Consider the following 144,179-nt stretch of genomic DNA (forward strand, 5'->3'; position numbering starts at 1 on the left):
TAGTGGCTATGTTAAATGAACTCGATGGCGCCGGATAGATAATTTTGGTGGGGCCGAGTTTGACTTTTGGTTTGGGACATATGTGGATATGAGAAAGTGGCTGAGGGATTTTGGAGCATATCACTAAGAATTTTGAGCAAGCAAGCCATTAAGAAACACCTCATCCCCTTTTAATAGTATTGACTTTTCCTATGGACTCAATGTTATCTTGGGTGAGTAAAATGAAAATGTAGAGTCTTGAGCTTGAGCCAATTTGTGTCCTTAGCATTTTGAGGGGTCCACATTCCTAATCCATGCCATGCCAACCATTGAACTTTCTGAAATGATCATCTTGAAATAGCATCAGTTCAATGAACTATATGTTGTTAGTAATTACCAAAACCACCCAGGGATAGTTGCACTTTCAACGGCGGGTCCTCCCTGCAGCTCCTCCCCGATGCCGCCGGAAGAAGGAGAACGAGGAGCAGTCGACTACCACGCGTCGTACCCACCTTGAGATGCGACGTGGTGCCGGCTGCGTCCCCTCCCACTATGGCTAAGGCTGTGGGCGACGCAGCAGCAAAGACACCGGGGGTGCCGCTCCCAGCGTCAGCGCCGCACCGCCCGAACCTTCCCCTCAGATCCAAGGGATACCCCAAGCGGAAGCCCGGGGGCTGGCCCCAGGCTTTCCTCTTCAACATCACCAGAAGAAGCAGAGAAATAGAGGAGAAGGAAAAGAGGGGTGCAGAGATGAATGACTTCCCCCTCCTCCGCCTCTCCTTTCATAAGCCGGGCAGGGAGGGGCAGCTGCTCCATCAGCAGACAGTCGCTGCCCTCCTCCACCAATTCAAGGTAGGTGGGCCCTCTTCATGATACTCGCCCACTCCACGCGCCTCCATTACCTACCCCGCGTGATGCATGCAGCATACGTGGCCAAGGGTAAGAGCACGCCGTGGGAAGAGCAATTTGGCAGTTTCTACCCCGTGCGTTAAAGTCATTCACGGGCCATCACTGCCATGGCCCCACCACCTTTGGCTTTACACCACGCACGGGGAAAACAGAAACCGCCCCGGAATCAAGACTAATGATGTAGCAAATGCAAAACCTCAAGGGACCAGCTCCTTCGGCAGCCCTGCATGTGCACTTATTAGGACCTACCCCTCCGACGCTCCGGAGCGCGATCGGGGAAGGCCCGTGGGCTTCTGTCGGTGCAACAGACCGTGGGTATGTTTCCCAACTATGCACACGCACAAGATCAAGATTGAAGCACCAGCTCAAGATAAGGATTGAAGGCCGAAGAGATTTGAAGAGCCTGTATGCAACCGAGGAAGACCAAGACCGAGCGAGGATGGAAAGACCTCAGCAAGGTAAAGGCCTCCCTCGCCGGGCAGGCGAGCCCAACAAGGGCCAGGCCACTACCAGAAGTAAGCAGCCGAGACTCCCTGGCAGCACCTGCCGTGGCTTGCGGCGCCTGAACTACCCCGCTAACCACGCAAGTACGACCCACGTCATCAATCAGTGCGGTGTCAAGCCGCAAGATGACTAAGTGGCAGCATTTGCCACATGGCAGCCATCTCCTACAAAAGAAACCCACAGGTGACACCCGTCCAGCGATGTGTCAAGAGAACATGTGCGGAGCTAGCAAGATAAGCCCGGCAGGCCTTGCCGGGCAGCTAGTGATGTGACACTGAGAGGTGCATTTAATGCACCCTGTCAGCCTGCAGAGTTAGGTATGATAGCACTGTTGACTATCAAATTAGTGGGTAATGACCGTTTTGCCACTGTGGTGACCCCTTAATCTATAAAAGGAGCCCATGGCAATCATAGGAGGGGTTGGAGGGTTGGAAACTTGACCAAACCCAAGCCACCATATGCTTGTGGTCACCGTAGCCCTGAGGCAGGCCTTGTCGGGCAAGTGTACCACACACCACCACGTTCATTTCCACCATCAATCCACCAAAGCAGGAGTAGGGTCTTACACCTCGCGGAGGCCCGAACCTGGGTAAATTGCTTGTGTGCTCTCTGTCATGCTACCGCGCGCTGGTTTGCTCTTTGTGCGACGTGACGTCCCCCGCCGAACCAGCAAGGGGCCGCCCGGTCCCATAGGTGGCCGTGGATATCTCGTGACAACAAGACACCAGGGCGTGCCCTAGGGGGCAGTCACACCCAAGTGGGTTGTGCTCACCTCGTATGTTGGTTGGATCTCTACTTCGGTCACAAGGACGCTTATATTTGGAAAAAAATTGTGTTAAAATCTCAGCACAATTGGAGTTACGGATCTTTGGGAATATAAGAAACGGTTTTTGGCCAGATCTGGGGAATGCGAAACAAAGAGAACAGGAAGGTAGATCCAATCTCGAAGGGGCTCCCGCCCCTCCACCACCATGGAGGCCATGGACCAGAGGGGGAACTCTCCTCTGATCTAGGGGGCAAGGAAGAATAAGAAAGAGGGGGGCTCTCTCCCCCTCTCTCCCGGTGGCGCCGAAACGCTGCCTGGGCAAGGATCGTGACGACGATCTATGTCAACAATCTTGCTAATGTCAACATCAACTTTCTCCTCCGCTATGTAGCGGTGTAACACCTCTTCTCCTCGCTATAATCTCTACTTAAACATGGTGCTTGAGGGAGTCCTGGATTAGGGGGTCTCCGGACAGCCGGACTATATCCTTTGGCGGGACTGTTGGACTATGAAGATACCAGATTGAAGACTTCGTCTCATGTCCGGATGGGACTCTACTTGGCGTGGAAGGCAAGCTAGGAAATACGGATATGTATATCTCCTCCTTTGTAACCGACCTTGTGTAACCCTAGCCCTTTCCGGTGTCTATATAAAATGGAGGGTTTTAGTCCGTAGGACAACAGACAATCTTACCATAGGCTAGCTTCTAGGGTTTAGCCTCTCTGATCTCGTGGTAGATCTACTCTTGTACTACCCATATCATCAATATTAATCAAGCAGGATCTAGGCTTTTACCTCCATCAAGAGGGCCTGAACCTGGGTAAAACATCGTGTCCCCTGCCTCCTATTACCATCCGCCTTAGATGCACAGTTTGGGACCCCCTACCCGAGATCCGCCGGTTTTGACACCGACATTGGTGCTTCATTGAGAGTTCCTCTGTGTCGTCGCCGTTAGGCTTGATGGCTCCTATGATCATCAATAGCGATGCAGTCCAGGGTGAGACTTTTCTTCCCGGACAGACCTTTGTATTCGGTGGCTTCGCACTACTGGCCAACTCGCTTGGCCATCTGGAGCAGATCGAAAGTTACACCCGCGGCCACCAGGTCAGGTTTGGAAGCTTAAACTACACGGCCGATATCCGCGGAGACTTGATCTTCGATGGATTCGAGCCCCTGCCTTGTGCGTCACACAGTCACGATGAGTACGATTTAGCTCTACCATCGGACAGTGTTCAGGAGATCGCACCGGCGGCCGCTCTGACGCTCAATTCGGAGCCAGTTGCGCCATCGATGGACGGGTGGATGGACCCCGCCAGGGAGGCCTTATCCTCGGCGGCGATCGAGCCGAACATCGACCTTAGCCTGCACGAGAGCCGTGTTGTCAAACTGCCGGATCCTTCTCCGGCCACGGACTCCGAATCCTGTTCGTAGCAAATCCGATTGGGCGCCGATCATGGAGTTTACCTCTGTGGATATTTTTCAGCACTCGCCCTTTGGCGACATACTGAACTCATTAAGGTCTCTCTCCTTGTCAGGAGGATCCTGGCCGAACTACATCCGGCATGACTGGGATGCGGAGGACAAAGAAATTCACCGCCCACCCACCACCCACTTAGTAGCCACTGTCGATGATTTAACCGACATGCTCGATTTCGACTCCGAAGACATCGATGGTATGGACGCTGATGCAGAAGACGAACAGGAACCACTGCCCATAGGGAACTGGATGCCCACTTCATCACATGACGTATACATGGTGAACACACCAAAAGAAAACGACGACGAGGAACGGAAGGACGCAATGAAGGATTGTCCCCTCGAGAAGCAGTCAAAGCGGCAGCGTAAGTGCCGCCCCAAATCCCGCCTCGGTAGAAACAACGATCATACAGACCCAGCGATAGAGCAAGGTGAATAAACGCCGGACCACGGCAACATGGAGAATCAAACGGAACAACCCGACTCTGTCAAAGATAATAATCCGGACGACATCACACCGGACAGACACCCGGAGCAACAGAATGCCCATCAAAGGCTTGTCGCCACCATGAGGAGTCTAAAAAGGCAGAAGCAAAGGCTCAAGGCTGCGCAAGACACACTCAGAATCAGATGGAGTAAAGTACTCAACACAGCGGCGAAGTACGGCGGTAATCGCCACACCAAGAGCTACCCGAAGCGGAAGTTGCTACCTGAATTCGTTGAGGAGGCCTTAGATCCCCCGCAACCAAAAATTAAAATGGCCATTCGACTGGATAGACGACCTCACGGCCGACATAAAGCGGCAAACCACGCCACACATAAGCCAATACACGACCCACGCGAGGGCTCGCATCAAAAGGACGGCGCAACCAGATCCATTTATGGACAACGCAAGCGCGCTCCAGCATACGATGCAACAAGACAAACATCAAACACCACGGCACACCCAGATACAGGGGTGCCGCACACCCCCTATGTTTTACCGACGAGGTGCTGGACCATGAATTTCCAGAGGGATTTAAACCCGTAAACATAGAGGCATACGATGGAACAACAGACCCTGGGGTCTGGATTGAGGACTATATCCTCCATATCCATATGGCTCGAGGAGATGATCTCCACGCCATCAAGTACTTACCCCTCAAGCTCAAAGGACCAGCTCGACACTATCTTAAAAGCCTCCCCGAAAGCTCTATTGGAAGCTGGGAAGAGCTCGAAGACGCTTTTTGGGAGAATTTTCAAGGGACTTATGTCCGACCTCCGGATGCAGACGATTTGAGTCATATAACTCAACAGCCGGGAGAGTCAGCCCGAAAGCTTTGGAACATGTTTCTTACTAAAAAGAACCAAATAGTCAACCGTCCGGACGCCGTAGCCTTGGCAGCCTTTAAGCACAGCGTTCGAGATGAATGGCTTGCCAGACACCTCAGCCAAGAAAAGCCGAGAACAATGGCAGCATTAACAAGCCTCATGACCCGCTTTTGCGCGGGCGAGGACAACTGGCTAGCCCGATGCAGCACAAGCGACCCAAGTACGTCCGAAGTTAGAGACGAAAACGGGAAATCATGACGCAGCAAAAATAATAAGCGTCGGAATAAAGAAGACAGCCCGAAGAGCACGATGGTAAACACCGGATTCAGAAGCTCTCGGCCAGGTCAACAAAAGCCGCCCTCTAAAGGCGCCAGAGATGAACTATCCATCTTAAACAAAATTCTGGACCAAATATGTCAGATCCATAGTACCCCCGATAAACCTGCAAATCATACCCACAGAGAATGTTGGGTCTTCAAGCAGTCCGGCAAGCTCAACGCCGAACATAAGGGGCAGGATACACCAAGCGAAGACGAGGATGAGCCTCGCACGCAAAACACTGGAGAACAGAAGAAATTTCCACCAGAAGTCAAAACAGTAAATGTGTTACACGTGATAAAGGGGAGAAGCAAAGCGGCACTACCAGATAAACATGCCCAAGGGCCCATCACCGCGGAATTTTGCCACTGGCCGTGTCAGCCAACCACCTTCGACCATCAGGATTACTCAGCAAGTATTCGGAACGTAGGATGGGCTGCCTTGGTATTAGACCCAATAATTGACGGATACCACTTCACACGAGTCCTGATGGACGGCGACATCAGCTTAAACCTGATATATCAGGACACAATCCGCAAAATGGGGATAGACCCAACGAAAATTTGCTGCAGCAATACTACCTTTAGAGGAATAACGCCAGGCCCAGGGGCTCATTGGACGGGCTCCCTGATACTCGAAGTTGTATTCGGTTTCCCCGACAACTTCCGTAGCGAAAATTTAACCTTCCACATTGCTCAGTTCCAAAGTGGCCATCGAGCACTACTTGGACGTGAAGCTTTCACTCGCTTTAACGCAATACTGCATTACGCTTCCCTCACGCTTAAGATGCCCGGTCCATGTGGCATCATTACAGTAAATGGAAATATTGAGCGATCCCTGTGCGCCGAAGAGAGTGCGGCTGCCTTGACAGCCGCACACTAAAACGGCCTCACCAACTAAAGCATTCGATAGGTCGTAAAGACCACGGACACGGTTAGACGAGTCCGACGTAGCTATATGTAATTCATACAAGTTTGATGACCACACCCCTATTACAAATACAAGGGGCTCAACGCGCGCAGACAAGTGGCAATTTTTACTCATCTTGAACTATACATGGTTTCTTTAAACCTACTTTTTTTGCACGAGAACTTTTCACCTAAGTTCCTCTCTTTTTCAGATGATCATCGTGCTACACTCGTCCAGAATACGACACAACGGAGATACAGGCGTATACATGCAGCAGGGACCCATTCAAAGGATTCTTTTTAGATTAAGACCCTGCATCAACCTTTTTTACTGTCTCTTGTTGATACACATCCCCCGGATTCTCAGTACAATTGAGAAGGATGCTGACGTCTTGGCATGTGGCCATGCCAGAACAATGCACGTACCTGGACACTAGGGGCTTCTTACGAAGGGCACTGTTTAGGCCCGGTTCACACCATAAAGACCGAATACCTTAGGGAGTGTTCGGCGTCGCGAGTTTGGCCTTATATGCATCAGCTCGGAATCATGTCTTTGGTCAAATGTTGGGTTTGCCCGGCTCCTGTGTTTTGGTGCCTTACTTTCCGCTCTATCGACTAAGGCAGCACCAGGAGAACTACTGCGATTGTGCCCTGGTTCATCCGGACGAGCACCTCAGTAGAGAAAGCCGAAAACTGACTGTCATGATATAGCGCGAGACTGGTCAACCACTCGATGACCTATCGGAATCTTAGAATTTCTCCGCCTTAACAAAGGGTCGTTTCCCGGCCGGGCATGTACGCACCCCGAATTCGGGTGAGTGCGGAGCCACCAGGGGCTATATAGTAGCCCCACTGTCAAACTCCTATGGCTAAGTGAAAGTGTTAAAGCATTATAGTCTGGTTGCCTAGTTCGCTGCGCTATCACCTCCTTATTAGGACCAAGATGTTGGATTAAGTGTGAATACGCGTCTTCTGCGAACACCCCCGCATTATATGCGTGGAAGCTGAAGCCGACGACTGCAATCTTTCAGGTTAGACAAATGTATACATAAACAGCCACACAGGAGGCATCACAATACTTTTGGGCACAAGTATAAATACAACATTGATAAATTCAATAAAACATTGTTTTTACAATGGGAATACATGTTACTCAAACATAATATTCTTCGAGCACTGGGCCTCTATCAAACGAGCACCCTCAAGAACTTCTTCAAAATAGTGCTCGGCAGCCACTCGGCCTACGGCCGAACCCTGCGCCAGGACAGTGGTAGCATCCATCTCCGCCCAGTATGCTTTGACACGGGCAAGGGCCATCCGCGAGCCTTCTATGCACACCGACCTCTTCATCGCATTGATGCGCGTAACCGCACCAAGGAACTGCTGCACTAGGCTGAAATAGATGTTCAGCTTCGGCTTTTCCGGCCAAAGATTATCTACGACAGACCTCATGGCAAGTCCGGACAACCTATTGAGTTCGGCCCATTCGGCTAGCTGATCAGTCAATGGAAGCGGACGCTCTGGAACGTTAAACTACGACCAGAACAGCTTGTCCACTTCACGATCTGTTTGATCTCGGAAGTATTCGGCCGCATCGACCGCGCTCGCCACCAAGTCCAGATATGCGTCTACCGAACTCCACAACCAATCCAGAGGAGCATACCGCGGATCTCCGAAACTCCTCCGCAGCAAAAAGGGCATCCCAGCCACAATATCACAGGCTTCACGCAGCTCCTCCTTCTTCGCTCTCATGGCAGAGTGGGTGTCTTTGGTCGCCATCGTGGCCTTTTCAAGATCCGTTGCCTTCGCTCGGTTCTCTTCTTCAAGGAACTGGCAACGGTCGGCAGTGTCTTTTAACTTTACGGCCATCTTAGCCATCTTGTCTTTGCTCTCGCAATGCGCGGCCTTCTCGGCTCTTAACTCTTCGGCCGCCTTCAAAGCAGCCGCATTACTACTTCTTGCTTGTTCTTTGGCTCGGGCAAGTTCTGCCTGAAGGGTTTCCACGGTGGCAGCTCCATCTGCAGTCACAAAATATTAAAGATACTGGCATCACGCTGCTCTTACTATGTGGCATTCACCAGAAAATATCACTTACCTTGTGCCTCATCAAGCCTCTTGTTAACCAGCTCAATGTCGGCATCCACCGCATCTAGTTGCCGCTTCAGTTCAGCAAACTCATGATTCCGGCTAGCCACCGGAGCTCCCACTACCTGCACATTAAAGCGGTATGGTTATTACCTAGGACTATGATCCTCTGCTTGCCGCCGTACTCGGTGACAACCAGAGTCTCAGGGGCTACTATCTACACAGGGCACACGTAAAAATGTGCGGTACTATTACAAAGGTATATCTCACGTACCACAAAGCTCGTTAGTAGACACATAAAGGCGTCATGCAACCCGCTTTCGGTGGAAGAAATCCTTTCCATTACCGTACTCATTAACATAGGGTGTTCTTCTGAGATGGCCGCTTGCTCCAACAGCTCCCTCAGAACGTCCGACCGCATACCAGACGGTGCCAGACTATTTTGTTTGCTCTATTCGAGAGACGGACGCTGGGGACTTCGGGTGACTATGGGATTATCTTCTGGCCTCACCGGATCCGAAGAGGCCCTCCGTGACGACACTTCAAGGTCACCCGCTTCTTGAGCGGGGGAGTCCGGGGGAGGCGTTTCGCTCTCCATCATCTCCGGAAGAAGATCCCCCGAAGACGAGCTCTGCTGAGAAGGGCTAATATCCAAACTGCAAGATAAATGCTTCGGTTATTTTCCTCAGAGGTAAGGTAGTATATCTTCACTATTAAAGTACCTTTTTGATTACTTATAGCTCGTTAGAGGGCAGATCCCCGCACGGACTTTGTGCGGCAAGAGCACCCTCCAAGGCAGGACCCTCTGGTGGAGATTTCTTCTCCCGTTTGGAAACCTTGGTCTCCGGATCTTCAGAGGTAGTCCTCTTGCTTCCCCGGGGTGAGAGAATGTCAGATTCCTCCCCTTGGTTATCCTCCCTCACGGAGGCGCCCGTTCCCTCAGTCGGAATAGGTAGCGGTGGAGGCCTGCTTTCACCCTCTTTATTCCCCCCTTTATCTTCCTTTGAGGGCTCCGGGCAACGTGCTAACTCGAGCATCTTTTCCAGTACCGGATTTTCTAAACCCTCGGGAAGGGGGGCCGAACATCGAATCATCTTCGCCTTCGTTAGCCAGTCCTGGTCGAAGAGCGACTTCTCAGAATGACGTCATGATAAATGAAAGGCGGGGTGTTCGGCTAGAATATTACTTACCTGGTCAGCGGTGCGGTTGCTGCTCAGGCCCACGTCCTCGGTAGTATCCGGACACTATACTTGAGGTCCGAAGAATGATTTATACATCTCCTCGTGCGTCAGGCCGAGGAAATTCTGAATAGCACGCGGTCCTTCTGGGTTGAATTCCCACAAGCGAAGGGGCAGGAGTTTGCAAGGCTGGACTCGACGAACCAACATGACTTGAATTACCATAACCAAATTAAAATCTCGCTCGAAGAGATCCCGGATGCGGCTCTGCAATATGGGCACATCCTTGGCTGGACCCCAGCTCAGTCCCCTGCTGATCCATGACATCAGTTGTGGTGGAGGGCCCGAGCGAAAGGCGGGGGAAGCTACCCACTTGGAGCTTCTGGGAGCGGTGATGTGGAACCACTCTCGTTGCCATAATCCGGACACCTCTGGAAAGGAACCTTTGGGCCACGGAGCTCCAGCAATCTTGCTTATTACTGCGCCTCCGCACGCTGCATACTATCCCTCGACTATCTTCGGCTTCGCATCAAAGGTCTTGAGCAACAGGCCGAAGTGAGGGGTAATGCGGAGGAAGGCCTCAGATACGACAATAAATGCTGAGATGTGGAGAAAAGAACCCGGGGCTAGATCATGAAAATCAAGCCCGTAATAGAAAATCAAGCCCCTTATGAAGGGGTCCAAAGTGAGGCCTAGTCCTCGGAGGAAGTGGGAGATGAACACGACGTCTTCGTTGGGTTCAGGAGTAGGGACGACCTGCCCTTGGGCGGGCAGCTGATGTGAGACTTCGGCGGTCAGGTACCTTGCCTCCCTCAATTTCTTGATATCCTCTTCCGTGACGGAGGAGGGCATCCACCGGCCCTGAAGGCTGGATTCGGACATGATTGAAGGTTCGAAGCACCTGACCTAGGCTTTGGGTGTTAGAACTCGAGGCGGGGGAAGGATTCAATTTAGCACGGGAGGAAAATTGTAAAAGCCTTGTCCCTTTATAAAGACGGTGAATATCAAGCATCCTCCCCATGGCCGTTTGGGACTTGCCTAAAATCTAGAAGTCCTAGGCACGGTTGGGTTACCCACATCCGTATTGATGAGAATCCCGTAACAAGGGGAACACGATCTCTGCTTTGACAAGACATGTCAAGAAACTGCCTCGCGTTATGTGCGGGGCAAGTTAACGGAAACGGTTCAAATAATTACCGGGCCATGGCATAATGTCATGTTGCCAAAACGTGTTAGCAGATTAGATTTGTGGAAATATTATTCTCTCTATGGTGGTATGTGGAACTTATTTTGTAGGTCAGACACTATCCTTGTATTCAAATTCTTCCGTGATGTATTCGGAGGAGGAACCCGCCTTGCAATGCCGAAGACAATACTACGCGTCGGACTCATCGTCATTGAAGCTTGGTTCAGGGGCTACCGAGGGAGTCCTAGATTAGGGGGTCTCCGGACAGCCGGACTGTTGGATTATGAAGATACCAGATTGAAGACTTCGTCTCGTGTCCGGATGGGACTCTACTTGGCGTGGAAGGCAAGCTAGGCAATACAGATAAGTATATCTCCTCCTTTGTAACCGACCTTGTGTAACCCTAGCCCTTTCCGATGTCTATATAAACCGGAGGGTTTTAGTCCGTAGGACAACAGACAATCATACCATAGGCTAGCTTCTAGGGTTTAGCCACTCCGATCTCGTGGTAGATCTACTCTTGTACTATTTCCCAATGATATTTGGCAATCCTATGATCTTTGACTAGATCCATTTTGTCCTATCGGTTAACCATGATCTTAGTTGGTATGAGTATATATTTTATTTATGGTGTTGTCCTATAGCGCCCTCCGTGTCGCACAAACGAAGGGATCCTCGCTGTAGGGTGTTGCTATATGTTCATGATTTCCTTACGGTCGGCTGCGGGGGTGACACCAGCCTAAACACGGATAAGTGGGTTGTTGCATATGGTAGTAAAGAGGACTTGATACTTAATGCTATGGTTGGGTTTCATGACCTTAATGATCTTTAGTAGTTGCGGATGCTTTCTAGAGCTCCAATCATAAGTGCATATGATCCAAGTAGAGAAAGTATGTTAGCTCATGCCTCTCCCTCATAGAAAATTGCATGAATGATTACCGGTCTAGTTATCGATTGCCTAGGGACAAATGTCTTTCTTGTTGAAAAAAGCTATCTACTTTTATCACCTTGCAATTTATTCATACTTTTATTCTCGCAAAGTACTCATAGTTTTATTCTTGCAAAATAGTTTCATACTTGTTTTAAGTAAAGCAAACGTCAAGTGTGCATAGAGTTTTATCGGTGGTCGATAGAACTTGAGGGAATATTTGTTCTACCTTTAGCTCCTCATTGGGTTCGACACTCTTATTTATCGAAAAAGACTACACTCGATCCCCTATACTTGTGCGTTATCAGTATGGAGATACCGACGATCGAATCTCAGGCAAGTAACATACCGATAGACAAAGGGAACTACGTATGTTGTCATAAAGGTTCGACCGATAAAGTTCTTCGTAGAATATGTAGGAACCAATATGAGCATCCAGGTCCCGCTATTGGTTATTGACCAAAGAAGCGTCTCGGTCATGTCTACATCATTATCGAACCCGTAGGTTCCGCACACTTGATGTTCATTGACGATATAGTATTGTATGAGTTATGTATGTTGGTGACCGAATGTTATTCGGAGTCGTGGATGAGATCACGGACATGACGAGGAGCTCCGGAATGGTCTAGAGGTAAAGATTGATATATGGGATAATAGTGTTTCTATTGGGAATCATTGCACGGAAAACAAAAAAAAATCTACGCACACGCAATGATCTATCCATGGAGATGCATATCAACGAGGTGGAGAGTGTGTCTACATATCCTTATAGAACGTAAGCAGAAGCGTTTAACAACGCGGTTGATGTAGTCGAACTTCTTCTCGCTCCGACCGATCATGTACCGAATGTAGGGCACCTCCGAGTCCTACACACGTTCAGCTCGGTGGCGTACCTCGCCTTCTTGATCCAGCAAGACGTCGAGGTAGTAGATTGCTACCTCTTGAGCATGCGTTGTTTTTCCCTTGAAGATGAAAGGGTGATGTAGCAAAGTAGCATAAGTATTTCCCTTAGTTTTTGAGAACCAAGGTATCAATCCAGTAGGAGACTACACGCAAGTTGCCTAGTACCTACACAAACAAAAAAGAACCTTGCAACCAATGCGATAAAGGGGTTGTCAATCCCTTCACGTCCACTTGCAAAAGTGAGATCTGATAAAGATAATAAGATAAATATTTTTGGTATTTTTGTTGTATAGATTGGAAAATAAAGTTTGCAAAATAAAATAAATAGTAAACTAGAATTATAGGTCGGAAACTTATATGATGTAAATTAGACCCGGGGGCCATAGGTTTCACTAGTGGCTTCTCTCATGATAGCATATTTACGGTGGGTGAACAAATTACTGTCGAGCAATTGATAGAGAAGCGCATAGTTATGATGCATATAAGAACGGAGTAACGCTTTAGGATAGATCATGAATATAGGCACCACTTCTGTGTCAAGTAGACCGAAACGATTCTGCATCTACTACTATTACTCCACACATCGACCGCTATCCAGCATGCATCTAGAGTATTAAGTTCATAAGAATGGAGTAACGCTTTAGGCAAGATGACATGATGTAGAGGGACAAACTCAAGCAATATGATATAAAACCCATATTTTTCTCCTCGATGGCAACAATACAATACGTTCCTTGCTGCTCCTGCTGTCACTGGGAAAGGACATCGCAAGATTGAACCCAAAGGTAAGCACTTCTCCCATTGCAAGAAACATCAATCTAGTAGGCCAAACGAAATCGATAATTCTAAGAGACTTGCAAAGATATCAAATCATGCATATAAGAATTTAGAGAAGAACCAAATAATATTCATAGATAATCAAATTCATAAACCCACAATTCGTCGGATCTCGGCAAACACACCGCAAAAGAGTATTACATCGATAGATCTCCAAGAACATCAAGGAGAACTTTGTATTGAGAACCAAAGAGGGAGAAGAAGCCAACTAGCTAATAACTATGGACCCGAAGGTCTGTGGTAAACTACTCACACATCATCGGAGAGGCTATGGTGTTGATGTAGAAGCCCTCCGTAATTGAATCCCCCTCCGGTAGAATGCCGGAAAAGGCCCCAAGAAGGGATCTCACGGGTACAGAAGGTTGCGGCGGTGGAAAAGTGGTTTCGTGGCTGTCCTAGATGTTTTTAGGTTACATATAATCAAAAATAATATAAAATCCCATTAAACATCCAAAATAGATAATTTAATAGCATGTAACAATCAAAAATTATAGATACGTTGGAGACGTATCAAGCATCCCCAAGCTTAATTCCTGCTCGTCCTCGAGTAGGTAAATGATAAAAAACAGAATTTTTGATGTGGAATGCTACCTAACATAATTTTCAATGTAATTTTCTTTATTGTGGCATGAATATTCAGATCCGAAAGTTTCAAGACGAAAGTTTAATATTGACGTAAAACAATAATACTTCAAGCATACTAACCAAGAAATTATGTCTTCTCAAAATGACTTAGCCAAAGAAAGCTCATCCCTACAAAATCATATAGTCTGGCCATGCTTCATTTTAGTCACACAAAATGCTCCCATCATGCACAACCCCGATGAAAGGACAAGCAATTGTTTCAAACTTTAGTATTCTCAAACTTTTTCAACTTTCACGCTATACATGAGCGCGAGCCATGGACATAGCACTATGGGTGGAATAGAATATGATGATGGAGGTTGTGTGGAGAGGACAGAAAAAAGAAAGTCTCACATCGCCGCGACTAATCAACGGGCTATGGAGATGCCCATCAAGTGGTGTCACTGCGAGGAGTAGGGATTGCCATGCAACAGATGCACTAGAGCTACAAATCTATGAAAGATCAACAAAAGAAACTAAGTGGGTGTGCATCCAACTTGCTTGCTCACGAATACCTAGGGCATTTTGAGGAAGCCCATTGTTTGAATATACAAACCAAGTTCTATAATGAAAATTTCCCACTAGTATATGAAAGTGACAAAATAGGAGACTCTCTATTATGAAGATCATGGTGCTACTTTGAGGCACAAGTGTGGAAAAAGGATAGTAACATTGTCCCTTCTCTATTTTTCTCTCATTTTTTCTTTTTTTGGGCCTTATCTTTTTTTATTTGGCCTTTCTCTCTCTTTTTTATTTCCTCACGGGACAATGCTCTAATAATGATGATCACCACACTTCTATTTATTTACAACTCAAAAATTACAACTCGATACTAGAACAAAATATGACTCTATATGAATGCCTCCGGCGGTGTACCGGGATGTGTAATGAGTCAAGAGTGACTTGTATAAAAATTATGAGCGGTGTATTTGCCACAAATACAATGTAAACTACATGATAATGCAAGGTAATATGACAATGATAGATCATGTCATAAAGGAACGGTGCAAAGTTGCATGGCAATATATCTCGGAATGGCTATGGAAATGCCATAATAGGTAGGTATGGTGGCTGTTTTGAGGAAGATATAAGGAGGTTTATGTGTGAAAGAGTGTATGATATCAAGGGGTTTCGATGCACCGGCGAAGTATGCACCAACTCTCGAGGTGAGAAAGGGCAATGCATGGTACCGAAGAGGCTAGCAATGATGGAAGGGTGAGAGTGCGCATAATCCATGGACTCAACATTATTCAAAAATAACTCACATACTTATTGAAAAAAACTACAAGTCATCAAAACCAAGCACTACGCGCATGCTCCTAGGGGGATAGATTGTTAGGAAAAGACCATCGCTCGTCCCCGACTGCCACTCATAAGGAAGGCAGTCAAAGAACACCTCATGCTTCAAATTTGTCACACAACGGTTACCATACGTGCATGCTACGAGACTTCATATCTCAAATATCTTAACTATAATGACTCTAATATCACCATCTTCATATCTCAAAACAATCATCAAGTATCAAACTGCTCATAGTATTCAATGCACTATATATGGAAGTTTTTATTATACCCATCTTGGATGCCTATCATATTAGGACTAATTTTATAGCCAAAGAAAATTACCATGCTGTTCTAAAAGACTCTCAAAATAATATAAATTAAGAATGAGAGATCAATAATTTCTATAAAATAAAACCACCACTATGCTCTAAAAAGATATATGTGAAGCACTAGAGCAAAATTTATCTAGCTCAAAAGATATAAGTGAAGCACATAGAGTATTCTAATAAATTCCGATTCATGTGTGTCTCTCCCAAAAGGTGTGTACAGCAAGGATGATTGTGGTAAACTAAAAATTAAAGAATCAAATCATACAAGACGCTCCAAGCAAAACACATATCATGTGGTGAATAAAAATATAGCCTCAAGTAAAGTTACCAATAGATGAAGATGAAAGAGTGGATGCCTTCCGGGGCATCCCCAAGCTTAGGATTTTGGTTGTCCTTGATTTTTTCCTTGGGGTTACTTGGGCATCCCCAATATTAGGCTCTTGCCACTCCTCATTCCAAAATCCATCAAATCTTTACCCCAAAACTTGAAAACTTCACAACACAAAACTTGAACAGAAAATCTCATGAGTTCCGTTAGTATAAGAAAATAAATCACCACTTTAAGGTACTATAATGAACTCATTCTTTATTTATATTGGTGTTAAACCTACTGTATTCCAACTTCTCTATGGTTCATACCCCCGATACTAGCCATAGATTCATCAAAATAAGCAAACAACACACGAAAAACAGAATCTGTCAAAAATAGAATAGTCAGTAGCAATCTGGAGGTTTCGAATACTTATGTAACTCCAAAGATTCTGAAAAAAAATTAGGATGACCTAAATAATTTGCATATTGATCAACTGCAGTTAGAATTGGTATTTTATCGCTCTTTGGTAAAAAAATGAAAATTATTCTCGTGAGCACATACTTTCTGTTTTTTTCAGCAAGATCAAACAACAATCACCCAAGAAGATCCTAAAGGCTTTACTTGACACAAACACTAATTAAAACATAAAACACAATCATAACAGAGGATAGACGATTTGGTTTATTACTAAACAGTAACAAAAAGCAAGGAAAAAATAAAATTGGGTTGCCTCCCAACAAGCGCTATCGTTTAATGCCCCTAGCTAGGCATAAAAGCAAGAATAGATCTAAGTATTGTTATCTTTGGTATGTGATCCATAAGTGGCTCTCATAATAGATTCATAAGGTAATTTGATTTTCTTTCTAGGAAGTGTTCCATGCCTTTCCTTAAAGGAAATTGGAATCTAATATTTCCTTCTTTCTTGTCAATAATTGCACCAATCGATCTAAGGAAAGGTCTACCAAGAATAATAGGACATGTAGGATTGCAATCTATATCAAGAGCAATGAAATCTATGGGCACATAATTCCTATTTGCAACAATAAGAACATCATTAATCCTTCCCATAGGTTTCTTAACGGTGGAATCCGAAGATGCAAATTTAAAGAACAATCATCAAATTCAGAGAAACCTAGCGCATCACATAAAGTTTTTGCAATCGTGGAAACACTAGCACCCAAATCACATAAAGCATAGCATTCATGATCTTTGATCTTAATTTTAATGGTAGGTTCCCACTCATCATAAAGTTTTCTAGGGATAGAAACTTCTAGTTCAAGCTTTTCTTCATAAGATTGCATTAAAGCATCAACAATATGTTTAGTAAAAGCCTTATTTTGATCCTAAGCATGAGGAGAATTTAACACGGATTGCAACAAGGAAATACAATCTATCAAAGAGCAATTATCAGAATTAAATTCCTTGAAATCCAAAATAGTGGGTTCATTGCTATGTAAAGTTTTGACCTCTTCGATCCCACTTTTATTAATTTTAGCATCAAGATCTAAAAACTCCAAATCATTGGGACGCCTTTTAACTAAAGTTGACTCATCTCCAGTCCATCTTTATCAAGATTCATATTGGAAAACAAATATTTAATAGGAGACACATCAATAACTTTTAGATCTTCATCATTATTATCATGAAAACTAGAAGAACACGCTTTCACAAAGCAATCTTTTATAGCACGCATCCTAGCGGTTCTTTCTTTGCACTCATCAATGGAAATTCTCATGGCTTTGAGAGACTCATTGATGTCATGCTTATGTGGAATAGATCTAAGTTTCAAAGAGTAAACATCAAGAGAAATTTTATCCACGTTCCTAGTCAACTCATCAATCTTAGACAATTTTTCTTCAAGCAAAGCATCTTTTGTGAATTCATAAATTCTTTAACACTAGTCTCAAAATCAGAGGGCATCTTATTAAAATTTTCATAAGAGTTGTTGTAGGAATTACCATAATTATTAGAGGAATTACTAGGAAATGGCCTAGAATTAAAATTTCCTCTATACGCGTTGTTACAAAAATTGTTCCTACCAACAAAATTCACATCCATAGATTCATTATCATTCTCAATCAAAGTGGACAAAGGCATATCACTAGGATCAGATGTAACACTCTTATTAGCAAATAATTGCATAAGTTCATCCATCTTTCCACTCAAAACATTAATCTCTTCAATAGCAGGAACTTTTTTATTTGTGTATCTTTCGGTGTGCCATTGAGAATAATTAACCATAATATTGTCTAGGAGTTTAGTAGCTTCTCCTAAAGTGATTTCCATAAAAGTGCCTCCCGCAGACGAATCTAAAAGATTTCTAGCAGAAATATTCAATCCAGCATAAAAATTCTGTATAATCATTCATAAATTCAAACCATGTGTAGGGCAATTACGTATCATTAATTTCATCCTCTCCCAAGATTGTGCAACATGCTCATGATCTAGTTGCGTAAAGTTCATAATATCGTTTCTAAGAGAGATGATCTTAGCGGGAGGAAAATACTTAGAGATAAAATCATCTTTGCACTTATTCCATGAATCAATATTATTTTTAGGCAAAGAAGAAAACCAAGTTTTAGAATGATCTGTAAGTGAAAACGGGAATAGCTTTAATTTAACAATATCATTATCCACATCTTTCTTCATTTGCATATCACACAAATCGACAAAGTTGTTTAGATGGGTAGCGGCATCCTCGCTAGGAAGGCCGGAAAATTGATCTTTCATGACAAGATTCAACAAAGAAGCATTAATTTCACAAGATTCAGCATCGGTAATAGGAGCAATTGGAGTGCTAATAAAATCATTGTTGTTGGTATTGGAAAAGTCACATAATTTAGTATTATCTTGAGCCATCGTGACAAACAACCAATCCAAAACACAAGCAAACAAGAAGTAAGCGAAAAGAGATGAACGAAAAAGGGCAAATAAAACGGCAAAGGTGAAGTGGGGGAGAGGAAAACGAGAGGCGAATGGCAAATCATGTAATGCGAGGGACAAGAGTTTGTGATGGGTACTTGGTATGTCTTTACTTGAGCGTATATCCCCCCGGCAACGGTGCCAGAAATCCTTCTTGCTACCTCTTGAGCATGTGTTGGTTTTCCCTTGAAGAGGAAAGGGTGATGCGAAAAAGTAGCGTAAGTATTTCCCTCAGTTTTTGAGAACCAAGGTATCAATCCAGTAGGAGACTACAGCCAAGTCGCCTAGTACCTGCACAAATAATCAAGAACCTTTTTTTTTGAACAATCAAAGACAGTAGGAGAGGATCCTACTGACATATATTAACCAGAAACAGTTACATGGGGGTTCATAAGCAATTGCTCATGATTCCTACGATCAAAGTCACCACATACCACATGGGTGTGGGGGTTCTGATCTTAGAAAGAAGATGAAGTGATATGAGAGTTACAATGTAGTGTCTAAGAACAAAGAAATGAACTCAGCCAAGGAGGGCCCTATGGCATAGAAGGGCTAGGTCAACTTTAAGGCGCTCCCTCCATGAGGCAAGGGTGTGTGGGACCCCCCTAAATATTAGGCCGTTGCGTTCCTTCCAAATGCTCCAAGCAGACAACATGAAGATTTCCATGAACATGTGTGTTTGCTAGCCACGACGCCCTTCCTGGATAAGAGCAAGTCTGTTGCCAACATTTGACCATGTGATGCCTAGAGTATCCCAACATTGTTGACTGAAAGGGCACCTGAAGAATAAGTGCTCAACTATTTCTTCCTCTTGCCGGGTACATAATGAACAGTTGGCATCATCTCCCACATGATAGTGTCGCCTCTTCAGCATGTTTCTAGTGTTAACTCTGTCGGCCAGGAGTAGCCAGGTGAAGATCTGTATTTTCATCGTGCATTTGGATTTCCAGATCCAAGAGAAGGCATCATCAGCAACGACATTTCGAAAGAAGAACTTGTAGTACATGGCTGAGGTATAGTGTGGTCCCCATGTGTAGGTCCAAACATCCTTTGTGGCAACGTCAGGCTCCATGTCAGCACTAAATTCCTGAAGGTGCCGGAGTTCTTCTCGCGCTTGAACAGAGAGGGGAAGATGAAAGCCAGACTGCATGTTATTGATTGCCAGGAAGCTTGCAACCGAGGCATCTTCCAATTTAGTGAAGGAAAAGGCTCTCGGGAATGCATCTTGAGTTATGTGTTCTTTCCATAAATCCTTCCAAAAAAGGGCAGTTGTCCCATCGCCAATATGCACCGAAGATATCCCGCGATATATGTCAGACAGGTTCATGACGTCGTGCCACTAGAAGGAGCCACATGGCTCCGTGGCATGCGGCACTTTGTTATTGTAGTACGTGGCCCAGATCAAGTTAACCCAGGGGACATCTTTTCTGTTGTAGAAATTGTGAAGAAACTTCAGCAGGAGAGCAATGTTCTGTGTTTTGATGTTGATGATGCCAAGTCCACCATGGGTTTTTGGTCGACAAACGAGGTCCCAAGCAGCCAAAGAGTTGACTATCTCTCCCTGGCCAGTTTGCTTCCGCCACAAGCACCTTCTACGTATCTTATCCAGGTGTTCAACTAGCTTGGGTGGAAACTTCAATGTGCACATTGGGTATATCAGCATGGATGTGATCAGAGAGTTGAGAAGAGTCAACTTGCTCCCCTGGTCCAGCATGTAAAGAGTGGACGATAATTTGCGTTCAGTACGCTCCACAAAGGGCATTAGGTCAACCATGGAGGGCTTCGTAGTCCCCATTGGCAAGCCTAGATAAGTAAAAGGCATAGTGCCAATGGTGCATTGCCAAAGCTGAGCAAGGTGGGTTGCTAAGGCCTCGTCCACATTAATGGGAATCAGCAGATATTTACTAAAGTTCAATTTAAGCCCAGTGGATTCAGCATAGTCTGTGAGGAGAAGTTTCATGTTCTTGACCTGCTGGGGGCAAGCTGGCATTAGGAGTATAGTGTCATCAGCGTATTGGATGACAGGATAATCAGTGGAGCCCCTAGCCGGAATTGGCAACTAGATTTTCTGCTGGCGAAAAGCATCGTTGACCGTAGCTTGCAGAAGGTCAGCCGCCAGCACAAAAATCAACGGGGAGAATGGGTCACCTTGTCTAACACCCGCACGACAGGCAAACTGACGGCCCGAAACACCATTAAGCAAAACGGAGGAGGTGCTGGAGTTAAAAATGCATCTGACCCAATTTAGCCAACGATCATCAAAACCCATATGTTGCATGATGTCTAGCATAGCAGCGTGATTAACCATGTCAAATGCCTTAGCAAAGTCCAGCTTAAGCAAGATGATCGGCTCATTGGACTGTTGACATTGAAATATATATTCAAATGCCCACGCAAGGCAGTCTTGAATGGTTCTGGTACGAATAAATCCATACTGGTTCCTATGGATTATTTTCAGAATGAAATGTTGTAACCTGTTCGCCAAAATTTTCGTTATGAGTTTTAGGCAACAATTGAGCAAAGTGATTGGCCAATAGTCATTCACTGTCTCGGGGGAGTTGTTTTTTGGAATGAGAGTAATGTATCCTGAGTTGATGCTTGTCAAGTCAAGAGTGCCATTGTAGAATTCATCACATAGCTTGTAAAAGTCATGTTTGATGATATGCCAGCAAGATTTCAAGAAATGCCCGTTGAAGCCATCAGGGCCAGGTGCTCTGTCATTGGGCATGGTTCTAACAATTGCATCAATCTCTGAATGAGTAAAGGGGGGTGACAGGATTTCCAAACCATCCACTCGTTTGATGATTGCAGCAAGATTGAACTTCATTTGAGATGGCTGTGTCTGACCTAGTCTGTGCTTATATTCCTGGAATAGTGCATCTTCTTTAGCATTGTGGTCAACAACTATAGATCCATCTAAGAGTTTGAGGGTGGCAATGGAGTTTTTGCGATATCTCTCAGTGGCTAGAGCATGGAATATTTTGGTGTTCTCGGATCCAAACTTGATGTACCTAATGGTACATCTTTTCCTCCAGTATTGATTCTGAAACTGCAGTAGTTTAAGGAGGTGGTCTTTGACAATGTGTCTGAAGTTGGCTTCTGGTCGAGTGAGAGGCCGCAGATCCTCCAACCCATCTAGTTCTTGAAGAGCCTGGTTGCAATTTTGAATTAGGATGGACAGTTTGGAGATGCCTTTGCTCCAGGACTTAAGGTCATATCGAAGGGTTTTCAGTTTCAAACCTGAAGATCCTGCTCTTGGGTATGATTGTTTCAATGTGGACAACACATGGCGAATGATCAGAGGTGGGCTTGCCTAAAGCCAGGGCAGTAGTATTAGGGAAAGTATGGGTCCAATGGCTAGAAGAGAAAAACCAGTCCAGTTGTTCAAGGAGTGGATCGTCCTGCATATTACTCCAGGTGCATAACCGACCTTTCAGGGGTATCTCAACTAGGGCCTGTGCTCGAATGATGTCATTGAATAGAAGGATGTCATTTACATTTGCACCTGGTTTGTTTCTATTATCTGATGACCTAATGAAGTTGTAATCACCCACAAGTAGCCAGTCTTGAGTGTCAGGGATCACTAGGTCATATAGCCAGTTTGTGAAAGTGAGGCGATCATCTCTCTGACAGGGCCCATAGATGTTATATAAATGCCAAACATTGCCAGACTGTTTGGAACTGAAGGTAATACCCAGGGCAAAAAAATCAGAGAAGCAAACAACACCATCAAACATAGAGCCAACCCAAATAGTAAGAAGACCACTAGAGGCTCCTCGAGAGGGCACATAACAGAACTTATCAAAAAATTTAGGACAGAAAGTTTTAATATAAGGTAGATCAAAATGCATGCGTTTGGTTTCTTGCAAGCAAAGCACATTGCACCCACTAGTGATGATAGCATTTCTAAGAGCAAGTAGTTTTTTCTCTGAATTTATTCCGTGCACGTTCCAAACGAGCACGTTCCACTTCTGCTTGGGCAGCATGAAAAGCTGCTTCAGGTCGAAGATGATGAAGAAGATCCCTCCTGGTCCGCCATAAGCTTGTCAGTGGAGAGATCCTCAGGCGGAATGCCACAGCGAGTCGTGCCCACAGCCTGGAGCACGACGACAGGAGTTGGAGGGGGCACCGCCATCTGGTGAGCCGAGGTTGTGTTGGGGGCATTTGAGGCTTCAGGCACGAAACGCGCCTTCACTTTGCTCTTACTAACCCGTGTTTCCGCCATGGAGGGGGCTTTGAAACCATCGTATTTATTCGTACGAGTACTACGTCGCAGCGTGGACACATCATATTCCAGGGGCTTCTTCTTCCTGTCCTGACGAACCAGTCCCAGCTCATTTGAAGTGTTCTCTGCAGAGATACTGACAGTAGACTTGTTCTCTGAGTCTGTAGTTTCTGACAAAGTTTGTTCTGAAGTATTGCAGTCTTCAGAAAGCTCAGAGCTCATATGGATAGGTTCAATGGCATTCAGGAGGAAAGGTGGTGAATGAATCACAGTGGCAGAAGTGATAATAGGCGAGGAATGCATTGGTGACACAGTCCGACCAGATGGAGATATGTCATTTTCCATAGTGACAGCACAATCCCTCCCAGTTTCTGCAATAGGTATAATAGTGTCATCAGAATCAGCAGGTGGCACATGATCTTCAGTAATTTCTTCAATTATCACATTGGAGTGGCTGACCGGCTGAGGAGTAGGTGCTGTGATAAATAGTCTACTGAAGCTGAATATCATTACCAATCAGAGAGATATGAACTGCAACTTGGGAACTATCATCTCTAATGCCATATCCAGTACTCCAAGGGCCAAAAGTTGCCAAAATAGGCTGGATAGCAGCAAGGAGGAAAACATTCAGTTGCCTGCGAGGGGCAGGAGCAGCAAGCAAGAAGTTCATGACCTCATTTCCTTGAGCTGACAGACTAAAATTCAGTCCGCTATTGTGGACTGTCACCATCACAGTTACAGGCACAGGAGCTTCATGGGTGGGAGCACTGGGATTAGCAGCAAACAGAGGCAGCTCCTCCTGGGTAGAGCTAGAACTGTCAGAGACAGTGATGGAGTCATTCCAAGCTTGATAAGCATTATCCACAACATTGTTCTCCGGAACAATGCCATCCTGCACAGAAAGGCCCTGAGCCGCAAGCCAGGCCTGAAAGTTCATCAGATACGGTGGCAATTGTGGAAGATGAGGAGCAGGCGCAGGCCATTCCCCCCAGACAACATCAATTTGAACCTCATCATCGTCCGGGGCCTGATGATCTGTGTGAGCTGCCGGTGGTGGAGCCCCATTCTGGGCAAACCAATTGTGGACTTGCTGTTGGTACAATTGTTCCGCCGTCATGTCAGGTCCAAAGAGTGGATGCGGGTCGCCGTTGGGCGGTGGTGGTTCTTCTCCAATAGACGGCACCTCCGCCAGCATGGCATTCCAATCACTACTACGGAGGATAGTGACTTGGACTGTCCAGCAATCACAAGCGCCACCCAACTGACGAACAACAAAACTCTTGGGGATTAAATGCATGTGGATCACTTGCACTTGCAGCATAACATACCTTCTGTCTTGCCGAGGATTGTACCAAGAGATCAGACCACCAAAACCCCCGACAGACTTATTGATGTAAAATTCTGTCTGATAGTCATAGGGGAAGCCAAAGTACAGAAGCCATAATTGCGGTCCAAAGGTAGTGGAACGGCTATTGAGCGCGGCATTATGCGGAACAAAGGTAATCAAAAGATCTTCCTCTTCTAGCTCAAGCGGAGTCGCCACAGCAGTATCTCTAGTGAAAGCATCCACAAAACCAAATATGCCAATACCAAAAGGATGGTCACTTGCCTCTGTGGTGAAGAGTTGAGATTCATGCAGCATACCCTCAACAATGTCATGGATCTCAGCCCGGCGGTGGAGCGGGATGGAGTGGCTGGCTTCGGCAATGGCGAGGAAGTCATGGTTGAGCGGCGGAATGGGGCTGACGACCATTCCACTGCGAACCACCCTGTTGGCCGGCCCAGGTTCAACCACCTAGCCCGGCGGGAGGAGCGGCACCAGGTTGAGGGGATAGTTCGCCATTGTTGAGGTGATGAGAGCGGAGGTGGTAGGAGGCGGTGGAGTGACAACGATAGGTGGAGGTGGTGAGGAGGCCGAAGCAGAAGCTGAACCTTGAGGGGAGGGAATGGAATCAGCGCGACGTTTCGGAATCCATTTCCATTTTTGTGTGTGGTGTGATTTGAAGCAGGATTTGAGCACGTGTCCATAGAAACCACGGCCAGTGCATCGGATGGTAGAGCGAGCCTTCACTTTTGGTATGACTGGGGGCATGGAATCCTCCACCGCAGAAGATCCGGCGCACGGTTTGGGATGAATTGATTTGACTGCCATATCAGACTTGTGTGGGCAAGCAATTGATTTATGCCCAGGAGCTGAACAATTAATGCAGATAATCCGAGCTAGGCAAGAAATTTTTGAGTGGCCCCACTGCAAACATGTAGCACATAAAACCGCCCAATTGTTTGATAGATCAGAGATCTTTTGTGGGCTATATTGGGCCTGGGTCAGGTCAGCTTTGTGTTGGGGCGTAAGAATGGGCGGCCAACTAGAATGAGGGGGAGCGTATTTGTAGGCCAAAGTCATGTAACATTGTGGGGGTGAAGGGTACGGTACATTCACTACACATCTGAATGAACCCAAGGAAAGATAAATACCATCATGACAGTCCACTAAATCAGCCTCACAGGAGGAATATTCCGACAAAGTGGAGGCACCATCAATGCCATGTAATAAATGCTGATTGGCCAAATTCTTCGTTCCATCACTAGAATGAGCATTTGAATTTTGAACCTGGGATGATGAGGCCTCTGCAGCATTTTTGTCCGAAAAATTCATATGATCCAGATGAATAAGTCCAAATTTGCATAACGGAGAGGGTGATGGACGAATAGAAGGAGCATTATCATGTAAAAATTGCAGTGAAGATTTCACAGCAATGGGTCTTCGACATGCCAGCTCCTGCAAAGTTTCATCTGCATATCACTTTTTGGTGGAGTTGGTGATAGGGTGAAAACGACCATTGAACAGATGAAAATGGCAAATGAAATCCGGCCAAATACGATCCCATAGGTCATAAATAAAATGTCCCACTTTGTTATTAGCAACCGAAAACCGAAATGACCGAGGTTGAAGTTGGATCACATTGAAGCCAGAGCTAATTCCACCAATGCAGCATTGAAGAGCAATGCCTACAGAATCAGGAGAGAGTGGGAAAGATGCCGAAGAGAAGGAAACCACCAAGAAGAACTCCTTGCAGTCTCGGGAGGGGGAGAAATGAACCATAGAGCCAAATAATCTTCTCACCTGATCGGCCAAGGCAAGGCCAGGGCCAAAGTCCCAATGTAGGAGCCCCTCCATAGATCAAAGAGCTTGCAATCGCCATGATCTCCAGTAGCTACGATGGTGGTGGTGCGGTGGTGGTGAGGAGAGGTGGAGAGGGGAGGTGGGAGAGCCATTAGCAGCAACCAATAATCAAGAACCTTGCAACCAACGCGATAAAGGGGTTGTCAATCCCTTCACGACCACTTGCAAAAGTGAGATCTGATAAAGATAATAAGATAAATATTTTTGGTATTTTTTGTTGTATAGATTGGAACATAAAGATTGCAAAATAAAATAAATAGTAAACTAGAATTATAGATTTGAAGCTTATATGATGTAAAGTAGACCCGGGGGCCATAGGTTTCACTAGTGGATTCTCTCATGATAGCATATATTATGGTGGGTGAACAAATTACTACCGAGGAATTGATAGAAAAGCGCATAGTTATGATGATATCTAAGGCAATGATCATGAATATAGGCATCACGTCCATGTCAAGTAGACCGAAACGATTCTGAATCTACTACTATTACTCCACACATCGAATGCTATCCAGCATGCATCTAGAGTATAAAGTTCATAAGAACGGAGTAATGCTTTAGGCAACATGACATGATGTAGAGGGATAAAATCAAGCAATATGATATAAACCCCATCTTTTTATCCTCGATGGCAACAATACAATACGTGCCTTGCTGCCCCTGCTGTCACTGGGAAAGGACACCGCAAGATTGAACCCAAAGCTAAGCACTTCTCCCATTGCAAGAAAGATCAATCTAGTAGGCCAAACTAAACCGATAATTCGAAGAGACTTGCAAAGATATCAAATCGTGCATATAAGAATTCTGAGAAGAACCAAATAATATTCATAGATAATCAAATACGTAAACCCACAATTCATTGGATCTCGGCAAACACACCGCAAAAGAGTATTACATCGAATAGATCTCCAAGAACATCAAGGAGAACTGTGTATTGAGAACCAAAGAGGGAGAAGAAGCCATCTAGCTAATAACTATGGACCCGAAGGTCTGTGGTAAACTACTCACACATCATCAGAGAGGCTATGGTGTTGATGTAGAAGCCGTCCATGATCGAATCCCCCTCCGGGAGATCGCTGGAAAAGGCCCCAAGATGGGATCTCACGGGTACAGAAGGTTGCGGCGGTGGAAAAGTGGTTTCGTGGCTCTCCTGGATGTTTTTAGGGTACATGGGTATATATAGGCGAAAGAAGTATGTCAATGGAGCTCCGTGGGGCCCACGACGGTGGGGGCGCACCTACCCCCTGGGCGCGCCCCCTGCCTCGTGGAAGCTTCACGGGCTTCCAGACTTGTACTCCAAGTCTCTTGGGTTGCGTTTGTTCCAAGAAAGATCCTCGCAAAGATTTCGTTCCATTTGGATTCCGTTTGATATTCCTTTTCTGCGAAACACTAAAATAGGCAAAAAAACAGCAATTTGCACTGGGCCTTCGGTTAATAGGTTAGTCCCAAGAATAATATAAAAGTGCATACTAAAGCCCATTAAACATCCAAAATAGGTAATATAATAGCATGGAACAATCAAAAATTATAGATACGTTGGAGACGTATCATAGATGAGTTCCGTCAGCACGACGGTCTGGTGACGGTGATGGTGAAGTAATCTCCGCAGGGCATCGCCTAATGGTGGAGGGGGACTGCACACGGCTAGGCACTTGTCTGGTGTGTGTTAGGGCGCCCACCACATATATATAGGTGGGAGGGAGAGGTGAGGCAGCCAGGAGCCACCCAAGTAGGCCAAATCCTACTTGGGGTCTCCCCATGGCCAGCGCCCCCCTGCCATATTTTTCGGAGGGGGAAGGAAACAGAGAGGGAGAAAGGGAAGGGGGAGGCCGAATCCCCGTTTCCTTTCTCTTCCCCTCTTTCCATCTCCATCTAGTTTGGCCCATATGGGGGTGCACCAGCCCCTGGTGGCTGGTGCGTTTCCCCTTTTGGCCCATAAGGCCCTTATCTTTTGCCGGGGTGTGCCCGGAACCCCTTCCGGTGACTCGATAAGTACCCGGTGCCCCTCGAAACACTTCCGATGTTCGAATACCATTGTCCTATATATCAATCTTTACCTCTCGACCATTTCGAGACTCCTCGTCATGTCCGTGATCTCATCCGGGACTCTAGCAACATACAATCACCAAATCACATAACTCATAATCAAATATAATACTATATCGTCATCGAACATTAAGCGTGCTAACCCTACGGGTTCGAGAACTATGTAGACATGACCAAGACACCTCTCCGGTCAATAACCAATAGCAGGACCCGGATGCCCATATTAGCACCTACATATTCTACGAAGATCTTTATCAGTCGAACCATTATGACAACATACATAATTCCCTTTGTCCATCGGTATGTTACCTGCCCGAGATTCAATCGTCGGTATCTTCATTCCTAGTTCAATCTTGTTGCCGGCAAGTCTCTTTACCCGTTTCGTAATACATCACCTTGTGACTCACTCCTTAGTCATTTGCTTGCAAGCTTATGATGTGTATTATCGAGAGGGCCCAGAGATACCTCTTTGATACCCGGAGTCATAAATCCTAATCTCAATTGATGCCACCTCAACAAAGACCTTTAGAGATACCTGTTAAGTTGTGACATTTGATAGCACACAAGGCATTCCTCCTGTATCCGGGAATTGCATAATCTCATAGTCAAAGGAATATGTATTTGACATGAAGAAAGCAATAGCAATAAAACTGAACGATATTATGCTAAGCTAGCTAATGGATGGCTGTTGTCCATCACATAATTCTCCTAATGATGTGATACCTTATAAAATCAACTCATGTCCATGGTTAGGAAACCTTAACCATCTTTGAATAACAAACTAGTCTAGTAGAGGCTCAGTAGGGACACAGTGTTTGTTTGTGTATTCACACATGTATTTAAGTTTCCGGTCAACACAATTTTAGCATGAATAATAAACCTTTAACATGATTTTGGAAATATAATAATAACCATTTTAATATTGCCCCTAGGGCATATTTCCATCAGTCTCCCACTTGCACTAGAGTCAATAATCTAGTTCACATCACCATGTGATTTTACACTCATATTTCACATTGCCATGTGACCAACACCCAAAGAGTTTACTAGAGTCAATAATCTAGTTCACATCGCCATGTGATTAACATCCAAATAATACTAAGGCATGATCATGTTTTGCTTGTGTGATAAGTTGAGTAAACGGGCCTGTCACATTCAGATCCGTATGTATTTTGCAAATACCTAAGTCTACAATGCTCTGCATGGAGCTACTCTAGCTAATTGCTCCCACGCTCAATATGTATCCAGATTGAGATTTAGAGTCATCTAGATTAGTGTCAAAGCTTGCATCGACGTAACTCTTTACGATAAACTCTTTATCACTTCCATCACCGAGAAACATTTCCTTAGTCCTCTTTAAGGCACCTAAGGATAATTTTGACCGCTGTATAGTGGTCCACTCATGGATCACTCTTGTACCCTCTTTGCCAGATAAGTGGCAAGGCACACATCAGGTGTGGTACATAGCATGACATATCGTATAGAACATATGGCTAAGGCATAGGGAATGACTTTCATTCTCTCTCTATCTTCTGTCGTGGTCGGGCTTTGAGTCTTACTCAACTTCACACCTTGTAATATAGGCAATAACCCCTTCTTGGACTAAACCATTTTGAACTTCTTCAAAACTTATCAAGGTATGTGTTTTGTGAAAGTTCTATTAAGCATCTTGCTCTATTCCTATAGATCTTGATGCTCAATATGCATGTATCTTCACCGAGGTCTTTCATTGAAAAATTCTTATTCAAGTATCCTCTTATGCTATCTCGAAATTCTATATCATTTCCAATCAATAATATGTCATCCACATATAATATCAGAAATGCTACAGAGCTCCCACTCACTTTCTTGTAAATACAGGCTTCACCGTAAGTCTGTATAAAACCATATACTTTGATCACCTCATCAAAGAATATATGATATGTCTCCAATGTATCCATAATTTTTTATTGTTTCTTGCTGTTATATTATCATTCTTGGATGTTTTATAATCATTTTATAGTCATTTTATATGCCACTTGTTGTTTTTTGCATGTTTTTTTACATTGCAGAAATCAATATCAAACGGAGTCCAAACACCGCGAAACTTTTTGGGGATTTTTTATGGACCAGAAGACCACCAATGGGCCAGAGCAACACCTAGGGGGTGCCCCGAGGGGGGCACAACCCACCTAGGTGCGCCTAGGGGCCAGGAGCGCCCAGGTGGGTTGTGCCCGCCTCGGTGGCGTCCCGCACCCCCTCTTTACCCTATAAATTCTCAAATATTCCAAAACCCTCGGGGTAACCCTAGATCAGAAGTCCCACCGCCGCAAGGCTCTGTAGCCATTGAAAACCAATCTAGACCCCGTTTTGGCACTTTGCAGGAGTGGGGAATCATCACCGATGGCCATCTTCATCATCCCGACGGCCACCACGATGAGGAGGGAGTAGTCCACCCTCGGGGCTGGGGGTTTGTACCAGTAGCTATGTGTTTAATCTCTATCTCTCTCTCGTATTCTTGAGATGTCACGATCTTGATGTATCGCGGGCTTTGTTAATATAGACGGATCATATGGTCTTTTCCCCTCTCTATCTTGTTGTGATGAATTGAGTTTTTCCCTTTGATATTTCGTTGTTATCCGATTGAATACTTTGGTGGATTTGAGAGCATTTGATATATGTCTTGCAGATGAATACTCGTGGTGACAATGGGGTATAATATTGATTCACTTGATATGTGTTTTGGCACTCAACTCGCGGATTCCCTAGGTGACATTGGGGTAATCTACGCATAGGGATTGATGCATGTTCTTGTCTTTGTTTCCCTAGTAGAAATCTTGGGGTACTCTTTGAGGTTCTTTGTGTTGGACTGAGTATTATGAATCTGAAATTATTTGGTGTTATTTTAGTACGAACTCTTGGATAGATCGATCGGAAAGAATAGCTTCGAGGTGGTTTCGTACCCTACAAATGATTTCTTTGTATGTTCTCCGCTAGATAGGAACTTTGGAGTGATTCTTCGTTGCATGTTGAGGGATGGTTATATGATCCAATTATGTTAGCATTGTTGAGAGATTGCACTAGCGAAAGTATGGACCCTAGGCCACATTTCCAAGCATTGCAATACCGTTTGTGCTCCGTTTTATCAATTGCAACCTTGCTGTTTTTTATTGTTACTATTACAAAAATCAATATCTACTATCCATATTACACTTGTATCACCATATCTTCGCCGAACTAGTGCACCTATACAAATTACCATTGTATTTGGTGTGTTGGAGACACAAGAGACTTTTTATTATTTGGTTACGGGGTTGTTTGAGAGAGACCATCTTCATCCTACGCCTCCCACAGATTTATAAACATTAGGTCATCCACTTGAGGGAATATTGCTACTGTGCTACAAAACTATGCGGTTGGAGGCCCAACATGTGTCTACAAGAATGAAGTTACGTAGTAGGCATCAAGCTCTTTTTTAGCGTCGTTGACGGGGAGGTGAGTGCTTGAAGGTATATCTTTAGATCTTGCAATCAAATCTTTACTTTCTTGTTTTATCACTAGTTTGGTTTACAAAAGAAAACAAGAAAAATTGAATTGAGGTTGCATCATATTATTGATCATCTTTATAATATCTTTCTTGAAAATGATGAATCAGAAACTGTGCTCAATTGTTAGAAGAAGAAGTCAATAAAATGTTTGGCACAAAATATTTAAATGATGAGCATGATTGCAATGTTGTTAGTATGAATTCTTTGAATATCCATGATGAGCTAATGATATGCAAAGCCATAAGATTGGGGATGCTATGTTTGATGAAGATGATATTTTTAGTCCCCCAAGATTTGATGTGCAATTTGTTATAATGATTGCATGCCTCCTATCTATGATGATTATGGTGATGGCATGTATGCTATATTGAATAATGATAACCATGAAGCTTGTCATCATGATTTTAATTTTCAATAACATGATAGTTACTTTGTTGAGTTTGCTCCCACTACTATTCATGAGAATAATTCTGGTTATGTGGAGAGTAATAAATTTTCTATGCTTGTAGATCATGAAAAGAATGCTTTATGTGATAGTTATATTGTTAAATTCATTGATGATTCTACTTAAAATTACTATGAGGGAGGAACTTATGCTTCTACACATCTCAATAATATCAAGTTTCCTCTCTTTATGTTGAAAGTTTTGAAGTTGCACTTGTTTTTCCTTCCTATGCTAGTTGATTCTTTCTCCCATAAATTGTTTGCTCACAAAATCCCTATGTATAGGAAGTGGGTTAGACTTAAATGTGCTTTCTATGTGATTCATGATGCTCTCTTTATGTTTCAATTCTTATCTTTTATGCGAGCATCATTGAAATCACCATGCCTAGCTTAAAAGGCATTAAACAAAGCGCTTGTTGGGAGACAACCCAACACTTTTACCTACTGTTTTTGTGTGCGCACATTATTAAGCTACTGTAGTAATCATGTTTATAGCTTTCATTTGAATAAGGTGCCAAGTAATGCCTTTGGGATGGTCTACGGTGATAGTTGAATTGATCTTGCTGAAAAATAGAAATTTTTGCGCTCAGGAAAACAATTCTCGGTTTTAATAGAAGAGCTGTAAAATGCTGATTCTTTCTGAAGAAGATAATACAGAAATTTCCAAGTTTTTCCTAATTTTTCAGAATTTTTAGAGTAGTAGAAATATTGTTGGCGTACAGATTACCACAGACTGTTCTGTTTTTGACAGATTCTGTTTTCAATGCATAGTTTGCTTGTTTTCTAGTTTCGATGGCTTCTATTGCTCAATAAAAATTGTGGAAATGATATGCTATAGTAGGCATTGTGTGACAAAAATTATGAATCTTGTCTTTGATAGTACCAAAAGTGAAATGGTTTGCTCTTTATCATACTAACCTATCTCACAAAGTTCCGTTAAGTTTTGTGTGATTGAAGTTTTCAAGTTTTGGGTGAGATGTCAATATGAGGAGAATAAGGAGTAGAAAGAACCTAAGATTGGGGATGCCCAAGGCACCCCAAGGTAATATTAAAGGAATATCCAAGCAACTAAGCTTGGGGATGCCCCGGAAGGCATCCCCTCTTTCGTCTCAAACATTATCGGTAACCTACTTGGAGCTATGTTTTCATTCGTCACATGATATGAGTTTTTCTTGGAGCATCATTTAATTTTGTTAGTATGTGCTTGCTATTATTAATAATAATGTTTTGCATCTTTCTTTTCAATAAAAATGTGAAGGATAGCCTTTACCATGCTCATTTTGCAAGTCTACATATTGCTGTTTCAAAACAGAAAGTTTATCGCTGTTGCAAAAATTCACGAGAAAAGTCAGCAAGTGATAAAATGTTGAAACTTTTTGCACAATAAGCTATGAGAAATTTTCTATAGTGTGGTAAATTTTCATAATTTTTGGAGTTAAATAAGTATTGATACTCTTGCATTCTTTATAGAATGTACTGTTTTGGCAGATTGCTGTTATGTTTGCATTGCCTGCATATGTTTGCTTGTTTAATGATTCTATTTGAGGATAGGAGTATTAAATATGCATAGGCATTTAGTATGAAATTTTGAATAATAATTTTGGTGATTTTATACAGTAGAGAATGATAAGGTTTTGCATATATTTATACTAACTTATCTCATGAGCTCTTGTTGTCTTTTGTGTGGATGAAGTTTTTGCGATTTAGGAAAACCATGAGATGAGAGGAATTAAGGAGACACAAAAGCTCAATCTTGGGGATGCCCAAGGCACCCCAAGATAATATTTCAAGAAGTCTCAACCATCTAAGCTTGGGGATGCCCCGGTAGGCATCCCACCTTTCTTCTTCAACAATTATCGGTTAGTATCGGTTGAGCCTAAGGTTTTGCTTCTTCACTTGAGTTGTGCTATTCTTAGAATTTCATTTTGTCTTGTTTTGATTTATTTTTTAATAAAATACTTAGATCTGAAAGTTTGTAAATAAGAGAGAGTCCTCAAATAGCTACCCTTTTACATAACTACTCGCGTGATCTTTACTTATATCTTTTTTTTGGAGTAGTCTGTCATTTGCTCTAGTGCTTCACTTATTTCTTTTTTAGGACGGTGTGCTTTAGTATTTTTGAACAAATTCTCTCTTGCTTCACTTAAATTAATTTGAGAGAAAGAAATATTATGCTCATGATCTTCACTTTTATTTGTTTGAGCTTATCAAAAGCAATACATGAAAATTAGTTCCAAAGTGATAGATATCCAAGAAGGATATAATAAAAACTACCATGAAGATCATTGGACAAAATAAACTTGATTCCTCGTAATAGTTTTGAGATATGATGATGTGATATGTGAGTCATGTTGATGAGTAATTATGCTTTAGTAAGAATATTGGTGTTAAGGTTTGTGATTCCCTATGCAAGCACGAAAGTCAATAGTTTGTGCAATGAAATTACATCCTACTTGTGGTGCATTGTTCGGTGTTAATTATGCTCAATTCTCTCTTATGAGATCATTCGTTTCTGGGTTGGTCGCTTCTCAAATATTTTGCTAGCCTTCATTTTGCACTAAGTATGATCACTACTTGTACATCCAAAATCCTTTAAACCAGTTTTGCCACATGAGTCCACCATACCTACTTATATGCGGTATTCCTTTGCCGTTCTAAGCAAATTTGTATGTGCCATATCTAATTTTCAAAATAAATTTCTCTTTTGTGTGCTCGTACTGCTTGCGAGGCGGTGAGTGGTGGCCAATATTTTCCATGCTAGATGTGTTATTCTCACGATGAGTGTTTATTCACTTGTCATTGCACGAGAGTAAGGCAAAGGTATTAGGGATGCCCAATCCCGAAATGAAAAATGAATTTACTTTATGTTGTCAAATAATAAATTCCTTGGAAAGTGTTGGTATGGAAGGCACCCTTGGATACGATCAGCCATGGAAAGTGAAAGTATGGTGGAAAAAGGAATAAACTTTATTTTCTATTTGGGAACCGCCTATGATATATCTAGCATGGAAAGTGTTGGGAGCTCTAAGTTGTTTTCGTTGGTGGGAAAAGTATGCCTCTCAAAATGTTTTTATCTCTCAATTTTCGCTTTGAGCTCTGGCACCTCTACAAATCCCTACTTCCCTCCATGAAGGGCCTTTCTCTTACTTTATGAAATTTTTATTTTTAATTTGAGTATCCATCTTCTCTTATAAAGCAACAACTAGGGGGCACTATGATCATACTTGAGTATTGGGTGTAGCTATTATGCGAGTGTGTTTCATGAATGGATCAATGATTGAGCATGATGACTAGGGATAACTTATTTTAGTGTTAGTATTTTGAAAGACATGGTTGCTTGAGTATTAAAGTCCTCACGTCAAAACTAGACTATTGCTTTGAACCATATAAAAGTCCAAATGTCCATGCTACAAAGAAAGCAATATGAGATGACATGTTAGGCAACATTCCACATCAAAAATTCTATTTTTATCATTTACCTAGTAAAGGACGAGCAGGAATTAAGCTTGGGGATGTTGATACGTCTCCAACGTATCTATAATTTTTGTTTGTTCCATGCTATTATATTATCATTCTTAGATATTTTATAACCATTTTATATCATTATTTGTTACTAACCTATTGACATAGTGCCAATTGCTAGTTGCTGTTTTTGCATGTTTCTTACATCGTAGGAAATCAATATCAAACGGAGTCCAAACACCGCGAAACTTTTTGTGGATTTTTGATGGACCAGAAGACCACCAATGGGCCAGAGCAGCACCTAGGGGGTGCCCCGAGGGGGGCACAACCCACCAGGGTGCGCCTAGGGGCCCAGGCGCGCCCAGGTGGGTTGTGCCCACCTCGGTGGCCTCCCGCACCCCCTCTTTACCCTATAAATTCTCAAATATTCCAAAAACCCTCGGGGTAACCCTAGATTAGAAGATCCTCTGCCGCAAGGCTCTGTAGCTACTGAAAACCAATCTAGACCCCATTCCGGCACTCTGCCGGAGGGGGGAATTATCACCGGTGGCCATCTTCATCATCCCGGTGGCCACCACGATGAGGAGGGAGTAGTCCACCCTCGGGGCTGAGGGTTTGTACTAGTAGCTATGTGTTTAATCTCTCTCTCTCTCTCGTGTTCTTGAGATGTCACGACCTTGATGTATCGCGGGCTTTGTTAATATAGTCGGATCATATGGTGTTTTCCCCTCTCTATCTTGTTGTGATGAATTGAGTTTTTCCCTTTGATATTTCGTTGTTATCGGATTGAATACTTTTATGGATTTGAGAGCACTTGATATAAGTCTTGCATATAAATACTCGTGGTGACAATGGGGTATCATATTTATTCACTTGATATGTGTTTTGGCACTCAACTCGCGGATTCCCGAGGTGACGTTGGGGTAATCTATGCATGGGCGTTGATGCACGTTCTTGTCTTTGTTTCTCCGGTAGAAATATTGGGGCAATCTTTGAGGTTCTTTGTGTGGGATTGAGTATTATGAATATGAAATTATTTGGTGTTATCACTACTGAAATCAGCTTCTTTGCCGTCCGCCATGGCAGACGGCAAAGGCATAGATCCCAGACGGCAAACTTCCTTGCCGTCTGCTAGCAGATGGCAAACTGTCCATCTGAATAGGTGCCAGCAGAGGCCTTCTTTTCCGTCCGCTTCTTAGAAACGGCCGGCAAAGGATTGTGCCATCCGCCATCTGAGGCCAGCAGACGGTAAAGACAACGGACGGAAGTGGGGTGGGGTCAGAGCCGTTAGGGGGTTAACGGCGCTCTTTGCCGTCCGCCAGCGGACGACACAGAGTCAGAGCTCTTTGTCGTCTACTGACAGATGACAAAGAGCTGAGTTAGGCCAGCACTAGGAAGCTGCCACGTGGCCATCTATGCCGTCTGCCAGCAGACGGCAAAGATTCAAAGGTCTTTGCCGTCCGCCAGCAGATGGCAAACTGACCAAATAGGCAGCGAGTGTTCCCTGTTTCTACACGTAGCTGCCACGTGTCCTCTTTGTCATCTGCTAGCAGACGACAAAGAGGCTATATATCCCCTGTTTTTATTTATATCCATTTAATTTCACTAGACTTCACACATAGATATACATATTTTTTCCACCGGCACATCAGACATATGATGTATCCAACACATAGCTCCATCCATGACAACATACATACATAAGAAACACAGTTTGATCCATACATCTTACACTAATATCACAATGTTCATCCAACACATTGTTCCATGCATCCATATAACAAGTTCCACATTATTCTTTGATACAAACGAAAATAAGAACAAGGAAACAAGCACTCCATCCATGCAAGCTTCCATATAGTGAATTAAATCTACAAAATGGGAAACAAGAAAGTTAGAAGAAGAAAACTAGAAGAAGAAGAAGAAGGAGAAGAAGATTAGAAGAACAAGAAGTAGATCTTCTTCTTCTTCTTCTTTTCTTCCTATTCCTTCTTTTCTTCATCTTCCTTGATTTTCTTCATCTTATTATGTCATTTGTGGACTAAATAGGCTAAATTATGTCATAAATGGACTAAATAGGCTAAATAAGAAGAAAAATGCCATTTTTGAGCTAACATAGAAAATTATGCTATTTTTGACCTAAGTAAGCTTAGTGTGTCATTTTAGAGGACAACAAGCTAAGTATATGACATTTATGAGGTTAGCAAGGTTATGATGCCATTTACGAATAAAAACAAGTAAGAGGGGGAAAAGAAGAAGAAGAAGAAGAAGAAGAAGAAGAAGAAGAATTCTTCTAGTCTTCTTCTCCTTCTTCTTCTTCTTCTTCTTCCTATTCCTTCTTTCCTTCCTCTTCCTTGATTTTCTTTATCTTATTATGTCATTTTTGGAATAAATAGGCTAAATTATGTCATAAATGGACTAAACAGGCTAAATAAGAAGAAAAATACCGTTATCACGGAGGTGTAGGAATGGTTGGGGTTGCGCCAGTGGCAGACGGAGGTGAAGGGCCAGTCGGGGTTCCGGCATTGGCAGATGCAGAAGGATTGGTCGATGCTTGTCGGGAGCCATGCTGAACCAAAGATCATTTCCAATAATGTCTCGGTAGCATGATGCAAACTGAAATGCGAATAGTAGTAACTAAGGACCATTCAAATCAAACCCACCGTGGTCGCCGGAGCAATCTGGGGCATCGGCGAAGGGGCCTGACCGTTTTTCTCGCAAATGGTCTGCACATTTGGTTCTCACGAGTCAGTCATATTAGTTAGTAATGCAGACATTACGTGCATGATTGGGCTAATATGCACGAGAAACGTACCACGATGAGCTCGTATAGGGCCCGGTTAGACGCCTCGTTCCGGTTCCTCTCCTCCTCCAACACCTTAGCCGTCCTTTCCTCCATCTCCCTCTCCCTCTTCGCCGCCTCCCTTTTTGCCTCCTCCAAAAGCGCCTGGGTCTTCAATCTCTCTTTCTCAACCAATGCCTGCAACACAGCACTTCTCGTTAGCATTGTAATCATCGACAGACGCACACACAATGTAATGGAGGAAGGGTGAGAGAGTCCATATAACTAACCGCCATGGCGAGTTTTGTGGGCCGTGCACGAGGCATTATCCCAGGATCAGAGCTACTCAGGCGCTTCTTGATCTGCAGGAGAGTCTTAGGACAACATATTAGTCCATCACCAATGGCTTGAGAGCCATGGGACCTCCCGCCACCAGATATCATCACCAGCTCTGTATCAAAAGGATCCTGGCTTGGGTTAAAGTCCCCCCTTTCCTTGCCTTCCCATCGTCTTTGTGCTTCACAAGCTTGTGGTGGGAGGAGATGTTGGTGAAACTCTTTGGATGATCTAGGTCAGACTCCGTGAATGGCTTGGCCTTATTGTACGGGGCCATATGGGCCATGCCATAGAGGTCGGACAGACTTGGCACAGGCTTCTTGTGGTGGTGCGCTTGAGAGAGAGGAACAAAATATTAGTTAAGGGCTCAAGCTAGCATGAAGAATGATATTGCTATGTAAATAGGTCATTTTGGAGCTAAGAAAGGTTATTATGTCATTTTCGAGGAAAGTAAGCTAAGTTTAGGTCATTTTCGAGGTAACCTAGATTATTATGCCATTGTTGACCAAAGTATGCTAATTATGTCATTATTGAGCTATCCAAGGTAGTTATGCCAATTTTAGCTAACTATAACATATTTAGGCATTCTATAGAGCTATCTAAGGTTATTATGTCATTTTAGAGCTAATTATGTCATGAATGAACTAGCTAAGATTAGTTTAGGTCGTTATTGAGCTATCGAAGGTAGTTATGCCATTTTTTAACTAACTAAAGCATATAAAGTCATTTTATAGAGCTATCTAAAGGTTATTATGTCATTTTAGAGCTAAATATGTCATAAATGAACTATCCAAGGTAGTTATGCCTTTTTTAACTAACTAAGCATATTAAGTCATTTTGGAAGGGATAAATGCTACCGTGAAGAATGAAATTGTGTGAATCATGTAGCAAACCACATACCCAGTTATCCCCGTACTCAAACAGGTTGGAGCTCCCTTGATGGTGTGGCACACCTTCCATTTGGTCGTGCTTATCCTTGGCCCTTTGGTGTTCAACTAGCCATTGGGAAGAGCACCACACATCCACCAACGGCTCCCAACAGTCCATCTTATCCACACACCATCTCGGGGGCACCTAAGTGAGTCAAGAGAAATTTCAGCGCCATGCCTACGAATCAAATCAAGAAAACTAAGTTCAAGGTCTTGAGAATAGGTAATTACCTGCATGTACTTCTCCTTACTCAAAAACTTGCCACGACACTTCTTCTTGCCCCTCCTAATACCCTTTGAGGCGTAGTAGTCTCGAATGGCCTGCACCCGAGCCTCGTGCCGTAAGTTCTGAAGTAGGCGCTTGCACTCGGTTTCGACAACCATACACGAGGCCTCCTGCTCTCCCTCTGAAAACCTGTAGAAGGTCTGCAATCAAACTAGACAACACTGATTAGTACAATCACTGGGTAGTGTTGATTTTTAATTCTGTAAAGGAGAAATTACCCAAAACCGACGAAACATAATGTCGGCCACCGTCCTGCACAAGAAACCGTCGACCCTCTCCTCCGGCGGGGCCGGGGAAACCGAGTACAGCTCCCAGGTCAGTGCTAGTTGTGCAACCTAACCCTCACCGGGCAACGTGGCCCACCCAGGGAAGTGATGCCAGCAAAGCACACCAAGGACCTGGTTGGGCCTGTGGACACCATGGAGGTGTACCCAGCCCTTGCAGTATGACAAGGCCAACGCATTAGATATTAATTTGAAGGAACATGAAGGCAAAAGGTTAAAAAATAGTAAATTCACTTACTTCAACCCTTTAGGCGCAATCAACCACCCCTGGTCGGGGGTCGTCGGCACGGGCGGGAGCTTTGTAGAACCACGCTTGTAGACCTTCTTGCCCTTCTCAACCAGCTCATCGTCGCTGTAGCTATCATCTAAAAAGGTGTCCTTGCTACCATCCTCCAGGCCACTAACCTCCGGAGTCTTGTGAGCCCCTGGAGTCTCGTGGGAATAAGACCGCGGGATCGGAGTCTTCTGGGATGAAGACCCCGTGACCGGAGTCTTCTGGGACGAATACTCTGGGACCAGACTCACGTGGGGTGAAGGATCGGCGACCCGAGTCTGGTGGGGCAAAGGATCAGCGACCGGAGGCTCATGGACCAGAGTCCGAGACGGTTCCACGTCATACGGAGCAGTCTTGTGGTCGGGTGAATCAGCTGAGGGTGGCGGCGAGGAAGGCGTAGCAGCCTTCCTACCTCTCCCGCTGCCACGTCCACCTCTACGAGCCTTCTTTGTCCTCCCCCGACCTCTCCCAGCCAAAGAAGAAGCGCCCGCCGCAGTTGTCTGCATATTGTCTAGCAACGTTCTCCAGAGGGGCTGGGCTGGAATAATGAAACCAACCCTCCCAGTAGCGCTCGCATGAGGCTCGGGGCGCTCTAGACCCTTGCCCACCATCCTGTCAACACCTGCAATGACAAAAAGTAAACAAAATTAGTACAACATAAAAAATTGGATACCTGACAAGAGCATACTAATATGTATATAATTTAAGTGTATCATCATCATGAACATAATAAAAATACACCCGATCAACACAAATATATATGATGTTTTTGTATCATCATCATGTCCGGGGTCGATCGGGGTGTCAGGCTATCGGGGTGTTGGGGTCGGGGTCGGGGTGTGCTGTCAAGGTGTCGGGGTGTGGTGCCAGGGTGTCGGGGTCGGGGTGGGGGGTCGGGTGTCGATTGTCGGGGTCTCAGGGTGTCGGGGTGTCGGGGTTGGGGTCCGGGTGTCGGTGGTGTCGTCTCATGGTGTCGGGGTGTGGTGGTCGGGGTTGGGGTGTCGTGGTCTGTCTTCGTCCTCGCCTCCTTGTTGTCAGGGCTGTCGCGGGTCGGGGTGTCTTCTTCTTCTTCTTTCTCTTTCTCTTTCTTCATTTTCTTCTTCTTCTTCTCCTTCTTCTTCTTCTTCTTCTTCTTCTTCTCCTTTTTCCTCTTCTTAAACCTAGCACTAACCTAAAACAAAACAGGAAAAAACTACACCTAAACCTAGCACTAACCTAATCCTAAAAACTGAAAACTACACCTAAACCTAGTACTAACCTAAACCTTAAAACTCAAAAGTACACCTAATTAAACCAAGCACTAACCTAAAACAAAACAGGAAAATAGAGAACAAAAAAGAGGAAAAACAGAAAAAATTTATCTCTTGCTTCGGCGAGGTCGGTCGGTGGGGCGGGGCGGCGCAGGGGCAGCGGGGAGGAGGACGGCAGCGGGGCGGGGCGGCCCGGTGCAGGCCTCTCTAGCGACGGGGCGGGGCGGCAGGGTGGCGTAGGGGCCGCGAGGAGGAGGAAGACAGCAGGGCGGGGCGGCGCAGGGGCTCGGGGAAGGGTCCGGCGCGGCGGGGCGGCCCGGCGCAGGCCTCTCCGGCGACGGAGCGGGGAGCGACACAGGGGCCACGGGGAGGAGGACGGTAGCAGGGTGGGAGGGGGCGGGAGGGCTGGACGGCGATGGGGCTGGCCGGCGGCGGGGGCTGGGTCCGGCGGGCGGGGCTGGCCAGTGGCGGCGACAGCGGCGACCAAGGAGAGAGGCGGGCGCGCGGGAGGGAGAGAGAGAAAGAGAGAGAGAGAGGGGAGATGGCTCGGCCCGTTAAGTGGGCCTTCTTTGTCGTCTGCTAGCAGACGGCAAAGAGGGCGACCGTTAGGGCTGGCCCACGCCTCCTCTTTGCCGTATGCCAGCAGACGACAAAGAATCTGACCTAGCCACGCCGTGCCCTATGGGGCCCACCTGGCTCTTTGCCGTCGCTTCTAGCTCTTTGCCGCCAACTGGCTGACGGCAAAGAAGCAGCTGACGGCAAATAGCCTTTTCCATCTGTACTGTCTTTGCCGTTCGCTTTGTGGAGGCGGACGACAAAGAGCCTCTTTGCCGTCAGCTGGCAGACGGCAAAGAGGTCGCAAACGGCAAAATTCCAGATTCCAGTAGTGTATTTTAGTACGAACTCTTGGATAGATCGATCGGACAGAACAACTTCGAGGTGGTTTCGTACCCTACAAGCGATTTCTTCGAATGTTCTCCGCTAGATAGGAACTTTGGAGTGATTCTTCATTGCACGTTGAGGGATGGTTATATGATCCAATTATATTAGCATTGTTGAGAGATTGCACTAGCGAAAGTACGGACCCTAGGCCTCATTTCCAAGCATTGCAATACCATTTGTGCTCCGTTTTATCAATTGCTACCTTGCTGTTTTTTATTGTTACTATTACAAAAATCAATACCTACTATCCATATTACACTTGTATCACCATCTCTTCTCCGAACTAGTGCACCTATACAAATTACCATTGTATTTGGTGTGTTGGGGACACAACAGACTTTTTATTATTTGGTTGCAGGGTTGTTTGAGAGAGACCATCTTCATCCTACGCCTCCCACAGATTGATAAACCTTAGGTCATCCACTTGAGGGAAAATTGCTACTGTCCTACAGAACTCTACGCTTGGTGGCCCAACATGTGTCTACAAGAATAAAGTTGTGTAGTTGACATCAGTATATTCCAACTCCGAGATGCTTGCAACAATCCATAGATGGATCGTTGGAGCTTGTAGACTTTGTCAGCACCTTTAGGATCGACAAAACCTTCTGGTTGCATCATATACAACTCTTCTTTAAGATATCCTTTAAGGAATGCAGTTTGGACATGATTCAGACAGACTTAAGCATCGCTACGGGTGAGAAAGTCTCATCATAGTCAACTCCTTGAACTTGTGGAAAACCTTTTGCAACAAGTCGAGCTTTGTAGATAGTGACATTACTATCAGTGTCTGTCTTCTTCTTGAAGATTCATTTATTCTCAAAGGCAAGTCCACCAAAGTCCACACTTTGTTCTCATACATGGATCCTATCTCAGATTTCATGGCCTCAAGCCATTTATCGGAATCTGGGCTCATCATAGCTTCTTCGTAGTTCGTAGGTTCACCATGGTCGAGTAACATGACTTCTAGAACAGGATTACCGTACCACTCTGGTGCGGAACATGCTCTGTTCAACCTACAAGGTCCAGTAGTAGCTTGATCTGAAGTTTCATGATCATCATCATTAGCTTCCTCTCTAGTTGGTGTAGGCATCACAGGAATGTATTTCTCTGATGTGCTACTTTCCGAATTGAGAGAAGGCACAACTACCTCATCATGTTCTACTTTCCTCCCACTCACTTCTTTCGAGAGGACGTCCTTCTCTAGAAAGGAACCATTTTTAGCAACAAAAATTTTTGCCTTTGGATATGTGGTAGAAAGTGTACCCAATGGGTTCCTTAGGGTATCCTATGAAGATGCACTTCTCAGCTTTGGGTTCAAGCTTATCAGGCTGAAAACCTTTTGACATAACCATCGCTTCCCCAAACTTTTATGAAATGACAGCTTAGGTTCCTTGCCAAACCACAGTTCATACAGTGTCATTTCAACAGATTTAGACGGTGCCCTTTTTAACGTGAATGCGGTTGTCTCTAATGCATAACCCCAAAATGATAGTGACAAATCAGCAAGAGACATCATAGAACGCACCATATCTAATAAAGTACGGTTACGACGTCCGGACACACCATTACGCTGTGGTGTTCTAGGTGGCATGAGTTGTGAAACTATTCCACATTGTTTTATAAGAAGGCCAAACTCGTAACTCAAATATTTGCCTCCGCATCAGATCATAGAAACTTTTTTTCTTGTTACGATGATTCTTCACTTTACTCTGAAATGCTTTGAACTTTTCAAATGTTTCAGACTTATGTTTCATTAAGTAGATATACCCATATCTTCTCAAATCATCTATGAAGGTCAGAAAATAAAGATACCCACCGCGTGCTTCAATACTCATTGGACCACATACATCGGTATGTATTATTTCCAATAAGTCATTAGCTCGCTCCATTGTTCTGGAGAATGGAGTTTTAGTCATCTTCCCCATGAGGCATGGTTCACAAGTATCAAATGATTCATAATCAAGTGATTCCAAAATCCCATCTGCATGGAGTTTCTTCACGCACTTTACACCAATATGACCTAAACAACAGTGCCACAAGTATGTTGCACTATCATTATTAACTTTGCATATTTTCGCATCAATATTATGAATATGTGTATCACTACGATCAATATTCAATAAACCATTCACATTGGGTGTATGACCATAGAAGGTTTTATTTATGTAAATAGAACAGCCATTATTATTTGACTTAAATGAATAACCGTATTGCAATTAAAATGATGAAATCACATTCATGCTCAACGCAAACACCAAATAACATTTATTTAGGTTCAACACTAATCCCGAAGGTAGAGAGAGTGTGCGATGGTGATCGTATTAACCTTGGAATCACTTACAACACACATCGTCACCTCGCCGTTAACTAGTTTGTGTTTATTCTGCAACTCCTGTTTTGAGTTACTAATCTTAGCAACTAAACTGGTATCAAATACCCAGGGGCTACTATTGATACTAGTAAGGTACACATCAATAACATGTATATCAAATATACCTTTGTTCACTTTGCCATCCTTCTTATCCGCCAAGTATTTGGGGTAGTTCCATTTCCAGTGACCATTTCCTTTGCGGTAGAGGCACTCAGTTTCAGGCTTGGGTCAACCTTTGGGCTTCTTCATGGGATCGGCAACTTGCTTGCCATTCTTCTTGAAGTTCCCTCTCTTTCCCTTGCCATTTTTATTCAAACTAGTGGTTTTGTTAACCATCAACACTTCATGCTTTTTCTTGATATCTACCATCACCGATTTCAGCATCGCGAGGAGCTCGGGAATTATTTTCGTCATCCCTTCCATATTGTAGTTCATCACGAAGTTCTAGTAGCTTGGTGATAGTGACTAGAGAACTTTTTCAATCACTATCTTATCTGGAAGATTAACTCCCACTTGATTCAAGCAATTGTAGTACCCAGACATTCTGAGTACATGCTCACTGGCTGAGCCATTCTCCTCCATCTTGTAGCAGTGGTATGCTCGGTGCTATACAAACGGTTTTAACCCTTTCCGCGACGGCATTTGGCATCGTCGCCAAGTGAGTGTCAGTGATAGCGGGGTTTGATACGTCTCCAACGTATCTATAATTTTTGATTGTTCCATGCTATTATATTATCTGTTTTGGATGTTAATGGGCTTATTTATACACTTTTATATTATTTTTGGGACTTACCTACTAACCCAAGGCCAAGTGCAAATTGCTGTTTTTTGCCTATTTCAGTGTTCCAAGGAAAAGGAATATCAAACAGAATCCAAACAGAACGAAACCTTCGGGAGAGTTATTTTTGGAACAAACTTGATCCAGGGGACTTGGAGTAGACGTCAAGAAATAAACGAGGTGGTGACGACGTAGGGAGGCACGCCTGCCCCTTCTGGATGCGCCGACCACCCTCGTGGGCCCCTCATAGCTCCACCGACCTACTTCTTCCTCCTATATATATTCATATACCCCGAAAACATCCAGGAGCACCACAAAACCCTATTTCCACCGCCGCAACCTTTTGTACCCAAGAGATCCCATCTTGGGGCCTTTTCTGGAGCTCCGCCGGAGGGGGAATCGATCACAGAGGGCTTCTACATCAACACCATAGCCTCTCCAATGATGTTTGAGTAGTTTACCACGGACCTTTGGGTCCATATTTATTAGCTAGATTGCTTCTTCTCTCTCTTTGGATCTCAATACAATGTTCTCCTCGATCTTATTGGAGATCTATTTGATGTAACTCTTTTTGCGGTGTGTTTGTCGAGATCCGATGAATTGTGGGTTTATGATCAAGTTTATCTATGAACAATATTTTATTCTTCTCTGAAATCTTTAATGTACGATTGGTTATCTTTGCAAGTCTCTTCGAATTATCAGTTTGGTTTGGCCTACTAGATTGATCTTTCTTGCAATGGGAGAAGTGCTTAGCTTTGGGTTCAACCTTGCGGTGTCCTTTCCCAGTGATAGCAGGGGCAGCAAGGCACATATTGTATTGTTGCCATCGAGGATAAAAAGATGGGGTTTATATCATATTGCTTGAGTTTATCCCTCTACATCATGTCATCTTGCCTAATGCGTTACTCTGTTCTTATGAACTTAATACTCTAGATGCATGCTGGATAGCGGTCGATGTGTAGAGTAATAGTAGTAGATGCAGAATCGTTTCGGTCTACTTGTCGTGGACGTGATGCCTATATACATGATCATGCCTAGATATTCTCATAATTATGCACTTTTCTATCAATTGCTCGACAGTAATCTGTTCACCCACCATAATACTTATGCTATCTTGAGAGAAGCCACTAGTGAAACCTATGGCCCCCGGGTCTATCTTTTGTCATATAAGTTTCCAATCTATTTTACTTTGCAATCTTTACTTTCTTATCTATATCATAAAAATACCAAAAATATTTATCTTATTATCTCTATCAGATCTCACTCTCGTAAGTGACCATGAAGGGATTGACAAGCCCTTTATCGCGTTGGTTGCGAGGTTCTTATTTGTTTGTGTAGGTACGAGGGACTTGCGTGTAGTCTCCTACTGGATTGATACCTTGGTTCTCAAAAATTGAGGGAAATACTTACGCTACTTTGCTGCATCACCCTTTCCTCTTCAAGGGAAAACCAACGCAGTGCTCAAGAGGTAGCAAGAAGGATTTCTGGCGCCATTGCCGGGGAGATCTACTCACAAGTCAAGACATACCAAGTACCCATCACAAACTCTTAACTCTCGCATTACATTATTTGCCATTTGCCTCTCGTTTTCCTCTCCCCCACTTCACCCTTGCCGTTTTATTCGCCCTCTTTTTTTCGCTCGCCACTTTTTCGTTCGACTCTTTTTGTTTGCCTCTTGCTTTCTTGTGTGTTGCATTGTTTGTCACGATGGCTTAAGATAATACTAAATTGAGTGATTTTTCCATACCAACAATAATGATTTTATTAGCACTCTGATTGCTCCTCTTACCGATGCTGAATCTTGTGAAATTAATACTGCTTTGCTGAATCTTGTCATGAAAGATCCGTTTTCTAGCCTTCCTAATGAAGATGTTGCAACCCATCTAAATAGCTTTGTTGATTTGTGTGATATGAAAAATAAGAAAGACGTGGATAATGATATTGTTAAATTGAAGCTATTCCCATTTTCGCTTAGAGATCGTGCTAAAACTTGGTTTTCGTCTTTGCCTAAAAATAGTATTGATTCTTGGAACAAGTGCAAAGATGCTTTTATCTCTAAGTATTTTCCTCCCGCTAAGATCATCTCTCTTAGAAACGATATTATGAACTTTAAGCAATAGATCATGAGCATGTTGCACAATCTTGGGAGAGGATGAAATTAATGATATGTAATTGCCCTACACATGGTTTGAATTTATGGATGACAATACAAAATTTTTATGCTGGATTGAATTTTGCGTCTAGAAGTCTTTTGGATTCGGCTGCGGGAGGCACTTTTATGGAAATCCCTCTAGGAGAATCTACCAAACTCCTAGATAATATTAAGGTTAATTATTCTCAATGGCACACCGAAAGATCTACTAGTAAAAAGGTTCATTCTATAGAAGAAATTAATGTTTTGAGTGGAAAGATGGATGAACTTATAAAGTTGTTTCCTAATAAGTGTGTTTCTTCTGATCCTAATGATATGCCTTTGTCTACTTTGATTGAGAATAATAATGAATCTATTGATGTAAATTTTGTTGGTAGGAACAGTTTTGGTAACAACGCTTATAGAGGAAACTTTAATCCTAGGCCATTTCCTAGCAATTCCTCTAATAATTATGGTAATTCCTACAACAATTCTTATGCAAATTATAATAAGATGCCATCTGATTTTGAATCTAGTATTAAAGAATTTGTTAGTTCGCAAAAGAGTTTCAATGCTTTGATTGAAGAAAAATTGTCTAAGATTGATGAGTTGGCTAGGAACGTGGATAGAATTTCTCTTGATGTTGTTTTTTGAATCTTAGATCTATTCCACCTAAGCATGATATCAATGAGTCTCTCAAAGCCATGATAATTTCCATTGATGAGTGCAAAGAAAGAACCGCTAGGATGCGTGCTAAAAAAGATTGCTTTATAAAAGCGTGTTCTTCTAGTTTTGATGATAATAAGGATGAAGATCTAAAAGTGATTGATGTCTCTCTATTAAATCTCTGTTTTGCAATATGGATCTTGATAATGATGGGACTGGAGATGAGTCAAATTTAGCTAAAAGGCGTCCCAATGATTCAGAGTTTTTAGATCTTGATGCAAAAATTGGTAAAAGTGGGATTGGAGAGGTCAAAACTTTACATAGCAATGAACCCACTGTTTTGGATTTCAAGGAATTTAATTATGATAATTGCTCTTTGATATATTGTATTTCCTTATTGCAATCCATGCTAAATTCTCCTCATGCCTACAGTCAAAATAAAGCTTTTACCAAACATATCGTTGATGCTTTAATGCAATCTTATGAAGAAAAGCTTGAATTAGAAGTTTCTATCCCTAGAAAACTTCATGATGAGTGGGAACCTACTATTAAAATTAAAACTAAAGATCATGAATGCTATGCTTTATGTGATTTGGGTTCTAGCGTTTCCACGTTTCCAAAAACTTTATGTGATGTGTTAGGTTCCCGTGAATTTGATGATTATTCTTTAAATTTGCATCTTGCGGATTCCACTATTAAGAAACCTATGGGAAGGATTAATGATGTTCTTATTGTTTCAAATAGGAATTATGTGCCCGCAGATTTCATTGTTCTTGATAGTGACTGCAATCCTACATGTCCCATTATTCTTGGTAGACCTTTCCTAAGAACGATTGGTGCAATTATTGATATGAAAGAAGGGAATATTAGATTCCAATTTCCATTAAGGAAAGGCATGGAACACTTTCCTAGAAATAAAATTAAATTACCTTATGAATCTATTATGAGAGCCACTTATGGATTGCAAACCAAAGATGATAATACCTAGATCTATCCTTGCTTTTATGCCTATCTAGGGGCGTTAAACGATAGCACTTGTTGGGAGGCAACCCAATTTTATTTTATTTTCTTGCTTTTCAGTTCTCTTTAGTAATAAGTAATTCATTTATCCTCTGTTTAGATTTGGTTTTATGCTTTTAATTAGTGTTTGTGCCAAGTAGAACCTTTGGGAAGACTTGGGGGAAGTTTTTGCGATCTTGCTGTAAAAAACAGAAAGTTTAGCACTCACGAGATTTGCTGCCATTTTTTACTGGAGAGTACGATTAGGTTGATTATTTTTTCAGACGATTAATAGAAAAATTCCTCACGTCCACCAATTTATTTCAGAATTTTTGGGGTTACAGAACTATTTGAAACCTACATATTACTACGACTGTTCTTTTTTTGATAGATTCTGTTTTTCGTGTGTTGTTTGCTTATTTTGATGAATCTATGGCTAGTATCGGAGGTTATGAACCATAGATAAGTTGGAATACATTAGGTTTTACACCAATATCAATAAATAATGAGTTCATTACAGTACCTTAAGTGGTGGTTTGTTTTCTTATACTAACGAAGCTCATGAGATTTTCTGTTGAGTTTTGTGTTGTGAAGTTTTCAAGTTTTGGGTAAAGATTTGATGGATTATGGAATAAGGAGTGGTAATGGCCTAAGCTCGGGGGTGCCCAAGGCACCCCAAGGAAAACTTCAAGGACAACCAAAAGCCTAAGATTGGGGATGCCCCGGAAGGCAGCTCCTCTTTTGTCTTCTTTCATCGGTAACTTTACTTGAGGCTATATTTTTATTCACCACATGATATGTGTTTTGCTTGGAGCGTCTTGTATGATTTGAGTCTTTTCATTTTAGTTCACCACAATCATCCTTGCTACATAAACCTTTTGGGAGAGACACACATGAATTGTAATTATTAGAATGCTCTATGTGCTTCACTTATATCTTTTGAGCTAGACAATTTTGCTCTAGTGCTTCACTTATATCTTTTAGAGCACGGTGGTGGTTTTATTTTATAGAAATTATTGATCTCTCATGCCTCACTTATATTATTTTGAGAGTCCTTTAGAACAGCATGGTAATTTGCTTTGGTTATGAAATTAGTCCTAATATGATAGGCATCCAAGACTGGTATAGTAAAAACTATCATAAAAAGTGCATTGAATACTATGAGACATTTGATACTTGATAATTGTTTTGAGATATAAAGATGGTGATATTAGAGTGTGCTAGTTGAGTAGTTGTGAATTTGAGAAATAGTTGTGTTGAAGATTGGAAGTCCCGTAGCATGCACATATGGTAATCGTTGTGTAGCAAATTTGAAACATGAGGTGTTCTTTGATTGTCTTCCTTATGAGTGGCGGTCGGGGACGAGCTATGGTCTTTCACTACCAATCTATCCCCCTTGGAGAATGCGCGTAGTGCTTGGTTTTTGATGACTTGTAGATTTTTGCAATAAGTATGTGAGTTCTTTATGACTAATGTGGAGTCCATGGATTATACGCACTCTCACCTTTCCATCATTGCTAGCCTCTTCAGTACCGTGCATTGCCATTTCTCACCTTGAGAGTTGGTGCAAACTTCATGGGTGCATCCAAACCCCATGATATGCTACGCTCTATCACACATAAAGCTCCTTATATCTTCCTCAAAACAGCCACCATACCTACCTATTATGGCATTTCCGTAGCCATTCCGATAAATATTGCCATGCAACTTTCCACCATTTCAATTATGACATGCTTCATCATTGTCATATTGCTGTGCATGATCATGTAGTTGACATCGTATTTGTGGCAAAGCCACCATGAATAATTTATCATACATGTCACTCTTGATTCATTTCCCTTCTCGGTACACCACCGGAGGCATTCATATAGAGTTATATTTTGTTCTAGTATCGAGTTGTAAATAAATAGAAGTGTGATGATCATCATTAATAGAGCATTGTCCCAAATAAAAAAATAAAAAAGAGAAAAGAGAAAGGCCAAATAAAAAAAGAAAGGCCCAAAAGAGAAATAAAGAAATAAAAAGGGACAATGCTACTATCCTCTTTTTCCACACTTGTGCTTCAAAGTAGCACCATGATCTTTATGATAGAGTCTCTTGTTTTGTCACTTTCATATACTAGTGGGAATTTTTCATTATAGAACTTGGCTTGTATATTCCAACAATGGGCTTCCTCAAATTCCCTAGGTCTTCGTGAGCAAGCAAGTTGGATGCACACCCACTTAGTTTCTTTTGTTGAGCTTTCATACATTTATAGCTCTAGTGCATCCGTTGCATGGCAATCCCTACTCCTTGCATTGACATCAATTGATGGGCATCTCCCTAGGCCATTGATTAGCAGCGTTGATGTGAGACTTTCTCCTTTTTTGTCTTCTCCACATTACCCCCGTCATTATATTCTATTCCACCCATAGTGCTATATCCATGGCTCACGCTCATGTATTGCGTAAAAGTTGAATTTTTTTTGAGATTACTAAAGTATGAAACAATTGCTTGGCTTGTCCTCGGGGTTGTGCATGATGAGAGCATTCTTGTGTGACGAAAATGGAGCATGACCAAACTATATGATTTTGTAGGGATGAACTTTCTTTTGCCATGTTATTTTGAGAAGACATAATTGCTTAGTTAGTATGCTTGAAGTATTATTATCTTTATGTCAATATTAAACTTTTGTCTTGAATCTTTCAGATCTGAACATTCATGCCACAATAAAGAAAATTACATTGAGAATTATGCTAGTTAGCATTCCACATCAAAAATTCTGTTTTATCATTTACCTACTCGAGGACGAGCAGAAATTAAGCTTGGGGATGCTTGATACGTCTCCAATGTATCTATAATTTTTTATTGTTCCATGCTATTATATTATCTGTTTTGGATGTTAATGGGCTTATTTGTACACTTTTATATTATTTTTGGGACTAACCTACTAACCCAAGGCCTAGTGCAAATTGATGTTTTTTTGCCTATTTCAGTGTTTCGCAGAAAAGGAATATCAAACGGAATCCAAACGGAATGAAACCTTTGGGAGAGTTATTTTTGGAACAAACGTGATCCAGGGGACTTGGAGTAGACTTCAAGAAAGAAACGAGGCAGCCACGAGGTAGGGAGGCGCGCCCCCCACCCTCGTGGGCCCCTCGCAGCTCCACCGACCTACTTCTTCCTCCTATATATATATTCATATACCCCGAAAACATCCAGGAGCACCATGAAAACCTATTTCCACCGCCGCAACCTTCTATACCCAATAGATCCCATCTTGGGGCCTTTTTCGGAGCTCCGCCGGAGGGGGAATCGATCACGGAGGGCTTCTACATAACACCATAGCCTCTCCGATGATGTGTGAGTAGTTTACCACAGACCTTCGGGTCCATATTATTAGCTAGATGGCTTCTTCTCTCTCTTTGGATCTCAATACGATGTTCTCCTTGATCTTCTTGGAGATCTATTTGATGTAACTCTTTTTGTGGTGTGTTTGCCGAGATCCGATGAATTGTGGGTTTATGATCAAGTTTATCTATGAACAATATTTGATTCTTCTCTAAAATCTTTTATGTATGATTGGTTATCTTTGCAAGACTCTTTGAATTATCAGTTTGGTTTGGCCAACAAGATTGATCTTTCTTGCAATGGGAGAAGTTCATAGCTTTGGGTTCAATCTTGCGTTGTCCTTTGCCAGTGATAGCAGGGGCAGCAAGGCATGTCTTGTATTGTTGCCATCGAGGATAAAAAGATGGGGTTTATATCATAGTGCTTGAGTTTATCGCTCTACATCATGTCATCTTGCCTAATGTGTTACTCCGTTTTTATGAACTTAATACTCTAGATGCATGCTGGATAGTGGTCGATGGGTGGAGTAATAGTAGTAGATGCAGAATCATTTCGGTCTACTTGTCGCGGACGTGATGCCTAGATATTCTCATAATTATGCACTTTTCTATCAATTGCTCGACGGTAATTTGTGCACCCACCGTAATACTTATGCTATCTTGAGAAAAGCCACTAGTGAAACCTATGGCCCCCGGGTCTATCTTTTATCATATAAGTTTCCAATCTATTTTTTTGCAATCTTTACTTTCTTGTCTATAACATAAAAATACCAAAAAAATTATCTTATTATCTCTATCAGATCTCACTCTCATAAGTGACGGTGAAGGGATTGACAAACCCTTCACTACAAAAAAAGACACATCCGTGACATTTTGGGCCGAACGAAAAAAATTTCTGTCATACATATGACACTTCTATGACGATAATTGTGATAAAACCCGGTATCATCATAGATGTGGTGGGCTCCTACTTCTATGACAAAAAATCATGACAGAAAATGGGTTTTGCGTCCTGGGCGGGCCGGAGACGCAGCTGCATGACATTCTTTGGGCCGTCCATGATGGAAAAAACCGTGGTAGAAGCGAGGGGGAGGAAAAGTACGGGGAGTTCCCTGTTACGGTGGGAGGTCGGGGGCCGAGCGATGCGCGTTTCTCTCGTACATGTACGTGCGTATGTGCGAGGCGTTGGCTCTAACTGAACCCGAGCGAGGCGTTGGGCTCTAACTGAACCCGAGCAATTGCACTACAGGCTACGCGTTACTGAACCCGAGCGATCGATCGATGGCTGTTAACTGAACCCGATCAAGTGATTCCTTCGCTACTTCTGCTAACTGAAGTCGATCGATGGGATGAACAGTGAGCGTTGCGGGGGCGGGGGCGTTGGATGAACAGTGAGCGGTGGCGTTGCCTCTGGATGAACAGGACCCCGTGGTGTGGTGGAGGGCTGGATGAACAATAGACGGTGGAGGGGTGCCCGTGGAGGGGTGGATGAACAGGACCTCGTGGTGTGGAGGGCTGGATGAACAGTAGACGGTGGAGCGGTGGTTGAACAGGACGCCGTGGTGTGGAGGGCTGGATGAATAGTAGACGGTGGAGGGGTGCCCGTGGAGGGGTGGTTGAACAGGACCCCGTGGTATGGAGGGCTGGATAAACAGTAGACGGTGGAGGGGTGGTTGAAAAGTAGCTGGTGGAGTAGCGCGCCGTGGAGGCTGGATGAACAGGAGCCCGTGGAGGCTGGATGAACAGGAGCCCGTGGAGGCTAGAGGAGGTCGACGGTGGAGATGGACAGTATCCCGTGGAGTCCCGTTTTGCAGTACGCCACACTCGTCCCGATGAACAGGACCCCCGTTTCGACCGTGGCGCTCCAACACAAGTCCGTTTCCTCCGTTTTGTGGTACGCCACACCCCTACCGATCAATAGGACCCCCATTTCGACCGTAGGAGGTCCGTTTCCTCCGTTTTGCGGTACGCCAGACCCCTCCCGATGAACAGGATCCCGTTTTGAACATGGCCGGTCGAACACAAGGCTGTTTCCTCCGTTCTGCGGTACGCGAGGCCTCGTTTCCATCGCCTATTCTGTCCAAGCCCTCTCGATGAACACGACGCATTCCGTTGCCTCCCCATGAACACGACGCATTCCGTTGCCTCCCCATGAACACGATGACGACGTTGTTTCTCTGTTCCGACCTAGCCATGTACACGAGCCCTCGCCGTATGTATGCGCGAGTAGGCGATCGAGACCCCGCCCGTATGTACACATACGTGGCCGTATTTTCTTTCTTGCACCCTGGCCGCTGTACGTACGTGTAAATGCTACATGCGCGCCTCTACTACGACCCGTGCGCGCCTCTACTATGACACGTGCGCGCCTCTACATCGACCAGTATATATGTATGTACACGTTCGCGACCAGAATGACAACGCTACGTACGCTTCGACCAGGTGGGTCCCGACTGTCAGGCACTTCCTTGCGTGCGAAGATGTAGCTGGTGGGTCCCAGCAGTCTGGGGGGCGAATCGTTTTTTTTTTTGCCCGGACGCACTTCCTTGCATGCGAAGGTGTAGCTGGTGGGTCCCAGCAGTCAGGGGGGAAACATTTTTTTCGCAAAATACGGTGGCCCATCCAGTGGGTCCCCACTGTCAGGTGGAGGAATAATTATTTTGCACGTAATAAGGAGGCACTTCCTTACTGCGGCCGTGGACCCAGCTGTCAGCCTCTCCACGTACAGTCCACATCCGATGGAAGTCGTTCCTTGACCACGTTGACCACGCCGCGCCGAGAGCATCAGGGCGGTGGACGACGGCGAGGCCTAGGAAGGGGACAACAGGGAGCCGGGGAAGACGCGGTAGTGGAAGCCCGCACGGAGAGGAGTACGATGGTTCACTGGTTCGGTTGCGGTGTGAGGCTGCCGTCGCCGCAGGGCCTGGCCAGCGGTGGCAATAGTAGGGGGCGGTGAGGCCTCCGCGGTAGCACAGCCGGCCACGGGAGGCAGGAGCATCCAGCACGACCGGCGCTGCTTTGGGCGGCTGGAGCAAGAAGACCAGAGGTTGAAGAAGCACTACGACCGTTGGATGGACATCGTACGGTCACTGGAGCTAGAATCGTTCATATTGACTAAAGTTGACAAAGGCCCCCGTCCCAGTCAACTTAGTAGCCCACAAGTTAGCCTCCCACCATGGTGGGTCCCAGCTAGCAGGGGGAGTATTTATTTTTTGTGCGTAATAAGGAGGCACTTCCGGTGGGTCCGAGCTGACAGCGGGGGGAACGTTTTTTCGCGAAATACGCTGGCCCGTCCGGTGGGTCCGAGCAGTCAGGGGGAAACATTTTTTCGTGAAATAAGGTGGCCCGTCCGGTGGGTCCTTGCTGTAAGGTGGAGGAATAATTATTTTGCGCGTAATAAGGAGGCACTTCCTTGCGGCCGCCTGGACCCAGCTTACAGCCTCTCCACGTACAGTACTCTTGCCATGGAAGTCGGTCGTTGACCACGTTGAGCACACTGCGCCGAGAGCACCAGGGCGGTGGTCTGGATGACGGCGAGGCCTAGGAAGGGGATGACGCGGAGCCGGGGAAGACGCAGCAGTGGAAGCCCGCGCGGAGAGGAGTACGAGGGTTCACTGGTTCGGCTGCGGTGTGAGGCTGCCATTGCCGCAGAATAACAGGGGGTGTGGGTGAGTGGAGGGATGGTCTGGCCAGCGGTGGGAGTAGTATGGGGGCGATGAGGCCTCCGCGGCAGCACAGCTTGCCACGGGAGGCAGGAGCAGGCGGCACGACCGGCGCTGCTTTGGGCAGCTGGACCAAGAAGACCAGAGGTTGAAGAAGCACTACAGCCGTTGGATGGACATCGTACGGTCACTGAAGCTAGAAACGTTTATTATTGACTAAGTTGACAAAGCCCTTGGTAGGCTCCAACTTAGTAGGCCCACAGGTCAGCCTCCGAAATGGTGCACCCTAGATGTCAGGGGGAGGAATCATTTTTTGGGCGGCCGAAGCTAAGAATATCCGAGATTGAAGAAGAAGCACGACATCCATTGGATAGACATCCAACGGCCATTGCTGCTAGAACCGTGTGTTGACTATAATAAGTTGGCAAAGCCTTGCATACGCATCAACTTATTTTTTTAGGGGACGCGTCACTTAGTAGGCCCACAAGTGTGTGGTAGAGAACTTATAGCCCATTTGCATCTTGTAAGAATGTACAACCCATTTTGGAATTCTAATGGAATTTACAACAACCCATTTACAGTTTGTTAAAAGTACAGCCCATTTTCTAGCTAGGACAATGATTAATAATTTCAACCAACCGTTGAAGGCAGAATTCAATTAAATTTCCCACATTTTGATGGGCTCCGAAATATTTTTATCCCGAAATTTCTAGTCAGATTAAATATAAATTTGTATTACGTAAAAATCCAACAAAACATTACGCGCGCAACAATGAAAATTTAAGATTTTCAAAATCCATAAATAATATTTTATAAACTAATTTCGTGTTTGGTGCATTTTTTATAGTTACTGCCCAGTTTTTATAATTACGTCCCATCTATTATTTTTTAAAGCCCATTTTCTTGTTAAGCCTAATGCATCCCTCCTAGGAAAGATTTGCAGCCCAGCGGGGCAGAGAATAACAAGTTGACCTTGCATGGGTATTCCTCAAAAAGACGTATGGCTGGGCTAGCCATTTTCATCTTGAAAAAAATTAGTATCTGGGCTGGATATCTGGCCTGGGCTAGACAGGCCACAGCCTGCCCAGTTAATACCCTGCTCTCCTCTGAACAACAACGAAATCATCGCCAAGAAAAACTCTGTAGTGCTCACGCCTCAAAAACACAAATACTGCTCGAGCTTCTTGGTCCCAGCTGTCGGCCGCACCTTGTGCAATTCTCTCGTTTATATTGACTACATAGGTTGACAATGGTGTGGGACCGTGATGTCACGAAACCAGGAGAAAGCAAAAAAAATATAATTGTACATAATAAGGAGGCACTTGCGTACGTACGGCTATGGCCCTAGTGGGTCCCTAGTGTCATCCAGTCAAAATAAAGTCATCTCCTAAATCCTCATGTTTGTTGACGATGTTAACAATGCTCGGCGCCACGGCGAGCGCAACAACTCGAAGGACAACGGAGAGGGCCTCGCGGGCCCTACGGATGGTCTGATACAGCACCCGCTACTCATTCAGGAAGCCAGGATCATCGGACACCTATGAGCACCTTCGAGAAGCTGAGACGGCATGAAACGGTAAGGCCGCGCTTGGGAGCTCTGGTTTATTTCAAACCTGTATTAACAGACAAGTGTAATTTACTTTTCATCGAAAACAATGCGTAAAATACAGGCTTAATGAAACCGAGGGCCCGAGGTCTGTAAGTAAAACTGGCGAGTTACGTGTGTAATTTGAGAGACCAGTGTATATTTTATGAGCACTGCTATATGGACGACATTACCAATCGATACATGCACAACGTGCATATAATGCCATCCATGGGCCGGGCTGAAATAGCAGCTAACGGCTGGATTAGCAATCGTCCGAGTGTCGTTCAGCATTTTTATTGTGTGTCAAGTACTTCCGATATTTTACTTGTCGAAATCGACCAACCAAGCGCCTTCGCCCGAGACCATCTGCTTTAATTTACAAGCGTCAGTTTTACAGGCTGTTTTGGTTGGAAAACGACGATCCAATCACGGCCTAATATCATGAGTTGGTCGGAAGATCATATGGTTTCACATCTAACCTACCTGACTTGTCGTATATGCTATGAATGAAACATCAGACAATGAACTTCTTAAGCACGGAAACAACAGAAGAGGATGATCTTCTTAACAAGCAAATCACTGGCATTAGATCGACATGCAAAACAATACGAAGCATTATTCTCAGGAGGCACGGTGAACAGCTCGTGATGCCGCATGCCACAACATTCCAAGCTCAACTTTACAATCAAACGCAAGGCCTGGCATTACATAGACAATATTCGGAACAAACTCTTAACACAGGAATATCTCAGCAGAGTAACTGTTTACTTCTAAACTGAACACAGGAATAGGAAAAAACACTTGAGCGCAATGAGCATATTATGAAGTCCACTGACCGTATTTTTACAAATATACAGTGACAGACAGTGTATTTATCTCGTTTGAAATTAAGCCATATTAACCGGAGAGGAGGCAGCATGGACTAGCATTACTTTGCTGTGTCCCGTCAACTTGCCGAACAAGGAGAAGGTTGCAGGGCGGTAGAAGCTTGCGTGCGGTGGCTCGCAGGACAAGGAGAAACTTTTGACTAATGCAAGCTCTCCCTCGCTCAGGCGGTGGACGTGCAACAGTTAATTCGGTGTCACATTGCCAGAAGCATACACTATACTACTAGTGCTATTATTGTTCGACTTCCCGAACAGCCAAGCGCAAAGTTTACTAGTACTACTACTATAGTCCATAAAGGTACGTACTATACTAGTACTAGGAACCGGATGGAGGAGCATCTGCACTCTTATTATAATTTTAAAATGTGATAAAGCAATCTTCAACACATTTGGTTCTCTTCGAGGGTTCTCGCATGTGATAATGGAAGTTGATTGCATGGAACACTCGCCACAATTCTCGCTTAATTCTGGCTCATATCCTTTTACAAATAGTAGCGCTCAGTAATATTTCCTCTTTTTTTGTTATTCAGCATGTAAACAGGTCAGCAAACCATGCGGCGCATCTTCGTGCGAACCGTCCTTGCTGCACTTTGAATGTGGCCGAGAGCTGGCTTGATGAAACACCTCACTTCCTACTTCTTTTTTGTGGGGTATCTCGCTTCCTAGTGAGCAGTGTCTTGGCTGATCGTCCTAAGAATGCTTATATATGAATAAAGCTCTCTCATTTACTCGCAAAAAAGATTAAGCCATATTAACCGGAAAGGAGGGAGTATGGACTAGCACTACTTTTTGGTGTGTCCCGTCAACTCGCAGAATGAGGAGAACCTTGCAGGACAAGGTGAAGCTCGCTTACGCCTTTTGAATAATGCAACCTACCCTCGGTGGACATGCATCAGTCCATTCGGTGTCAGATTGTCAGAGGCATACACTTTAGTACCCAACATGCGGAGTACCATCATTGTTCGATTCACGAAGGGGCGAAGAGCCAAGCGCAGTAGTACATGTACTTGGTTTTGCACCTTCATACTACTCCACCCTCCATCACAGTTTACAGGGCGTGCTTCATTATGATGCATTTCTCTCAATGCATTTCCACCACCAGAGAGACTTTAGACGCGTTTGGTATAATGCTCAATTAATTAGGGCGTGGTAACCACAATCAAGTCCACAATTTTCTCTCCATTTACTGTACTACTACGGAGTGCGTGCATGTGTGTACCCGGGGTGGGAGCACTGCATGCATGTGTGTACGCATTATTCCCTCTAGTAATAGACGCCGTGCTATAACTACCAATGCTATTTTTCAGGCCGATCGCTAGTCGCCTTGGTCCCATAGATTTTTTTTCTTTTTTCTGAAGCGCGCTATATAAACAGTGACTGATGGAGTAGTATGAGCGGATTCAAAGAAGAGCATATTGATGGTTGCTTCTTCAGAGCAACTTATAGTGGGAAAGGTGGGGCTTATGATTTGACTGCTCATTACTCACTATTAATGCGGCGCAACGACCGGGCTGAGTCTCCCATGCGGTTGTGCACTACCCCCTCGGTTCTTAAATATACTTCGGAGTATTTGTCTTTCTAGAGATTTCAATGGGTGACTACTCTCTCTCTCTCTCAAATATTTTTCTTTTTAGAGATTTCAAATGGACTGGCACATACGGATGTATATAGACATATTTTAGAGTGTAGATTCACTCATTTTGCTCTGTATGTAGTCACTTGTTAAAATCTCTGTTAATACGAATAGAATATTTAGGAATGGAGGGAGTACACATACGAAGAAAAATGAGTGAATCTACACTCTAAAATATGCCCATTTGAAATTTGTTTAAAGGCAAATATTTAGGAACGAAGGAGTATAATTTTGTGCATGGCACATGGACCCGGATGATGAAGAGGCTTCTGGCAATGCTATCAAGCTTCCATCATTTGTTTACATAATTGACGTACTATACAAATAATTTTCCAGCGACATGAAATTGTACAATGGTGTGAGCTTTCACCTTTTGTTTCGCGTGTCTTGCAATCGATGCTCTTTCGGAAACAATAAAAAACTAACTTCCTTGCTAATGCATGTCAATTATTAGCAGATCAAAGCTAATAATTTCATCACAACTAAAGACAAAGTTGTGAGAAGGTGTTAAATTAAAATTGATCCATGCTTTCATTGGCAGCAACGTTCCCCCAGCTCTGTCTAAATCAACAAGGCATGTTGGGAAAAAAGTAGCTATCTGGAGCATGCAACATTCCGATCATTTTGTGCAGTTCCACTAAAATAGAGCTGAGCATCCCTGTTCCAAAGATATAAAGTGTGATTACGATAATAGAGGACTGCTGATGAAACAATAAACACACAAATACAAGCTGATCACCTTTGCAGTCTCTCTTAAGACTAACTAGTTGGAGAAGATTAGGCTCGGAGTTGGATGAGGAGGATAGAGCAAAACCAATCTCCCTTTGTGCAGTCGCACTGAAATGTAGAGACGTTGCCCGTGTGACATTTTAGTACAACTGCACAAAACACTCTTAAGAAAAAAGTGATTTGTGCAGTTCACCTAAAGGTCGCAATAGCAACGACGTGAAATGGATAGCCCTGTTTGCAAAAAAGAGGTAGAAAGGAAACAATTACTGTCTAATAATAGTTGATGACACATGCGACGACAAAAAAGAAGCATATTCCTTGTCCTAAGGGAAGATAACAACACGGTTGTGTTTGTCTAAAACGGTGTGAGGACAAGAATGCAATATGGAAAGTACGCCGGACGAGCGACGTTTTGGGCAAAGAACTATGGAAGATCCACATGGAGCGATGTGGGAAAACGGGCAGTGGAGCAAGGCCAGAGGGGATACCTGGAGGTCGTCGGGATGTAACTAGGTGAGCGGCAGTGGGCGCAATCTGCGAGCAGGTGGCGTAGCCCTGCCGCGCCGGAGCTTGGTCAGAGAGAACGGCATGTACCGCAGATCGGGACGTGCTGGCTCGGCACCGTCGAATGGAGAAACGATGCACTTCCTCCCTATCCCCTAATGGATGGGATGCGGCCGGATCAGTGACCAACGGTGAGAGAGAGAGAGAGAGGCCACCGCACTCCCTTTCCCCCGGCGGACGGGCTGCGACCGAATCAGTGACCAACGGTGAGAGAGAGAGGCCACCGCACTCGCTTTCCCCCGGTGGACGGGATGCGACCGGATCAGTGACCAGCGGTGAGAGAGAGAGAGAGAGAGGCCACCGGAGCCTTGTGTGAGATACTCTGAAGAGCGGACTACCTTTTCCTCCATAAAAATCGTTTTATATTCTGTGTACGTGCCATTGAGCGTTATAACTTTATTTAAAAATAACGCGGCAACGCGTCAAGTCGAACTTTGTTTCGTGCACGCGTGGTACACGACCTCCCTAGGTAAACAACCGCTACAGGCGTTCAAATTAGCATGTGGGCTGCCATTTCATAAAGAAATGAGCTCCACCGTGTACCCGCGCGGGTGTGGCTGGGCACGAAGCGTGAGTACGTGCATGGTGCACCTATTCTCTTCTTGTATACGTACACCACCTGTGTGGGGTTGTGTGAGAGAGATACAAACCTAGGGAGATATAGTGTGGGTTCTTGTGAGTTTTTTTTTGGGGGGGGGGTCAATCAAAAAATTTAACATATGCAATGTGTGTGAAATAGAGTCATGGATATAACATATATATAGACGGGGCGATCCACGAGAAGAGAGTGGAGGTATCATCGGCTTGAGGTGTCCATAGATCGAAGAGAGGGATGATGATGATGTGTGTGTGTGTGTGCGCGCACAATCAATAAAGAGTGCCATCGAATTTGTGTGTGCCCACGTCAAAGATATTGAGTGGTTGGCCTACTGGAATGTGAGATGGGACATGTGCAGTTTGTCTCTGTGGCATGGATACCTACCTGCAGTGCTCGACTATCGGTGTGTGGTAGGGGAAGAGGGAGGCCCAATTAACTATAGAGGTACAATGGCTGGTATATGTGTGGAGGAGGAGAGAGGCCTACCTCATGTATTAAGGAGATCGATCTGCCTCATGTATTAAGGGAGATCGATCGACATCCATGCATATGTGCAGGAGATGAATAAGGTTGGGAGAGAGACAGAGCTAGAGTGTTGGAGGGGGTGGTAGTGTAGTTGCTTCTAACAAATGGTGGGATAGGCTTGCTAGACAAACAGAGGGCACGCCCACAATATCAATAAGAGAGGAGATGGCTGCTTGTTGTCTGTGCACGTGCGTGTGAGAGACGGGTCAGGAGGCATGCACGAATGATGCGGGGGGACGATGTGGCTGTGGTAAGCAGACGTAACTACATAGGAAGATCAATTGCCCTTTGTAAGAGAAAGGAGAGACATAACTTGTACCTGATCGATGGGGGGTAGTTAAAGTCGATCTAGGTATATGTTGGGAGATTGATCGGTATACATGCATGTGTGTGTTAGAAGCAAATGAAGCACGAGGAGAAGGATAGAGAGAGAGGGATGCATGTAGGAGGTGGTACGAGAGGCATACTATATCGAGGGGGAGGAGTGCGCGAGTACGAGAACGATGAAAAGAGTGGTGGGAGTGAGGCATGGACAGTGACAAGAGAAGAGGGGAAGCTTGTGTTTGTGCTAGGCACACCTGGCTAGAGAGGCATATCGATCGATGTGTGCCTACACGCACTGTGGGTGAACGACCTAAAGTGAAAAAGACGAATTCGCGTGATGGAGCTAGAGAATGCTGAGGGAGGGTGAGAGGGATGCGGGCGTGTGCATGCACAAGAGAAAGTTAGTGCTAGCTACAAAGATAAGAGGGTTGTGTGGGTGTAAAGACGAATAGAGATCATATATACTTCATTATAAAAAGCGAATTCGGATATTTGAAGAATTTATCATAGTGTTTCAAACCGACGGACGTGTGAATATATATAACGGTGATACACATCGTGTGGTTATGAACATGGTATACTACATTTAATATGTTTTATCTCTACTCTTATAAAAAACGGAGTTGTTGATGATGGTGTGCCTGCCATCCTGCATTATAGGCTGTCTAGTTTATATCTGGCAGATAGCAAGGAAACTATGATGGTTGAAGTTGGAAACAATCATGATTGTAGATTCTTATTGAAATAGAGAAACGAATTCAAATTTAGTTCGAATTGCAGCGGTAGTATAGACATTTGGAATGCACTAAAATGTTGGTATGAGTAGGTTACATGCATTATACAGCAAGCGAAAAACTTTAATCGGACATAACATGGATTCATACTCCCTCCTTCCATCTATATAGGGCGTAATGAGATTTTTAAGACCGCCTTTCACTATTGACAAGATTAATAGTACATGACATGCACAATGTGAAAATTATATCATTGAAAGAACCTTTCATAGACGAATTTAATGGTGTGCTTTGTGTAAGTTGCATGTCATATATCATTGCTCTAATAGTTGTTCAAAGTTAGCATCGAAAAATGCATTAGGCCGTATATAGATGGAAGGAGGGAGTAGCTTTGAATAGTATTTGTATAGTAAAACGGGGTAAGACTCTCTCTTTGTGTGGTGTGAATAGTTTTATTTTTTTCGTTTTCTTTTTGGTTGAGGGAAGTGCGAATTAATTTGGTACGTACAAGTACAATATTACTACATGTTAGGCTTGTCCCTAAAATTCAACCCGCGTCTTGTTATATCCCGAAAATTCAGATATCGTGCTCCCAAAACTAGCGCCTTGCTATCCCGAAATTACAACGCACGCGAAAACTCCCTCCAGCTGCCAAATCCTGACACGCGAAATCCCCCTTCTAACCCTGAGCCGAAAGGGCCGCTAGTTCAAATCGGTGGGGGGTACTTTTGTAACACACCCTACATTTTGGACAAGCGCATTCCTAAGTCATGCTTCACCCCCTCCCATGGCCCCCTTTTCGCCATTCGAAATCCCAGGCCGCCATAACCTCTCCGCTCCAGCCGCGAAACCCCACCCTCCTCCGTCCGCCACGTCACTGCTGCCCAGCCGGAGCCTCTTCCCCCACGACGTCATCCAGCGCAATAGCTCGACGTCCCCCGTCCTCCACCTCCAAGGAGCTGCTCCGACGATCGCCTCGTCTATCGCAGCTGCTCCATCCCCACAGAGCCGCCTTAACCTGCTCCACCGGAACCGCAGCATCCTCACCGACTCCTCGGACGAAGCCGAGGCCTACTTGGCGCCACCAAAGAGGTTCTACACTCATTGCATCGCACCTTCTCCTTAACTCGACCTCCCAGCACCGACGGTGCTCCATCCCGCACCCCCATGGAGCGGCTACCTTGAAGCCGGCGCCGCGGGCGACATCTCCACGGCAACTCTCCCCCAGTGCGAGTCCCCTTCGGTGGCGGCGTCCATACCAGCCGGATCTGCTGCTGCTGCTCCAGCTCTCGCTCGATCGCTCGCTCACCCAGTTGTTGCTGCTGCTCTCCCCCTCGCTCGTGCTGCTGCTCTGCTTCGATTAAGCCACACTTCAGTCGACTGAATCAACTTTTGGGTCAGTCGATTTTCAGGGGTTGGGGGGGCTCGCCGGAGTTAAGGAAGAACCACCCGCAGCGGGGACGGGGGCTCGCCGAGGAGGTACCCCACTATCTATCTTAGGGTTCAGGGTGGGGGCGGGGGGCCTAGAGGGCTGGCCAGGGCGGCGAGGCAACGCTGGGGCCGACGGTTCGGCCGGTGGTGGCTGGCGGCTCAGGTGGGTGCAGGTTGAAGATGAACTGCAGGCCCTCCCTAAACTACATGTCAAGTGCCTCTCTGCTACTATTGCATTCAGTTTCGACAGTAGCATTCAGATTCCACAGTAAATTTCAGTTTCGACAGTTAAGTTCAGAGTCAACAGTTTTTACCTCATCTGTTGTAGTCAGGTGGTTTTTGGTGATGTTAATTTTACATCCATTTTACATCATCTATTGGAGATGCTATTAGAATCCCACTTGAGATTGACGATGTCTGTCTTGTGCTGCTTCAGCCTTGACGTCTTACGGCTCACCGGAGCTGCTCCAATGATAGAACGATCCGTCACAACAGAGTAGTGCCCTGGACGCCGTCTACGGATTCCTCAGATCTTCCTCCACACCTCCGACAGCCACCTCTGCCTCAACTGCTTCAGTGACCAACCCAATGATGCTGAGGTCGACACGGCTACGGCAAAGAGGTTGTACACTTGTTGCATCACTTATTACTATACATTCACGTCGATCCATTAGGGCTATTTTGGTTCAACAGAAAAACATCGATCCACTGGTTGTTACCATCACTCTAAATTTCTGCATCCTCTCCTTACATAATCTCACCATATTTTTTTCATATGGATGTCAGATATTGTACATAGTCATGTTGAACATGTAGAGAAAAAGAGAAGAGTTTTGCGCGGCAATACAATGTCATGCAGACATCGCTCCATGGTGGGTTCAATGGCAAACCCTCCCCACCCCTCTCCAGATTGTAATCCAGAGGAAGATATATGTTCTGAGGCGGATTCGGACGCCGCTGACCACTCCTATTTACCCCCAAGGTTTGTTTGCTCTACCTTGGCATGATGATGTTAGTCATATCATGCATATGTTGCCTTGCAGTGCCTACTTTTAACATCATATATGTCATCTGCTTAGTTTAGACATGTTCTGTAATGCCACCTGTTTAGTTTCTATATCATATATGGGAATTATGCAGTCTCATGTCTTTTAGCCAGCCATAATATATGTGAAATGTGTAATGCCATCCTGTTTAACCAGGCATCATATATTTGAATGATATCTTGCCCATCCTTTTCTTCATTACATTTCCATTTGTCGACAATGTTTGTTACATTAAACTACTCTTCCTGTGAATCAGCCATTTGGGTGGGAGATGGAAAAATCTGGAGTGAAAACAAGGCCTTCTAAGCAGACAGTGCTACCTGTCGAAGCAGATCTCTTGTTGGGTCCCGATAGCTCCTCAGAGATGGATTCAAAGACAGATGACCAATCCTATTCCCCCATTGAGGTGTATGCTCTAACTTGGCACGGTTATACTGCTCATATCATGCATACGGTGTCTTGCATTGCATAGTTTAGACATCATATACACAATATTCAACACCATGTTCTTAGTTCAGACATCATATCGAATGCCCTCTGTTTAACATATAAATCACATATGTGAATTAAATGATGCGATCCTGATTACTGAGATAACATGTAGGTGAATTATGTCATGCGATCCTGTTTAGTTATTCATCATATCTTTGAATTATGTTATGCTATGCTATCCAGTTTAGATAGACATCATATATGTGAAATTATGTCATGCTATCCGTTTTAGTTAAACAATATACATGTCAACTATTTCATGCCCTCTTTTTTCCACACTATCTATTGCATCTGTCTCTCATACAGTGTCTGTACATTCAACTATGTTTCCTATTTATCAGCCATTTGAATTGGAGCGGGTGATGCCAGTATCTAGAGGACTAAAAACACGGTCTTCAAATAAAACAGTGCTACCTCTTGGTGGATATAGCACCCCGGTTGTACATGCACAAGAACCATCCCTACCACACATAACCCAAACTATCGCAGATTGTACCCCTATTACGATGGACAGAGAACCAGCTTCACCCAATCTAACCCCAACCCCAGCCGATAGTAACCTAGTTCCTGTTGACACAGCACCATCTCCACCACAGAGCTCCCAAACAAGAGCAGTTAGTAAGCCAGCTCTAGTGCCCATAGGGCCAGTACTATCACGGCGAACCCCAACTCCACCAGTTAGTACGCCTATTCCTGTGGAGGAAGCACAACCAGCTAGTCGTAGTGTAGCATCTATCACATTTGATGCTGTTAAATCATATGTGTGTATCTTCCCATCTTGGAAATATTATACTGAAGATGAAGGAAAATGCCAGTTGCAGGTGTTTGTCCAGGAGTTATGTGTAAGTAATGTTATTCATGGCAATTACTTTGCTTCGTCCCATACATCCTACCTCCATGATGGTTATAATACATCAAATTTTCCCATTTTTCTCTATAGAGAAGGACTGATTTGGAAACTCGGGATGAGGTAACATGTGCTAATACCTCTGCTATCTTCAAGAATGCTTGGTGGCAGTATCGGAATTACCTGAAGAAAACGTACTTCACCGGCAAAGAAACTCATCAAATTCCCTTACGTTCTCCTGAGACACATTTACTGGACGATGACTGGGAACGCCTTCTTCTGTACTGGTCCTGAACCAAGAATGTGGTAAGGTCTATGAGCTCATTTTCTATTTTTTAAGTATTATATTCTTGCGTCTTACTGTACTCTGTTCATGTAGAACAAGTGCCTAAACCTGAAGAACAACTGTTCTAATTTAAGATTCCATTGCTACCATAGGACATAGATATATGTTTGTTTGATGCTTTTATTATGTACTAGTACTTGGCAATAGAAGACTTGGTAGTTTAATCCTGTCCACCTTACTAATGAACTGGTTCACCGAAATGAGTTTCATATACTAGTACATGCTAAACTTGTTATGTGTCTGCTTGTTTCTTCTTTTAGAATGCTGACATAATATTGGGGAGGAGTGCCTTATTAAGCAACGATAAAGGAAGTAATGCAGATAAGGTTCAGGATAGTGACACATCCTGTCTTGGTTTAGTGTTGGAGTTACTGGCCACTACCGCTTGCACAAGCTATTCAAACTCACTGTCTGAATCAGTTCAGTTTCTTGAGTCTCAACTACAAGCTAAAAGACATCGATCAGCTGTGCTGTGACAAGAAGCGGAAGGACTGCGGAAGTCCTTGGAGCATACAGATGCATACTTTCTGGTGCAACAGCAAGTGTTGGCGGATTTTAGCGCCAAACAGGACAAAGCTAATCAGCTTGCGAAGCTTATTGCCACCATGGTGGATACCCAGGATAATGTTTCTTGAGCTCTTCTGAAGTTGGTTCAGTTATGCTCTTATTTTGCTGCCGCGTTTATTTGCACTGGTGGCCAATTTTGACGGCCAGTGTATATGATATGCTGCTTTGTTCCCTATATTTGCACTGGTGGCGAACTTTGATGCCTAGTGGATGTAATATGTGTAATAGCTGTGATAGCCTAGCGTTAGTTGCTTGCTTATTTTATTTCCTTGTTGTCTTGTTTATTTGTTTGCTTGTAGTCATTGCAGTTCTTTTTCCGCGGTTAACTAGTGGCTGCAATAACCTATTTTTTACAACTAGGCCACAATAACCATGGGCTAATATTTACTGTAGTGACACTTGGCCTCCTACGGGCCGTAGGAACAGTAGGCCTTCTACGGGCCGTAGAAACAATGGGCCTTCTACGGGCCGTATCATCAATGGGCCTTATACGGGCCGTATGATCGATTGGCCAAACATGGGACAATAACAGGCCGCATTATGGCCGTAAACGGGCTAGAGTTGGAATCGTCCGTTCATGGGCCGACCGTAACAGGCCATCGTTAATAGGCCATATTTGATGACGCTATGAAAACGGCCCAACGTATTAACGGACCACAAACGGGCCGACTGTAACCATGGGCTGAATTTGGGCCACAAGCAGAAAATGACAGTAACGGGCCGTAAGTAAACGAATGCTGGAAATGAGCCCAACAATAAATGGGCTCTGAGAAGGCCGAAAGATAATATGGGCTGGAAACGCCCAATGGAATAACGGACCATTAATGGGTATAAAGTGATACACTATTCATTATGGGCAAGTTTCACCATGGGCCGTGAATGGGTGTAAAGTGATACACTATTCATTACGGGCCAGTTTCACCACGGGTCGTTAATAGGCCAAGAGTTACATAGGGCCTCATATGGGCCGAAAGACGTCATGGGCCATACATGGGCCAGAAGTGAAAACGGGCTGAAATCATATTGGATGGCCTAGATGACGCTACTGGGCCTAATTTGGATAGGGCGTAACGGGCCTTGGGTTAGCAGGCTGTAAATGGGCTATATGCGAACAGGCCGTTAACAGGCTTTCCATGGGCCGGCCCTCCACCTTTTGACCAAGTCAAACGGGCCGGCCTTTTCACAAGAATGGGCCTCTGTTGGGCCGTGCGAGGTGTCAACGTATCATAGGCGCCTTCCGTCCAATGAGTGGTTGACATCTGTCCCAACGATGAGCCAACACGTGTTTCCTCCAGCCAATGATGATTTTACACGTGGAAAATCCCCATTGGTCGGGGCTGTTAACGGGTTATCGGATCCAAAACCCGACCCGATAGCTTAACGGCATTCCGTTACGATGGATGCCATGTGTCGGTCACCCTTGACGAAAGCACTTCTGTGACGCGCGATTTATCATCATGGAAGTGGACACTTCCATGACGATAATTTTGGTAATATCATGGAACACTTGTACAACAGCACATGTATGACTATCTTGATTCTGTCATAAATTTGTCATGGATGTACATGCATGACAAAAAAAGCGACCTACTGTGACAAACACGTATCATCACGGAAGTGTATTTTTTTGTAGTGCTTTATCGCGTTGGTTGCGAGGTTCTTATTTGTTTGTGTAGGTACGAGGGGCTTGCGTGTAGTCTCCTACTGGATTGATACCTTGGTTCTCAAAAACTAAGGGGAAATACTTATGCTACTTTGCTGCATCACCCTTTCCTCTTCAAGGGAAAACCAAAGCGATGCTCAAGAGGTAGCAGGGTTCTTCCCACACGACCCATAAATCGTCGGGGATAGGCCCTCCCGGGACACAGGCTGGGGCAAAATGAGCTCGTGTGCGATCGGGCGAGGCATCGAAACCCAATCATTTCCGTTCGTATGTACATCCCACACGGTGAATCCCAGAAAAACATTTTCATTCGTATGTATATCACACACAGTCAATCCAAGGAATACATTTTCGTTCTTATGTACATCCCACATAGTCAATCCAAGGAAAACGTTTCCGTTCGTATGTATATCAAACACAGTCAATCCAAGGAATATGTTTATGTTCTTATGTACATCCCACATATTATATCCGGGAAAAATGTTTCCCTTCGTATGTACATCCCACACAGTTTTATGTGTAGGCTCATGTGTGAAAGGTGTAACTATCACACACGCTCTTCCTTGGTCAACTGTTTGCTTTTATCAACTACATCACACACGATTTGATGAAGAAAACTGTGTGGCACTAGGCTATCCATCACAAGCGCTTTTACTGCTAGAACCGTTTGCAAAGTTCCACGACACATTTAGCAGGTTTGTTAGTTTACAATTAATAATTCCAGTATCATGCAAATTCACATTTCATATCGAACATCTGTTTTCCAATTTCATATCAGGCACATAAATATATTATAACATCACAGTACGATAGCTACATGAAAACAACACAGTACACCATATAGCTAGTTCAACTTCATAAGAACAATATTAGAACAATATATTCATTTCCCTAATCGAGATCATCCAGGCTCGTCTTATCCACCTCTACTTTCAGTTCAGTAATAACCTGTTTTGCACTGGCCAACTGGGAAAATGCCTCCTCCTTCGCCAACACCATCTTAACGAAGTCTGATTTAAAAAGTTGCATAATTTAACATCACTTGCTAATTTGGGCACACAAAAGAGCGTATAGAAGACATACTACACTTACTAAATCGAGAAATTTTAGTAATTAAACAGAGCCAGTTGACCTAAACATTGCTCTAACAAAAGACCAACATTAAAAACAAAGCCTAAGTTCGCACAATTTTAACAAATCCGCCGCCGCGCCGGCCAATGCATCAACGGTGTGAGATGAGATGTCGATGACTTGTCCTGGCGACATGCCGCCGTTGGTGGACTCCGCGTCCCCCTGCTGAAGTCGACCGCGTCCTCGTCCTCGTCCTCGGCACCGCCATCAAGGTTGTAGTACTCGTAGTAGTGGCTGTGCTCGCGTTAGTACTCCACCGCCGATTCCTCGATGGACAAACTCTTCTATACCTCAACCTCGGCCATGCGCAACTCCTCCTCCCAGTGCTCCTCGATCTTCGCCGCCTCCTGCATCTCCAGCTCCCGCTCAGCGACCTCATGAGGAAGCAGGTGCTCCATGGCCATCGCCGCCTTTTCGAACATGGGTTGCATGCTGGATTCCAAGGTGGCCTGGAATATCTTGGCGTGTGCATCCTTGATCTTGGTGTGGAAGGCCTCGACACTGGCCATGGTGACATCAACGACACAAACGGCAGCTCAAGCGCAATCGGCATTTGCAGCCGCCGTCGCAGTAGCTGCAGCCATCTTGGCTGCTGCAGCTGCCCTGTCGGCTGCCGTAGATGCCCTTTCGGCAGAAGCGGCCGCTCACAATGCGGATGCGGATGCGGAGGCACTCTCAGCGTAGGCGGTCACGCTGTCGGCACAGGCGGCGGTGCTCGGGGGGGGGGGAGGGGGGACGCGGCCATCGTGCGGGCCTTCACGAAGCGTTTCCACGGCGTCATGTTTGCAAGAAGGGGGTGCGGAAATAGGGGTCGGGATTCATGGATTCGGGGGTTGCTGGCACTGGAGCAGAGGAGACAGCAAAGCTTAACGAGGAACACTTAAATAGACCCAGATATTTTCATCGCAAGCGGTTCCTAGAAAATAACTATGTGTGATGTTGCAGATTTTTTTATTAGGTGTGAAAGACGAATTTGGAGTAAAGTGGCAACGGATGGTATTTTAAATGTACGAGAAAATTTGTAGTACTAATACAATTGTCATGTCAAATTTTGGAAAATTTCGGGGTCATTTGACCTTTGAAGACATTTAAGTGATTTTCTAGCCATTTAATGACTGTAATTGAAATTTGAACTACATGTACATGCAACAGCTAACCCTAACGATTTCAAAAGTCATATTTTGTGTACTTGTGTGCAATTTAATTCCATGTGTGGTAAATTGGAAGGAATTTTCAAACATATTGGTCTAACGGCTATGACAGAATTAAGCATGGAGTGCCATGGCATTTAAATTCCAAAAAAATATCAGAAACACATGAAACCTTGGTTGATGTAATGTCATGCCACCAAGATTATGTGGTAAAAAATTTGGCATGTGTGGCGAAAGTTTGGACACACACCCCTAAGAAACCGGAGCAACTCACTAGAAGGCTCATGGTTCCGAGAGGGAACAATGCATGTTTCATGACGAATGGGAGATAGCTTCCTCTTCTGGCCTTCAATTTTTTTCTACGTGTAACGTGCACTAATACAACTGTCATGTGAAAATTTGGAAAATTTCAGGGGTCATTTCACCTTTTGAAGACATTTAAGTGATTTTCTAGCCAATTAATGACCGTAATTCAAATTTGAACTACATCTACATGCTATGGCTAACCATAACACTTTGAAAATCATATTTGTGTACTTTTGTGCGAGTTAATTCCATGTGTAGTAAAGTAGAAGGAATTTTCAAACATATTGGTCTCACGACATGGACACATGCATATGTATGCATGGAGTGCCATGGCATTTGAATTTCAAAAAATTCAAAAATGATCAGAAAAACATGAAACCTTCCTTGATGTAATGTCATGCCACCAAGATGATGTGGTAAAAAAATTGGCATGTTTGACGAAAGTTTGGGCACACACCCCTCACAAACCATAGCAACTCACTAGAAAGCTCGTGGTTCCGAGGAGAAACAATGCATGTTTGATGACGAACAGGAGATAGCTTCCTCTTACGTCCTTCAATTTTTTCTATGTTTAACGTACACTACTACAACTGTATTGTGAAAATTTGGAAAATTCTAGGGGTCATTTGACCTTTTAAAGAAATTTAATTGATTTTCTAGCCATTTAATGACCGTAATTCAAATTTGAACTATAGCTACATGCAACGCCTAACCATAACGGTTTGAAAAAAATCATATTTCTGTACTTGTGTACGAGTTAATTCCATGTGCAATAATTTAGAAGGAATTTTGAAACATATTGGTCTCATGGCATGGACACATGCATGGAGTGCCATCGCATTTTAATTCCAAAAAATTAAAAAATGATCAAAAAAACATGAAACCTTGCCTGGTGTAATGTCTTGCCACCAAGATGATGTGGTAAAAAAATTAACCTGTTTGACGAAAGTTTGGTTACCCCCCCTCACAAACCGGAGCAACTCACTAGAAGGCTCGTGGTTCCGAGAGGGAACAATGCATGTTTGATGACGACCGGGAGATAGCTTCCTCTTACGGCCTTCCAAATTTCTTTCTACATGCACTAATACAACTGTCATGTGAAAAGTTGGAAAATTCTAGGGGTCATTTGACCTTTTAAAGACATTTAAGTGATTTTCTAGCCATTTGATGACTGTAATTCAAATTTGAACTACATCTACATGCAATGCCTAACCATAATGGTTTGAATAATCTTATTTGTGTACTTCTGTGCGAGTTAATTCCATGCGCAGTAAATTAGAAGGAATTTTCAAACATATTGGTCTCACGGCATGGACACATGCATGGAGTGCCATGGCATTTTAATTCCAAAAAATTAAAAAATGATCAGAAAACATGAAACGTTGCTTGATGTAATGTCATGCCACCAAGATGATGTGGTAAAAAAATTGGCCTGTTTGACGAAAGTTTGGACACCCCCCTCACAAATCGGAGCAACTCACTAGAAGGCTCGTGGTTCTGAGAGGGAACATTGCATGTTTGATGATGAACGGGAGATAGCTTCCTCTTACGGTCTTCAAAGTTTTTTCTACGCCAAACGCGCACTAATACAACTGGTATGTGAAAATTTGGAAAATTTCAGGGGTCATTTGACCTTTTAAGGACATTTAAGTGATTTTCTAGCCATTTAATGACCGTAATTCAATTTTGAACTACATCTACATGCAACGGCTAACCATAACGGTTTGAAAAATCTTATTTGTGTACTTGTGTGCGAGTTAAAAAATCATCAGACGATGTAAATATCTGGTGTTCAAAAAATAAAATGTAAAAGCTGGCAAGACAACCGTCCCCCACACGATTGGCAGTCTATCTCGCGGCTCGAGGTTTGGTAGGTGAGTGGCGGGGGTCATTAATCAGACACGGTTCTATATTGGTAACCGTCAGCTATTATGTTCACACACGGATTTTGCTGCGGGAATCGTGTGTAATTAAAACAACAGTACTCATAAATTCCAGCGACCGATGTGTGAACTATTTCCGTTGATCTAGATTCCAGCCGCCAATAAATACTACCTTGCTCATGTCGTCCCGCCAGCATTCTCATCTAGATCCTCCCCTCACTCGCCCTCTCTCTCTCTCAAATCTCTACGATGGCGCCGCTGGTCTGCCCACGCGCCGCTGAGGAGGCACCGCCCCCCGAGGACGCTCACTCGAATAGTAGCGACGAGGACCCCTACGCGCCGCCCGACGAGGTTGCGCCGGACCCCCCTACTTTGGATTGGTTTTGGGGCCAGTACAATCTTTGTCTATGGAAGTCGCTACCACCGGCTAAGAAAGCTAGACAAGTGGCGTTAAAGAAGGAGATGGCGGAGGAAGAAGCCAGGTACCAGGCAGCCTGTGAAGCATGTGATGCCGCCTGGAAAAAGGAAGCGGCAGAGCTTTGGGGGCGGGCGCGTCATCGTGGGGAGGAGGTGTACAAAGACGAGTACTTTGCGAGGAAGGTCATAGGCGTTGAGCGCGTTGTCGTTGCGTGGAGGTGGGCCAATAAGCTCCAGCGTGCCACCGACAAGGAGCTCCGGTGGGCGCCGAACGAAATGGCAAGATCGTTCGCGCGCGTCCGCCAGCAAGAGGAAGATCGATACGTCAAGCGCTGCGAGGCAGAGAAGGCGGAGTACTGCCTCCACACTGGGAAGACGCCGCGCACCAGGGAGCTACTGGCGTGCCGAAATACTGGCCCAGGAGGGATTATTAGTTTTAGTATTATTCGTTTTCAATTTTATGCATACCTAGTAGTTAAGTATCATCACCTATATGTGATGATATTATATATATATTCTGTGATGAACTAATGAACAATTAATATATATATATATATATTATTTGATGAACTAAATAACAATTAATATATATATATATTATGAATTCCATTTTCTATCTATTTTTGCATACTAATTTCAATATAGCTGTTATCATCCACATATACAGAATGGAAAGCGTATACACACACATTGAAACAGAACATATAATAATGGAAAACAGAGTACACATATTGAAACATATCAATAAACAGAGCAATACTATGATTGCTGTGAATAAATAGCTATCCATGTAGAAACGACTCAACAAAATAAAACGCGTCCATGAGACCATGGCCAGCAGCCCTTGCCTATGGTAGCTCTTGGCTCTGCCTAAACTCGTGCCAGCGTTCGTCCAAGCGGTCTACACGCTCGTGGTACATCTGGAGCGCGATATCGAGCTCCATGTTGGCTATTTCATCGGAGATCACAAGCTCGAGGTTGCGACGGCCATTTTCCTCTACTACGCCCAGGTGGACACCTGGGCCAAGGAGGAGGTCGAGCCTACCGACCAGTGCATTAGCATTGAGCGGGCCGCGGACAAGGCGAACGGCGCTACACATGTGAACGGTGCAGCGGGCGTTGAGTGCAAGTATGGCGCGGCCGGCCTCTGGTGCAAATACAGCGCAGAGGGCCTCTGCCCACTCCTGGCGAGGAATGGGGGTACTGACGGGACGTGTACCCAGCTGGGACACCCTGTCAATAGCAGACCAGCGTCGATGGATCCTCTCCTGCTGTGCGGCGTGCCGCGCCTCTTGCTCGGTGGCGCTCCAACAATCTCGCTGTGCGGCGAGCCACAGCCAATCAGCGCGGATGCGCCTAGCTTACACTACGGCGCGCCGTCGATCATGTTTTGCGGTGAGCTACAGCCTATGAGCGCTGACATGCCTATGTTGATACGCGGTGCTGAAGCATCATGCGCCAAGCGTCTGCTCAACCCTGGCGATGACGCGCATCACGATGTCATCCATCACGTTGCCGGGGAGCGCCTCGGCCTCGACGGGCCGTAGCGCCCGCTTGTTTTCCTTGTCGATGAGGTTGATGGCAGAGGCGGTGCTTTGGTGTGTTGGCATGCTTGGAAAAGGTGGATGTGCTACAGGCTGCTCTTGTTGCCTCTGTGTGTCGCGCGCCACCTAGGTTTATGTGCAATATCTCTGGGTGGCGGGAAACCGGTGAGGAATGGTGGGAAATGGTGGCGTGTTCATAAAATTCCATCAATTAATGGAAACTTAGCATAGAAGGAATATCGAGCTAGCACAAGAAGTAGATGATAATCAGATGATCGTTTATCCTAGTTAATTATGCATGTAATAGTTTACATTGGTGTGTGGAAATGTCATGTGTGTATTAGCCACCTATGTAATTGGATGTTTGTCGTGTATTAAACACATCTTGTTTATGTGAAACGTTTCTGTTCTCTTGGCTCAACTCAAACAGTTTATCGGAATGAACTGTATGCCCTCCATTGCACACACCTTGATCTGGTTGGACTGTTTCTGTTGCGTTGCCTAATCGAAAACAGTTCATCCGGGTGAACCGTATGCCGTATATCGCACACACCTTGATCTGGATAACCATTTCTGTTGTGTTGCCTAATCACCAACAGTTCATCCGAGTGAACTGTAAGCTGTATATCGCACACTCCTTCATCTGGTTGCCCATTCTTTTGTTCTGCCACATCGCAAACAGTTAATTGAACTGACCCGTATGCCCTGCATCGCACACGCAACTAAAATTTGAACTGTGTTTGATGCATCCGTCATCACAAACGATTTGCACCTTTTTGACGGTTATTTTACACCACTGTTTGCGATTATTGCATCACATATAGTTTCACCGAAGGGTCTCTGATCATAGTGTCACGTTATCAACAACCTGCAGTAGTGTAGGCAAAAGATTTGTCAGAGGTCACATACCTCTCGATACGGGCATGAATCTGAAATACCGATTTTCAGCTCTTGGAACATCTCATATGCTCTGTGGCGTTCAAAATGTTTTTGAAGTCCCGATTCTAAGCCGTAAAGCATGCCGCACTAAACTATCAAGTAGTCATCATATCGAGGTTGCAAAGTGTTTTCATAATGTCTGCATCTGCTCCTACAACAGGTTTGTCTCCTAGTGGTGCATCAAGGACATAATTCTTCTGTGCAGCAATGAGGATAATCCTCAAATCACAGACCTAGTACACATCATTTCTACTATGTTTCAACATATTTTTCTCTAGGAACATATCAAAAATATATAGGAGCTATATCGCGAGCTATTAATCTACAAAATAGATATGCAAAACTATCAAGACTAAGTTCACGATAAATTAAGTTCAATTAATCAAATTACTAAACAACTCCAACTTAAATGGACATCCATCAAGTCATCTAAGTGATACGTGATCCAAATCAACTAACCCATGTCGGATCATCACGTGAGATGGGGTAGTCATCAATGGTGAACATCTCCATGTTGATCATATCTACTATATAATTCACGTTCGACCTTTCGGTCTCGAGTGTTCTGAGGCCATGTCTGTACATGACAGGCTCGTCAAGTTTAACCTAAGTATTCCACATGTGCAGAACTGTCTTGCACCCGTTGTATGTGAACGTAGATTCTATCACACCCGATCATCACGTGGTGTCTCAACATGATGAACTATAGTAACGGTGCATACTTAGGGAGAACATTTTTACCTTGAAATTTAGTGAAGGGTCATCTTATAATGCTACCGTCGTACTAAGCAAAATAAGTTGCATAAAAGATAAACATCACATGCAATCAAAATATCTCACATGATATGGCCATCATCATCTCATTCTTTTTTGATCTCCATCGTCACCAGCTCGACACTGGGATCTTCATCGTTGTGTCATGGTCGTCTCACCAACTATTACATGGAGTTTGCATTCCATACAATAAAGAGACAACCATAAGGCTCTTGTTGGTTGTCAGATATCTTACAAAACATGATCATCTCATACAATAATGTTTATCACATCATGTTTTGACCATATCACATCACAACATGCCCTGCAAAAACAAGTTAGACGTCCTCTACTTTGTTGTTGTAAGTTTTACGTGGCTGCTACGGGCTTTTAGCAAGAACCGTTCTTACCTATGCATCAAACCACAATGGTGTTTCGCTACGTTTTTTGTTTTAACCTTCTTCAAGGACTGTCTGTAGTCAAATTTGATTCAACTGAAGTAGGAGAAACAGACACCCGCCAGCTACCTTTATGCAAAACTAGTTGCATGTTAGTCAGTGGAACCGGTCTCATGTGCGTGGACATTTGAGGTTGGTCTGGGCCGCTTCATCCCACAATACCGCTTAATCAAAATAAGACGTTGGTGGTAAGCAGTATGACTATCACCGCCCATAACTCTTTATGTTCTACACATGCATATCATCTACGCATAGACTTGGCTCATGATGCCACTGTTGGGAATCATTGCATGGAAAACAAAAAAATTCTACGCACACGCAATAATCTATCCATGTAGATGCATGACAACGATGGGGAGAGTGTGTCTACGTACCCTCGTAGACCGTAAGTGGAAGCGCTTAACAACGTGGTTGATGTAGTAAAAACTTCTTCTAGCTCCGACTGATCAAGTACCGAACATATGGCACCTCTGAGTTTTCACACGTTCATCTCGGTGACGTCCCTCGCCTTCTTAATCTAGCAAGATGTCGATGTAGTAGTGAGTTCCTTCAACATGATGGTGTGGTGACGGTGATGGTGATGTGATTTCCGTAGGGCTTGACCTAAGCACTACGAAAATATGACTGAGGGGTAAACGGTGTAGGGGGGCACCGCACACGGCTAGGAAATTCTCTGGTGTGTGTTAGGATACCCCCACATATATATAGGTGGGAGGGAGAGGGTCAGCAGCCAGGAGACGCCCAAGTAGGCTGAATCCTACTTGGGGTCTCCCCATGGCCGGTGCCTCCCTGCCATATTTACCGGAGGGGGAAGGAAAGAGGAGGAGGGAGAAAGGGAAGGGGAGGTCGAATCCCCCCCTTTCCTTTCTCTTCCCCTCTTTCCTTCTCCCTCTGGTTCAGCCCATATGGGGGGTGCACCAACCCCTGGTGGCTGGTGCGTGTCCTGCTACCTCTTGAGCATGCGTTGGTTTTCCCTTGAAGACGAAAGGGTGATGCAGCAAAGTAGAGTAAGTATTTCCCTCAGTTTTGAGAACCAAGGTATCAATCCAGTAGGATACAATGCGACAAGCCACCGAAAACCTGCACAAACAAAAATCAACTTGCACCCAATGTGATCAAGGGGTTGTCAATCCCTTCACGGTTATTTGCAAAGTGAGATCTGATCTAGATGGATAAACGGTAAAGTAATGTTTTTGGTATTTTTGGTTTATGGAACGGAAAGTAAAAGATTGCAAAGAAAGTAAATCGGAAACTAAAATTGTAGATCGGAAACTTATATGATGGAAAATAGACCCGGGGGCCATATGTTTCACTAGAGGCTTCTTTCAAGATAGAAATTTTTACGATGGGTGAACAAATTACTGCCGAGCAATTGATAGCAAAGTGCAAAGTTATGACGATATCTAAGGCAATGATCATGAATATAGGCATCACGTCCGTATCAAGTAGACCGGAACAATTCTGCATCTACTACTATTACTCCACACATCGACTGATTCCTGCCTGCATCTAGAGTATTAAGTTCATAAGAATAGAGTAATGCATTAAGTAAGATGACATGATGTAGCGGAATTAACTCAAGCAATATGATGAAAAATCCATCTTGTTATCCTCGATGGCAACAATACAATACGTGTCGGTTCCCCTTCTATCACTAGGATCGAGCACCGCAAGATTGAACCCAAAGCTAAGCACTTCTCCTGTTGTAAGAAAAACCAATCTAGTTGGCCAAACCAAATCGATAGTTCGAAGAGACTTGCAAAGATATCTGTCGTGACCCGATCCTAATGGATCAAGCGCTCTGTGCTCAGGTGTCAACCCTGGATCAGTAATGCTTAAGGCCATCTAGTGTCGAAAACAGCGGAAGACTTGGAAGATAAATGGGTCCATCAACTCCAACGGCATCACTGAGTATAGAACCATGACCTAAAAGTACCTTACTCGTCGTCTGAAAAGTCTGCAACTTGAGAAGTTGCAGCCCGAAAACGGGTCAGCACATGGAATATGCTGGCAAAGTAACACATAGGGAGTAATGGAATGAAACAGCTATACTATATGCATATATGGCTGGTGTAAAGCTCTATGGTTACAGTTTTGCGTAAAGCCAGTTTTTCCCTACTGCAAAGGAATAAAATTAATTACTATCATGGTGGTTGTGAAACATCGAGAATGGTTGACAGCATTCTCAATCCCAATTAAGTGAACAATTAAAAACCAACAATATTAATTAGAAGTAACATGTTGAGATTCACATGATATTCAAGTACTAGATACTCAAGTTGTCCATAACCGGGGACACGGCTAATCATGATTAGTTTGTACACTCTGTAGAGGTTTGCGCACTTTTCCCCACAAGACTCGATCGCCTCCATTTGGTTTCTCGCACTACATGGTGTTTGAGAAGACGGATGACCGAGACACAGTCTTTCAGAAGCGCTAGCACCTTACATGTGGGGTAGACCGTACCACCTACAACCCCTACATCTTCTAGTCCACCCCGTAAGAGTTCGCACAACTTAGTCAACTATGCCAGAGCCCATAATGGCTTGTGGCTGCACACAGAAGTTTCTAGCATGAAAGATCTTATGGTCCCTTTGAGCCTGGGTGGCGGTCCAAAAAAAACAGGCAAGTCCTGATAGACATCAGGTGCCTCAATCCACCCAGATGTGTGTTTAAGTTGCCACCTTAGATAAACCATTAAAATTATCAGCTCACATCTGTCATGGATATCACTCACCCAATCCACGTCTACTAGCATAGCATGGCATAATAAGCAAACGTAGAAGTAACTCCCAAGGGTTTCATAATAATACAGGTGATAGGTACTACCTCATCTACTTCCCATCCCATAATTTAATTAGATCCTAATCATGCAATGTGTGAGGATTGATCTAATGCAATAAAACTGGGTTGTAGAAAAGGTATGATCAAAGTGTTACTTGCCTTGCTGATGATCCGCGAGTCCTAGGGTTTCGAAGTAACAAGCGGCGCAATCCGGGTAATCTATCGCAGACAAACAACAAGCACACAATAAGTACTCATCTAATGCATAGGTAAAACTCGAACAAGAGAACGAACCAGAAAGTTCAACTTAAGAACTCCGGTTGCAAAGAAAGAACGAACCGAACAAAGAAACGGAAAAACAAACGGCGGAAGAAAACAACTCGGTTCTAGCAAGTTGAAACTAGGTCACATTTTACCGGGGCAAAAACTTGTTTAAGTTGATTAGACGGAACGGCGGTTTCGAAACGAAACTCTAGGCGCTTGAATCACCTGATTCCGATAAACGAGCGAGAAGAAAGACTAGAAAGAAGATTGGATCTGAGATCGCGATCGCGGAATAAATCCGGCGAGAATAAAAAGAAAAATGGTTATACGAACGGACGTTCGTTAACCTAGAAGAATCCGGTGATCATGTTCGTTAGGACGAACGGTCCGGCGAACGGTCCAAAGGCAACTAAATCGGAAGAGAAAACGAATCCGATCTAGGGTTTCGGAGAAGAAAACCGAAACGAAAAACCGATCTAGAAAACGAATCAGAAGAGAAGAAAAGAATCGGAACGATTAGAAGAAAACGATCCGAGGAAAAGAGACGCGGGGCAACCTCCGGCGAGGTGTCTGGCGGCGTGGCGTAGGGCGGCGGCGCGGGCAAGGTGCGGCGGCGGCACGGGCAAGGTGCGGCGGCGCGGGTGTGGGGTGGCGCGGTGTAGGGCGCGGGGTGGTGCGGTGGAGGGCTTGGGGTTTGGTTTGATGGGTTTGATGGGTTTAGAGGGGGGGTTTTGGGGTATTTATATTGGGGAGGGGGGGATTTACTTGGGGTAGGGGACAAGAAAAAGAGAGGAAAAAGGAAAACGAAACAAAGGAAAGGGACTAAGAATCCTACTAGGATTCGGTTAATGAAGCAAGAGGCGGCGACGTCCTCCTGCGCCAGGCGCTGGCGCACGCGTGGCTGGGGCCTGGCCGGTCGGCCTGCTGGCTGGGCCTTGGCCCAAGGCGCTGCTCCTTTTTTTTAAACGGTTTTCGCGCGCAGAAAACAAAAGAAAAAGAAACTAAACGAACTTCGAAAAACCAAAATTGATCTATTTATTAAATATTAATTTTTCCTAAATTTGGGAAAGTCATATTATTCCCTCTCTCATATATTTTAACACCGGAAAAATAATTGAAGATAAAATAAATAAATCAAATGATCCTCTTTTCAAAATTTGAGAAAACTCAAATATGAAAATAACGAAATCTCCAACTCTCTCCGAGGGTCCTTGAGTTGCGTGAAATTTCTAGGATCAACCAAAATGCAAGAAAAAATGATATGCATGATGATCTAATGTATAACATTCCAAATTGCAAAATTTGGGATGTTACAAACCTACCCCCCTTAAGATGAATCTCGCCCTCGAGATTCGGGGTTGCTAGAAAATAGGTGAAGGTGGTCCTTGAGCAAATTTTCTTCTCTCTCCCAGGTGGCTTCATCCGCTGAATGGTGGTTCCACTGAACTTTGCAAAACTTGATAACCTTGCTGCGAGTAACTCTACTGGCAAACTTGAGAATCGTGACTGGTTTCTCCTCATATGTTAAGTCGTCCTTCAACTGAATCGCTTCCAGCAGCACTGTATCTCTTAGCGGTATCTCTGCCATCTCGGCATGACATCTCTTTAGCTGAGACACATGGAATACATCATGAACTCCTGACAGTTCCTCTGGTAATTCCAACTTATAAGCGACTTCTCCCATACGTTGCAAAATCTTGTAGGGTCCAACGAAACGCGGTGCTAACTTTCCCTTAACTCCAAAGCTCTTCTGCCTGGACCGGGCTACCTTGAGCCTATCGCGAATCAACTTAACCTTCCGTTCAGACTCCTTAATCAAATCTGGTCCAAAGAATTGACGGTCTCCAACTTCGTCCCACGACAACGGTGTCCTGCACCTCCTTCCGTATAAAGCTTCAAAAGGTGCCATCTTTAAACTGGTTTGGTAACTGTTGTTATAAGAAAACTCCGCATACGGCAAGTTATCATCCCAGCTAGATCCATAATCTAGCGCACAAGCTCTCAGCATATCTTCCAAAATCTGATTGACTCTCTCGGTCTGTCCATCTGTCTGCGGATGAAAAGCTGTGCTGAACTCTAGTCTGGTTCCTAAAGTTTCATGCAACTGATTCCAAAACTTTGAGGTAAATTGGGTTCCTCTATCTGATACGATACTCCTCGGAACTCCATGCAAACAAATGATTCTAGTCATGTATATCTTTGCCAACTTAGCACTGGTGTAAGTGGTCTTAACTGGAATAAAATGTGCTACCTTCGTCAAACGATCAACTACTACCCATATCGAGTCATAGCCTGATTTTGTCCTGGGTAGTCCTGTGATAAAATCCATGCCTATCTTATCCCACTTCCATTCGGGTATCGGCAATGGTTGTAACAATCCTGCTGGCTTTTGATGCTCTGCCTTTACTCTCTGACATACGTCACAAACTGCTACATATGCTGCAATATCCTTCTTCATTCCGGTCCACCAGAATGTTTCCTTTAAATCCAAATACATCTTGGTATTACCTGGGTGAATCGAATATGGTGAATCATGTGCCTCTTGCAAAATCAACTTCCTGATCTCCGGGTCATTGGGCACATAAACACGGTCCTCAAACCATAAGGTATCGTGCTCATCCTCACGAAATCCCTTTGCTTTTCCTTTACTCATTTTCTCTTTTATAGCAGCAATCTCCTTGTCAGATTTCTGAGCTTCTCTGATCTTATCCATCAATGTTGACTGAATCTCCAATGCTGCTACATAGCCTCTCGGAACTATTTCCAAACTTAGCTCACGAAGGTTTTCTGCTAACTCCTTGGGTACTTCTCCCGTCATTACCATATTGACATGGCCCTTACGGCTCAATGCGCCAGCTACTACATTAGCTTTTCCGGGATGGTAATGCAATCTCATGTCATAATCCTTGATGAGCTCCAACCATCTCCTCTGTCTGAGGTTCAACTCCTTCTGTGTGAAAATGTACTTCAAACTCTTGTGATCCGTGTACACCTCACAATGATTTCCAATGAGGAAATGTCTCCACGTCTTCAATGCATGCACTACGGCTGCTAACTCCAAATCATGCGTGGCATAATTCAACTCATGAAGCTTCAGTTGTCGTGAAGCATACGAAACAACTCTCCCTTCATGCATAAGCACTGCTCCAAGTCCTCGACGTGAAGCGTCGCAATACACCTCATAATCCTTGGTCTGATCTGGCAAAATTAATACTGGTGAGGTAACCAAACGTTTCTTCAATTCCTGGAAACTAGCCTCACACTCCTCAGTCCATTTGAACGTAGTATCCTTCTTCAACAACTCCGTCATAGGCTTTGCAATCTTTGAAAAGTTCTCAATGAATCTCCGGTAGTATCCTGCGAGTCCAAGAAAACTTCGGATCTCTCCAACTGTTGTTGGTGCTTCCCATTCGGTTACTGTCTCAACCTTAGTGGGGTCAACTGCTATACCTTCTCCGGATATAACGTGTCCGAGGAATCCAACTTCCTTTAACCAAAACTCACATTTACTGAATTTGGCGTATAACTGATGTTCCCTTAGTTTCTCCAAAACCAAACGCAAATGTTCCTTATGCTCCTCTTCATTCTTTGAATAAACCAGAATGTCATCAATGAACACTACGACGAACTTATCCAAAAACTCCATAAACACTTTGTTCATCAGGTTCATAAAATAGGCAGGTGCGTTAGTCAATCCAAATGACATAACGGTATACTCATACAGTCCATATCTTGTGGTGAATGTTGTCTTAGGTATATCCTGCTCTCGAATCTTCAACTGATGGTACCCTGATCGCAAATCGATCTTGGAAAACACTTTAGCTCCTTGCAACCGATCAAACAGATCGTTGATCATTGGTAGTGGGTACTTGTTCTTGATGGTTACTTCATTCAATCCCCGATACTCTACAACCATCCTTAGTGATCCATCCTTCTTTTCCACTAGAAGTACGGGTGATCCCCAAGGTGAAGAACTTGGGCGAATGTAACCTTTATCCAATAACTCCTTAATCTGATTCTTAATTTCTACCAAATCCTTTGCTGGCATCCGGTACGGTCGCTTCGATATTGGGCCTGTACCTGGCAATAACTCAATCAAAACTCAATGTCTCTATGCGGTGGCATGCCTGGTAATTCCTCAGGAAATACATCAGGAAAATACTTTACCACTGGTACTTCTTCTTGCACAACTCCTGTTAGGCAGTTTACTTGTGTCCTGTGTGGCACATGCCGGGATACATACTTGATCCTTCTTCCTTCTGGTGTGGTAAGCAAAATTGTCTTACTGGCGCAATCGATGTTTCCTCCATACATTGACAGCCAATCCATACAAAGAATCACATCCAGACCTTGGGATTCCAGAATAATTAAATCCATTGGGAAAACATGCCTTCCTATACTTAATGGCACTTGGAAACATCCTTGTCTGGCCATGTACTCTGCTCCTGGCGAGCTTACTAGCATAGGTGTTGTAAGAATCCTAGTGGGCAGGCTATACTTTTCCACAAATCCCCTTGATATATATGAATGCGATGCACCAGTATCAAAAAGAACAAGTGCAGTAAATGACTTAACCAAAAACTTACCTATTACTGCATCGGGCTGATCTTCAACCTCCTCCACATTAACGTGGTTCACATGTCCCCTATTGAAAGGGTTCGGCTTCTTCCCAGAGCTTCCATTGCCATTTCCATTCTGGCCTTCAGGACATTCATTGGCATAATGTCCGGTCCTGGAACACGTGAAACAGGTGACTTGACTCAGGTCTCTCTTGGTTGGGGTCGATGGGATGGTACGGTTCTGGCCGTTGCTTCCTCCATTCCCATTACCATTCTTGTGGCCATTATGGTTGTGCGAGCTACCTCCTCCATGGGTATGCTGAAACTGAAATCCCGGTTTAGGGGTAAAACAGGGCTTCTGCTGGGCTCCAGAGTTATACTTCCCCTGTCCATACTTCCTGTTACGGTTCTCAATCTGCTGTTGCTTTCCTTCAATCATGATGGCATGATCTACCAACTCCTGGTAGTTGTTGAAACTCGCTACCATCAACTGCATGCTTAGTTCATCATTCAGTCCTTCTACAAACTTCTCTTGCTTAGCTGCATCCGTAGCAACGTCATCTGGGGCATAACGTGCTGACTTGCTGAAGTCGTCAACGTACTGGCCAACTGTCATTCCTCCTTGGCGTAAGTTGTGAAACTCACGCTTCTTTATGGCCATAGCTCCTGCTGAAACATGGGCAGTGCGGAAAGCTTGCTGAAACTGATCCCATGTGACAGTGCCAACTGGGTAAGTGGCTGTGAAATTCTCCCACCATGCTGCCGCGGGTCCGTCAAGCTGGTGAGCGGCAAACTTCACTTTCTCACCATCCGTGCATCCTGCAGTGGTCAACTCCCTCCCTATCTTGCGGAGCCAATCATCTGCTACTATCGGCTCGGTGCTACTAGAAAACACCGGCGGATTCAGCCTAAGGAAACGGGCTAAGTGGTCTACAGGTGGTGGTGGTGGTGGGTTGTTGTTGTTCTGCTGGTTCTGGACTAGCATCTGCATCAATTGATTCTGCTGTTGGATCAACTGAGTGAGCTCCGGTGGAAATCCATTGTCACGTCTCGGAGGCATCTGAGGGTTTAGAAAAGACAAGATATAAGAATAGAGTGAGGTATAAAGGGAAAACACTACCCCAATGCACATGAGCAAATGCACACAAAATCACTTCAATCAATCAAACAAGGGCTTACAAACGGTCTAACTATATCAAAAGTGCTCGACTATAATGTTTACATGGGGGAATACTACTACTATCTGGTGGTCATCTAGAAATTTGAACCGGTGGAAGACTCCATGATATCTGCTCCAGCTTCGTCTTCAAAGTCGGGTTCACTTGGATCCGAATCGGTGTCGTCGATGATGATGTAGTTGTCCGGACATGCGATGTACTCGTCGTCCTCCTGGGCTGCTAACTTCCTCTTGAGTTCTTCAATCTCCTGCTTAAGATTGCCATTGTGTCTTGCTAGAGCTACGATCTCGTCCATGTAGTCCTTGCATGTAGACTTCAGTTCTCCTTCTAGCTCGATGATCCTTGCCTTCGCATTCTTCAACTCTACCATATCATTGCACATCTGGTTCTCATGGCGTCGAATGTGCTGGTTTAACTCCTGGATGAATGATGCAATGGATCTATCCTTCTTGGTGCTGACTAACTCACATTGTTCATCTCGGCATCCGCAAATCTGGTAGATAGTGTCCTTGAGGTCTTCTTGATAAACTTCTCAAATGCGTCCTATGGTGATATGAGCTGCCATGCTCCTTCCCAGACTCCAGGTTGGTGCATTGAAAACACTATCTATGGGCTTCGTGATTCGCGTGAATGTCCTTCCCGGAACGTGAGCTTGAATCTTCCAGCGCTCCTCTTCAGGCAGAGTGGCGTTGAAAGTTCCCGTGAAGCTTGGTAATCCAATGTTCAGGTACTTGGTGACTTCCTTCAGGTGAAATCCAAATGGTGTGCCTTCATCCGGTTGAGCGTACTTAATCTTCGCGTGCGTCATCCTAAAAGAGTAGAAAAGATGAGGAGTTAGAAAATGAGAAGAGAATGGTGATCTATGGCTTTAACTTAGTGGTCGTGTCCTACAGTCAGCGTGTGCTCTGATACCATTCTCTATCGTGACCCGATCCGAATGGATCAAGCGCTCTGTGCTCAGGTGTCATCCCTGGATCAGTAATGCTGACACCACAAAAGTACATCGAAGGATTTATAGCAGAGTGGCAATCACACACTTATTACATCGTTGTCTCAAAAGATAACTTATTACAATAAACATGGCTTAAGGCCATCTAGTGTCGAAAACAGCGGAAGACTTGGAAGATAAATGGGTCCATCAACTCCAACGGCATCACTGAGTATAGAACCACGACCTAAAAGTACCTTACTCGTCGTCTGAAAAGTCTGCAACATGAGAAGTTGCAGCCCGAAAACGGGTCAGCACATGGAATATGCTGGCAAAGTAACACATAGAGAGTAATGGAATGAAACAGCTATACTATATGCATATATGGCTGGTGGAAAGCTCTATGGTTACAGTTTTGCGTAAAGCCAGTTTTTCCCTACTGCAAAGGAATAAAATTAATTACTATCATGGTGGTTGTGAAACATCGAGAATGGTTGATAGCATTCTCAATCCCAATTAAGTGAACAATTAAAACCCAACAATATTAATTAGAAGTAACATGTTGAGATTCACATGATATTCAAGTACTAGATACTCAAGTTGTCCATAACCAGGGACACGGCTAATCATGATTAGTTTGTACACTCTGCAGAGGTTTGCGCACTTTTCCCCACAAGACTCGATCGCCTCCGTTTGGTTTCTCGCACTACATGGTGTTTGAGAAGACGGATGACCGAGACACAGTCTTTCAGAAGCGCTAGCACCTTACATGTGGGGTAGACCGTACCACCTACAACCCCTACATCTGCTAGTCCACCCCATAAGAGTTCGCACAACTTAGTCAACTATGCCAGAGCCCATAATGGCTTGTGGCTGCACACAGAAGTTTCTAGCATGAAAGATCTTATGGTCCCTTTGAGCCTGGGTGGCGGTCCAAAAAAAACAGGCAAGTCCTGATAGACATCAGGTGCCTCAATCCACCCAGATGTGTGTTTAAGTTGCCACCTTAGATAAACCATTAAAATTATCAGCTCACATATGTCATGGATATCACTCACCCAATCCAAGTCTACTAGCATAGCATGGCATAATAAGCAAACGTAGAAGTAACTCCCAAGGGTTTCATAATAATACAGGTGATAGGTACTACCTCATCTACTTCCCATCCCATAATTTAATTAGATCCTAATCATGCAATGTGTGAGGATTGATCTAATGCAATAAAACTGGGTTGTATAAAAGGTATGATCAAAGTGTTACTTGCCTTGCTGATGATCCGCAAGTCCTAGGGTTTCGAAGTAACAAGCGGCGCAATCCGGGTAATCTATCGCAGACAAACAACAAGCACACAATAAGTACTCATCTAATGCACAGGTAAAACTCGAACAAGAGAACGAACCAGAAAGTTCAACTTAAAAACTCCGGTTGCAAAGAAAGAACGAACCAAACAAAGAAACGGAAAAACAAACGGCGGAAGAAAACAACTCGGTTCTAGCAAGTTGAAACTAGGTCAAATTTTACCGGGGCAAAAACTTGTTTAAGTTGATTAGATGGAACGGCGGTTTCGAAACGAAACTCCAGGCGCTTGAATCACCTGATTCCGATAAACGAGCGAGAAGAAAGACTAGAAAGAAGATCGGATCTGAGATCGCGATCGCGGAATAAATCCGGCGAGAAGAAAAAGAAAAACGGTTATACGAACGGACGTTCATTAACCTAGAAGAATCCGGTGATCACGTTCGTTAGGACGAACGGTCCGGCGAACGGTCGAAAGGCAACTAAATCGGAAGAGAAAACGAATCCGATCTAGGGTTTCAGAGAAGAAAACCGAAACAAAAAACCGATCTAAAAAACGAATCAGAAGAGAAGAAAAGAATCGGAACGATTAGAAGAAAACGATCCGAGGAAAAGAGACGCGGGGCAGCCTCCGGCGAGAGGCTCCGGCGGCATGGCGTAGGGTGGCGGCGCGGGCAAGGTGCAGCGGCGGCGCGGGCAAGGTGCGGCGGCGGCGTGGGCAAGGTGCGGCGGCGCGGGTTTGGGGTGGCGCGGTGTAGGGCGCGGGGTGGTGCGGTGGAGGGCTTGGGGTTTGGTTTGATGGGTTTGATGGGTTTAGAGGGGGGGTGTTGGGGTATTTATATTGGGGAGGGGGGGATTTACTTGGGGTAGGGGACAAGAAAAAGAGAGGAAAAAGGAAAACGAAACAAAGGAAAGGGACTAAGAATCCTACTAGGATTCGGTTAATGAAGCAAGAGGCGGCGGCGTCCTCCTGCGCCAGGCGCTGGCGCACGCGCGGCTGGGGCCTGGCCGGCTGGCCTGCTGGCTGGGCCTTGGCCCAAGGCACCGCTCCTTTTTTTAAACGGTTTTCGCGCGCAGAAAACAAAAGAAAAAGAAACTAAACGAACTCCGAAAAACCAAAATTGATCTATTTATTAAATCTTCATTTTTCCTAAATTTGGGAAAGTCATATTATTCCCTCTCTCATATATTTTAACACCGGAAAAATAATTGAAGATAAAATAAATAAATCAAATGATCCTCTTTTCAACATTTCAGAAAACTCAAATATGAAAATAACGAAATCTCCAACTCTCTCCGAGGGACCTTGAGTTGCGTGAAATTTCTAGGGTCAACCAAAATGCAAGAAAAAATGATATGCATGATGATCTAATGTATAACATTCCAAATTGCAAAATATGGGATGTTACAATATCAAATCATGCATATAAGAATACAGAGGAGATTCAAATAATATTCATAGATAAGCTGATCATAAATCCACAATTCATCGGATCTCAGCAAACACACTACAAAAGAGTATTACATCGAATAGATCTCCAAGAACATCGAGTAGAACATGGTATTGAGAATCAAAGAGAGACAAGAAGCCATCTAGATACTAGCTATGGACCCGTAGGTCTGTGGTAAACCACCCACGCTTCATCGGAGAGGCAATGGTGTTGATGTAGAAGCCCTCCGTGATCGAATCCCCCTCCGGCAGGATGCCGGAAAAGGTCCCTAGATGGGATCTCACGGGTACAGAAGGTTGTTGCGGTGGAAAAGTGGTTTCGTGGCTCTCCCGGAAGTTTTTAAGGTATATGAGTATATATAGGAGGAACATCTAGGTCAGGGGGTCACCCGGAAGTTTTGTGGCCGCCTATTGGCTCTTCTAACTTGCACTCCAAGTCTCCCGGGTGTCTTCTGGTCCAAGAAAAATCATCGCAAAAGTTTTATTCCGTTTGGACTCCGTTTGGTATTCCTTTCCTATGAAACTCTAAAACAAGGAAAAAAACAAAAACTGACACTAGGCTCTAAGTTAATAGGTTAGTCCCAAAAATCATATAAAATAGCATATCAATGCATATAAAACATCTAAAACAGCTAATATAATAGCATGGAACAATAAAAAATTATAGATACATTGGAGACGTATCATTTCCCCTCTTGGCCCATAAGGCCCATATCTTTTGTCGGGGGTGCCTGGAACCCCTTCCGGTGACCCGATAAGTACCCGGTACCCCTCAAAACACTTCTGAATACCATCATCCTATATATCGATCTTTACCTATCGACCATTTCGAGACTCGTCGTCATGTCCGTGATCTCATACGGGACTCCGAACAACATTCGGTCACCAAATCACATAACTCATATAATACAATATCATCATCGAACGTTAAGCGTGCGGACCATACGGGTTCGAGAACTATGTAGACATGACCGAGAAACCTCTCCGGTCAATAACCAATTGCGGAACCTGGATGACCATAGTAGCTCCTACATATTCTACGAAGAACTTTATCGGTCGAACCGTCATGGCAACATACGTAATTCCCTTTGTCCATCGGTATGTTACTTGCCCGAGATTCGATTGTCGGTATCTTCATACCTAGTTCAATCTCGTTGTCGGCAAGTATGTTTACTCGTTCCGTAATACATCACCTCGTGACTAACTCCTTAGTCGTTTTCTTGCAAGCTTATGATGTGTATTACCAAGAGGGCCCAGAGATACCTCTTCGATACTCGGAGTGACAAAAATCCTAATCTTGATCTATGCCAACTCAATAAACACCTTTGAAGATACCTGTAGAGCATCTTTATAATCACCCAGTTACGTTGTGATGTTTGATAGCACACAAGGCATTCCTCTGGTATCCGGGAGTTGCATAATATCATAGTCGAAGGAATATGTATTTGACATGACGAAAGCAATGGCAATAAAAGTCAACGATCATTATTCTAAGGTAACAGCTGGGTCTTGTCCATCACATCATTCTCAAAATGATGTGATCCCATTATCAAATGACAACTCATGTCCATGGTTAGGAAACCTTAACCATCTTTGATCAACGAGCTAGTCAAGTAGAGGCTCACTAGGGAAACACTGTTTGTTTATGTATTCACACATGTATTTAAGTTTCTGGTCAATACAATTCTAGCATGAATAATAATCATTTCACATGATTTAGGATATATAATAATAACCATTTTATCATTCCCTCTAGGGCATATTTCAATTAGTTTGGTCTCCGGAAGGGTTCTGGAATTCACTGGAAGGGGTTTCAGATGTTTCCCAAAATATTCTGGTGCAAGAACACTTTATTTGGGCCAAGGGGTAAAGCCCATGAGGCTTAGGAAGGTGCAAAAGGGAGTTTTCCGGAGACCACGAGCCAGACGCTAGGGACCCTTGCGTCTGGGGCAAGACACCGAGGACCCTGGCCTCTGGACCTGGAGTCCGGGAAGGACTCTTGCCTTGTGGGCTAAACCGAATTTGAGGAGGCTCTTTCTCCAAGAAACGACCCCATGGCTCAACATATAAATAGAGGGGCAGGGCTAGCACCCAAGACAGATCACGATTCACCAAGCCGTGTGCGGGCAACCCCGTCCCCTCTGGTTTATCCTCCGTCATAGTTTCTATTGTGCTTGGCAAAGCCCGGCAGATATTGTTCTTCACCACCACCGTCACCATGCCGTCGTGCTGCTGAAACTCATCTACTACTTCGCCACTCTTGTTGGATCGATAAGGTGAGGACGTCATCGAGATGAATGTATGCTGAACGCGGAGGTGCCATACGTTCGGTACATGATCAAGACGGGTCGTGGAGGTGTACGACTATATCAAGCACGTTGAAAAATGCTTCCGCTTGGTGATCTACAAGGTTAAGTGGATGCTCTCCGGATATATCTCCATGGATAGATCTTGCGTGCGCGTAGATTTTTTTTGTTTCCATGCAATGTTCCCCAATAGTGGCTTCCGAGCCAGGTCTATGCATAGGTGATATGCACGGGTAGAACACAAAGGAGTTGTGGGCGGTGATGGTCATACTACTTACCACCAACGTCTTATTTTGATTCGGTGGCATTGTGGGATGAAGTGGCCTGGACCAACCTTACATGTCCACGCACATGAGAACGGTTCCACCGTCTGATATGCAACTTGTTTTGCATAAAGGTGGCTGGCGGGTGTCTATTTATTCTACTTTAGTTGAATCGAATTTGACTACGGCCGGTCCTTAAAGAAGGTTAAAACAACAAACTTGATAATCACCATTGTGGTGTTGTGTAGTTAAGAACAATTCTTTTTAGAAGCCCGTAGCAACCACGTAAAATTTGCATCAACAAAGTAGAGGACGTCTAACTTGTTTTTGTAGGGCATGTTGTGATGTGATATGGTCTAGACATGATGTGATATACGTTGTTTTATGAGATGATCATGTTTTGTAATATCGACAACCGACAGGAGCCTTAGGGTTGTCTCTTAATTATTGTATGAAATGCAAGCGCCATGTAGTTGATTTGCTTTATCGCTACATGTTAGCAATAGTTGGCGAGACGACCCCGACGCAACAATGGAGGTCAAGCTGTCGAGTTGGTGATGATGCAGATCATGACTATGGTTTGGAGATGGAGATCAAAAGAACAAGATTATGATGGACATATCATGTCACATATTTTTTGATTGCATGTGATGTTTATCCTTTGTGCATCTTATTTTTCTTAGAACGATGGTAGCACTATAAGATGAACCCTTCACTAAATTTCAAGAAGTGTTCTCCCCGAGTATGCACCATTGCCAAAGTTCATCGTTTCAAAGCACCTCGTGATGATCGGCTATGATAGACTCTACATTCACATACAACGGGTGCAAGACAGTTTTGCACATGCACAATACTTGGGTTAAACTTGACGAGCCTAGCATGTACAGACATGGTCTCGGAACACTGGAGACTGAAAGGTCGAACGTGAGTCATATTGTATGATGCAGAGCATCCCAAGGTCATCCCCATGGACATACCACCCTCTCACCAAGTGCCTAGCGGACCCATGACATGAGCACGTGCAAGAGCTCTCGAAACCGAGGTGACATCTCTCCTCTCGCACTTCCACTTCGATACACATGAGACATGGTTACTACCTCAAACGGAGACATTGTGCATACTCAGGTATCTAGGAGTTGGCCATGAAGAAGCTAATGAGCAAGGAGAAGAAGAAGAGGAAGATGTACGTGAAGACGGAGAAGAAGAAGAGATGCGGAAGAAGCTACAGGCTCCGTACGACCGACTAGGACGGGACGTCCGACGATCTCTAGGCTCCAGACGTCTGACCCGGACCGGACGTCCGACACCTCCTCACCCGCGCCAAAACGACGGAATTCCGAGGCCTCCCAGATGACCGACGCCCAGACGACCGACCCCGACTGGACGTCCAACTGAAGCACACCCAAGTTGAATCTACAGACGTCCGACAGGCACTGGACGTCCGGACCCTCGCGAGCCTCCGGACGACCGGTGACTCCCAGACATCCGATGATCTCTAGGCTCCGGACGTCCGACCCAGACCGGACGTCTGACACCTCCTCACCCGAGCCAAAACGACGGAATTCCGAGGCCTCCCGGACGACCGACGCCCGGACGACCGACCCTGACCGGATGTCCGATGGAAGCACACCCGAGCCGAATCTACGAATGTTCGACAGGCACCGGACATCCGGACCCTCGCGAGCCTCCAGACGACGGGTGACTCCCGGACATCCGATGCCTGTGCGTTGCCATGTATTGGGCCACAGCCCATGTACCCCCATTTCACCCCCTTTTGCACTAAGACTATATATAGACCTCCTATTCCTCCTAGCTAGGGTTAGCAAAGGTTTATCTCATATTTCGTGTGAGAGCTTTGCTCATCCCCTTGGTTACCTTCTCCTCGGAGATAGCGCCTCCTCGGAGAAGTTCCCCCAAGCGGATTCAAGACCCCTTTATGAGAAGAACCTCAAGACCTCCTCTCTAGAGCCACGTTGATCACGATTTTGGATCCTCCCCGTTGTATTGCTAGCCTAGTTTTTGTTGATTTTGCCCCTAATTCAAAAAACTCCCCACAAAAATAGCCCCAATTTTTTTTTGTGATTTGTTGGTGTGTTGAAAGTTTGTTGGATTTGATCCGTGGGTTTGCTTTGTTTTGAGTGGAACTAGCTTTTCCCCCTTTCCCCACCCTTTCCATCCACGAAATCGCCCGTATTCGACGAATTTCTCCCCATCCTCCTTGCCCACGTGAAGTTCATCCCGTGCCCGAAAATTGCCTAGGCACCGGACGTCCGACCCCCACCGGACATTCAACGACCGGATGACCGGCCCAGCCCGGACGTCCGTCAATCACTGACGAAACTGAATTTTTTTCAGTTTAGTCACCACCACCACCCCACATTTCCGCATACGCACTCCCACCACCTATACACCATCACCACTTCTGCATACCACCACCATTGCTTACCCGTTTCGCACTCCGACACATGTTGCCACTTCGAGCTTTGAGAATTTGAGTTGTGACTCTGTATCCTTTTGTGTTTCAGCTATCTAGGTACGGTTCGACATCAACATCACCGCCGCTCATATTCGCCACGGACGCATCATCAACAACGACCACCTCGTCTACATCTTGGTATTCATGTCAACATTTTGACACCATACTGTAAGCAAGAATGGTAACCTCTTCTTGGTATTGGGTAACCTCGTCTTGGTATCGTGATACATCACTCTTTCCATTACATTGATAGCCATCATAGCCTTACTCCTTTGCGTCGTTTACCCATCATAGCCTTTGAATATTGCCGGCAACGAGACTTGTGCACATTAGAGATCATACTTCCCATAGCATACATACATCAATGTTGCATATCTTGGTATCATCTCCTATGTCACAAGGTTTTCATCGCATACACAATTGCTATCTTGGTTCGTGAAGGATTGCATGAGAAAAGAGCTCAAACAACAAAGAGCCAAACAAGCTTTTAAGCAAAAAGGGACAGATAAGCAAAGAGCTTGTAAGCAAGCACCATAGCATCATACAACATTAACATTGTCATATTACATCATCTTGGATCATATCATAGAAACACTTTGCATAGAACATACTTGGGATAGAAGTCGTTGCATTTTTCCTTAGTAGGTTGTGCACAAGTCTTGTATCTGCCTATTGTGCAATCGTGCTAGTATCACTACTAGGAAAAGGGCTATAGCTAATATGGACATTAATGGCGCACCATGTATGTGGTGCGCCACTGCTATATAGCAGTGGTGCACCAGATACAGGTGCGCCATTAATGTCCTCATTACTAATGGCGCACCTGGTGTGTGGTGCGCCATTACTAGTTTTTTTTAAATGTTTAAAAAAATTGTTAGCAGTGGCGCACCAGGGGATAGTCTGCCATTACTAGTTCTAACTAGTAATGGCGCACTGTCCACCGGTGCGCCACTACTAACATGTTTTTTTTAAACTAGTAATGGCGCACCACTCACCAGGTGCGCCATTAGTAACCCTGGTTACTAATGGCACATTCTTAGGTGGTGCGCCATTGGTAACCTGGGAGCAGCTAGATATTTTTGACAGCCACCTACCACATTCACTTTCCCCACTTCATTCTCTCCACCTCTACCAAGCTTGGTCTCGGCTGCCTCCTACTCCTCACCTCATTTGCACCATAGATTCACCCAAATTAAGTGGTTAAATTTCCTTTTATTTGATAGGTAAGTAAGGGGAAAGCTTTCTTTATGTTCTAGATCTACTTTTTTCTCCCTCCAACAACGTACACACTTTTTATGGCCTAGATCTATGTATGTTTGTGGTGTTGCATATGTTTGTTTTTGCAGGTACCTGTATTTGAAATGCGATAGTTGCCAATATTTTGCGAGAATGTTGATTCATTTCCGTTTCGGCAAGAATTTGGCACTATGCATTCTTTTTGGTCCTATTTTTAGGCAAAGTCATGCCAAAAAAATTGGTTCTAAAATATCGTTTTGCTCTACCCCGCAGGCGACCATGGTCCGCACGATGACCAAAGGCATCGTGAATAGGTTTTTGAGCTCCGTGAAGGACGAGATGCTTCAAAAGAACAAGATGGAGATAAGATGTCCGTGTCGAAGATGCAAGCTGAAGATCCTTATGGACCCGAATTCCGTACAGGTGTGGGACCACCTGCTCTTGCATGGTTTCATGGATGGCTATCGGTGGCAAGGTGATGAAGATGACTATGAAGTCGTCCATGGGGGCCGGGCAAGAAATGAGGAAGGGCAGCAAGACAACCGCGGTGAGGGCGGGCGAGAAGACGAAGAATCTCCAGGACCTGATCACGAATTTGATGTAGTACACAGTCATCATGTAGAAGATGCCGGACATGCCGATGAGGAAGGTCAAGATGAAGGGCATGATCATGAAGATGAAGATGCCAGAGCAGACAACGATGGACCATCGATGGGCTGGGTGCAGGACCCTCATATTCAAGAGCTACTTCTCAAGCAGACGGATAACGCAAGAGCTGCCGCCCGAGAGAAAGCCAAGCTAGATCAACTGGAGATAGACGCGGTTACTCCATTGTATGAAGGATGCAGGCCCGAGGATACCCGCCTGAAAGTAACGCTCGTGGCTCTAGAGATGAAGGTAAAACACAAAATGACTAATGCATGCTTCGATGAGAACATGTCATTCTGGCACGAAAATGTCTTCCCAAGGGGAACAAGTGCCCTACCAGTTTCGAGGAGGCGAAGAAAATCGTGTGTCCTCTAGATTTACCGCATGTGAAATACCATGTATGGATGAACAATTGCATCATTTATCGGGACGAGCACGCGGAGTCTACCATATGTTCGGTGTGCGGCGTCACTCGATACAAGAAGAGGAAGAAAGGTCCTTGAAAAGTGGTGTGGTACTTTTCGATCACTCCTCGTCTGCAACGGTATTTCATGGACCCTAAGACACGGATAGGGAGGAGAAGAAGCGAGAAGATGACGACAATGATCCGGAGATAAATAAAAAAAGACAAGATGCTGAGTCACCCTAAGGATGCGAGCCAGTGGCAAGCATTGAACTTTGAACACCCAGAATTTGGGGGACGATCCAAGGAACATCGTGCTGGGCGCGAGCATCGACAGAGTCAATCCGTTTGGCAGCCAGAGAAGCACACATAGCACCTGGCCTATGTTTGTGTGGAAGTACAACCTTCCCCCCTGTTTGTGCATGAAGAGGAAGTACATTCACATGAGTATGCTAATTGAAGGGCCAAAACAACCAGGGAACGACATCAATCTGTATCTGGGGCTGTTGAAAGAGGAGCTAGACACGTTGTGGAAAACGCCAGCAAATATGTGGGACGCCGCAGAGAAAGAATATTTCCCTATGAGAGTCGCACTGCTCACGACGGTGCACGACTATCTCGGTTACGGATATGTCACGGGGCAGGTGGTCCACGGATTTTCTGGATGCGTCAGGTGCATGGATGACACAACATATCGCCATCTAGATAGAGATCCCGGTTCTTCGAAAACCGTGTTCATGGGACATCGAAGGTGGCTTCGCAACGATGACTTATGGATAAAACGCAAGGATCTGTTCGATGGTGAAACCGAACCCCGAAGACGCCCGCGTACGAGGAGCGGCGAGGAAGTAGACGTGCTATTGGAAAATGGGAAAGATTGCCTAATGCCGGGAAAGAAGTGAAAGGTGCCAGAGCCAGGAAAGAAGCGAAAGATGCCAGAGCCGCTGCTGAAGGTATGGAAAACGAGGTCTATTTTTTGGGACTTGCCGTACTAGAAGATCCTCTGTGTGCCTCACAGCCTTGATGTCATGCATATCACGAAGAACGTGTGCGAGAGTCTGCTTGGTACCCTGCTCAACATGCCAGAGAGGACCAAAGATGGGCCGAAAGCAAGGGCAGACTTCAAATCAATGGGCATCAGGGGAAGCTTCACGCTAATGATGATGGTGATGATGTTGAGGCGAAGGACACGGAAAGTCATCACAAAGGAAAAAGGCCAAGAAGATCGGAAATGACTACCCTCCCGCGTGCTTCACTCTAAGTCAGGAGGAGATCGAGCCGTTTTTCACCTGCCTCGTAGGAGTAAAACTTCCTTACTGTTTCGCGGGGAAGATAAGCAGATACCTAGACTCAGCGAAGCAGAAGTTCAGCAGGATGAAGTCTCACGACTGTCATGTGCTGATGACGCAGATACTTCCAGTTTCAATCCGTGGGATCATGGACACGCACGTCCGTGAAATGCTATATGGCCTATGCAACTTTTTCGACATCATCTCTCAGAAGTCGATTGGCTTGAGGCAACTCAGAAGGCTACAGGAAGAGATCGTGGTGATACTATGCGAGCTTGAGATGTACTTCCCGCTCGCATTCTTCGATGTTATGTTGCATCTACTGGTCCATATCGTGGAGGATATCATCCAACTCGGGCCGACGTTCCTGCAGAGCATGATGTCATTCAAAAGGATGAATGGTGTCATCAAATGATACGTTCGCAACATGTCACGTCCAGAGGGAAGCATAGCAAGGGGCTTTCTGACCGAAGAGTGCATCTCCCACTGCACGAATTATCTAGGCATCGAGAACCCCGTTGGTCTGCCCGTCAACAGGCACCTTGGCAGGCTCGTTGGATGCGGTCACCGCGATGGTCACCGCAAAATGCATGTCGACTTCGAGGGTCGACTCACCGACTTTGAAAGAGAAAACCTAGTCGCGCTACAACACATAGACGTGGTCGATCCTTGGGTGGTAGAGCACAAAACCTTTATTGAGAAGATGTACAATGACTGAGGCCAACAGAGGATGGACGGAGATATAATCAAAGAGCACAACTCATGTTTCACGCGTTGGTTCAAGGAGAAGCTTTTGTCATACCCTTTACATGAGGATTCTTCCGCAAAAGAAAAACTCATATTCGCCTTGTCACCGGGCCGAGCACAACCTGATGACCTATGAGGCGTACGATATCAATGGCCACACATTCTACACCGAGGACAAGGACATGAAGAGCGATGGTTATCAGAACTCCGGGGTAACGACGGAATCCTACAACGGTAATGAGAAGGACATATACTACAGAAGGATCGAGGAGATCTGGGAGCTAAGCTACGTTGGAGAGAAGGTCCCGATGTTTCATGTCAGATGGGCCAAGAGCGTCCTAAAAGAAGACCGGTATTTCACCACCATGGTTATACCCGAAGCCAAATCCAAGACCACGGGCGCAAAAAATGAGCCATGGGTACTGGCTTCCCAAGTTGAACAATGCTTCTTCATTACCGACCCGTCAAAGCCCAGTCGTGTTGTCGTGAGGAGAGGCAAAAGGAAGATCATCGGAATGGATTGAGTCGCCAATGAGCAAGACTTCGACAAGTACGGCGACCCGAAGATGGAACATGACGACGACGATGAAGTGCCATACAACACAAGAAGAAGCAAGACCACCCTACCTAAAGGACGTCCGTTCAAGAGAAGAACTCCATTTGCGAAAAAGAAGGGCAAGAAGATTGCCAAAAGATAGGTAGCTAAGATCGATAGTATTTAAATTTTAGTCTTCATTTCTCGATTGTATTTCGACATATGGAAATGGCATTTCTTCTGTTCTAGTCCTCATGAATATTTATTTATGTTTATCGTATTTACGTTTATTCTGGTATACCCATTTTATTTATGTTTATTCTGGTATTGAATTTCCAACTCACAAAAAGTATTGAATTTGTTAATATTTTTTGAACTCATGAATATTTTTAAATTTCATGGGCACTTTTTGAATTCATGAATATTTTTTCAAATTTGATGATATTTTTTTATATTCATAAATGTTTTACCAATTCACAAATGAATGCAACCAAAAATCCAAAAAAAGTTACTAATTGCGCACCAGGAGAAGGTGCGCCATTGCTATCAAGGTACTTATGGCGCACCCCTTGGAGGTGCGCCATTGGTATACCAATTTTTATTTAGGGTTATTCTAGTATTGAATTTCTAACTCATAAAAAGTATTGAATTTGTTAATATTTTTTGAACTCATGAATATTTTTAAATTTCATGGGCACTTTTTGAATTCATGAATATTTTTTCATATTCATAAATGTTTTCTAAAAAATTATTAGATGCAACTAAAAATCCGGAAAAACATATTTTCAAATAACAAATTTGATGATATTTTTTCATATTCATAAATATTTTCAAATAAAAAATTTGATGATATTTTTCACATTCATAAATGTTTTCAAATTTGATCGTCATTTTCTAAAAAATTATTAGATGCAACTAAAAATCCAAAAAAAGTTAGTAATGGCGCACTAGTGGAAGGTGCGCCATTGATATCACTGTGTTTATGGCGCACACCTAGAAGGAGCGCCATTGCTAACCTTCCCCCCTCTACATGTAGGTGTGTGCTGTCCATCTCGCTAACCCTCCCTCACCAGACCCCCCTCGCCCCCAGAGCCCGCTCCACCGCCGCCGACGACACCCGCACCCGACGACCCCCGCGCCCGCTCCACCGCCGCCGACGACACCTGCACCCGACGACCCCCGCGCCCACTCCACCGCCGCCGTCCGCCCGCGCCCGCTCCCCTCGCCCTCCCGGGCCCAGCAGCGAGCAAAGCCCAGAAAGCCTCACCGTCGTCGCCCCCCTGACCTCCCTTGCTCGCTCGGCTGGCCGTGCCGGCCCCGTCGAGGCTGTAGTCCCTCCACTCCTCCGCCGCCCCCGCCTTCCCCTACCTCCGCAACTGGTCCTTCCATTTTGACGCTTCGGACACCTACCACCCCAAGTTACTGCCTTTCCCAATCTCGCCTCCGTCCTCTTCCTCTCCAGCCGCCGGCCGATGTGTCTAGCCTGCTGATCTTTCACCCTCCTGTCTGCCAGGTTTGCATGCAGACGAGCACCTCCGCCGGCCTGGACCAGATCCTGGCCTGGCTCTTCTACCACAAGGTCGTCGACATAGCGCACTTCCTGCTCTTCGTCGAGGGCAAGGCCGCCAAGCCCAGCGTCGCCGGCGTCCTCGAGTCCATCCCCGTGCGTTCCTCGCCTGAGATTTCCAAGAAATCCAATACCACCAAGTCTGAATCTCTGCTTGTTTGTTCTGATTCCGAGTCTGAATCTCTGTCACTGTTTCTGTTTCAGGGGGTGAAGGTGGTCTACAGAACCAAGGAGCTTGAGGAGCAGCAAGCCCAGAGGTCCGAAACAATCTTCACCGCCCGGGTGCCTTTGGTTTGGACAGGTTCGAAAATTGTGTGTGCTTGAAAGCATCCGTATAAATCCTCATGGATCAGATCCTTTAGTTTATCACAAACCACACAAAAACAAAGCCTTGAAAGTTGTCAACCACTAGTTCAAGCTACTCCATTAATACACATAACGACTTCAGTTTGACACAAAATTAGCACAATGTTTAGTTGCATTTCATACATAAAAACTACTGGAATTTATTTATTTTCTGACAAACATAACTGTCATTCAGAACAACACAACTCTGATTTTTTGATAGGTTGTGTGAGTAAAACACAATTTTACATTTTATAGTTGACAATCATCATGTTTGAGCAGTGAACACGACAGGTTAATTTCAGATATGATGATGTTTACACATTTCAGATATGACGCTGTTTGGACATTTGTAAAATCCAGTGCTTGTGAATCTGCTGTTTGGATTCAGAATTATGAATAGCACATCCTAGGACATGAATTAGAATTATGAACAGGACATCCTAGAACCTAGGAAATGACTAAACCATTTCTGAGTAAATTTCCAACAAATACACAATAAATTTGTGCTGCTTTATGCTGCAAAGTTTGTGGTCATGAGTAGGAGTAGATGAACATTTTGTGGTTCTGTTAGGACTTGCTCCAGATTTTTTAACCCTAGGATTTCTTTTCTTTTAGTTATTTTCTTACAGAAAATTTACTGAAAATTCAGAAACTTGGAGTAACCTGTGGACTGTACTTTTGTGATCTCCTACTCCTGAATCTTACTACTACAAGCACAAGCAGTACAAATAAGACTGGAATTTACTCTGAATTTTGACAGTAAGAAGAAGAATGAAAATGCAAGGAGTAAATAAGAATAAGAATAAGAATTTTTCTTATGATATGATGATGAGGAAAATCACTAGCAGACAACTGCCAAGAATGCATGACTATTTTACTCTGCCTAAGAATATGCATGTCTTGTTTTCTGGTTATGGATATTGTATAGTACTACATATCTTGTTTTTTGTAATATAATGCTTACCAAAGGTTTCAATATTTTGTTGTTACCATTGTTCTTTGAGCATAATTCTTTTTCATTTCCTACTATCCTTATTCTAATTCTCTTAAATTGCTATGTTGTGTGTAATAGAATTAGATCTTGGATCTGCTAGTGGACTTTGGGAGTTTGTTTACCTGGCACCATTCAGTCAAGTAGCCATTCATGTGAACTTTTATTTTGTCCATATGAAAGCAGAGAACCATATGGTCTGTGGCCTTTTCATCCATCATTTACACTGTGAATCCAACACCGGTGGTGCTGCTTTCTTTCTGTGATCACATTGTGGTGCCTGGCACACTTGCCCCATCACTTCGTTACCCCTTTCTCCTGAAATGTTGATTAATTTCCGTTTCGGTTGAGATTGGGGCACTCCTAGGTCAACAAAATTAGCAAAGGACATGCTGCATTTTCTTGACTTAGAAGGTGCCCAATTCTCAACCGAAACAAAAATTACTCAGCATGTATCTTGACATCAACCAATAGTAGTTATCTAGTGCTTTAGTAGTTGGATTAGTTTAGTATTTTTTCACACACTCAGGCACCCTTGCTTTCCATGTGTGTGAGAGACATAGTGAGAGGAGACAAGAAGAAGGGGGTTAGGAAGATGCTGCCTGCTCATCAAAGCTAACCATCTCCCCCTTTTCACCCCTTTTCCTTTGTCTTTTGTGGGTTGCAAGGAAGCTACTAGTTCCATCCCAAAACACCTAGCAATAACACACTAACAGGTTCCATCCCAAAACACCTAGGCAATATCAAAAACATCTCTCAATTGTTCCTTGACAATAACCAACTTTTTGGCGACATTCCTCGAGAATTAGGTTATTTGGTCAACTTAGAGATCTTGTTCCTTGACAATGACCAACTTTTTGACCAAACTTTTTTCCTATTTAGAGCGAACATGGCCCACAACGATGAGTTCGGCGGTTCGGGCAAGGCATTCTGGGAGCTGTCCCAGGAGATGGAGGAAGAACCTCACCGCTATGAGGACGCCGCGGAAGTCACCGATCCCGACTACACAACCCCTAGTGGCGTCGGGGATGACACCACTGATGGTGCCGCCGATGATGGCAGTGCACGCACAGATGGCAGCCAACTGAAGAGGCAATGGAAGGACCGGCTCCCGAACGTGCTCGGCACCGTCAAGGAGGAATTTACTGAAGTGTCCTCCAGTGGGCATCCAACGGCGCCCAAAGAATTAGTCAAGGGGTACGTGGGACAGCTCGGGTGCATTCTCGAGAGCAACGTCTCGATCAACACCGAGAACCTAAGGCATCGTGACCGAGGGAATTTGCGCAACCTCCTCTTCATGAAGCTGCACAAACGATACAAGTTCCCCGGTGACTTTGCAAACACACGCCTCACAGGTAATAAAGTGAACAGTGCCGCCCTCACGAAGATGAGCACGGCCCTGGCTACTTAGAGAGTTGCGATGAAGAGAAGGATTGAAAAATGTGATAGTTATGAGAAGATCAAGGAGACAAATCCCTCGATCAGCGAAGCTGACTACCTGGAGTTCAAGATCAATGGAATCAAGTCAGTGGGGGAAAGATATGCGGGACTTGAACTTAGGGGTCCACAAACTCGGTCCCGGCAGTTATAGAGTGGCGGAACCTATATGGGACAAGGAGGACGCGGAGCGTGCCGAGCAAGGCCTACCACCCCTCTTCGATAAATACCGTGACAAGCAGACCAGAAACTATGTTAGGGCCCAGTACAAGATTGACCCGGTAACAAAGGAGCTTACCACGGATCAGAAGACCAATGCGCTTGAGCTTGTTCTGGTATGGAATACACCCCCGCGTAATTAGCTCCATATGGTTGCATTCTAATTAATGAAGCCAAATTTCTAAATGTTTCACGTTCCATCCGCAGGAAACTGACAGCATTAGCGAGGGGTCGTCTAAGAGCTCCCCTTGGGACACCACTTTAAATAGGGCGTTGAACATAATGAAACACAAGGATAAGCTCAGTAAGCCGATGTCAGCTGGTCGTGTGGCAGGCAAAGGCTTGTCCATGAAATGGTCGGAATACTATACCGCTGGGAGAAAGGAGAGAAAGACCAGCTCGGAAAGCTAGCAGCGCGAGGTTCAAGAACTCAAGGCACAAGTGGCGCGGATTTCGGTGATAGTCGAAGAGCAAGTGCGAGACCAACTGGGAGCGACAATCACTGCCATTATGCCTACCTTGCTTGAGGGGCTGCAGGCGTGGATTGCGGGCGGCCAACAGGGGCTGCCCCCGATTCCTAGCTTCACGGGCAGCAACTCGCACAACGCGCTGGCGGGGCCATTGGTGTCTCCGGCGGAGGCGGCATTGGTGTCTCTGGCGTTGGCGCTGGCATTGGAGCTTAATGCACCCGGGTGTGCGAAGAATACGCCGGCCGGCACCTCGGCAGCAAGTGGCCCCTCCGTCACTTGCACGCCCGCCATTGGCGGAGCCTCGACATTAGCCGAGCTCGACGCCATCAAGGTAACTAAGCCTCTCGGTCGATGACTTCATCTCCTTGCCTTTGATTGGGCATCCCTGACGCCCTACATGTTTTTGCAGGGCGCCACCAACGTTCCATGCACTCTCATGCACTTCGTGGACGGCGAGTTGATTGATGTCGCCAAGGCCAGAATCGTTCAACCAGGCAACCGCCTGTTCCACGGTAATCCGATGCCACCCAACATGTATAGGGTTCAACTGGTTCGGGTGTTGCGGGGCTGCGACGACTTGTTACCTCCGTATCGACCCCCTGGGGCTGACGAAGATGATGTGATGACCCTCAGCGCCTGCATAAGCTGGTCCATGCTTTGGCCAAAGAGCCAGATTCATTTGGGGGCGGGGGACACCACCCCACAGACAACACCGCCGGTCGTGCCGGCGCCAAGCCATGGCAAGAACGCCGCAACGCTACCGCCGTTAGCTGATCCGGACATGCATATGGCACAGGATCCGGACGACGATGACGACGATACATTTACCAGGGTCGATAAGTACTTCAACGAACATGGGTACGGCGACGAATTCTTGGGGCCTCCTTCTCAAGAACCCAACCCTGCAAAAGACGATCGCGATCTAGCTGGTACCGCAGAGAAACCCAATTGCAATAGGCGTCGTCTGGCATTCAGTTCTCAATAGATGCCTCCAGCTGCCACCTTCACCGAGCCTCAGATAGCCGAGGTGTGAAATATTATCAGCCCCAACACACTCAAGAAGGTGGTCTCTGAGCAGAACTTGATCCCATTATAAAAGAAGAAGCAGAAGGGACGGAAAAGAACGAATAACAAGGGTGGGAGCCAGCCGGCACCGAGTACGATCCGTGCTCAGGACGAGCCACCTTCACCTACGGATATCTCGAGGAGGGTGCATGTGGCGGGTAGGCCGATGCTACCGACTAATATTCTCAATGCTGCAACCGGTGCTATGCGGAGTCTACATGACATTGTTCTTTCTTTAGAGAAGTGGCGTCTCTCTAGGAATGATGTGGCATACCCAGTTTTCGTGGCCAAGGTGCCAGAGGGCAAGGGCTTTGTCAATAGCGCCATCGGGGGTATGATTATCCTGCGGTTTGATGACATCTTCGCTATGTTGCGAGTTGCTGGGGACGGGCAAGTTGCGAGTTCGTACCTCGAAGGCGTCATTTTGGCGAACCTAGATAAGGATAACTTCCTCGTGCCTTATTTCCCGAGTAAGTCATCCCCTCACTGCCCCGTAACATATGATTTCTTAGATTTCGATCGTTCTTTTTTTTCTAACATTCCGTGTTTTGTGCAGTGACACACATTGCACACTCATCCTCTTAAGCCCGAACTATTCCATGGCCATGTATTTTGACTCGGACCGTCAGTCGAAGAAAGACTACACAAATATCAAGAAAGTTCTTGATGATGTTCTCCCCGGCTATGCCAAATATGGAGGCACCTTTAAGAGGCCAATTTTTAGGTACGGCAAGCACGTGTTCACCCACGTAACGATGTTCCCCTGCGTCAAGTAGCCGCCTGGCGGTCAGAATGATGCCTACTAGGCCCTCCATTACATGTGGGCAATCGTATGGGACCATAATCACCTTCTGCTACCAAATAGTCTCAAAGATTGGGTCGCACGCTTGTCGGCAATCCAGGACGCGGACCTCAGACAAGAATTCTTTCGCATCCAGTTGAAGTTTGCGGAAATCATCCATCAAGATGTCCTTTGTACCTCGGGACAGTTCTACCTCAAATATCAACCGTCCAACAGTAGAATAGAAACAACGCTACAAATGCATGCTGACAACGACCGCACATTCATGACCATCACGAAAGACGGCGACTTCATCCACGCTCCGGTCCCTGAGTCGAGTCGAAAGTAGTGATGCTATGTAGTTCTGAAATATCGATTAGCTCATGTTGTAATTAAACTTTAATGAACTTGTATGTTTCTTTGGTTTGGACAGTCGTTCAACTTATATGTAATCGATGCTATTTATTAGTAGGACCATGAATTGTGCTATTAATGTGTTGCTTTTCTCTTCCGATCCTTTTGTTGCATACTTATATATTGCTTATGTATTGTTTGTGAATTGCTACTAACGTCTTGTTTGTCTAGTGGAGAGAGATGTCGTCGTATGTTGTGTACAAGGGTAAGGTTCCCGGAGTCTACGACGACTGGGAGGAGTGTTGGAGACAGGTTCACCATTTCAGCGGTAACAGTTACAACGGGTACACCACTAGGGCGGAGGCAGAAGCTAGATACACGCGCTATCTAGCGGGAGAGAGGAGGGAGCGGAGGAGGAACTGGATGAAGACCAGTTTCATCGCGATGATGCTCATCGTGACCGCAACTCTCTTCTATGTGATGGTAGTTTAGATATCGACTTGTAATGTGAAGACAAACTCGCTACTCGCGGTCCCGAGACTTGTAATATTCTAACTTTGTTCGGTATTTTGAATTCGGAGACTAATATGATGAATTGTATTCGGAGACTAATCTTCTATTGTATTCGATAAATCTGTTGTTTATATGTTGTGTTGTTTATATTCTGTGCTGTAATGTATTTTGTAACCTATGCAAATATCAGAAAAGCAAAAAAATCCTAATATTCATAGTAGTGGCGCACCTTGTTGAGCATTAGTGGCGCACCAGGGCTAAATACCAGTGCCGCATTATGGGGCATAGTAATGGCGCACTTGGGGCCATACGTGAAGCTAAATATGCCCCCCTAGGAGGCATAGTAATGGTGCACCATTGGACATAGTAATGGCACACTGCCAGGTGTGCCACTATTATCTGGTATACTAATGGCGCACTAGGGGTGCGCCATTTGTACTTGTTACTAGTGACGTGATGATAGTGGCGCACCGATAGTGCGCCATTAATGGCCAAAATAGGTGCACCACTAACAGGCCTTTTCCTAGTAGTGCGTCTCTCTAGTGTTGTGCAACAAGAGCATTTTTGTGGATTCCACATTTTGGCTCATCCGTGGTTGCCCAACCCCACTTATCTCTTTGTGTTTGTGTTTCTGTGTACATTACATTGCTTGGTCTACTTGTTGCATTGCGAACTTGTGAATCTTTTCCAAAATTATTGAAGCTCACATAAAATTGCATCAAATTTTGTGCCACCTCCTAACCAAGCTCCACCATAAGCTTTTACTTGTGTAGGTGTGAGAAACCGACAAGAATTGGTACGAATTGTGCTATTTCCTTGTCCACATTGGAGTGATCATTTATCCACTTTCAACTTCGGTCAAGGTATATTTGGTATTTGTTCTTCTCTTTCTACCACTCACATTTTTCTCTTGGAATGATGGATAGGACAAGTACTTCTACCAACCCACTCTTCATTGAGCACAACAACGACATGAATTCCTACATCACCAAGAGCCACCTCTTTGGTGCACAACGTTCTTTGCATCAAGAGCAACAAGCAATGAGTGAACGCATCGACAACCTCGCCGCCGACTTGCGACTCTCCGAGCAACGTACAAGGGACTACTTCGACCACAAGCTCGGCGATCACAAGCAAGAGAATGATGCAAGAATGGACGAGGTTCATGCTTTGTTGCTCAACCGCTCTTCTTCCACTTCGTCTTCATCAAGAAGGAGCCACTCAAGTCGACACTCCGACTTCACCATCTTCGGATCAAGTACACCAACATCGAACACTCTTCGACGTGTCGCACGAAACGATCCTCAAGCAAGCCTCAATCCTCTACGCGACACAAACTCTTAAGAGCACCGATAACGTCAAATCCAAGAGGCCTTTCTGCTAGCACGAGAACGGCAACGACAACGCCAACATGAAGAGCAAGAGCGCGCATGTCTACACCAAGATGCAAAAGGTGCCGAGGCACAAGGCCAAGAACAACAACTCCGTGAAGCTCAAGCACTTGCGCCGCAACGTGTCGTTCAAGATTCAAGTCACGCTGTCACCACACGTAATCGCCATCGGCGTGAACAAGAGGAAGCACTTTGTGAAGAGGTTCAAGAGAGGGTTTACCAATCACGTGTGCATCGTCAAATTCCTCAAGTTTGTCCTCGAGCTCGACAAGCCCCTCCACAAGCTCCTTAAGAACCCCAAGGACATCAACTTCACCAAGAGCATGAAGACAATGGGAATCCTCCACGACAAGACCAACATGAGGTCAACAACCCTCCTCACCAAGAGCAACACGAGTTGGACAATCATCAACAACATGGGCGTCATCATCCTCGACCCCAACACAATGAAGAGCAACACTACGGCAAGCTCAAGTTCACCATGCCCAAGTTCAATGGAAGCAACGATCCCGAAGAGTACCTTTCATGGGCATTGAAGGTCGACAAAATCTTCCGTTTACACAACTATGAAGAAGAAAAGAAGATCGCGATGGAAGTTCCAAGACTATGTCCTCATTTGGTGGGAACAAGTTCTCGAGTGCTGTTGATACGTCTCCAACGTATCTATAATTTTTGATTGTTCCATGGTATTATATTATCAACCTTGGATGTTGTATATGCCTTTATATGCTATTTTATATGACTTTTGGGACTAACCTATTAACATAGAGTCCAGTGCCAGTTTCTGCTTTTTCCTTGTTTTAGAGTATCGCACAAAAGGAAAATCAAACGGAGTCCAATTGCCTGAAACTTCACGGAACTTATTTTTGGAAGGAAAGCAAACCGAGAGACTTGGAGTCCACGTAAGGGAAGCAACGAGGAAGCCACGAGGCAGGGGGCGCGCCCACCCCCCTGGGCGCGCCCTCCACCCTCGTGGGCTCCTTGTGGCGCCCCAGACGTACTTCTTCCGCCTATATATCTCCATATACCCTAAAACGATCGGGGAGCACAATAGATCGGGAGTTCCGCCGCCAGAAGCCTCCATAGCCACCGAAAGCCAATCTAGACCCGTTCCGGCACCCTACCAGAGGGGGAATCCCTCTCCGGTGGCCATCTTCATCATCCCGGTGCTCTCCATGACGAGGAGGGAGTAGTTCCCCCTCTGTCGGTATACTAAAGTAGGGGTACCCTAGTATCCCGAACTTGTGCACGGGCAGTCGCAGCATCCCGCGGCAAGGCTTGCCGAGTGACCGCCAAGGTCATCCTTGGTTCCTTTGGAGCCGTTCAAGAACAAAGTATCCAAGTCAAGACCCCGGCAAGAGGAGCTTGCCGGGAAGGCCAACCAAGGCACCTCAAGACCCTGGCAAGAGGAGCTTGCCGGGAAGGCCGCCCAAGGCATCTCAAGGAATTTGCCACGGCGCGCCACGCGTCCCGGCAAGGCCCGGTGAGCGACAAACTCCCGGACGCGACAAGACAACGACCGCGGCAAGGCGCTTGCCGCGACAAGCCACCACTCCGTGCCCGCACTCCAGCACATCCACCAACGTGTCTCTCTGGGACCCTTCCCAGCGTACGTGGCGGGAGGCTGTGCAGCCAGCGGTGAGCGGTGGCAAGCGGCGTTGACAAGATTGCCGCCGTGGTGAGCGGTGGCATCCCTGACGGTCCCTTTTTCACTGTTTAGGCGACGCAGACGGGCATTTAAGGCCCTTGTCCCCTGCCGTTAGGGTTAGGTATGATACACTATAGCAGGTGGCCGTACCAACCGCAGCACCTTTCCCTTTTTGCACTTGTCTACGTTGCCACCTGTTGGTGACCCCTTGAGCATATAAAAGGAGGCCCATGCGCAACATAGAGGGGGGGTTAGCTGGTTCGAACACTCACGCTCGGTCTCGTTAGCTGCTGAAGTGTACTGTAGCACTTCGCGCTCCCGAGCAAGAAATCAATACAAACCACAAAGCAGGAGTAGGGTTTTACGCATCCGTGCGGCCCGAACCTGGGTAAACTGCTCGCGTGCTTCGCCTCGATCCGCTCTTTGCACGACCTCCGCCCCCGCCGAACCGAAAGGGACCCGGTCCGCCGGTCCCATAGGTGCCCGTGGATCAGTACCCCGGCATCTTTGGCGTGCCAGGTAGGGGCGTCGAGGTGGTGTGAACCAGATCCGGCGTGCACGCGAGCTAGATCTTCATCATCTTCATCGACATGCCGCCGAAGAAGAAGGCTTCGGAGGCGGCTGCTCCGTCCGCTCCGCTACCACCGGAGCAAACGCCTGATGGGGCGGACGCCGGCGGAAGAACGGGCGTCGACGAGGGAGCTCAAGGTGCCGCCAGGTCCAAGGACAAGGCTGCGTTGCCCATCGGCGGCGTAGCCTCCTCCCACAACGACCGGGCGCACTCCAAGGCCTCGGCGTCCGTACATGCACTGCGCCCATCTCATGAGGCGCGGGACCGGCAGCGTCACGGTGCTCATAGTACCATGCGTTTGCTGGACCAAGATCGAGCTGGTGGGTCTCGGAGCGCTCCAGACCAGCATGCACACCTACATGCTGGCACGAGCGGAGCACGGTCGCCTGGACGGGATACTACTCCTTCTAACATAGTTAGGAATCCGAGCATATCCCGCTCCTCGCACCGTTTGCCACCACCACCCGCCACTGTAGCAGAAGCTTTGGCGCGAGCACAACTGCTCCTAGACTACCCTCCGACAGCAGACAAGATCGACGACTGGAGGGCCACCATCCAGAGTCTCATCGGCTTCGCCAACGGCGACACTCAGCGGCAGCCAAGCACGTCGCAGCCGCGGCAAGTCAGCCAGGCACGAGCCGGTGGCGACAAGACCGGTGGGGGTGCAACCACTGTGCACTCTCCGCCCCGAAGGCCAAGATCGCCGACTCGTCGGATCCACCTCGACAGCGACTCCACCGCGTCGTCAGATCCGCGAGCTCGCAGCGATCAGCGCCAAGTTCTTCACGAACGACAGCAAGAAGACGCTCGTTCTCGCATCGAGCGCCGAAGGGAAGCGCGGCGCCAATCAGACCAGCGCGCTGGGCCCTCTATCGACATGCATGCGCCCGGGGAACCAGGCGACTTGCCATACGCGGTAGGTTGCCCTGCGTTCACTCGTGAGCTGCGGCAAGTCCAGTGGCCCAGTATGAAGAATTTCAAACCAGACGTACCGGAGAAGTACGACGGCAAGTCGCATCCGTCGGAGTTCCTCAGCATCTACACCATCGCGGTGCAGGCTGCCGGGGGACAGGACGACAAGATCCTTGCCAACTACTTCCCGCTGGTGCTCAAGCCCAACGTTAGGTCCTGGCTCATGCACTTGCCGGACAACTCCATATCCTCATGGGCAGACCTCTGCCATCAGTTTGTCGGCGCCTTTACAGGTGGCCACAAACCTCATGGCCAAGAGAGTGACCTTCACCTGCTCACCCAGAAGGAAGGAGAACCCCTGCGCAAGTATATTCAGAGATTCAGCCGTGTGCAGCACAACATCCCAGATGTCCACCCTACCGCAGTCATCAACGCATTCCATCAGAACGTGCGTAACCGCAGGATGCGGGAGGAGATGGCGATGTGCAAGATCAGAGACGTCAGTGAGCTGTATGACCTGGCCGACAAGTGTGCACGTGTTGAAGAAGGGAGGAAACTCCCCGGAGAGAATATAGGAGCAGGAGGATCTGACAGTGAGGATGCTGCCCCGGCAAAGAAAAACCGGCGGCGGAACAGGAAGAAGAAAGGCAAAGATGTGCTAGTCGTTGAGCAGTCCGGCAAAGAAGGTGGCGCCCAGAAAGCCAAAGTTGGTAGCTCCGGCAAGGAGATTGCCGCATGCACCAACTGCCAGGCTGTGGCGGTCGCCGACAAGCAGGACGGCACCGACAAGCAGTACTGCAGGATTCACCGCACCAAGGGCCATGACCTCCAGAGCTGCAAGAAGGTCGAGCAGCTTGTCCAGCAACAAAAGGCTGATTACGAGCAACGCGACAAGGAGAGGGCCCAAGGAGGCGCTGGAGAATCTGGCAAGAAGCGTGCCGGCCGGGGTGGACGCCGCGGCAAGGCCAAGCAGCGGCAAGGAGACAGACCTCCCCGCAGCCGCGACAAGGATGAAGACGACGACGACGAAGACATGGATGATGTTGAGACCAGTGAGCAGGAGTTCCAGAAAGCAACAGATGTCTTGTGCATTGACGGCGGTGCTTCTCTGCATACTTCACACCGCCAACTCAAGCAGTGGGTGCGGGAAGTCAATGCAGCAGAACCACCCGTCGAGTCACGCAAGCTTCTGAAATGGTCCAGCACGCCTATCATCTTTGATATTGAGGACCACCCTGACCGCACAACTGCGGTCGGGTGCTTGCCGATGTTGGTTTCACCAACTATCCGCAACCTCAAGGTCACTATGATGTTAGTTGACGGCGGGGCCGGCTTGAACCTGATCTCCTCCGCTGTACTCCAGAAACTCCAAATCCCTGACAGTGAGCTTGAAGAGACCGGCACATTCCAAGGAATTATCCCGGGAAGGAGCAAGCCGAAGGGGAAGGTCATGTTGCCAGTAACATTTGGCAGTGAGCTCAACTTCAGGACTGAGAGGGTCACATTTGACATTGCCGATATTCCATTGCCTTAGAATGGGATACTTGGCCGTCCAGCACTCGCCAAGTTTATGGCAGCCTCTCACTACGCATACAACATGCTCAAGATGCCAGGCCCGATAAGCGTCATCTCTGTCCCTGGCGACAAGAAGGATGCTCTTATCTGCGCCGACAAGATCTACCGGGAAGCCGCAGCCGCAACAGACCGCAAGTAACTTGCCACTGAAGCTCCCGGGGGGGAGAAGAAGACCAAGTCCGGCAAGAGTTCTGATGCCCACTCCGGCAAGCGCACCTCTTCGGAGTGCTGCGCTGCCGTCGAGGACGCACCATCGAGCTCCACCGGCAAGTGTAAGAAGACAATGGCAGCTCCGCCAGAAACGAAGAAGGTGTCCGCCAAGGAGAACGGCACTGGTGGTACTTTCACCATCAGCGCCACTCTCGACCCTAAATAGGAAAGCGCGGTCATTGCTTTCCTGCGGGCGAATGTCGACGTGTTTGCGTGGCAACCGTCTGACATCCCCGGTGTTCCCAGGAAAGTAATTGAGCACCACCTTGCCGTTTGTCCTCATGCGCGGCCCGTCAAGCAGAAGGTCAGGAAGCAAGCAGTGGAGCGCCAAGAATTTATTACAGAAGAGATCAAGAAATTGGAAGCAGCAGGCCTTGCCAGAGGAGTGCTCCATCCCACGTGGTTGGCGAATCCTGTAGTCGTGCGCAAGGCAAACGGGAAATGGAGACTTTGTATCGATTTTACCGATGTTAACAAAGCTTGTCCCAAAGACCCATTTCCTTTGCCGCGCATTGACCAGATTGTTGACTCCACAGCCGGATGTGATTTGCTTTCATTTCTTGATGCATACTCAGGATACCATCAGATCTTCATGGCAGAAGAGGATGAGGAGAAGACCGCATTTATTACTCCATGTGGCACGTACTGTTTCGTACAGATGCCTTACTGATTAAAAAATGCTGGTTCGACATTTGCAAGAGTAGTCCATGTCGCTCTGGAGCCACAAATAAACAGAAATGTGGAAGCCTACATGGATGATATAGTGGTCAAGAGCAAGGACAGAGCAACCCTGATTCAAGATTTAGACGAGACCTTTGCAAATCTGCGCAAGATCAGCCTCAAACTCAACCCAGAGAATTGTGTGTTTGGAGTCCCCTCCGGCAAGCTTCTCGGGTTCTTCGTGTCTCAGCGGGGAATTGAAGCCAATCCCGACAAGATCAAGGCCATTGAGCAGATTGAAGCACCAAAGTGCGTCAAGGATGTACAAAGACTTGCCGGTTGCGTGGCTGCTCTCAGCAGGTTTATCTCTAGGTCTGCTGAGCGCGCCCTGCCGTTTTTCAAATTATTGAAAAAGGCAGGTCCAATGAAATGGACTCCGGAAGCGGAGGCTGCGCTGCAAGACTTGAAGAGATACATGTCCTCCCCTCCAATACTTGTCGCACCTAAGCCGCAAGAGAAGTTGCTGCTGTACATAGCGGCAACCAATCAAGTCGTTAGTGATGCGTTAGTAGCAGAGAGGGAGGCAGATGACGAGCCCGCAACCACGGCAAGCGCATCCAGCGACAAGCAAGGGGCTTCCCCGGCAAGCTCTGGTCCCGACAAAGATGGATCTGCGCAGATGCACGACGAGATACAGAAGAAAATGGTGCAGCGCCCAGTTTACTTTGTCAGTTCCCTTCTGCAGGGAGCTAGGTCGAGGTACTTTGGCGTGCAGAAATTGCTTTTCGGCCTTCTCATGGCCTCGAGAAAGATGCGCCATTACTTCCAAGCACATGAGATCACAGTTGTCACTCGCTTTCCGCTGAAGAGGATACTACAGAATCCAGAAGCGACAGGCAGGATTGTTGAGTGGGCACTGGAACTGTCAAGCTTTGGCCTCAAGTTTGAAAGTACTTCAACTATCCAAAGCAGAGCATTGGCAGAATTCATAGCAGAATGGATGCCAACACCAGATGAAGAAATTTCAGAAACGAGCATCCCCGTCAAAGAAGCAAGCAAAGAATGCCTGATGTACTTTGATGGTGCCTTTTCGCTGCAAGGCGCCGGCGCTGGTGTGCTGCTTGTCGCACCCACCGGAGAGCACCTCAAGTACGTAGTCTAGATGCACTTTCCCAAGGAGCAAGCAACAAACAATACTGCAGAGTATGAGGGATTGCTTGCCGGTCTCAGGATCGCGGCAGACCTTGGGATCAAGAAGCTCATTGTCAGGGGTGACTCACAGCTTGTCGTCCGCCAAGTAAACAAGAGCTATCAGAGTCCGTTGATGGAAGCCTACGTTGACGAAGTGAGAAAGCTAGAAGAGCACTTTGATGGCCTACAAATGGAGCATGTTCCAAGAGCTCAGAACGCCATTGCTGATGGCCTGTCAAAGTGCGCCGCACTTAAATTACCTGTGGAACCAGGGATCTTTGTGCTCAAGCTGACTCAACCGTCTGTAACGCCATCAACTGGACAGAGCAAGAAGAGGAAGTTGATTTCTGGTGACTACTTGCCGGCAGAGCTTCCCGAAGCCGCCGCCAAGAAGGTCCCTAAGATCAACGCCGAAGGCGCTAAGGAGCAGTCTGCTCCGGCAAGCCCTAGGGTTTATTCCGTTGAAGCAGAAGCTCCCGATAAGTTTTGCTCCGGCAAGCTTGTCGGGGAACGTCAAGCTCCGGCAGAGATGCAGCTTCTCGCCGTAGAAGCGGATGTTCCCGCAGCAGCTGAGACCAACACCACGAGCGCTGAGGAGCAAGATGCTCTGGCAAGCCCTAGGGTTTGTTCCATTGAAGCAGAAGCTCCCGACAAGTTTTGCTCCGGCAAGCTTGTCGGGGAACGTCAAGCTCCGGCAGAGCCGCAGGTTCTTGCCGTAGAAGCGGATGTTCCCGCAGCAGCAGATTTGCCTTTAGTCCTTGTTGTCGAGCCACAAGCTCCAGCATGGGCACAGCAGATTGTCCGTTTCCTTCAGACAGGAGAACTTCTCGAAGAGCAAGAAGAAGCGGAAAGAGTAGCCCGGCAGTCAAGTATGTACCAGTTTGTCGACGAGACACTGTACAGAAGAAGACTCAACGGTGTGAAATTGAAGTGTATTCACGGGGAAGACGGACAGAAGCTGTTGGCAGAGATACATGGAGGCATATGTGGTCACCACATTGGCGCAAGAGCACTTGTCGGCAAAGCGTTCCGGCAAGGTTTCTTTTGGCCGACAGCCCTCCAGGATGCAACTGCACAAGTAACCAAGTGTGAAGCGTGCCAGTTCCATTCCAAGCAGATACACCAACCAGCTCAAGCTCTCCAGACGATCCCTTTATCCTGGCCATTTCCGTTCTGGGGGCTCGACATTCTCGGCCCCTTTCCCTGAGCAGTCGGGGGCTTTGAGTACTTGTACGTTGCAATCGACAAGTTCACAAAGTGGCCAGAAGTGGAACCAGTGAGGAAGGTGACAGCACAGTCAGCAGTCAAGTTCTTCAGGTCGATTGTTTGCCGCTTCGGGATCCCTAACAGGATAATTACCGACAACGGCACGCAATTCACGAGCCGCACCTTCATGCAGTACGTCCAAGATCTTGGCGCCAAGGTATGCTTCGCTTCTGTTGCTCACCCGAGAAGCAAGGGTCAAGCGGAGAGGGCAAATGCTGAAGTGTTGTGCGGGCTCAAGACCAGGACTTTCGACAGGCTGCACAAGTGCGGAAGAAACTGGATCGAGGAGCTGCCGGTGGTTCTTTGGTCGATCAGAACGACGCCAAATCGAGCCACTGGCCAAACACCTTTCGCTCTAGTCTATGGAGCAGAGGCAGTTATCCCCACGGAACTCGTATACGGGTCACCTCGAGTGCTCGCTTATGATGAGCTCGAGCAAGAGCAACTGCGACAAGATGACGCGCTGCTCCTTGAGGAAGACCGTCTTCAGGCTGCTGTGCGAGCTGCTCGCTACCAGCAAGCTTTGCGCCGCTACCATAGCCGCAAAGTTAACGCCAGAAGTATCGAGGAAGGCGACCTTGTTCTTCGGCGTGTTCAGTCCGCCAAGAATTCCAACGAGTTGACGCCGAAGTGGGAAGGCCCTTACCGGGTGAAACGAGTCACTAGGCCTGGCGCTGTCCGCCTTGAGACCGAAGATGGCTTTCCGGTGAGCAATTCCTGGAACATTGAGCATCTTCGTAAGTTTTACCCGTAAGGCGCGGTTGCCGGAACCTGTTCCGGGAACCACCTTTTGTACAAGTCTTGCCGCTGTTGCATGTAATCCTTTGTACAAAGCCGGGCGCAGACCCCGTGCATAAGTAAAGCTCATGTGCTAAGCACATTTTGTCATTTTTATGCTTTCAATTTTTTTGGCATATATGATCTGACACTTTGTGCAGCACCCACTCCCCGGTAAGCAATAACGAGCCGCAAGGCTCCATACCTTTATTTTCTCTTCTTTCTTTTTTCGCAAGGAAAGGAAGGTTCCCTCGCCCACAAGCTTGCCGGGGAAGAAAGGAGAAGATAATGGTGTGGACCAGGCGTCGTTCAAAAAAGTTTCGCCTGCCGGGAAGCAAACAACAGAAAAGCTAAGTTGCCAAAGTTTGAGCAATCCGATTTTTTAAATTTTTAAGTTATCTCCCTTGAACGACCGCGCTTTGTATGGAAAACCTGTGCGCGGAGGAACCAACTCGTAGCTAGTTGCGCCCTTACTTTGTTTCGAGTCCGCTCAACAACTTAAGTGAGCTGCGACTAGTTGCGACAAGGTTTCTTGTCGGTAGCGGCACCGCCAGCAGGCTGCTGACGTCCCGCACTCAGCACTCGCATCTCAGGTGCCTGCACCGGCAAGTTCCCTAAAAGCGTAGGGTAAAAAGACATACAAAGGGAGGAATCAAGTAAAGGGAATAACATTGCAATCACTACCCAGAATAAAGTTATATTACAAAGATAGCTTGTCGCAGCTCTAATAGATTGTTTTCATAACATGATAAACAGCGACAAGGGAAGAAGAAATGGGCGGCCTAATCTACGCGATCTCCCTCGATCCTCTAGATCCCGCTCACCTTGTCCACAATGGGCGCGACAAGGGCCTTGAGCGCCTCCAGATCGGCATCCGGCGGCAGGGTCTTGAGGACGTTGGTGAAGTTGAGGCCCGGATTGCGGAAGGCCACCTTCACCAACACTTTCTGAAGAGCTCCCGCGCAGATCTTGCACGACTCGTCGGCCAGCTGCTTCGGGATCCTCTCCCGGAGTCGCTGGAGGGCCGTCGCCACGCCCTTGAAGAACAAGACGAGCTTGGCGCTGGGTTGGAGGTTCTCGTCGGAGGGATACCCGAGATCCTCCATCCCCAGCTACGCCAACTCCTTGTCAATATCCGTGGCGGCAACCACAAGACTCTCCGTCCAATGCTCCACAGTCTCCCTGAAAGTGTTTTGGGTGGCGGCAACACTCTCTAGCAGCGCCTTGTCGGCCTTAATCTCCTCCTTCAAGGCTGCCTCCTGCTTCTTGGCGCCGTCCAGCGTCTTGGTCAAAGCAGTCAACTTCGACTCAAGACCTGCATTGGAGTCCTTGGCGGCGCTGAGCTCTTTTCCCTTCTCGGCAAGATCGACCTCCAGCTGCGCCACCTTCGTCTCCAACTCCTTCTTGGCGGCCTCGGCGGCGGCAGCGTCCTCTGCTTTCTTGAGGGCTCCGCCAAGTCTTTCCTCACGCGCGGCAAGCTCCTCCTCGTGGGCGTCAAGATTGACCTTCCGCTGCGCCAGCTCGCCCTCCTCCGCGGCTAGCTTCACAGCGGCAAGTCGCTGCCGTTCTTCGACTTCAGCCTTCTCGAGGAGGAAAGCCTTCTGCGCTTCAACGAGCTGCTCCCGCTCCTCCGCCAGGGACCGGAGGGCTTCCCGATGGAAACCCCCGAGCTCTTCCGCGCGCTTCTCGATATCGGCTCCGGCCTTCGCGACTAGCGCCTCGCGGGATTCCAGCTTGGCTTGCCGCGCACGGTAGAGCGACATCAACTTCCGCAGCAGACGCTCTTCTTCGGGCTCGTTGCTGCTGTTGCTTGGCGTGTCAACCAGCGTCAGCCCGGCGGAGGCGAGCACTTCCCCGTCGAAGATCTCTCCCTCGACCGGCGCCCTGGAGCTTGACGCCAGGGGAGGTTGATGAAGACGTCATCGCCGGGCTTCAGGTATACGCCTGGCTGGGGCTCTTCGGAGCCTGGCGCTGCGGCAGCGGCGGACGGGTCGGCGGTTGGTGTAGCGCCTGGCGCTCCTGCGGCCTCAGGGCCGTCAGTGCGATCGCCGGACCCCTTGCCAGTTGCCGCGGCGTCAGCCTTGGCGGCCTCTGCGCCGGCGGCATCACCACCACTGGCTGCTTCGTCGGCGACGACCTCGGTCTCCATTGGCTCTGTAGCAGATGGGTCTGACAGCCGGAAAGGAGAGAAGAGTCAAGCGAAAATCTAACGAAAAGAAGATCAAGAGAAGAAAAACCCAAGGGAAGTTTTGAACCAAGAGGAGTACCTGTGCCGGGGTCTGCAGTCGTGGTCTCCACTGTTGAGGGGCCGCTGGCGCTCTCCCTTGCCGGAGACTTCTCCCTTACCGGGAAGCCCTCCCTTGCCAGAGAATTCTCCCTTGTCGGGGGATTCTCCCTTGGCTCCTGGTGGGGCTGCTCTGCTCCTACACAAGTCAGCAGTCAAATATCAGCAAAAACAGAGTATCCATGCGCACCTCACAAGCGGAAAGCAAACCGTATACTTACGCTGGGGGCTGCTCTGGAGAAAAGTTGCCGGGTCCGGCAAGGTTGTCTCGGGCGCACCTCCTGCTGTCGCAGTAGGCCCGTCCTCGATGACAATCACCGGGACCTTGGCCCTCTTTGCTGCTCTCTGATCCAGAGTCCTGAGAAGGAACAAATTCAGAGCAAAGCAAATGAGATACAAGACAAATAGCAAGAATTGAAGAACAGCAAGTACAGCAAGAGAAGCATACTCTTCTTCTTCTTCCTCGTCGGAGCTGAACGCGGAGAAGTCGAAGTCCGGCGCACGCCCGGCACGAGGAGGCGGAGGAGAAGCTTCCCTTGGCCGCTTGGCGGGAGCAGTGGCGGCGGTCTGAGACGACCCCGCCCCAGCTGTCGCCGCGGCATGAGAAGCGGCAGGAGCAGGAGCAGTGGTCCGGGAGGGCCCCGCTCCAGTTGTCGTCGTAGCCTGAGGTGCTCCCGCAGCAACGGTGTTTGCCGCGGTGAAGCGTGTCACGCGGCGCGGCGACTGTTGACCCGCTTGCCGCTCCGTTACGTCACCGGCCTTGCAGAGACGCCTTCTTGGTGGGGATGGAGGCTCTGCTTGCGGCGAGCTGCCCGAGGACGAAGTGGAAGATGAGTTGATCTCCAGCGAGCCGCTCGTGTCCTTGGCGGGATCGCTCGGCTCAACGTTCTGACCGGCAAGCTCTGTCTCGCCGGCAGGCTCCCTTCGCTCGGCACGGCTTGCCGCCTCTGCTGCATCTGCCTCCTCCACGGTGAATCCAAACTCGCCCGCGGCTGCGGCTGCCGCCGCCTCTTCCAGCCTGGTGGCGATGAGTGCCATCTCCGCGTCGGTGGTGTCGCGGTTGAGGCCGTCCTTCTCATCGGCGCGGATCGCCACTTCTACCAAGTCATCGAAGAACTGCTGCACGACGTCATCTGCAGGCTCTTGCCAAGTTGGCACAATTCCATGCGAGTCACACTCCGGCATCATTGCACGGATGCGGTCGAGCGAGGAATTGTTGCACAACGGAACGACGCCCCCCGGCAACCTGAAAACTTCGGGATGTTGGGGGTCATACTTGAAGAGCTCCTGCAGCATCGCGTTGAGCTCCAGCACTGTGAAGTTGTAGTTGAGGCCCGGCCGCAGCCTTATGATGTCCGCCGCGTTCTTGAACTCCCAAGTGGGTCTCCCCCGTTCCTGCAAGGGGGCGATGCGGCAGCGAAGAAAGTCCGCACCAACAGCGCCTACGGTGAGTCCAGCAAGCCTGAGGCGCAGGATCCTGGTGACGGCAATCTTCAGCCTGTCGTCTTCCGGGGCCACGTCACTCCAATCGCTGCCGCGTGCTACTGGGGTTTGGCGCCGGGTGGTGAATGGTTGCGGATTCTCCTCGTCAATCCAGCACCAATCTGCCCTCCACTCCTCCCACTTGTCGCGGAATTCTCCCTCCAGATAGGTTTCTTTCTTTCCGGCCCTCGAGATCCAGGCGATTCCGCCGGATAATGGCTCCCCTCTCTCTACTCGGGGTATGAAGAAGTGGAGAAAGAGGGCTACGTTGGGATGGACTCCGACAAAGTTTTCACAGAGATGTGCGAAAACTGCCATGGTCAGAACGGCATTGGGGGTGAAGTCAAGGAGGTCGAATCCATAGGTATTCATGATGTCACAAAAGAATTCAGAAAAAGGCGGGCAGAGCCCGCAGTAGAAGAACAGAGCGAAGAAGGGGTATCCATTCGGGGCCTTCTTCCAAGCGGCGGCGGGGAGTACCTTCGTGCGCGGATGCGCTCGCGCCTCCGCCGACCAGAAGAGGTAGTAGTTCTCCCTCAGCTCCTTCGCGGCAAGCTTGGGGGGGAAAACTGCGCGCTCCTTCCGCAGAGCCGCGAGCCGCTGCGCCTCGGTCGACTTCACGACCTTCCCCTTGTCGGCCTTTGGAGCCATGGCGGAAGTGGTGGAAGAGATTGACGGCGTTGGTGGCGCTGGTGGCGATGGGGGGGCGGAGCGCTGCTCTCTTTCGGCTTTGGGAAGACGAGGGAGCGGCGGAGATTCCTGAGATTGGAAGCAGCAACGGGCGAATGTGCGAACTGCCCCTGTTTCCCCTGCTTATAAAGAGGGAGGGGGTGGACGTTCCGCATTTCCGAATAAAATAACCACCCACGATCTCTCCCACGACGCTGCATTCAACGCGTGCCGTTCGGCGAGGGCGTGGTGGATACGGAGAAAGATACGGCGTAACCTAAGCCGCGCGTGCCCGTGCCCTGTTTTGGGCCTGGCCCAACACCGCGCGGCACCGTGTATGGCCCAGGCCCGGGGCTCCTATCGGTGTACTAAAGTAGGGGTACCCTAGTATCCCGAACTTGTGCACGGGCAGTCGCAGCATCCCGCGGCAAGGCTTGCCGGGTGACCGCCAAGGTCCTCCGTGGTTCCTTTGGAGCCGTTCAAGAACAAAGTATCCAAGTCAAGACCCCGGCAAGAGGAGCTTGCCGGGTAGGCCAACCAAGGCACCTCAAGACCCCGGCAAGAGGAGCTTGCCGGGAAGGCCTCCCAAGGCATCTCAAGGAATTTACCGCGGCGCGCCACGCGTCCCGGCAAGGCCCTGTGAGCGACAAGCTCCCGGACACGACAAGAGAACGACCGTGGCAAGGCACTTGCCGCGGCAAGCCACCACTCCTGCCCGCACTCCAGCACATCCACCAACGTGACGCTCTGGGACCCTTCCCTGCGTACGTGGCGGGAGGCTGTGCAGCCAGCGATGAGCGGTGGCAAGCGGCGTTGACAAGATTGCCGCCGTGGCGAGCGGTGGCATCCCTGACGGTCCCTTTTTCACTATTTAGGCGACGCAGACTGGCATTTAAGGCCCTTGTCCCCTGCCGTCAGGGTTAGGTATGATACACTGTAGCAGGTGGCTGTACCAACCGCAGCACCTTTCCCTTTTTGCCCTTGTCTACGTTGCCACCTGTCGGTGACCCCTTGAGCATATAAAATGAGGCCCATGCGCAACATAGAGGGGGGGTTAGCTGGTTCGAACACTCGCGCTCGGTCTCGTTAGTTGCTTAAGTGTACTGTAGCACTTCGCGCTCCCGAGCAAGAAATCAATACAAACCACAAAGCAGGAGTAGGGTTTTACGCATCCGTGCGGCCCGAACCTGGGTAAAGTGCTCGCGTGCTTCGCCTCGATCCGCTCTTTGCACGACCTCCGCCCCCGCCGAACCGAACGGGAGTCGGTCTGCCGGTCCCATAGGTGCCCGTGGATCAGTACCCCGGCACCCTCGGGGCTGAGGGTATGTACCAGTAGGTATGTGTTTGATACCTCTCTCTCGTGTTCTTGATTTGGCACGATCTTGATGTATCGTGAGCTTTGCTATTATATTTGGATCCTACGATGTTTCTTCCCCCCTCTACTCTCTTGTAATGGATTAAGTTTCCCCTTTGAAGTTATCTTATCAGATTGAGTCTTTAAAGATTTCAGAACACTTGATGTATGTCTTGCCGCGCGTATCTGTGGTGACAATGGGATATCACGTGATTCACTTGATGTATGTTTTGGTGATCAACTTGTGGGTTCCGCCCATGAACCTATGCATAGGGGTTGGCACACGTTTTCATCGTGATTCTCCGGTAGAAACTTTGGGGCACTCTTTGAGGTTCTATGTGTTGGTTGAATAGATGAATGTGAGATCGTCTCCAACGTATCTATAATTATTTATTGTTCCATGCTATTATATTATCAACCTTGGATAATTTATATGCCTTTATATGCTATTTTATATGATTTTTGGGACTAACCTATTAAACTAGAGCCCTGTGCCAGTTTCTGCTTTTTCCTTATTTTAGAGTATCGCAGAAAAGGAAAATCAAATGGAGTCCAACTGACCTGAAACTTCACGGAACATATTTTTGGAAGGAAATCAACCCGGGAGACTTGGAGTCCACGTAATGGAAGCAACAAGGAAGCCACAAGGCAGGGGGGACGCGCCCACCCCCCTGGGCGCGCCCTCAACCCTCGTGGGCCCCTCATGGCTCCCCTGACGTACTTCTTCCGCCTATATATCTCCATATACCCTAAAATGATCAGGGAGCACAATAGATCGAGACCCTATGTATTGGGTGTGTTGGGGACACAAGAGACTCTTTGTTATTTGGTTGCAGGGTTGCTTGAGAGAGACCATCTTCATCCTACGCCTCCTACGGATTGATAAACCTTAGGTCATCCACTTGAGGGAAATTTGCTACTGTCCTACAAACCTCTGCACTTGGAGGCCAAACAACGTCTACAAGAAGAAGGTTGTGTAGTAGACATCAAGGTCTTTTCTGGCGCCGTTGCCGGGGAGGTGAGTGCTTGAAGGTATATCTTTAGATCATGCAATCGAAACTTTTTGTTTCTTATTTTATCACTAGTTTAGTCTATAAAAGAAAATTACAAAAAATGGAATTAAGTTTGCCTCATACGCTTCATCTTTTTAATATCTTTTGTGAGTATGATGGAAAGGAAAATTGTGCCAAAGTGTTAGAAGAAGAATGCATTAAAATGTTTGGCACTAAATATTTGAATGATGAGCATGATTGCAATGTTGTTAGTATGAATTCCTTGAATATCCATGATGCTAATGATATGCAAAGCCACAAGCTTGGAGAAGCTATGTTTGATGAAGATGATATTTTTTGTCCCCCAAGTTTTGATGAGCAAATTTATTATGATGAAAGAATGCCTCCTATTTATGTTGATTATATTGATGAAAGTGGATTTGGAAAGGTCATGACATTATTTTGTGATGAATCCACTATTTCAGAAGAGGTTCCAATTGATTATGAGAACAAAGTTGCTATCTATGATGATTATTGTGATGACTTGTATGCTATAAAGAATAATGATATCTATGAAAGTTGTCATCATGATTTTAACTTTCAATTGGATCATGCTTCACATGATAGTTATTTTGTTGAGTTTGCTCCCACTACTATTCATGAGAAGAAATTTGCTTATGTGGAGAGTATTAAAAATTCTATGCTTATGCATCATGAAAATAATGCTTTATGTGATAGCTATATTGTTGAAATCATTCATGATGCTACTGAAATTTATTATGAGGGAGGAATATATGCTTGTAGGAATTGAAATAATATCAAGTTTCCTCTCTATGTGCTTAAAGTTTTGAAGTTATGCTTGTTTTACCTTCCTATGCAAGTTGATTCTTCTTTCCATACACTACAAAAAAAGACACATCCGTGACATGTTCGGCCGAACGAATTTTTTTTCTGTCATACATATGACACTTCTATGATGATAATTGTGACAAAACCCGGTATCATCATAGATGTGGTGGGCTCCTACTTCTATGACAAAAAATCATGACAGAAAATGGGCTTTTCGTCCTAGGCGGGCCGGAGACGCAGCTGCATGACATTCTTTGGGCAGTCCATGACGGAAAAAACCGTGGTAGAAGTGATGGGGAGGAAAATTTCGGGGAGTTCCCGGTTACGGTGGGAGGTCCGGGGCCGAGCGATGCATGTTTCTCTCATACACGTACGCGTGTGTGTGCGAGGTGTTGGCTCTAACTGAAACCGAGCGAGGCGTTGAGCTCTAACTGAACCCGAGCGATTGCACTGCAGGCTATGCGTTACAGAACCCGAGCGATCGATCGATGGCTGTTAACTGAACCCGATCGAGTGATTCCTTCACTACTGGTGCTAACTGAAGCCGATCGATGCTGCCTCCGGGATGAACAGTGAGTGTTGCGGGGGGTTTGGATGAACAGTGAGCGGTGGCATTGCCTCTAGATGAACAGGACCCCGTGGTGTGGTGGAGGGCTGGATGAACAGTAGACGGTGGAGGGGTGCCCGTGGAGGGGTGGTTGAACAGGACTCCTTGGTGTGGAGAGCTGGATGAACAGTAGACGGTGGAGGGGTACCCGTGGAGGGGTGGTTGAACAGTAGCCGGTGGAGTAGCGCGCGGTGGAGGCTGGATGAACAGGAGCACGTGGAGGCTGGAGGAGGTCGACAGTAGCCCGTGGAGGCTGGAGGAGGTCGACGGTGGAGATGAACAATGTCCCGTGGAGTCCCGTTTTGTGGTACGCCGGACCCCTTCTGATGAATAGGACCCCCGTTTTGACCGTAGCGCTCCAACACAAGTCCGTTTCGTCCGTTTTGCGGTACGCCACACCCCTCCTGATGAACAGGACCCCCGTTTCGATCGTAGGAGGTCCGTTTCGTCCGTTTTGCGGTACGCCACACCCCTCCCGATCAACAGGACCCCTGTTTCGACCGTAGGAGTGATACGTCTCCGTCGTATCTATTTTTCCAAACACTTTTTCCCTTGTTTTGGACTCTAACTTGTATGATTTGAATGAAACTAACCCGGACTGACGTTGTTTTCAGCAGAATTGCCATGGTGTTGTTTTATGTGCAGAAAACAAATATTCTTGGAATGACCTGAAACTCCACAGAACATCTTAGAAAAAATAATAAAAAGTCCTCGCCAAAGATGAAGACCAGGGGGCCCACACCCTGTCCACGAGGGGGGTGCGCCCCCCCTAGGGCGCGCCCCCTACCTCGTGGGCCCCCTGGATGCCCTCCGACGCCAACTCCAACTATATATATTTGCTTTCGGAGAGAAAAAAATCAAAGAGAAGAAATCATTGCGTTTTACGATACGGAGCCGCCGCCAAGCCCTAAAACCTCTCGGGAGGGCTGATCTGGAGTCCATTCGGGGCCCCGGAGAGGGGGATTCGTCGCCGTCGTCATCATCAACCATCCTCCATCACCAATTTCATGGTGCTCACCGCCGTGCGTGAGTAATTCCATCGTAGGCTTGCTGGACGGTGATGGGTTGGATGAGATTTATCATGTAATCGAGTTAGTTTTGCTAGGGTTTGATCCCTAATATCCACTATGTTCTGAGATTGATGTTGCTATGACTTTGCTATGCTTAATGCTTGTCACTAGGGCCCGAGTGTCATGATTTCAGATCTGAACCTATTATGTTTTCATGAATATATGTGAGTTCTTGATCCTATCTTGCAAGTCTATAGTCACCTACTATGTGTTATGATACGGCAACCCCGAACTGACAATAATCGGGACCACTCCCGGTGATGACCATGGTTTGAGGAGTTCATGTATTCACTATGTGCTAATGCTTTGTTCCGGTTCTCTATTAAAAGGAGGCCTTAATATCCCTTAGTTTCCAATAGGACCCCGCTGCCACGGGAGGGTAGGACAAAAGATGTCATGCAAGTTCTTTTCCATAAGCACGTATGACTATATACAGAATACATGACTGTTACATGATGAACCACATCCGGCATAATTATCCATCACTGATCCGGTGCCTACGAGTTTTCCATATACTGGTTTACGCTTATTTACTTTCCCGCTGCTACTGTTACAATCACTACAAAATACCAAAAACGTTACTTTTGCTGTCTTTAATTTTGTTGCCTCTACCACCACTATCATATTACTTTGCTACTAAACACTTTGCTGCAGATACTAAGTTTCCAGGTGTGGTTGAATTGACAACTCAGCTGCTAATACTTGAGAATATTCTTTGGCTCCCCTTGTGTCGAATCAATAAATTTGGGTTGAATACTCTACCCTCGAAAGTTGTTGCGATCCCCTATACTTGTGGGTTATCAAGACTAATTTCTGGCGCCGTTGCCGGGGAGCATAGCTCTATTCTTTGAGCCACTTGGGGTATATATCTGCTTACCATTATGAAGAACTTGAGAGATCCAAAAACCGAGATCTATCCCTCAACTACGAGGGGAGGTAAGGAACTGCCATCTAGCTCTGCACTTAATTCACCTTCTGTTATGAGTAAGTTTGTGAGGGAGTCCTGGATTAGGGGGTGTTTGGGTAGCCGGACTATACCTTCAGCCGGACTCCTAGACTATGAAGATACAAGATCGAAGACTTCATCCCGTGTCAGGATGGGACTTTCGTTGGCGTGGAAGGCAAGCTTGGCGATGCGGATATTCAAGATCTCCTACCGTTGTAACCGACTCTATGTAACCCTAACCCTATCCGGTGTCTATATAAACCGGAGGGTTGTAGTCCGTGGGAAATCAACTCCATATACAACAAACATACCATAGGCTAGCTTCTAGGGTTTAGCCTCCTTGATCTCGTGGTAGATCTACTCTTGTACTACCCATATCATCAATATTAATCAAGCAGGAGTAGGGTTTTACCACCATCGAGAGGGCCCGAACCTGGGTAAAAAACATCGTGTCCCTTGTCTCCTGTTACCATCCGGCCTAGACGCACAGTTCGGGACCCCCTACCCGAGATCCGCCGGTTTTGACACCGACATTGGTGCTTTCATTGAGAGTTCCTCTGTGTCGTCGCCTTTAGGCCCGATGGCTCCTTTGATCATCAACAACGACACGGTCCAGGGTGACACTTTTCTCCCCGGACAGATCTTCGTCTTCGGTGGCTTCGCTCTGCGGGCCAATTCCCTCGACCACCTGGAGCAGATCGAAAGCTATGCTCCTGGCCATCAAGTCAGGTTTGGAAGCTTAAACTACACGGCTGGCATCCGCGGAGACTTGATCTTCGACGGGTTCGAGCCACGGCCAAGCGCGCCGCACTATCTCGAGGGGCATGATCTAGCTCTGCCTCCGGACAGTGTCCTCGAGGCCGCACACGCATCGGTTCCGACCCCTAACTCGAAGCCTATTGCGCCAATCGAGGATGAGCGGTTGGATGTCACCTCAGGGGCTTCGATCTCAAAGGCGATCGAGCCGAACGCTAGCCCCGCATTCTGCATGATCCGTGACTCCAAGGATCCGGACTCCTTTCCGAACTCCGAACCCCCTGCGCCCCTGCCGATCGAATCCGATTGGGTGCCAATAATAGAGTTCATCGCCGCAGACATCTTTCAGCACTCGCCTTGTGGCGATATCCTGAACTCTCTCAAGTCTCTCTCCTTATCAGGAGAGCCCTGGCCGAACTACGGTCAACGAGGATGGGATACGGACGATGAAGAAATTCAAATCCCACCCACCACCCACTTGGTAGCCACTGTCGACAATTTAAATGACGTGCACAACTTCGACTCTGGAGACATCGACAACATGGATGACGATGCAGGAGATACCGACGAACCAACGCCCATAGGGCATTGGACAGCCACCTCATCTCACGATGTGTACATGGTGGATACCCCTAAAGTAAGCGACAACGAGGAAAAAGGGGATGGGACGGGAGATCGACCCCCCGAAAAGCAATCAAAGCATCAGCGTAAGCGCCGACCCAAGCCCCGCCTCGACAAAAACCCAGCCATAGAGCAAGACGAGCCGGTAGATGACGAGCAGGCCTTAGAGCAACCGTCCGAACAGGGCAACACAGATAGAGAAACCGAACATTCCTCCTCCGGCGAAAACGGCACTCCGGACGACCTCACGCCGAATAAACCTATGGAGCAGAAGAATCTCCACGAGAGGCTCGTTGCAACTGCACGCAGCCTAAAAAAGCAGAAGCGGAAGCTAAAAGCAGCAGAAGATGCGCTCCGGATTAGATGGAGCCAAGTAATCAATACCACAGATAAGTACGGCGACAGTCGCCGCACTAAAAGCTATCCGAAAAGAAGGCTACTTCCTGAATTCGACGAAGAGGACCTAGAGCCCTCGCATTCAAAAAATGAAAAAGCCACACGGTCGGATAGACGACCCCATAAAGCGGCAAGCGGCGCCGCACCTAAATCGGCATGCGACCCACTTAAGGATTCGCATCATGGCCCAGTCAGGTCCATTTATGGGCCAAGAAAACAAGCTCTCGTAAGCAACGCTATGAAGCCATCATCAGAATCCGGCACACCCAAATACAGGGGCGCCGCACATCCCCTATGTTTCACCGATGAGGTCCTGGACTATGAATTCCCAGAGGGATTCAAACCCGTAAACATAGAGGCATATGATGGAACAACAGACCCTGGAGTTTGGATCGAGGATTATATCCTCCACACACACATGGCTAGAGGAGATGATCTCCACGCCATAAAATATCTACCCCTTAAGCTTAAAGGGCCAGTCCGGCATTGGCTTAAAAGCCTTCCCGAAAATACAATTGGAAGCTGGGAAGAGCTCGAGGATGCTTTTCGAGCAAACTTTCAAGGGACCTATGTCCGCCCTCCGGATGCAGACGATCTTAGTCACATAACTCAACAACCCGGAGAATCAGCTCGGCAGTTCTGGAATAGATTCCTCACTAAAAAGAATCAGATAGTCAATTGTCCGGACGCCGAAGCCTTAGCAGCTTTCAGGCATAATGTCCGAGACGAATGGCTCGCCAGACACCTCAGCCAAGAAAAGCCAAGAACAATGGCCGCACTAACAAGCCACATGACCCGCTTTTGTGCAGGGGAGGACAGCTGGTTGGCAAGGTTCAGCCCCAGCGACCCAAGTACATCCGAAACTAGGGATGGAAATGGAAAACCACGAAGCAACAAGGATCGTCGCTGGACTAAGGACAAAAGTCCGAAGAGCACGGCAGTCAATGCCGGATTCAAAGGCTCATGACAAAATCAGGAAAAATCGCCCCCAGGATAACAGGGACGATCCATTCAACCTAAATAAAATCCTGGACAGGATATGTCAGATACACAGTACTCCCGGGAAGCCTGCTAACCATACCCACAGAGACTGTTGGGTTTTCAAACAATCCGGCAGACTCAATGCCGAACACAAGGGGCTCAACACACCAAGCGAAGACGAGGACAAACCCCAAAAGCAGAGCACCAGGAAACAAAAGAACTTCCCATAAGAAGTAAAAACAGTGAACTCACTTCACATAACAAAACGTGCGGCCCCCGTAAAGCTATGCACCACACGGCCCATCCCCAAAGGATCCTGCCACTGGTTGTCAAAACCGATCATCTTCGATCAGCTAGATTATGCCAGGAATATCAAGAATGTAGGCTGGACTGCCTTGATACTCGATCCAATAATTGGCGGACTCTAGTTTTCAAATGTCCTTATGGACGGCGGGAGTGGGCTAAACCTGATATATCAGGATACAATCCAGCACATGGGGATAAACCCAGCAAGAATCTTTCGCAGGAAAACCTCCTTTCAAGGGGTAATACCTGGTCCAGAAATCCATTGTATGGGCTTTCTCCGGCTCAAAGTCATATTCGGGTCTGCCGATAACCTCCGCCACGAAAAGCTGACCTTCCATATCGTCCCGTTCTCAAGTCGCTATCAAGCACTACTGGGACGCGAAGCTTTCGCTCGCTTTAACGCAATACCGCATTATGCATCTCTTACGCTTAAGATGCCCGGTCCACGAGGCATCATCTCTTTGAAGGGGAAGCACTAAAGTGCGCCTCCCCAAGCGGAGGACTGTGCGGCCGCTTTGACAGCCCCACAGCGAAACGGCCTCACCGGCCAAAAAACTTCGAAATAGGTCATTCAAAACCACGAACGCGGATAGACGAGTTCGGCGCAAAATCATCATTGATGCAGGCCTAAAAGCCATATACCCCCACACTAGGGTCTCCACGCATATACAATAAGAGACAATAAAGCTCAATCTTATAGATCTTACTTTATACTTTGCTTATTTTAAACTTTTTCGGCACGACCCGTTTTCAACTCAGTTCCTCTCTTTTACAGATGAACGTCGTGCGGCGCCCATCCAGGATACGGCACAACGGAGACACAGGCGCAGACGTGCAGTAGGGACCCGTCCTAAAGGATTCTTTTTAGATTAAGACCCTGCGTAAACCTTTTTTACTGTCTCTTGTTGCTACACATCCCCTGGTTTTTTCTTTCTGATATAACCAAGGAGGAGGCTGGCGTCTTGGCATGTGGCCATGTCAGAATTTTTGCACGTACCTGGACACTAGGGGCTTTTCTAATAAAGAGTGTTGTTTCACCCGCACTCATAAAGACCGAACACCTTAGGGAGTGTTCGGCGTCACGAGTTTTGGCATTATATGCATCAGCTCCGGATCATGTCTTTGGTCAAATGTTGGGTTGCCCGGCTCCTGAGTTCGGCTACCTTACGTTCCGCTCTATCGGCTAAGGTAGCACCAGGAGAACTACTGCGATTGTGCCCCGGTTCGGCCGGGCGAGCACCTCAGTAGAGAAAGCCGAAAACTGACTGTCATGATGTAGCGTGAGACTGGTCAGCCACTCGATGACCTATCGGAATCTATCGGATTCCAACGCTTTAACGAAGGGCCGCTTCCCGGTCAGGCACATACGCGCCCCGAACTTGGACGAGCGTAGTCGCCACCAAGGAGCTACCTAAATAGTCTCACTGTCAAACTCCTATGGCTAAGTGAAAGTGTTAAAGCATTATAGTCCGGTTGCCTGGCCCGCTGCGCTATCACCTCCTTTGTAGGACCAAGACATTGGGTTAAGTGTGAAAATGCGTCTTCTGCGAGCACCCCCGCACTATGTGCGTGGGGGCTGAAGCCAACGACTGCCATCTTTCAGATTATATATATATATCTCAAAACGGCCGCACAGGAGGTGTTCCCAATACTTGGAGGCACAAGTATAAAAAAGGCCACTACAGTTTATCAAAATATTACTTTATAATTACATATGCTATCATAACATAGCATCTTTCGGGCACTGCGTCTCTATTACACGAGCGCCTTCAAGAACTTCCTGAAAATAGTGCTCGGAGGGTACTCGGCTTTTGTCCGAATCTCGGGACGCAACAATGGTGGTCTCCATCTCTGCCCAGTATGTCTTAACACGGGCAAGAGCCATCCTAGAGCCCTCTATGCATGCTGACCTCTTCATTGCATTTATACGCGGCACCGCGTCAAGGAATTGCTGCACCAAGATGAAATAACTCTTCGGCTCCGATATCCCCGGCCACAGGTGACCCATGACGTACTTCATGGTGAGTCCAGAAAACCTATTCAGTTCGGCCCATTGAGCCAAACGATCATCCACTGCCAGTGGACGCTCTGGATTGTGAAACTGCGACCAGAAAAGCTTTTCCACTTCGCGATCTTTCTGATCTCGAAAGTGTTCGGTCGCATTAGCAGCACTCGCTGCCAAGTCCAGATAGGTATCCTCCACACTCCACATCCGGTCCAACGGAGCAAACTTCGGATCACAAAATTTCCTTCGCAGCATAAAGGGCTTTCCAGCCGCAATCTGTTCGGCCTAACGCAGCTCCTCCTTCACAGCTCTCATCGCAGAGCGCGCGTCCTTGGCATTGGCGACAGCCTTCTCTAAGTCCGTCTGTTTCGCCTGGTCTTCTTTTTCAAGAAGTCTGCAACGGTCCATAGTGCTTTTTAAATTTTCGGCCATCTCGGCCATCTCTTCCTTGCTTCGGCAATGAGCAGCCTGTTCGGCTCTCAACTCTTCAAGGGCTTTCTTGGCAGCCGCATCACTTTCTCCGGCTTGTTCTTTAGCTCGGGCAAATTCTGCCCTAAGACTCTCCACGGCGGCCGCACCATCTGCGTCAAGCACACACATCGTAAGACACTGGCGTAGAACTCTTCTTACCTGATGCCGCCCGAGGAATTACATACCTTGAGCCTCATCAAGCCGCTTGTTGACAAGCGCGATGTCGGCATCTGCCACGTCCAGTTGCCGCTTTAGTTTGGCAAAATCATCAGTTCGGCTCGATTCCGGACACCCTGCCGCCTACATTCAAAGGCGACATCTTAGACCTGGGATTATGATCCTCCGCGTGCCGTCATTTCTTGACGACGCGCAGAGTCTCAGGGGCTACTATCTACACAGGGCGCATCTTATTCATGCGCAACTAACAAAAGTGTACATTATCTAATGTACCTCAAAACCCGTCAGTAAACTTTTGACGGCCTCATACAATCCGCTCTCTGCGGATGAGATCCTTTCAATCACCGTGCCCATCAATGCACGGTGCTCCTCCGAGATAGAAGCTCACCCCAGCAGAATCTTTAGCTCCTCCGGCCGAGCACCAGACGGTGCCGGACTTGTCCCACGACCTCTTTCGAAGGCCGGACGCGGAGAACCTCGGGGGGCCACATAGCTATCTTCCGCCCCTGCCGGATTCGGAGAGACACTCCGCGACGACACCTCAGGGTCGCCTGCCTCGCTAGGCGGCACGGCAGGGGGAGGCGTCCCGCTCTCCATCATCTCCAGAAGGAGATCCCCCGAAGACGAGCTCTGCTGAGAAGGGCTGGGGTCCGAGCTACAAGGTAAAAATTCGGTTAATCTTCTCAGATATAAATCAAGGATTCCCCTCATCCCTCAAAAGGAAAATCTTTCTCTACTTACGGCTCTCTGGAGGGATGATCCCCTTGAGGGCGTAGTCCGGCCGAGGGACTCCCCGGCGTCGGACCCTCTAACGAGGATTTTTTCCCCCGCTTCGAGGCCATGGTTTCCGGGTCGTCAGAGGCGGCTCTCTTCTTCCCCTTAGGAGTGGAATTGTCGGTTCCTCCCTTCGGAGCAGCCTCCTTCGAGGAGGCCATAGTTTCCTTGTCCTCCCCCTTGCTTCCTTCCAAAGGCATTATCTCCAGCATCCTGACCAGCACGGGATCCGGCCTGGTTTCGGGAAGGGGAGCCAGACACCTAATCAGCTTTGCTTTCGCTATCCACTCCTGTTTAAAAGGACGCCCCTTTTAGGGGCAAGTTTATGACAATTATACGGATAGAAGGTCCGGGCACAAGGTTTCTTACTTGAGTATCCGGGCGATTGCAGCTTAGGCCTGCGTCCTCGGTTAAATCCGGACACATCTCTTGTCATCCGAAGAACAGTTTATACATCTCCGCGGGCGTTGCGCCCATGAAATTCTAGAGAGCTCGCGGTCCCTCTGGATTAAACTCCCACAGGCGAAGGGAGCGCCGTTTGTCGGGCAATATTCGGCGAATCAGCATGACCTGCGTCACTTTGACCAGGCTGAGGTCTCCTTCCAAGAGATCCTTAATACGGCCCTGCAACAAGGGCACGTCTTTGGGCAAACCCCAATCTAACCCTCTGTTGACCCATGACGCTAGCCGTGGTGGGGGACCCGAGCGAAAGGCAGGAGGCGCCACCCACTTGGCGCTCCGGGGAGCGGTGATATAAAACCACTCTCGTTGCCACAAGCCTAGCTCCTCTTGAAAAGAGCCCTCGGGCCATGGAGCATCAGCATTTTTGCTTATAGCAGCGCCTCCGCACTCTGCGTGCCGTCCCTTGATCATCTTCGGCTCCACTTTGAAAGTCTTGAGCCATAATCCGACGTGAGGGGTAACACGGAGGAACGCTTCGCATACAACGATAAACGAGGAGGTATGGAGGATGGTCTCCGGAGCTAAGTCGTGGAATTCCAGCCCGTAATAAAACAGCAGTCCCCTCACAAAGGGGTCCATCGGGAAGCCTAACCCCCGAAGGAAGTGAGACACGAACACTATGCTCTCACCGGGCTGGGGACTGGGGATAGCCTGCCTTTGAGCAGGCAACCTGTGCGAAATTTCGGCGGTCAAGAACTTAGCCTCTCTCAACTTTAGCACGTCCTCCTCCGTGATGGAGGAGGGCCTCCATCGGCCTTGGAGGTCAGAACCGGACATTGTCGAAGGTCTGAGGCACCCGGAATCTGGAGCCTAGGGTGTTGGAACTTGAGGCGACGGGCGAACTTGTTTTGGGATTGGAGAAAAGGAGTAAGGCCCTGGTCTCTTTATAAGAGGTTGAATACCAGGAGCCCTCCCCGTAACCGTTTGGGACTCGCCTTTAATCGAGAAAACATGCTAACGGGCACGATTGGGTTACCCACGTCCGTATTGATGAGAATCCCGTAAAAGGGGGGCACATGATCTCTGCTTTGACAAGACGTGCCAAGGAAACCGCCTCGCAAAACACGCTGAGGTGGAAAAGTGAAAACGATTCGAGTGAAGGACTTGGCTGTAGTGTGATGACGCACTGCGGAATACGTCAGCAGATTTGATTTGTGTTAGTATTATTCTCTCAATGGCAATATGTGGAAGCTTATTTTGAAGAGCCGGACACTACTCTTGGTGTTTACAATCTTCTATGAAGGACTGGGAGGAGGAACCCGCCTTGCAATGCCGAAGACAATTTGCGCGCCGGACTCATCGTCATTGAAGCCTGGTTCAGGGGCTACTGAGGGAGTCCTGGATTAGGGGGTGTTCGGGTAGCCGGACTATACCTTCAGCCGGACTCCTAGACTATGAAGATACAAGATCGAAGACTTCGTCCCGTGTCCGGATGGGACTTTCCTTGGCGTGGAAGGCAAGCTTGGCGATGCGGATATTCAAGATCTCCTACCATTGTAACCGACTCTATGTAACCCTAACCCTATCCGGTGTCTATATAAACCGGAGGGTTGTAGTCCGTAGGCAATCAACTCCATATACAACAATCATACCATAGGCTAGATTCTAGGGTTTAGCCTCCTTGATCTCTTGGTAGATCTACTCTTGTACTACCCATATCATCAATATTAATCAAGCAGGAGTAGGGTTTTACCTCCATCGAGAGGGCCCGAACCTGGGTAAAAACATCGTGTCCCTTGTCTCCTGTTACCATCCGGCCTAGACGCACAGTTCGGGACCCCCTACCCGAGATCCACCGGTTTTGACACCAATAGTTTGTGACACCTACACCTGCTTCTGCTATTCGTTCCGATATGTCGCATGTTATTGATGATGCCACTTCTGCTATGCATGATACTTATGATGAAACTACCTCTATGCCTGATACTACTGTGCCCCTTGGTGAATTTCTTGATGAACAAATTGCTAGGGCTAGAGAAAAAGAAATTATTGAATCTGAATACGATGATGAAAGTGATGATGAAAATATGCCTGTTATTCCTGAGGGCTATCTTTTTGATATGGAATCTTCAGCCGCTATTTTAGCTTGCAAAGATAGATATGAGCTCAAGAGGTTATTAGTTAAATGGAACAAAGAATCACTTAGAGATAAAATGAAACCAGACCCTGCTTTTGCTACTTCACCTATTTGTGTTCCTGATAAGGATTATGAATTCTCTGTTGATCATGATATAATTACTTTGGTTGAATCTAATCCGTTTTATGGCTATGAATCTGAAACTGTTGTGGCACATCTTACTAAGTTAAATGATATAGCTGCCCTGTTCACCAATGATGAGAGATCGCGTTACTTTTATATACTCAAAATATTTCCGTTTTCATTAGAGGGTGATGCTAAGACATGGTTTAATTCTCTTGATCCTGGTTGTGTGCATAGTCCCCAGGATATGATTTATTACTTTTCTGCTAAATATTTCCCTGCTCATAAGAAACAAGCTGCTTTGAGGAAAATATACAACTTTGTGCAAATTAAAGAAGCGAGTCTCCCACAAGCTTGGGGGAGGCTTCTCAAGTTACTAAGTTCTTTACCTAATCATCCTCTTAAGAAACCCGAAATACTTGATATCTTTTATAATGGACTAACCGATGCTTCCAGAAATTACTTGGATAGTTGTGCTGGTTCTCTTTTCAGGGAAAGAACACCGGATGAAGCTGAAATTCTATTGAATAATATTTTGACAAATGAAAATAATTGGGCACCTCCTGAGCCAGCTCCTCCTCCAATTACTGAGCCTTCCTAAACCAACTCCAAAGAAGAGAGGTGTTCTATTCCTCAGTCCCGAAGATATGCAAGAGGCAAAGAGATCTATGAAAGAAAAAGGTATTAAAGCTGAAGACATTAAGAATTTACCTCCTATTGAAGAAATACATGGTCTTAATTCACCACCTGTTGAAGAAACTTATGATCTCAATTCTTTATTTATTGAAGAACCTCCTGACCCCGATATCCCGACACAGGTAGTAAAGGTAAATTCCCTCTATAGATATGATAGCTCAAATGCCCGTGCGTTGCAACGGGAGAAAACTTTGACGTGGAATCAAATTTAATTAGAGTTGTAAAATGTGGCTCATTTTACAAATCTGCTCGACGCGCCACTTCTGACAAATCCGAATATTGTATAATTATCAAACTGATCCTCCTTTTTTATTCGACTTCTTGGTTTTATTTCTTTTTGTAACGGAAACAATCATAGTTTTTTTAATAAACATTGTGCATTTTTTAAATTTGAACTTCAAGTTTTTTTTACAAAACCGTGAAAATCCCTTTTTTTATTCTACCAACCTAAAACAAAAATTCTAACAAACTAAAAATGCACACATAGCAATTAAAACACCACTGGCAGCAACTTGCAATTTTTTTTATTTATCCCTCGGTGTCTCTTTTTTGTGCAACCTTTTTTATTGACCTTCTCTAGGATGCGATCCTAAACTTTTCAAAAAGAAAATTATAAGTGAATTCCCTCTACTTACTTTGTCAAACAAATCGTCAAAAGAACAATTTAATGATGCTTTTGTGTTCTTGTTTTTTCTGAGCTTTGACTTTGCATTCTATATGTCAGAGCAGTTGGCACAACTATAGTCTGCTGATTAATTTTCCACCATGTATATTTTCTAAATCTAAAATCATGTTGGTCAACATGGCCGTAAATCAACTTCTTTTGGGCCCAACTTATCTATTCTCACCCATGGCCCAGCTTAAATCAATATGTTTTGAAGCTAGCGGCTGCTACACACATAGGGTGATTAAGGCCACAAATTGTCTCCACATAAACATGAGAGTTCTCCAAAATCGCATTCTAAATTTTATGAACTAGAAGAGTATGAACTCAAATCGAACAAAAAGAGACATAATTTCTACAAAGAGAAATTTGAGTTGATTCGTATTACTCCACAGTCCAAAGAGAAGAAGATGAAGGCACCGCGCACTCACACAACCTTATGGCGTGCATTATTCCGGAGGCCATATTCCACCCACACAAGAATTTCTGACCTTTCTTGCCACAAAATCGCACATAATATGCACACAATTATACAAATTGTTACTAAAGGCTACCGGCCAACATCAAGAACTAAAAATTAAGTAATAATGGTCAATGTTAGATGTAAACAGATGCAACAGTCCTGTATTGCCATTACAGGACCTCAATGCCAAGTTAAGGGCTCATTCATCTTACGGGAAATGTTAAATTGTAGGAATACGAAAATTAAAGGATTGAGCTATCGTGTCCACACCAATCCTTAGGAAATTTTCATGAGGTCTCACCTAATGCTAAGAAACCTTAGGAATTAGGACAATATGGGCACAATCCTTAGCTCAGTCCAGCAGCTCTACAACATATATTTCACAAATCTTCTGACCTGACTACGTGAGGACTTCTTTAATTGGAGCCATAGCCTGCTCCCACAAATTTTCACAAAGCTCTTCAAATATTTTAAGTGTTATGGTTCTCTTGTAACAAAAAGCCTGCAAGTGAACATGTAGAACCTTGTCAATTTTCCTAACGATGATTTAAGATTACATATTCACTGTATACTGAGAAAGGAGAACAGAAAGCATCAGCCGGGCAAGAAGATCAACCATTAAACGACAAAGTGGGCCTGATTATAAGAGACAAACAAATCAACAGTATCCACCATAGGTCAAACTATTTGACACATATGAAATAATACGGCATGTGATCACTGTACTCCAGAATCCATATTAGGTTTGCTTAAAAGCATGAAGTTCATGTGTTAAGAATCGATCCAACTCGACACATAGCAATCTCAAAGGTGATCGTGCAAGTAAATTAGATGTACTAAGTTGCGCTCCACTGCTCTGATCTTAAGCTTACATTGTATTCCTCTTCCGCACACTGCTTCCAAACCTATAAAGCCGAAAAAATATATCAAAGATTATGTTTGTTCAGAAAAGCATTAACTATATATTTCTAGCCAGAGGAGCCTCCTTGTTCAGTAATACTGACCTTGCAAAACTTAATACATATACCTACATAGAGCAGCAAGACCGGAAGATGTAAAGTTTTAGAGATGATGCAGAATATAGTGACAAACTGACAACAAAAAGAATTGAGCATCAGGAAGCACACGTGAGGCTGTGATGATTAGAATTAATCTGTTTCTAGAGGTAGTAAGGCAGCGTTCTAGGCCGGCATGGCAAGGGCGTGCAACGGATGCCGACAAAGTCCACGGTGATCACCTCTTTGGTCAACGTCATGGAGAAGCCGCCCCCTCCTCAGTAACGCCGGCGGTGAGCCGGTGACGCAGGCTGGAGTATATCCCAAAATCCTATGATCAGTGTTCGGAACTGCAATATTTATTCCCAATTCCTGAAATCCCTGTTGAAAACAAAATAGCTATAATTTTATTTCAAAATTGAAATAACATAAACCACTTTGACATAGCACGATTTGTAGGTATATAATTGGCAAATATTGGCCTGAAAAGATGAGGTATATCAGGGATACATGGGGTGATGCTCAGGACAAGGTTGGCCACATGGCTGGGGAGCAGGGAAGACGCCTCTGCCATTGTTGGTAGCTACCTCATCGAGCACGGGCGCTGGGTAAGACACCGGGATCCGCCGATGGGGAGTATGCATGGTGGGGGACTCCATCGTGGGTGGGTGCTTGGAGACGCGGGCATGCTGCATCACGGGGTAGACGACTGGGGGCACTGCCGGGAGTTGGCCGGCTGATGAGGAGCGGTGGCGGCAGAGGAGGAGGAGGAGAGAGGAGTTGGGGGAAGGTGCGGCGCCAGCATCGAGTGTCGCCGGTGATGGAAAGCCGTAGGTGTGGGGGCGGCGCACGGCGGAGGGGCGGTGGCGGCGCACGACGGAGGGGCGGGGGGCGGTTCCGGCGGCGCGTGGCGGGGCCGTCGGTGCGCGGCAGCGTGGAAGGGGGTGTGGTGGGTCAAATTATCATAAAACACAAGGACCTTTTCATGAAAACACCGCGACGGTGAACCCGGAGACTCAATCCGTGCTTTATTATTAGGGAGAGATAAAGCCGAAGTTCCTCCTACTAAAATTGCTAGTGGGTGCTTGGATGAGTTTGATAACTTTATGTTTAAGCAAGACGACTTCAATGCTTATTTTGGTAGACAATTAAAAGAAAATGCTTATATGATTAGACGCTTGGGTGATTATATGGCTAATATTAAAGGTGAACTTAAACTTGTTAGCAAACATGCTTCTATGGTTACCACGCAAGTAGAACAAGTGCTGAAAGCTCAAAAAGAAGTGCTTGATGAAATGAATAGTAAGAAAAATGATTATGCCGTTAGAGTGGCTACTAGAACTGGTAGAATGACTCAGGAACCTTTGTATCCTGAAGGCCACCCTAAGAAAATCGAGCAAGATTCTCAGAGAAATAATATTGATGTTCCTAGTTCTTCTAAAAAGAAGAAAAAGAAAAATGATAGAAATGTGGAAACTTCTAGTGAACCTATTGCTGAACCACCTGATAACCCAAATGATATATCTATCTCTGATGCTGAAACACAATCTGGTAATGAAAATGAACCTAATGAAAATATTAATGATGATGTTCATGATGATGCTCAACCTAGTAATGACAATGATGTAGAAATTGAATCTGCTGTTGATCTTGATAACCCACAATCAAAGAATCAACGTTATGATAACAGAGACTTTGTTGCTAGGAAACATGGTAAAGAAAGGGAACCCTGGGTTCAGAAACCCATGCGTTTTCCTCCAAAACCATCCAAGAAAAAGGATGACGAGGATTTTGAGCGCTTTGCTGAAATGATTAGGCCTATCTTTTTGAGTATGCGATTAACTGATGTGCTCAAAACAAATCCTTATGCAAAATATATGAAGGATATCATTACTAATAAAAGAAAGATACTGGAAGCTGAGATTTCCACCATGCTTGCTAATTATACTTTTAAGGGTGGAATACCAAAGAAACTTGGCGATCCTGGAGTACCTACTATACCTTGCTCCATTAAAAGAAATTATATTAAAACTGCTTTATGTGATCTTGGAGCCGGTGTTAGTGTTATGCCTCTCTCTTTATATCGTAGACTTGACTTTAATAAGCTGACACCTACCGAAATATCTTCGCAAATGGCTGATAAATCAACTGCTATACGTGTCGGTATTTGTGAGGATGTGCCTGTTGTGGTTGCAAACGTTACTATTTTAATGGACTTTGTTATACTTGATATTTCCAAGGATGATAGTATGTCTATTATTCTTGGAAGACCTTTTCTTAATACTGCAGGGGCTGTTATTGATTGCAACAAAGGCAATGTCACATTTCATGTTAATGGTAATGAGCATACGGTACACTTTCCGAGGAAACAACCTCAAGTTCATAGTATCAACTCCATTGGAAAAATTCCATCGATTATATTCGGAGG

Source organism: Triticum urartu, chromosome 7 (assembly GCF_003073215.2).
Source record: "Triticum urartu cultivar G1812 chromosome 7, Tu2.1, whole genome shotgun sequence".
In the NCBI taxonomy this organism is placed as follows: domain Eukaryota; kingdom Viridiplantae; phylum Streptophyta; class Magnoliopsida; order Poales; family Poaceae; genus Triticum; species Triticum urartu.